Source organism: Heptranchias perlo, unplaced genomic scaffold (genome assembly GCF_035084215.1).
Source record: "Heptranchias perlo isolate sHepPer1 unplaced genomic scaffold, sHepPer1.hap1 HAP1_SCAFFOLD_44, whole genome shotgun sequence".
NCBI lineage: Eukaryota > Metazoa > Chordata > Chondrichthyes > Hexanchiformes > Hexanchidae > Heptranchias > Heptranchias perlo.
Genome location: NW_027139453.1, coordinates 3588362 through 3732540, shown reverse-complemented (window position 1 = coordinate 3732540; position 144179 = coordinate 3588362). Strand labels below are relative to the sequence as shown.

General features: G+C 43.4%; 3 long non-coding RNA genes across 7 annotated transcripts; 1 reads left to right on the top strand and 2 right to left on the bottom strand.

The window, feature by feature from the left end:
* Positions 1-40411: 40411 nt before the first annotated feature.
* LOC137312868 (uncharacterized) lies at positions 40412-86004 on the bottom strand. Of its 5 annotated transcripts, none has more exons than XR_010960891.1 (7): positions 85951-86004; positions 72400-72476; positions 68922-69158; positions 65368-65463; positions 51917-52418; positions 43436-43531; positions 40412-40571 (listed from the first exon to the last, which is right to left on the bottom strand). It is a non-coding gene; the product is annotated as an uncharacterized lncRNA (long non-coding RNA). The 5 variants fall into 5 exon arrangements; XR_010960892.1 differs by lacking the exon at positions 85951-86004 and adding an exon at positions 75781-76095 and having other exon boundaries at positions 68922-69154; XR_010960888.1 differs by lacking the exon at positions 85951-86004 and adding an exon at positions 75781-76094.
* On the top strand, positions 76161-134460 carry LOC137312869 (uncharacterized). The gene is made up of 3 exons (XR_010960893.1): positions 76161-76376; positions 85953-86455; positions 132649-134460. It is a non-coding gene; the product is annotated as an uncharacterized lncRNA (long non-coding RNA).
* Positions 134461-138710: 4250 nt separating this feature from the next.
* Positions 138711-140541, bottom strand: LOC137312943 (uncharacterized). The gene is made up of 2 exons (XR_010960962.1): positions 140350-140541; positions 138711-139008 (listed from the first exon to the last, which is right to left on the bottom strand). It is a non-coding gene; the product is annotated as an uncharacterized lncRNA (long non-coding RNA).
* Between the last annotated feature and the right edge of the window lie 3638 nt (positions 140542-144179).

The following is a 144179-nucleotide window of genomic DNA, read 5'->3' as shown; positions in this document are numbered from 1 at the left end:
ACAGAGAGAGTAGATCGTTGTCCATTCAATGAGAGATCAAAACACAGTCCAGACACTGAGAGAGGAGATCAGTCCAGACATTGAGAGAGGAGATCACAGTCCAGACACTGAGAGAGGAGATCACAGTCCAGAATGTGAGAGATGTGTTCACAATCCAAGCACTGAGGGAGGAGATCACAGTCCAGACACTGAGAGAGGCGATCTCAGTCCGGACAGTGAGAGAGGAGATCAGAGTCCCAACACTGAGAGAGGTGATCACAGTCCAATTGCTGAGAGAGTACTACAGTCCAGACACTGAGAGAGATCAAAGTCCAGACACTGAGAGAGGAGATCACAGTCCAGAATCTGAGAGATGTGCTCACAATCCAAGCACTGAGAGAGGAGATCACAGTCCAGACACGGAGAGAGGCGATCTCAGTCCGGACAGTGAGAGAGGAGATCAGAGTCCCAACACTGAGAGAGGTGATCACAGTCCAATTGCTGAGAGGGTACTACAGTCCAGACACTGAGAGTGGAGATCACATTCCAGCCATGAGAGAGGTGATGACAGTCCATAAAGTGAGCGTTTCAAGAGCAAAATTTTAAAAAGAACAGACACACAAGGGTTATAATCTCTGGATTATTACCTGAGCCACGTGCAAATAGTCGTAGGGATAAGCAGATTAGGGAGGAGAACACATGGATGAAGGAGTGGTGTGGGAAGGAGAGGTTCCATTTCGTGGGACACTGGCACCTGTACTCGGACACGATGGAATTGTACCGTTGGGACCGGCTCCACGTGACCCGGGCTGGCACCAGGGTTCCAGCGTTAAGAATAAATACGGCTTTAAATTTGTAATTGGGTCTGGAGCTCAGTTGGAAAGGTAATATAAATAACAATTCTGGAACAAAAAGGAAGAGCGTAGAGTGATAGTCAGAAATTATGCTTTCAGCACTACATGCGAAGGAAAAACTGAAAGATGAAAAGTAATTAAATCTGGAGAGAGAAATAAGGAATTTGTGTGAAATACAATACTGATTGATGAAAAGTAATTAAATCTGGAGAGAGAAATAAGGAATGTGTATGAAATACAATACTGATTGATGAAAAGTAATTAAATCTGGAGAGAGAAATAAGGAATGTGTGAGAAATACAATATTACAATATGGGCAGGGTGTGTGGCCCAAATAAGCGTTCTTTATACAAACGCATGAAGTATAAGCAACAAATTGAATGAAATGCGGGCACAAATTCAACCTACAGGGTACGAAATGGTAGCCATTAGTGAGGCATGGCTGTACAACAGTCAGGAATGGGAACTGAATATACCAGGTTATAAGGTCTATAGGAAGGATAGGAGAACTGGTAGAGGTGGAGGAGTATAGTGAGTGATTAAGGATGAAATTTCTTCATTGATAAGAGATGATATAACGAGAGGTAGGCAGTAAGTGGGAACTTAATGCGTAGAATTAGGAAATAGAAAAGGATTTAAGCCCAAAGTGGGAGTTGTGTATAGAACCCCTGTAGCAGCTGTGAAGCGGCAGAATGTATAAATGGGGAGATTAGGCAAGCATGTAGCAAAGGCAGAGTGGTTTATATGGGGATCGATTTTAACTTTCATATAGATTGGGATAAACAGACGAGCTCATGTCAGAAAGGTAACGAATTTCTTGAGTATGTTCAGGAAAACTTTCTGCAACAATATGACCGAGGAGAAACAAGGAGGCAGGCCACAGTAGAATTAATAATGAGCAATGGGCCAGATTTAATTAACAGCCTAACGGTGTACGAACATTGATCTGAATTGGAAAACTGTACATGTCACTCCACTATTTAAGAAAGGTGATAGAAGGAAACCAGGGAATTATAGACCAGTTCGCCAAACATCTGTTTTCGAGAAATTACTCGAGTCTCTAATTAAGGATAGTGACTGAACACATTGAACATTTTCAGCTGATCGAAAGAGCCAGCATGGATTTTGTTTTGAAGAGGTGACTAAAGTAGTGGACAGGGGAATGTCTATGGAGTTTGTTTCTATGGACTTCCAAAAGGCATTCGATAAAGTCCCTCAGAAGAGACTGTTAGCTAAAGTTGAAGCTGATGGAATTGAGGGAAAATGATTGACCTGGTTAGGAAATTGGCAGAGCGGCAGGAGACATTGGGCCTGAAATCGCTGCGAGCGGCGAGGCAACGCTCACTGCAGCTCATGCGCATTAAATTAACAAAAATACTGACTCTCGGCTCTGTGGCGATGAATTGCTTGCATTTGAACTTTATAAAAATTGTGCTCTATCAACCCAGCCTCTGAGCAGCGTGATTTGCCGCGTAGCTGGAAAGGTGTGTGAGGAGAAGACACGAACACAAATTCGGTAAGGACGAGACGTCCCGCCCACAGAATTAGGCTGCATTGCTCAAAAAATCAAGCAAACTTCATTCCTTTAAAGTTTGCATTCTGTATGGTATTGTATTTTTTTTCTAAAAACAAAAACCAAAGAAATAATTGAATTAAATTAATGAGACAGAAGGAAAACGTTTAAAAATTAATATTGTAATTTTCATTCTTCTTCAATAACCAAAAAACTAATACAATAAGGAGTGATATGAGAGTCCTCGTTATTAAAAGTTCATCTTTACTTGATTGGCAGTAATTAAAATTTACCGAGCTGTTAAAACCCATTTTGGACTTTGTATTTACTGGAATGATACCTGGACATCAAGGGTTAAATAATGATGATAGATTACACAAACTAGGGTTGCATTCTCTGGAATTTGGAAGATTAAGGGTTGATTTGTTCGAATTTTGCAAGCTATTAAGGGGAACTGATAGGGAAGACAGAGAGAAACTATGTCCGCTGGTTGGGGAGTCCAGGACTATGGGTCTCAGCCTAAAAATTAGAGCCAGAACTTTCAGGAGTGAAGTTATGAAACACTTCTACACGCAAAGGGTGGGAGATATTTGGAACTCTCTTCTGCAAACGGAAGTTGGTATTAGCTCAATTGTTAATTATAATTCTGAGGTTGATAGATTTTTCTTAACTCTGTTAATATTGGGGTTAAGGCGGGTAAATGAAGTTCGGTCAGAGATCCGCCATGATGCCATTGAATGGCGCAACAGTCTCCAGGGATCGAAATGCCGACTCCTGTTCCGACGTTCCTGGTCAATGTCATCACCAACCACAATCTTCAGCAGGCGGCACTGCTGACCAGCAGTGTCAGAGCAAAGAGAGACAGAGAAAGGGGCAAGAGAAAGGGTGACATAAGCAAAAAGGTTGAGGGAGGGAGAGAGAAAATGAAGACATGGAGATATAGTTCGTGAGAGAGAACGAGAGAGACAGACATGTGACAAAGAGAGATAGAAACAGAGAGGAGAGAGCAATAAATAGAGATAAATAGGAGAGCCCGAAAGGGAGACAGACAGAGAGGGAGAGACGAGGATAGAGGGAGAGACGAGTATAGAGGGAGAGATAGCTGAGGGAAAGAGAGTGAGACTCAGAGGGAGATGGAGAGAGAGAAAGAGAGAGACGAACTGTGGGAGAGAGAGAGAGCGATGGAGAGGGAGACAGAGAGATAGTGATAGAAAGGCAGAGAATCAGCAGAGAGAGAGAGACACATGGAGAGAGAGAGAGAGAATTATAGAGACAGAGAGATGGTGGGGGCGAAAGAATGAAAGACACAAACAGAGGGAGAAACAGACAAACAGAGAGGGCGGAGGGAGGAAGAAAGAGAGGGAGAGACGGGGATGGATCAGAGAGTGTAGATGGAGGAAGACAGAGAGAGAGCGAGTAGAGACAGAGAGAGTAGGGTAGATGTAGAGAGACGCAGAAAGAAAGAGAGTGAGAAAGAGAGTGGAGGTTGAGTGACTGGGAAAGAGAGAGCATCGGACGGAAAGATTTAGAGTGGGAGAGTCAGAGGGAGAGAAAGGGACAGAGTTCGAGAGTTCAGGGAAAGAGACACAAAGAAAGACAGAGAGATGTGGATGGGTCAGAGAGTGCAGTGGCAGAGAGTGTAGTGGCACAGAATGTAGTGCACAGAGTGTAGTGGCACAGAGTGTCGTGGCAGTAGCAAAGAGAACGAGTACAAGGGAAGCTTGAAATTGAAGGTGAGATATATGGAAAGGGAGAGAGTTACTGACTGAGAGAGGTGGAGATTAGAGGTGGAGAGGGAGAGATATGGAGAGTAGAGCGAGAGAATGAGAGGAGAGAGTGAAGAACGAAAGAGGGAGACACAGTGCAGAGGCAGAGAGACACCGAGAGGGAGAATGAGGAGGGGGTGAGGAGTGTTACAGAGAGACAGGCAGACAGACTGTGAGAATCTGAATAATACAGACAGAGAGATAGTGCGGGTGAGGGAGAAAGAAAGAGGCAGACAGATGGAGAAAAAGACAGAAAGCGAGAGAAACAGTGGAGACAGAAAAACGGAAGAGAAATGCGGATATTACACAGTGTGCTGAGAGTTCGGTACGTGTGGGAGTTAGGTGAAGTGGGGGAAGGAGGTGCTGCTTTGCCTTGCTTTTCCTGCAGAGCGGTAGTGGACCTGAGAGCGGTGAGCGGCGGGAGAGAGCGAGACCAGAGCGGGGATAAAAACAGCGCGGAGAGAGCGAGAGTCCAGTCGGTGAGCGGCGGGAGAGAGCGAGACCAGAGCGGGGATAAAAACAGCGCGGAGAGAGCGAGAGTCAAGTCGGTGAGCAGCGGTAAAGAGCGAGACCAGAGCGGAGATATAAACAGCGCGGAGAGAGCGAGAGTCCAGTCGGTGAGCGGCGGTAAAGAGCGAGACCAGAGCGGGGATATAAACAGCGCGGAGAGAGCGAGACCAGAGCGGGGATAAAAACAGCGCGGAGAGAGCGAGACCAGAGCGGAGATATAAACAGCGCGGAGAGAGCGAGAGTTCAGTCGGTGAGCGGGGGGGAGAGAGCGAGCCCAGAGCGGGGATATAAACAGCGCGGAGAGAGCGAGACCAGAGCGGGGATAAAAACAGCGCGGAGAGAGCGAGACCAGAGCGGAGATATAAACAGCGCGGAGAGAGCGAGACCAGAGCGGAGATATAAACAGCGCGGAGAGAGCGAGACCAGAGCGGAGATATAAACAGCGCGGAGAGAGCGAGACCAGAGCGGAGATACAAACAGCGCGGAGAGAGCGAGACCAGAGCGGGGATATAAACAGCGCGTAGAGAGCGAGACCAGAGCGGGGATATAAACAGTGCGGAGAGAGTGAGACCAGAGCGGGGATATAAACAGTGCGGAGAGAGTGAGACCAGAGCTTACTCTGAGAGCGAGACTCTGAGACCAGCGGCAGTTCGGGGTGACGTCACCAGTCAGAAAGTGACGCGGCACAGGGGAGGCAGCTGATTGGTGAGTAGGTGCAGGTGAGTATTTCTACCATTTTACTGTAAGTAAAGTAATAAGAAAGGGAAGATCTGCAGGTTTTATAGCAGATAGTGTTTTTTTTTTAGTGAACCTAGGTCCCTAGTATAGTTAACATTTTCTAATTTCAACGTAATTTAAAAGGGGTAACTCAGCTAAGGCAAGTCATGGCAGCAGACCTCGCACCCGTGATATGCTCCTCCTGCAAGATGTGGGAAGTCATGGACACTACCAGTGTCCCTGCCGACCATGTGTGCGGGAAGTGTGTCCACCTGCAGCTACTGACCGATCGTATCTCGGAGCTGGAGCTGCGGGTGGACTCACTGTGGAGCATCCGCGATGCAGAGAAACTCGTGGATAGCACGTTTAGCGAGTTGGTCACACCGCAGGTAAAGGGTATACAGGCAGGAAGTGAATGGGTGACCACCAGGAAGAGTAAGAGATGCAGGCAGGTAGTGCAGGGGTCCCCTGTGTCCATCCCCCTCTCAAACAGATATGCCACTTTGGATGCTGTTGGGGGGGATGACTTATCAGGGGAAGGCAGCAGCAGCCAACTTCCTGGCACCACGGGTAGCTCTGCTGCACAGGCTGGGAGGAAAAAGAGTGGCAGAGCTATAGTGATAGGGGACTCAATTGTAAGGGGAATAGACAGGCGTTTCTGCGGCCGCAACCGAGACTCCAGGATGGTGTGTTGCCTCCCTGGTGCAAGGATCAAGGATGTCTCGGAGCGGCTACAGAACATTTTGGAGGGGGAGGGCGAACAGCCAGCTGTCGTGGTGCACATAGGCACCAACGATATAGGTAAAAAAGGGGATGAGGTCCTAAAAGCAGAATATAGGGAGTTAGGAGTTAAATTAAAAAATAGGACCTCAAAGGTAGTAATCTCAGGATTGCTGCCAGTGCCACGTGCTAGTCAGAGTAGAAATAGGAGGATATTTCAAATGAATACGTGGCTAGAGGAATGGTGCAAGGGGGAGGGATTCAAATTCCTGGGACACTGGAAACGGTTCTGGGGGAGGTGGGACCAGTACAAACCGGACGGTCTGCACCTGGGCAGGGCCGGGACCGCTGTCCTAGGAGGAGTGTTTGCTAGTGCTGTTGGGGAGGGTTTAAACTAAAGTGGCAGGGGGTTGGGAACCTGAGCAGGGAGAGAGAGGAAAGCGTAACAGGAAGGGACAGAAGGTATGGAGTAATAGGTAAAGTGTTAAAAAAGGAAAAAGCAGGAACTAAGCGTCACAAAACAGATTTGAAAGTTCTTTATCTGAATGCACGTAGCATTCGTAATAAAATGGACGAGTTAACGGCACAAATAACTACGTATGGGTATGATCTTGTGGCCATTACAGAAACATGGCTGCAGGGTGACAACGACTGGGAATTAAATATGCCAGGGTATTTAACAATCAGGAAGGACAGGCAGGAAGGAAGGGGAGGTGGGGTGGCTATGTTAATAAAGGAAGGAATCACTGTAATACAGAGAAATGATATTGGGACAAAGCATCAAGATAATGAAACAGTTTGGGTGGAGATAATGAATAATAAGGGGAAAAAAAATTAGTGGGCGTAGTATATAGGCCTCCTAATAGTTGCAACTCTGCTGGCAGAAGTATTAATCAGGAGATAGTCGGGGCATGTAATAAGGGAACAGCCATAATTATGGGGGATTTTAATTATCATATTAACTGGACAAATCAAATTGGGCAGAGCAGCCTTGAGGACGAGTTCATTGAGTGCATCAGGGATGGATTTCTTGAGCAGTATGTAACTGATCCTACAAGGGGGCAGGCAACCTTGGACCTGGTCCTGTGTAATGAGTCAGGATTAATTAATAATGTCCTAGTTAAGGATCCCCTTGGAACGAGCGACCACAACATGGTTGAATTCCATATCCAATTAGAGGGTGAGAAGGTTGATTCTCAAACAAGCGTACTGAGCTTGAATAAAGGAGACTATGATGGTATGAGAGCGGAATTGATTAAAGTGGACTGGGAAAATAGATTAAAGGGTAAGACGGTACATGAGCAAGGTTGTTCATTTAGGGAGTTATTTTACAACTTTCAAAATAAATATATTCCACTGAGGAAAAAAGGGTGTAAAAGAAATGACAGCCATCCGTGGCTAAGTAAAGAAATCAAGGATAGTATCCGACTAAAAACAAGGACATATAAGGTAGCCAAACTTAGTGGGAGGATAGAAGATTGGGAATTCTTCAAAAGACAGCAAAAAGTAACTAAAGGATTGATTAAGAAAGGGAAGTTAGATTATGAAAAGAAATTAGCAAAAAATATAAAAACAGATAGCAAGAGTTTCTATAGTTATATAAAAAGAAAAAGGGTGGCTAAGGCAAACATAGGTCCCTTAGAGGATGAGACCGGGAAATTAATGGTGGGAAACATGGAGATGGCAAAAATGCTGAACAAATATTTTGTTTCAGTCTTTACAGTAGAGGACACTAAGAATATCCCAACACTGGACAAACAGGGGACTCTCGGGGGGGAGGAGCTAAATACGATTAAAATCACTCAAGAGATGGTACTCAGTAAAATAATGGGACTCAAGGCGGATAAATCCCCTGGACCTGATGGCTTCCATCCTAGGGTCTTGAGGGAAGTGGCAGTAGGGATTGTGGATGCTTTGGTGATAGTTTTCCAAAATTCCCTGGACTCAGGAGAGGTCCCGGCAGATTGGAAAACTGCTAATGTAACACCGTTATTTAAAAAGGGTAGTAGGCAGAAGGCTGGAAATTATAGGCCAGTTAGCTCAACATCTGTGGTGGGTAAAATTTTGGAGTCTATTATTAAGGAGACAGCAACGGAACATTTAGATAAGCATAATTTAATAGGACAAAGTCAGCATGGCTTTATGAAGGGGAAGTCATGTCTGACAAATTTGCTTGAGTTCTTCGAGGATATAACGTATAGGGTGGATAAAGGGGAACCAGTGGACGTAGTGTATTTAGACTTCCAGAAGGCATTCGACAAGGTGCCACATAAAAGATTATTACTTAAGATAAAAAATCACGGGATTGGGGGTAATATTCTGGCATGGGTGGAGGATTGGTTATCGAACAGGAAGCAGAGAGTTGGGATAAATGGTTCATTTTCGGACTGGCAACCAGTAACCAGTGGTGTTCCACAGGGGTCGGTGCTGGGTCCCCAACTCTTTACAATCTATATTAACGATTTGGAGGAGGGGACCGAGTGCAACATATCAAAATTTGCAGATGATACAAAGATGGGAGGGAAAGTAGAGAGTGAGGAGGACATAAAAAACCTGCAAGGGGATATAGACAGGCTGGGTGAGTGGGCGGAGATTTGGCAGATGCAATATAATATTGGAAAATGTGAGGTTATGCACTTTGGCAGGAAAAATCAGAGAGCAAGTTATTTTCTTAATGGCGAGAGACTGGAAAGTACTGCAGTACAAAGGGATCTGGGGGTCCTAGTGCAAGAAAATCAAAAAGTTGGTATGCAGGTGCAGCAGGTGATCAAGAAAGCCAACGGAATGTTGGCTTTTATTGCTAGGGGGATAGAATATAAAAACAATGAGGTATTGCTGCAGTTATATAAGGTATTGGTGAGACCGCACCTGGAATACTGCATACAGTTTTGGTCTCCATACTTAAGAAAAGACATACTTGCTCTCGAGGCAGTACAAAGAAGGTTCACTCGGTTAATCCCGGGGATGAGGGGGCGGACATATGAGGAGAGGTTGAGTAGATTGGGACTCGACTCATTGGAGTTCAGAAGAATGAGAGGCGATCTTATTGAAACATATAAGATTGTGAAGGGTCTTGATCGGGTGGATGCAGTAAGGATGTTCCCAAAGATGGGTGAAACTAGAACTAGGGGGCATAATCTTAGAATAAGGGGCTGCTCTTTCAAAACTCAGATGAGGAGAAACTTCTTCACTCAGAGGGTGGTAGGTCTGTGGAATTTGCTGCCCCAGGAAGCTGTGGAAGCTGCATCATTAGATAAATTTAAAACAGAAATAGACAGTTTCCTAGAAGTAAAGGGAATTAGGGGTTATGGGGAGCGGGCAGGAAATTCGACATGAAGCTGAGTTCGGATCGGTCAATGCCCTGTGGGTGGCGAAGAGGGCCCAGGGGCTATGTGGCCGGGTCCTGCTCCGACTTCTTGTGTTCTTTAGATTTGTGGTTGGGATCAGATCAGCCATGATCTTATTGAATGGCGGAGCAGGCTCGAGGGGCCGATTGGCCTACTCCTGCTCCAATTTCTTATGTTCTTATGTTCTTAACCCCATATCCCTAAATCCCACCAATCCAACTTCTCAGCATAGTCCTCAATCCCCACCTAACCACCTTCCTTCCGTATCCCACAAACGCACCATCTCAGCAGATCATTCAAACACACCCAACCACCTTCTCACAATATCCATTAATTACCACTTAACCACCCTCTCACCATATCCGTCAACCGCACCTACAAACATTCTACCCATATCCCTCAATCCCCACCTTCACACCTTCTCCCCATATCACTGAATCCCACCGACCCGCATTCACAAAAATCCCTCAATCCACAACTACCTCTCTTATCCATGAACCCCCTATTGACGTATTTCCGCCATATCCTTCAATTCCCACTTCATCATGGGTGACTTTAATTTACATATATACTGGCCAAACCAAATTAGCAATATTACTTTGGAGCATTAAATTATGGAGTGTGTCCGAGATGATATTTTAGACCAGTATGTTGACGAGCTAATTTGGGAACAGGCTATCCAAGATTGGGTATTGTGCATTGAGAAGCGGTTAATTAATAACCTTGTAGTGCGGGATGCTTACGGGAAGAGTGACCGGAACATGATAAAATTATTCATTAAGATAGAAAGTGAAGTCGTGCAATCCGAAACTCGGGTACTTAATCTAAACAAAGGAAACTAGGAAGTTATGAGGAGTGAGTTGGCTATGATAGATTGGGAACCTTCATTAAAAGGTATGAGGGTGAATCGGCAATGGCGGACATTTAAAGAACGAATGCATGAATTGCAACAGTTATACATTCCAATCTGGCACAAAAAGACAAAAGGAAACGAGGTCCAAACATGGCAAACAAAATAAATTATGGATAGGATGAGACCCAAAGAGGAGTCATAAAAATTTGCCAGAAAATGTAGCAAGCCTGAGGATTGGGAGCTGTTTGGAATTGAGCAAAAACGAGCCAAGAGATTGATTAAGAGGGAAAAATAGAGTATGAGTGTGAACTTGCAAGGAACATAAAAGCGGGTTGTAAGAACTTCACAAGAGGGAACATGATATTGAGATAGAGGATCAGCCATGATCATATTGAATGGTGGAGCAGGCTTGAAGGGCCGAATGGCCTACTCCTGCTCCTGTTATCTCTGATTCTGTGACTCGGTTGCCTCGATTTCCACCTTCAGCAGGTGGTGTCAGGTTGACCGTCCATTACACACCCTGCCACATTTTCACTTCGATTCCATTGAAAATAATTGACAGAATATTATGGGCTGATTGCCTGCAATTTCCTAAAATGCTCTCCCGGGGAGTGACGCTCCACCGCAAGTTCCACTGCCGGATTGTGAGTCCGCTGAAGGTCGAATTAACCCCCGGTGTTTTTTGGGGGAGAACAAACCCTGCACGGCCTCGGTTTCGCGCTTTCCACAGTTTGTTTGATTCGTTTCCCTGTTCGGGTCTTACACATTTTGACCATTTTAAAATTTTTGTTCTTGAAATGTCTCTCATTTACTCCGCAGATATTTTTGTCATCTCTCAATTTCTTAATATCCTGAAGTAGATTCCAGGTCAGTCAACTCATGAAATTCCATCTAACTCCCGTTTGTCGCCTCAGTTCTGTCCTTTTCCCAGTTCCACTAAAACTGTTTCACTTTTTTTCAGTCCACACTAGAGTTATACCTGAACCGTTACCCTGTCCTTTGTTCAGATACTGACCCATCCGCTGGGTATTTTCACCTCTTCCTTTCATTGTTTCAGATTCACAATAATTGCAGTTTGAACCATTTCTTTCCAGTTTGATCTGCATCTCTTCTGTTACCTTCTATGATCCAAAGATCTGATACCCGGTTAGTTTTGTGATGTTTAAATAATCCAAACTCATCCTGTTCCCCTCCCACTTACCCGATGTTCTTGTCCACTGAAATGCCTCTCGTCTGTTGACAACAAGCTGACTCCGTCCACCCCTTCTTCAACTTCCTGTTCCAATCTGTCCCGGTAGAATTTCGTGAACTGGACCAGTTGGTAACCGTCAGACTTGATCAAGAACTCAGTGATCGCAGTGTTCGGTCTGTGAACAACAATGGAGAAAACTAAACACATGATCGACCTTCCATCCAGGCGGCTGCAATTCCTCTGACACCAAACGGCTGAAGCCTCCTGTGAGCCACGTTATCAAATAACTTCTGAAAACCCATATATGCCGCATGTGTGAAAATCCATTGACCGATATAGTCACGTCTCAACAAAAGCTGAGTCAAATTTGTCAAATACAATTTCAAATGTCTACAGTTAATCCGTTCTCACCTTCCCCGAATCTGAAATGCTCACTAATTACGTGTCTTTTTAAAAGGGGTGTGCTGTCAGTCCCGGATCATTCACTGTCTGTGTCAAAGGGGTGTACTGTCAGTCGCTGATCATTCTGTGTCTGTTTAAAAGGGGTGTACTGTCAGTCGCTGATCATTCTGTGTCTGTTTGAAAGGCGTGTACTGTCAGTCCCGGATCATTCTGTGTCTGTGTCAAAGGGGTGTACTGTCAGTCGCTGATCATTCTGTGTCTGTTTAAAAGGGGTGTACTGTCAGTCGCTGATCATTCTGTTTCTGTTTGAAAGGCGTGTACTGTCAGTCCCGGATCATTCTGTGTCGTTTTTAAAGGGTTGTGCTGTCAGTCCCGGATCATTCTGTGCCGGTTTGAAATGGGTGTGCTGTCAGTCCCGGATCAGAGAATCAAGTTGCTGTTTAGAGCTGAACCCAGAGACGGCTCGATCTCACTGGAGATCACAACCAACTGAAACGAACTGGGGCATGAAAAGCGTTCACTTAATGAAAAAATTCTTCAAACAGGAAGTATTGACCCGACACAGAAATACGGAGATGAGAGGAGCATGTAGCTAAGGCAAAGCAGTTATGATGGGAGCTTTTAATTTTCACATAGACTGAGACACAAAGGCAATACATTTCTAGAATGCATCCAGGACAGTTTTCTGAAACAATATCATAGAACTGAAAGGTTACACATGTCAGGAAAGAGAGAAAAAGCTGGGGCTCTTTTCTCTGGAAAAGAGAAGACTGAGGAGTTACGTGATAGAGGTTTTTAAGATCAATGATCTGTTTGATAGTTTAGACCTGGAGAAGATGTTTCCACTTGAAGGGGAGACCAGAACCAAGGGCCATTATTATAAGTTAGTCACCAATAAATCCAATTGAATCGAATAATGAATTCAGTAAAAACTTCTTAACCCAGTGACTGGTGAGAATGTAAAACTCGCTTCCACGAAGTGCAGTTGAGAAGGATCGCAAAGATGCGTTTAAGGGGAATCTGGATAAACAGATGAGAGAGAAAGAACATAAGAACATATAAAGTGGGAGCAGGTGTACGCCATCCAGCCCCTCGATCCTGCTCCACCATTCAATCAGATCATGCTTGAGCTTCTACCTCAACTCCAATTTCCCGCCCGATCCCCAAATCCCTTGAATCCCCTCGAGCCCAAAATTCTATCAATTCCAGCCTTGAATATATTCAATGACTCAGAATCCTCTGTCCTCTGGGTCGAGAATTCCAATGATTCACATCCCTCTGAGTGAATAAATTCCTCCTCATCTCAGTCTTACATGGCCGACCCCTTATCTGAAGACTATGTCCCCTTGTTCTCGACTCGACAGCCAAGGGAAACAATCTCTCCGGATCTATCCTGTCAAGCCCCCTCAGAATCTTATGTTCTATTTTCGATTTTTCAATGAGATTGCAGAGGAACAGATGGACATATTGATGGGGTTAGATGGAGAAGGATAGGCCTGGGGTCGTTGAGAGCTTCAGCACCGGCATGGACCTATTGGGCTGTATGGCCTGTTTCTGAGCTGTGCAGTCCACTTAATTCTGGAATCTTAGCCTACATTCGGCCTGTCATGCCTGTGCTAGCTTTTTGAAAGAACTGCCCAATTTAGTCCTGCACCCAAGCGATTTCCCCATCACCCTGCAAATTATTCCTCTTCAATGACATGTTCAATTGGCTTTTGAAAGTGCCTATGGAATGTGGTTCCACCGCTCTTTTAGGTATTGCATTCCATATCATATCAAATCACGCTGAAAAAATGTTTCTTCATTTCCCATCGAGATATATTGCCAATTAATTTTATCTCACAGAGGCGCGGGAGAGAGAGAGAGAGAGAGAGAGTAGATTGCGTGAGAAAGACAGTGTAGAAGGAGACAGAGAGGGTACAGACAGAGAGAGTGGGAGATACAGGAGAGTAAGGTGTGGAAGAGAGATCGAGAGAGAGAGAGTAGAAGGAGACAGAGACAGTACAGACAGAGAGTGTACGAGAGACAGAGATAGAGAGAGGAGAGTGGGGTGAGAAAGAGAGAAAAAGAGAGAATAGAAGAAGACAGAGTGGGTAGAGGGATAGAGGGGAAGAGAGGATGAGACAGAGACAAGAGGAAGATCAGGAGAACACAAGAAGATAAAAGAGACAATGGGGAAGGCAGAGAACGACCACAGGAGAATGAGAGAGACCGACAGAGGGACAGAGAGAGGGTGAGAAACAGACAGTGAAACAGGGGAGAGACGGACGGAGAGTGTGAGAGACAGGGACAGAGCGAGTGACAGTGATTGGTCGCGGAGAGAGAGAGTAGAGAGAGAGAGATCGAGAGAGAGAGAGAAACAATCAGGATCACAGCATCACAGGGCGTTGGAATCACCGAAAATGGGGGATGACAATGATCTGTGGGGAAGGCCTAGGCTTCATCCCAGTCTCTGTTGGTAGATCTCACCCAGTGTGCGGCTCACACACACACACAGAGAATGGGGGAGTGTAGAGGGAGCTTTACTCTGTATCCAAACTCTGTTATTCATGCCCTGAGAGTGTTTGAAGGGATAGTGTAGATGGAGCGGAACTCTCTGTCTAACTTGTGCTCTACCTGCCCTGGGAGTATTTGACGGGACACTCTGGAGGGGTTTTCACTCCTTATCTAATCCGTTCTGTACCTGTCTTGTGAGTTTTTGATGGGACAGTGTCGAGGGGGAGTTAATCTGTATCGAACAGGTGCAGCACCTATCCTGGAAGTAGTTGACGGGACACTCTGGAGGGGTTTTCACTCTGTATCTAACCCGTGCTGTACCTGCCCTGGGAGTGTTTGATGGGACATTGTAGTGGGGGGTTTACTCTGTATCTAACCTGTGCTGTACCTGCCAGGGGAGTGTTTGATGTGACAGTGTAGAGGGGCTGTACTCTGTATCTAACCCTTGCTGTTTCCAACGTTTGAACAGTTTAGACTGAGGTGGTTCATATTCCTCATGCCTCACATTCCTAAGCATTAAACACCGTGACATTGTTTTATTTTGGTCCGCCCTGTTATTGTAAAACTCTCTCTGATCACCTCAGAATGTTCTGCCTCCCGCATGGATCCGTGTTCCGCCGGCAGATGCCCCACAGGTCAGTGCTGTGTCTGGTTATTGTACCGTGGGGTTTATCACTGCCAGTCCACGTCATGTCCTCCCGAAACAGGCCGAACCCACCGACTCCATCCCTCTCCCTGATGCTGAAAGAGACCATTCACAATCCTTGACGTCCGATTTGACCCTGAGCTGAGATTCCGATCACATATTCTCTCCATCACCAAGTCCGCTGACTTCCATCTCTGTAATTCGCCCGTCTCGGCTCCTGCCTCTTCTCATCTATTGCTGAAAACCTTATCCGTGCCTTAGTTACTTCGAGACTGTACTATTCCAATGCTCTTCTGCCAACCTCCATCATCCACCCTTCATTAATTTCAGCTCATCCAAAACTCAGCTGCCCGTATCCGAATTCGCACAAAGTTTGGTTCAATCATCACCCCCTGTGTTCGCATTGGCTCACGGTCCGGCAACGCCTCGAATTGAAAATTCTCATCGTTGTGTTCAAAACCTTCCACGGCCATCGCTCCCCCTATCTCTGTAACCTCCAACAAGACTACAACCCCATCGTCCCTCACTGAGGTCTCTGCGCTCCTCCCATTCTGGTCCACCGCACATCCCCGATTTCCTGCACTGCACCATTGGCAGCCGTGTCTTCAGCTGCCTGATCCCTAAGCTCTGGAATTTCCTGCCTCTGATTCACTCTCCTCCTTTATGACGCTACTTAAAATTCACCTGCTCACGATATCCCTCAATCCACAACTGCCCACCTTCTCCTCATATCACGAAACACCACCTACCTGCCTTCTCCTCATATCCCTTAATCGCCAACTGCAAACCTTCTCTCCCAATCGCTAAACCCGACCTACCCACCGTCTCAAAATAACCCTCAATCCCACCTTCCAACCATATCCCTCAATCCCCAACTAGCAACCTTATCCCCATATCACTAATTCCAACCTACCCACTTTCTACCCATTTTCCTTAATCTCTCCTATCCATCGTCTGCCCATATTCCTCCCTCTCACCTACCAACATTCTCCCCTTATCCCTCAGTCCCACCTACCCACCTTCTCAAGAGTTCAGAACGTATTCCCCTAATTAAGGTGAGTTTGGAGACTCAGAATCACTCCCAGGAGTATTCCAGTTTCTGAAGGGGTAAAAAGAGCTATTTTGTTCCTGATACTCAAACTTTCCCTCAAACTCTGAATCAGCTCCCACACTAACCTGTTTGACGTAACTGCCCTCTGAAATATGGCCTCGGTATCAGACAGGTGCACCGAGCCCAGACGGGCCTGCAAAGTCCTTCTCACTAACGACTGGGAACTGGTGCCAAAGTTGGGAGATCTGTCCAACAGACTCGTCAAGCAATAACCTGACATCGTCATTACGAGCCGAGGCTCAGTAGGCAGCATCTGGCCTCATAGTAAGAAGGCCCTGCGCTCGGGCCCCACAAACACCAGAGACTTAAGCATCTTAATCCAGGTCGACAATTTCCTATGCCAGTACTGTGGGAGCGCCGCACGCTCAGAGGGTCAGTACTGAGGGAATGCTGCACTGTCAGAGGAGCAATACTGAGGAAGCGCCGCACGGTCGGAGAATCAGCAATGAGGGAGTGTTGCACTTTCGGAGGGTCAGTAAAGTGGGAGTGCTGCACTGTCGGAGGGTCAGTACTGATGGAGTGCTGCACTGTCGGAAGGTCAGTAATGAGGGAGTGTTGCACTGTCGGAAGGTCAGTACTGAGAGAGCGCTGCAGTTTTGGAAGGTCAGTACTGAGGGAGGGCTGCACTCTTTGAAGTGTCGTCATTTGGATGAAATGTTAAACCGAGTGCACTCATCTCAGTCTTAAATGGCCGACCCCTTATCTGGGGAATGGGGAATGAATATTCCCCAATATTCTAGATTCGCCAGTCAGTGGTGTCACCATCTATCCTGTCAAGTCCCCTCAGAATACTATATGTTTCTATGAGATGAGAAAGGAATATGATATGTTGATGGGGTTAGATAAAGAAGGGTGGTGGGAGGCTCGTGTGGAACATAAACCCCGGCATGTATCTATTGTGCCGAATGTCCTGTTTCTCAGCTGTACAGTCTAAGTTTTTCTGGAAAATTAGCATATATTGGGCCCGTCATGCCTGTGCTCGTTCTTTGAAAGAACTCCCCAATTTAGTCCTACACACCAGATTTTGCCCCATAACCCTGCAAACTAGTCCTCTTCAATGATATGCCCACTTGCCTTCAAAAAGAGCCTGTGGAATGTGGTTCCACCGCTCTTTCAGGAAATGCATTCCAAATCATAATAAACCTCAGTGAAAAAATGTTTTCAAATTTACCCGAGATCTTTGGCCAATTATTTTGTTATCACAGAGAGGAGAGCTGAAGACATAATATAGAGCTGAAGAAAGAGGGAGAGTGTATAGAGAGACAGAACGAGTATAGTGAGAGAGAGAGCAGGAGAGAGAGAGAAACATCCGGAGAATGAGGAGAGAAAGAGAGAGAGAGTGAAAGGGGATGAGACGGGGTAAGAGAGAGAGAAGGTGAGCACAAGAAGAGAAACAGACAGAGGGGAAAGACAGAGAAAGATAAGGGGGATAAGGAGAGAGACCGACACAGGGCCAGAGAGAGAAAAAATAAATCAGAGAGAGAAAAAAAAACAGCGAAGACAAACAGAGAGAGTGACGATGAGCTCAGGTGGTGAGAGCGTGATATTAATGCCACAATGGGCTCAGGTTTGATCCCTGTAAGGACCATGAACGTTCTTTTTATGAAGAGCGCAGTTTCCTCTCTTTATTTTAGACTGCGAGCGAATTATAAATGCAAAGTTTGGAAGGAAATTCACTCAGAACAGAGCATCGGAGAAGCATTTTCATGTTGGTGCTGTCACTCCCGGATCATTCTGCGTCTGTTTTAAAGGGGTGAGCTGTCAGTCCAGGATCATCCTGTGTCTGTTTTAAAGGGGTGTGCTGTCACTCCCGGATCATTCTGCGTCTGTTTTAAAGGGATGTGCTGTCAGTCCCGCATCATTATGTGACTGTTTATGAGGGGTGTGTTGTCAGTCCAGGATCATACTGTGTCTGTTTTGAAGGGGTGTGCTGTCAGTCCTGGATCACAGACTCAAGTTCCTGTTCAGAGCCTGAAACCGTCGACGGCTCGATCATACTGGAGATCACAACCCACTGAGCGGAACTGGAGCATGAAAAGCTTTCAATTAATGAAACAAATACTTCAAACAGGAAGAATTGAGCCCCCATAGAAATACGGAGATCAGAGGAGCCTGTAGCTAAGGCAAAGCAGTTATGAACGGAGATTTCAAATTTCCCATTGTCTGCGTTATAGTGCACCTCGGACAGTTTACTGAAACAATATCATAGAACGGGGAGGATATAACTGTCACGAAACGGAGAACAAGCTTGAAAAGAAAAGACTGAGGAGTGACCTGATAGAAATCTTTAAGTTTAATGACAGGTTCGATAGGGTAGACGGAGAGAAAATGATGTCATCCGCGAGTGAGAGCAGACCAAGGGGTTACAAATCGAAGCTGGTCACTGATAAATCCAATATTAATTCAGGAGACACTCCTTTACCCAACGAGTGGTGAGAGTGAGCAACTCGCTACCACAAGTGAGTTGAGGCGACGAGCAAAGATGCTGCTAAGATTAAGCGAGATAAACACACGAGGGAAAAAGGGAATAGAAGGATATGTTGATTGGGTTCGATGAAGAAGGGTGAAAGGAGAATCATCTGCAGCATAAGCAACGGCATGGACTCTTTGGGACGAATGGCTTGTTTCTGTGCTGTACAGTGTATGCAGGGGGTAAGAGAAAGAGGGAGAGTAAAGGGAGAAAGAGAGAGTAGAGGGAGAGAGAGAGAGAACACGAGAGAGACAGACAGAGACAGACAGAGAAAGAGATGGAGTTTGAGGAACAGAATATCGAGAAAGAGAGGAGGGATAAGTAAATAGATACAGAAGGAAATGTTTTGGAAATGCCTGTGATCTGTTGGCAGCTAAACAATAGCCACTTGTTGCTGCTTCAATGGATTTGTTCCAGGAAGAATTTCGACAAAAACAGCAATTTGTATATTAACATCAATCGGATTGAGAGAGTGGAGCAGACAGAGAAGGACGGGAGAATGACCGGGAATGGGGGAAGGCATTGATCTCTGGGAAAGGCCCAGGCTCCCCCGGGAGTGTTTGATGGGACAGTGTTAAAGGAGCTTTACTCTGTATCTATCCCTTGTTGGACCTGCCCTGGGACGGTTTGATGGAAGACTGCAGTAAGCTGAGTGTGGCAATTTTATCATGGTGGGGGAGCATCATTCCCAGGCCCACCATCGTGCAGACACAGAGAAAGTAGATCGTAGTCCAGACACTGAGAATTGAGATCAAACCAGACATTGAGAGAGGAGTAAACAGTCCAGACAGTGAGAGGGGATCACGGTCCATATAGTGACAGAGGCGATCACAGTCCAGACACTGAGAGAGGCGATCAGACTCTGGACACTGAGAGAGGTGATCACAGTCCAAATACTGCGAGGGTATTACAGTCCAGACACTGAGAGAGTGGATCACAGTCCAGCCATGAGAGAGGAGTTCACAGTACAGACACTGTGAATATCAGGAGAATTTTTTTTTAAAAATGCACTCAGGGTTATAATCTCTGGATTATTACCTGAGCCACGTGCAAAGAGTCGGAGGGATAATCAGATTTGGGAGGAGAACACATCGATGAAGGAGTGGTTCCATTTCGTGGGACACTGGCACCTGCACGAAGACAGGATGGAACTGTACCGTTGGGAGCGGCTCCACCTGACCCGGGCGGGGACCAGGATCCCAGCGCTAAGGATAACTCGGGCTTTAAACGAGTAAATGGGGTGTCGGGCTCAGTTGGAAAGTAATATAAATAACAATTCTGGAACAAAAGGGAAGAGACTATCGTCAGAAATTTTGCTTTAAGCACTGAAGGTAAAGGAAAAATTGAAAGATGTAAAGTAATTAAATCGGGAGGGAGAAACAAGGAAAGTGTGAGAAATACAATTTTACAATATGGGTAGGGTGTGTGGCCCAAATAAGAGTTCTTTATACAAACGCATGGAGCAAAAGCAACGAATTGAATGAAATGCGGGCACAAATTCAACCGACAGGGTCCGAAATGGTAGCCATGACTGAGGCATGTCTGCACAACAGTCAGGAATGGGAACTGAATATAGCAGGTTATAATGTCTATAGGAAGGATCGGAGAACTGGGAGAGGGGGAGGAGTATCCTGAGTGATGAAGGATGAAAATACTTCATTGATTAGAGAGGATACAACGATCGGTAAGCTGGCAGTGGAAAATTTATTGGAAGAATTAGGAAATAGAAAAGTAATTAAGACCAAAGTGGGAGTTGTGCATGGACCCTCTTGTAGCAGCTGTGAAGCGGCAGAATATATAAATGCGGAGATTAGACAAGCAGTGTGTTTGCAAAGGGGATATATTTTATCTTTCTTATAGATTGGGATGAACAGACGAGTTCATGTCAGAAAGGTAACGAATTTCTTGAGCAGGTTCAGGAAAGATTTCTGCAACAATATATCCGAGGACCAACAATGGGGCGGGCCATACTGGAATTAATAATGAGTAATGGGGCAGATTAGTTAATAGCCTAACGGTGCCTGAACATTTAATAAATTGGAAAACTGCACATGTCACTCCACTAATTAAGAAAGGTGACAGAAGGAAACCAGGGTATTATGGACCAGTTCGCCAAACACCTGTTTTCGAGAAATTACTCGAGTCTCTAATTAAGGATAGTGACTGAACACCTTGAACATTTCAGCTGATCATTAAGAACCAGCATGGATTTTGTTTTGAAGAGGTGACTGAAGTCGTGGACAGGGGAATGTCTGTGGAGTTTGTTTCTATGGACTTCCAAAAGGCATTCGATAAAGTCCATCAGAAGAGTCTGTTTGCTAAAGTTGAAGCTGATGGAATTGAGGGGAAATGATTGACCTGGTTAGGAAATTGGCAGAGCGGCAGGAGACATTGGGCCAGAAATCGCTACGAGCGGCGAGGCAACGCTCACTGCAGCTACTGCGAATTAAATTAACAAAAATACTGACTGTCGGCTCTGTGGCGATGAATTGCTTGAATTTGAACTTTACAAAATTGTGCTCTATCAACCCAGCCTCTGAGCAGCGTGATTTGCTGCGCAGCTGGAAATGTGTGTGAGGAGAAGACACGACCACAAAAATCGGTAAGGACGAGAATACCTGCCCACAGAATCAGGCTGCATTGCTCAAACAATCAAGCAGACTTAATTCCTTTAAAGTTAGCATGCTGTATGGCATTCTATTTTTTTTTAAAAATCAAAAACCAAAGAAATAATTGAATTAAATTAAAGTGACAGAAGGGAAATGTTTTAAAAATAATGTTGTAATTTGAATTGTTCTTCAATAACCAAAAACTAATAAACTAAAGTGTAACATGAGAGTCCTCGTTTATAAAAGTTAATCTTTACTTGTTTGGCAGTCATTAAAACTTACCGAGCTGTTAAAATTCCGTTTGGACTTTGTATTAACTAGAATGAGACGTGGACTTCAAGGGTTAAATAATGAAGTGAGATTTCACAAACTCGGGTTGCATTCTCTGGAATTTAGAAGATTAAGGGGTAATTTGTTCGAAGTTTTCAAGATATTAAGGTGAAATGATAGGGTAGATGGAGAGAAACTAGATCCGCTGGTTGGGGAGTCCAGCACTCGGGGTCTGAGAACAAAAAATAGAGCCAGAACTTTCAGGAGTGAAGTTATGAAACACTTCTACACGCAAAGGGTGGGAGATGTTTGGAACTCTCTTCTGCAAACGGAAGTTGATGTTAGCTCAATTGATAATTTTAAATCTGAGGTTGTTAGATTTTTGTTAACTCTGTTAATATTGGGTTTAAGGCGGGTGAATGAAGTTCAGTCAGAGATCCGCCATGATCCCAGTGAATGGCGTAACATGCTCGAGGGATCAAATGTCTTCCTCCTGTTCCGACATTGCTGGTCAATGTCATCACCCACCCCAATCTTCAGCAGGCGGCGCTGCTGATCAGCAGTGACAGATCAAAGAGAGACAGAGAAAGCGGCAAGAGGAACAGAGACATAAGCAAAAAGGTTGAGAAATGGGGAGAGGGAGTGAGAGAGAAACATGAAGACATCGACATATAGTTCGGGAGAGTGAACGAGAGAGACAGAGAGGTGACAAAGAGAGATTGAAAAAGAGAGGAGAGAGCAAGAAATAGAGAGAAGTAGGAGAGGCCGAAAGAGAGACAGACAGAGAGTGAGAGACGAGGATAGAGGGAGAGACGAGGACAGAGGGAGAGATAGCTGAGGGAAAGAGAGAGAGACGCAGAAGGAGACGGAGAAAGAGAGAGAGAGAGAGAGACGTATGGAGGTGGGGGGGGGGGAAGAGTGATAACGATGGAGAGGGTGACAGAGAGATCGTGATAGAAAGGCAGAGAATCAACAGAGTGAGAGAGAGACATAGCGAGAGAGACAGAATTATAGAGACAGAGAGATGGTATGGGAGAAAGAATGAAAGACACAAACAGAGGGAGAAACAGACAGAGAGAGAGGGTGGAGGGAGGAAGAAGGAGAGGGAGATACTGAGATGGATCAGTGAGTGTAGATGGAGGGAGACAGAGAGAGAGTGAGCGAGTAGAGACAGTGAGAGGAGGGCAGATATAGAGAGACGGGGAAAGAAAGAGATAGAGAAAGAAAGTGGAGGGTGAGTGCCTGGAAAAGAGAGAATCAGAGGGAAAGATTCAGAGGGAGAGAGTGAGAAGGAGATAAAGGGACAGAGTTACACAGTATAGGCCGAGAGACAGAGAGAGAGAGACAGAGAGATGGGGGTGGGACAGAGAGTGTAGTGGCACAGACTGTAGTGCACAGAGTGTAGTGGCACAGAGTGTCGTGGCAGAGAGAAAGAGAACGAGTAAAAGGGAAGCTTGAAATCGAAGGTGAGATATATAGAAAGGGAGAGAGTTAGTGACTGAGAGAGGTGGAGACTAGAGGTGGAGAGGGAGAGAGATGGAGAGTGGAGGGAGAGAGTGAGAGGAGAGAGTGAAGAACGAAAGAGGATGACACAGTGCAGAGGCAGAGAGACACCGAGAGAGACAATGAGGAGGCGGGGGAGTGACAGAGAGACAGGCAGACAGACTGTGAGAATCTGAAAAATACGGACAGAGAGATAGTGGGGTTGAGGGAGAAAGAAAGAGACAGACAGATGGAGAAACAGACAGAAAGAGAAAGAAACATTGGAGACAGAGAAACGGAAGAGAAATAATGAGAGATGGGGATGAGTCAGAGACAGAGAGAGAGAGAGAGAGAAAGGGGGAGAGACATGGAGTCGAGGGTGAGAGCTAGTAAAGAGCTAGGAGAGTGCGACAGACACAGAGATAGAGGCCGTGAGAGAGAGAGGGAGAGAGGAAGTGGTGAGATAGCGAGCAGAGGGAGAGCACGAGCAGAGAGCGATGAGGGTGAGACACAGCTAGAGAGAGAGGTGGATAGGGAGCGGGACAGGAAAAGAGAGAGAGATTCCCACCGACCGATCTTCTACCAATTTCACTCAACACAATCACCCAACCTTCTCACAATATACCTCAACAAAACGTTTCACCTTCTCACCATATCCATCAACCCCACCGACCGAATTTCTCCCAACATCACTCAACCCCACCTGCACACATTTACACAATATCCATCAATACCCACCTGCACACATTCTCCACATTTCACTCAAACTGCACCTAATCACCTTCTCCACGTATAACTGACACACGGCTCCCCAACTTCTCCCCAAATCTCGCACTCCCTCTTACCATCCTTCTCCCAAGATCACTCTAACCCACCGATCCACCTTCTCACAATATCTCTCAATCACAACCAACCACCTTGACTAATATTTCCCACAATCACACCTAACCAACTCCTCACCATATCCGTCCACCCCACCTACCACCTTCTCCACATATTCCTCAATCCCCACCGACACACCTTCTCCCCATGTCACTCAACCACACCATCCCACCTTCACACAAAATCCCTCAATTCCAAAATACAAATCATCCCCTCATATCCCTCGATCCCAACCTACCCACATTCTCTCCTTATTCCTCAATCCCACCGACACAACTTCTCACCGTATCCCTCAAACCCCAGATACCCAAATTCTCACCATATCCCTCAGTACAACCTAACCAACTCCCAATAACACTCAAATCACAGCTACACACCTTCTCCCCATAACACTCAACCCCACCTGCCAACATTCTCACAACATCCCTCAATCCCCACCAACACACCTTCCCAACATATCCCTCAATCCCATCTACCAACTTCTCAGCTTGTCAGTCAATCCCAACTATCCACATTCCCAGATCCCTCAGTCAACATCCATGCACCTTAACCTCATATCCCTCAATCCCACCAACCCAACTTCTCAGCATAGTCCTCAATCCCCACCAAATTACCTTCCTTCCGTATCCCACAAAAGCACCATCTCAGCAGATCATTCAAACACACCCAACCACCTTCTCACTATATCCATTAATTACCACTTAACCACCCTCTCACCATATCCGTCAACCGCACCTACAAACATTCTACCCATGTCCCTCAATCCACACCTACACACCTTCTCCCCATATCACTGAACCCCACCGACTCGCATTCACAAAAATCCCTCAATCCACAACGACCTCTCATATCCCTCAACCCCCTATTGACGTATTTCCGCCATATCCTTCAATACCCACTTAATCATGGGTGACTTTAATTTACATATATACTGGCCAAACCAAATTAGCAATATGACTTTGGAGCATTAAATTATGGAGTGTGTACGAGATGATATTTTAGACCAGTATGTTGAGGAGCTAATTTGGGAACAGGCTATCCGAGATTGGGTATTGAGCATTGAGAAGCGGTTAATTAATAACCTTGTTGTGCGGGGTGCTTTCGGGAAGAGTGACCGTAACATGCTAGAATTCTTCATTAAGATAGAAAGTGAAGTCGTTCAATCCGAAACTAGGGTACTAAATCGAAACAACGGAAACGAGGAAGGTATGAGGAGTGAGTTGGCTATGATAGATTTGGAACCTTCATTAAAAGGCATGACGGTGGATAGGCAATGGCTGACATTTAAAGAAAAATGCATGAATTGCAACAGTAATACTATCCAATCTGGCACAAAAAGACAAAAGGAAACGAGTCCCAAACATGCCAAGCAAAAGAAATTATGGATAGGATGAGATCCAAAGAGGAGTCATATAAATTTGCCAGATAATGTAGCAAGCCTGAGGATTGGGAGCTGTTTGGAATTGAGCAAAAAAGAGCCAAGAGATTGATTAAGAGGGAAAAATAGAGTCTGAGTGTGAACTTGCAAGGAACATAAAAGCGGATTGCAAGAACTTCACAAGAGGGAATATGATATTGAGATAGAGGATCAGCCATGATCATATTGAATGGTAAGGCAGGCTCGAAGGGCCGAATGGCCTACTCCTGCTCCTATTTTCTATGATTCGATGACTCGGTTGCCTCGATTTCCACCTTCAGCAGGTGGTGTCAGATCGACCGTCCATTACACACCCTGCCACATTTTCACATCGATTCCATTAAAAGTAATTGACAGAATATTATGGGCTGATTGCCTGCAATTTCCTAAAGTGCTCTCACGGGGAGTGACGCTCCACCGCAAGTTCCACTGCCCGGATTGTGAGTCCGCTGAAGGTCGAATAAACCCCCGGTGATAACTGGGGGAGAACAAAACCCTGCACGGCCTCGGTTTCGCGCTCTCCACAGTTTGTTTGATTAGTTTCCCTTTTCGGGTCTTACACATTTTAACCATTTTAACATTTTTGTTCTTGAAATGTCTCTCATTTACTCCGCAGATATGTTTTGTCATCTCTCAATTCCTTAATATCCTGAAGTAGATTCCAGGTCAGTCAACGCATGAAATTCCATCTAACTCCCGTTTGTCGCCTCCGTTCTGTCCTTTTTCCCAGTTCCACTAAAATTGTTTCACTTTGTTTTCAGTCGACACCAGAGTTATACCTGAACCGTTACCCTGTCCTTTGTCCAGATACTGACCGATCCGCTGGGTATTTTCACCTCTTCCTTTCATTGTTTCAGATTCACAATAATTACACTTGATCCATTTCTTTCCAGTTTGGTCTGTTTCTCTTCTGTTACTTTCTCAGATTCTACGCTCTGATATCTTGTTAGTTTTGTGATTTTTAAATAATCCAAACTCATCCCGTTCCCCTCCCACTTACCCGATGTTCTTGTCCACTGAAATGCCTCTCGTATGTTGACAACAAGCTGACTCCGTCCACCCCTTCTTCAACTTCCTGTTCCAGTCTGTCCCGGTAGAATTTCGTGAACTGGACCAGTTGGTAACCGTCAGACTTGATCAAGAACTCAGTGATCGCAGTGTTCGGTCTGTGAACAACAATGGAGAAAACCAAACACATTATCGACCTTCCATTCGGGCGGCGACATTTCCTCTGACACCAAACGGCTGACTCCTCCTGTGAGCCATGTTATCAAATACCTTCCGAAAACCCATATATGCCGCATGTGTTACAATCCATTGACCTATATAGTCACGTCTCAACAAGGCTGTGTACAATTTGTCAAATACGATGTCAAATGTCCACAGTTAATCCGTTCGAACCTTCCCCGAATCTGAAATGCTCACTAATTACATGTCTTTTTAAAAGGCGTATGCTGTCAGTCCCGGATCATTCTGTGTCTGTTTATAATGGGTGTACTGTCAGTCCCGGATCATTCTGTGTCTGTTTAAAATGGGTGTGCTGTCAGTCGCGGATCAGAGAGTCAAGTTGCTGTTCAGAGCCTGAACCCATAGACGGCTCGATCACACTCGAGATCACAACCAAATGAGATGAACTGGGGCATGAAAAGCTTTCAATTAATGAAAAAAAATACTTCAAACAGGAAGTATTGACCCTACACAGAAATACGGAGATCAGAGGAGCATGTAGCTCAGGCAAAGGATTTATGAAGGGAGATTTTAATTTTCACATAGACTGAGACACAAAGGCTATACATTTCCATAATGCATCCAGGACAGTTTTCTGAAACAATATCATAGAACTGAGAGGTTGCACGTGTCAGGAAAGAGAGAGCAAGCTGGGGCTTTTTTCTCCAGAAAAGAGAAGACTTAGGAGTGACGTTATAGAGGTTTTTAAGATTAATTATGTGTTTAATAGGTTATACCTGAAGAAGATGTTTCCACTTGAAGGGGAGACTCGAACCAAGGGCCATTATTATCAGATCGTCACTAATAAATCGAATTGAATCGAATAATGAATTCAGTAAAAACGTCTTAACCCAGAGACTGGTGAGAATGTGAAACTCGCGCCAACGAAGTGTCGTTGAGAAGAATCGCAAAGATGCATTTAAGAGGAATCTGGATAAACAGATGAGAGAGAAAGAACATAAGAACATAAAAAATGTGAGCAGGAGTAGGCCATCCGGGCCCTCGAGCCTGCTCCACCATTCAATCAGATCATGCTTGATTTTCTACCTTAACTCCACCTTCCCGCCCGATCCCCAAATCCCTCGATTCCCCTCGAGCCCAAAATTCTATCAATTCCAGCCTTGAATATTATCAACGACTCAGTATCCACAGTCCTCTGGGTAGAGAATTCCAATGATTCACATCCCTCTGAGTGAATAAATTCCTCCTCATCTCAGTCTTTCATGGCCGACCCCTTATCTGAAGACAATTTCCCCTTGTTCTCGACTCGACAGCCAAGGGAAACAATCTATCCGGATCTATCCTGACAAGTCCCCTCAGAATCTTATGTTCTATTTTAGATGTTTCAATGAGATGGCAGAGGAAAAGATGGACATGTTGATGGGGTTAGATGGAGAAGGATAGGCGTGGGGTGGTTTATAGCATAAGCACCGGCATGGACCTTGTGGGCTGAATGGCCTGTTTCTGAGCTGAGCAGTCCACGAAATTCGGTAATCTTAGCCTACATTCGGCCCGCCATGCTTGTGCTAGCTTTTTGAAAGTAGTGCCGAATTTAGTCCTACAACCCAGCGATTTCCTCATCACCCTGCAAATTATTCCTCTTCAATGACATGTCCAATTGCCGTTTGAAAGTGCCTATGGAATGTGGTTCCACCGCTCTTTTAGGTATTGCATTCCACATAACAACAAACCTCGAGAAAAAAATATTTCTTCATTTCCCATCGAGATATATTGCCAAGTATTTTTTTATCTCACAGGGGAGCGGTAGAGAGAGAGAGAGAGAAAGTGGAGTGCGCGAGAAAGACATAGTAGAAGGTGACAGAGAGGGTACAGACAAAGAGAGTAGGAGAAAGAGGAGAGTAATGTGAGGAAGAGAGATATAGAGATATAGAGAGAAAGTAGAAGGAGACAGAGAGAGTACATACAGAGAGAGAACGAGAGACAGAGAATGAGAGAGAGGAGAAGAAGACAGAGAGGGTAAATGGATAGAGGGTAGAGAGGATGAGACAGAGACAAGAGGAAGATAAGGAGAACACAAGAAGAGAAAAAGAGACAAAAAGGGGAAGACAGATAAAGACCACGAGGAGAGTGAGAGAGAACGACAGAGGGACAGAGAGAGGAAGAGAAACAGACAGACAGAGTAACAGGGGAGTGACAGACCGAGAGAGGGAGAGACAGGGACAGAGCGAGTGATAGAGACTGGTCAGAGAGAGAGAGTAGAGTGAGAGAGAGAAACAATCAGGATCAAAGCATCAGAGGGCGTTGGAATCACCGAGAAGGGGGGAAGTCATTGATCTTTGGGGAAGGACCAGGCTTCATCCCAGTCTCTGTTGGTAGATAACACACGGTGTGCGGCTGACGCCCACACACAGAGCATGGGAAAATGTAGAGGGAGCATTACTCTGTATCTAAACAGTGTTGTTGCTGCCCTGAGAGTGTTTGAATGGATAGTGTACAGGGAGCTTGACTCTCTATCTAACTCGTGCTCTACCTGTCCTGGAAATATTCAATGGGACACTGTAGAGGGATCTGTGCTCTCTATCTAACCCATGCTGTACATGCATGGGAGTGTTTGATGGGACAGTGTGGAGCTAGATTTACTCTGTATCTCACCGTGCTGTACCTGCCCTGGGTGTATTTGACGGGACACTCTGGAGGGATTTTCACTCCGTATCTAATCCGTGCTGTACCTGTCCTGGGAGTGTTTGATGGGACTGTGTAGAGGGGGCTTTACTCTCTATCTTACCCGTTCTCTTTCGACTTGTGAACAGTTCAGACTGAGGTGGTTGATGTTCCTCTTGCCTCACATTCCTAAGCATGAAACACTGTGACAATGTTTTATTTTGCTCCGCCCTGTTATTATAAAACTCTTTCTGTTCACCTCCGATGGTTCTGCCTCTCGCATGGATCCGTGTTCCACCGGCAGTTGCCGCACGGGTCAGCGCTGAGTGTGGTTATTGTACCATGGGGTGTATCACTGCCAGTCCACATCGTGTGCTCCCGGAACAAGCCCAACCCACCGACTCCATCCCTCTCCCTGGACACCGTCTGATGCTGAAACAGACCATTCACAACCCTTGACGTCCAATTTGACCCTGAGCTGAGATTCCGACCACATATTCTCTCCATCACCAAGTCCGCCTACTTCCATCTCTGTTACTCGCCCGTCTCTGCTTCTGCCTCATCTCATCTGTTGCTGAAACTCTTGTCCGTGCCTTTGTTACCGCGAAACTGGATTATTCCAATGCTCTTCTGGCCAACCTCCCATCTTCCACCCTTCATTAACTTCAGCTCATCCAAAACTCAGCTGCCCGTATCCTAATTCGCACAAAGTCCTTTTCAATCATCACCTAAATTGGCTCCCTGTCCGGCAACGCCTCGATTTTAAAATTCTCATCGTTGTGTTCAAATCCTTCCACGGCCATCGATCCCACTATCTCTGTAACCTCCCCCAAGACTTCAACCCCATCCTCCCCCACTGAGGTCTCTGCGCTCCTCATTCTGGCCTCTTGCGCATCCCCGATTTCTTGCACTCCACCATTGGCGGCCGTGCCTTCAGCTGCCTGGTCACCAGCCTCTGGAATTCCCTCCGTTAACTCTCGAGTTCACTCTCCTCCTTTATGAAGCTCCTTGAAATGCACCTTCTCACAATAACCCACAATCCACACCTGCCCACCTTCTCCCCACATCACCAAAGCCTACCTACTCGCCTTCTCCACATATCCCTTAATCCCCAACTGAAAACCTTCTCTCCCTAACGCTCAACGCGACCTACCCACCTTCCCACGATATCCCTCAATCCCCACCTACCCGTCTTCCCACCATATCCCTCAATCCCCACCTACCCGTCTTCCCACGATATCCCTCAATCCCCACCTACCCGTCTTCCCACGATATCCCTCAATCCCCACCTACCCACCTTCCCACGATATCCCTCAATCCCCACCTACCCGCCTTCTCCCCTTATCCGTAATTCCCAACTACCCACCTTCTCAAGAGTTCAGAACATACTCCTCTCATTAAGGTGAGTTTGGACTCAGAATCACTCCCAGGAGTATTCCAGTTTCTGAAGGGGTATAAAGAGCTATTTTGTTCCTTATACTCAATCTTTCCCTCCAACTCTGAATCAACTCTCACACTAACCTAGTTGACTTAACTGCCCTCTGAAATATGGCCTCGGTATCAGACAGGCGCACCCAGCCCAGACGGGCCTGCAAAGTCCTTCTCACTAACGTCTGTGAACTGGTGCCAAAGTTGGGAGATCTGTCCCACGGACTCGTCAAGCAATAACCTGACATAGTCATTATGAGCCGGGGCTCAGTGGGTAGCATCTGGCCTCAGAGTCAGAAGGTCGTGCGCTCGAACCCCACACACACCAGAGACTTGAGCATCATAATCCTGGCCGACAATTTCCTGTGCCAGTACTGTGGGAGCGCTGCACGCTCAGAGGATCAGTACTGAGGGAATGCTGCACTGTCAGAGGAGCAGCACTGAGGAAGCGCCGCACGGTCGGAGGGTCAGTATTGAGAGAGTGTTGCACTTTCGGAGGTTCAGTACTGAGGGAGTGCTGCACTGTCGGAAGGTCAGTGCTGAGGGAGTGCTGCATTGTCGGAAGGTCAGTACTGAGGGAGTGCTGCACTGTCGGAAGGTCAGTACTGAGGGAGTGCTGCACTGTCGGAAGGTCAGTAATGAGGGAGTGCTGCACTGTCGGAAGGTCAGTACTGAGGGAGTGCTGCACTGTCGGAAGGTCAGTACTGAGGGAGGGCTGTACCCTTTGAAGTGTCGTCATTTGGATGAGATGTTCAACCGAGTGCGCTCATCTCAGTCTTTAATGGCCGACCCCTTATCTGGGGAATGACTGGTCTAGATTCACCAGTCAGTGTAATCACCATCTATCCTGTCAAGTCCCCTCAGAATACTATATGTTTCCATGAGATGAGAAAGGAATAGGATATTTTGATGGGGTTAGATGAAGAAGGGTGGTCTGTTGCTCGTGTGGAACATAAACCACGGCATGTATCTATTGTGCCGAATGGCCTGTTTCTCAGCTGTGCAAATCTAAGTATTTCTGGAATCTTAGCATACATTGGGCCCGTCATGCCTGTGCTGGCTCTTTGAAAGAACACACTGGAGATCACAACCCACTGAGGGGAACTGGGACATGAAAAGCTTTCAATTTATGAAACAAATACTTCAAACTGGAAGTATTGAGCCCACACAGAAATACGGAGATCAGAGGAGCCTGTAGCTAAGGCAAAGCAGTTATGAACGGAGATTTTAATTTTCCCATTGACTGCGTTATAATGGCAATACATTTCCCGAGTGCATCACGGACAGTTTACTGAAACAATATCATAGAACGGGGAGGATATAACTATCATGAAAGAGAGAACAAGCTGGATGTCTTTTCTCTGGAAAAGAGAAGACTGAAGAGTGACCTGATAGAAGTCTTTAAGTTTAATGACGGGTTTGATACGGTAGACGGAGAGAAGATGATTCCACCCGCGGGTGAGAGCAGAACTCGGGGTTAAAAATCGAAGCTAGTCAATGATAAATCCCATATTAACTCAGGAGAAACTCGTTTACCCAGGGAGTGGTGAGAGTGAGCAACTCGATACCACAAGTGAGTTGAGGCGACGAGCAAAGATGCTGTTAAGATTAAGCTCGATAAGCACACGAGGGATGAGGGAATAGACGGATATGTTGATTGGGTCATGATGAAGCAGGGCGAAAGGAGGACCATGTGGAGCAGAAGACAACGGCATGGACTCTTTGGGACGAATGTCTGAACGGTGTATGTTGGGGGTAAGATAAAGAGAGACGGAGAGAGCAAAGGGAGAAAGAGATAGTAGAGGGAGAAAGAGAGCACGATAGAGACAGAGAGAGACATACAGAGAAAGACAAAGAGTTTGAGGAACTGAAAATCGAGAAACAGAGGAGGGATAAGTAAATAGAGACCGGAGGAGATGTTTTGGAAATGCCTGTGAGCTGTTGGCAGCAAAAAAATAGCCACTTGTTGCTGCTTCAATGGATTTTTTTCCAGGAAGAATGTTGACAAAAACAGCAATTTGTATTTTAACACCAATCGGACTGAGAAACTGGAGCAGAGCATCGAAGAAAGGGAGAATGAACGAGAATGGGGGAAGGCAGTGATCTCAGGAAAAGGCCCAGACTCCATCCCGGTGTCCGTTCGTAGATATCACCCGGAGTGAGATTGAGACCCACACACAGAGCATGGGAGAGTGCAGAGGGACTTTTACTCTGTATCTCACCTGTGTTGTAACTGGCCTCGGAGTGTTTGATGGGACAGTGTAGAGGGAGCTTTACTCTGTTTCTAACCCTGTACCTGAACTGGGACTGTTTGACGGGACAGTGTAGATGCAGCATTACTCTGTTTCTAACCCCCATTTCACCTGCCCTGGGAGTGTTTGTTGTGACATTTTAGAGGGAGCTTTACTCTATATCTGACCCATTTTATTCCTGTCCTTCGGAACAGTTTAAACGAGGGTGGTTGGTATTTCCCATGCCTCATGTTGCAATGCATTAAGTCCGTGACTGTATTTCTGTTGGTGAGCCCTGTTATTACAAAAATCTTGCTGTTCACACCGGAAGGTTCTGTTTCTCACTGGTGTTCGGTTCCTCGAGCAATTCCTTCACAGGTCAGTGTTGAGTGTGGCAATTGTATCATGGTCGGGGGGGGGGGCATCATTCCCAGGGCCCACCATCGTGCAGACACAGAGAGAGTTGATCGTTGTCCATTCAATGAGAGATCAAAACACAGTCCAGACACTGAGAGAGGAGATCAGTCCAGACATTGAGAGAGGAGATCACAGTCCAGACACTGAGAGAGGAGATCACAGTCCAGACACTGAGAGTGGTGATCACAGTCCAGACACTGAGAGAGGAGATCAGTCCAGACACTGAGAGAGGAGATCACAGTCCAGACACTGAGAGTGGTGATCACAGTCCAGACACTGAGAGAGGAGATCAGTGTCCAGACAGTGAGAGGGGATCACCGTCCAGACACTGAGAGTGGTGATCACAGTCCAGAATCTGAGAGATGTGCTCACAATCCAAGCACTGAGAGAGGAGATCACAGTCCAGACACGGAGAGAGGCGATCTCAGTCCGGACAGTGAGAGAGGAGATCAGAGTCCCAACACTGAGAGAGGTGATCACAGTCCAATTGCTGAGAGGGTATTACAGTCCAGACACTGAGAGAGATCAAAGTCCAGACACTGAGAGAGGAGATCACATTCCAGCCATGAGAGAGGTGATGACAGTCCATAAAGTGAGCGTTTCAAGAGCAAAATTTAAAAAAGAACAGACACACAAGGGTTATAATCTATGTATTATTACCTAAGCCACGTGCAAATCGTCGTAGGGATAAGCAGATTAGGGAGGAGAACACATGGATGAAGGAGTGGTGTAGGAAGGAGAGGTTCCATTTCGTGGGACACTGGCACCTGTACTAGGACACGATGGAATTGTACCGTTGGGACCGGCTCCACGTGACCCGGGCTGGCACCAGGGTTCCAGCGTTAAGAATAAATACGGCTTTAAATTTGTAATTGGATCTGGAGCTCAGTTGGAAAAGTAATATAAATAACAATTCTGGAACAAAAAGGAAGAGCGTAGAGTGATAGTCAGAAATTATGCTTTCAGCACTACATTTAAAGGAAAAACTGAAAGATGAAAAGTAATTAAATCTGGAGAGAGAAATAAGGAATTTGTGTGAAATACAATACTGATTGATGAAAAGTAATTATATCTGGAGAGAGAAATAAGGAATATGTATGAAATACAATACTGATTGATGAAAAGTAATTAAATCTGGAGAGAGAAATAAGGAATGTGTGAGAAATACAATATTACAATATGGGCAGGGTGTGTGGCCCAAATAAGCGTTCTTTATACAAACGCATGAAGTATAAGCAACAAATTGAATGAAATGCGGGCACAAATTCAACCTACAGGGTATGAAATGGTAGCCATTAGTGAGGCATGGCTGTACAACAGTCAGGAATGGGAACTGAATATACCAGGTTATAAGGTCTATAGGAAGGATAGGAGAACTGGTAGAGGTGGAGGAGTATAGTGAGTGATTAAGGATGAAATTTCTTCATTGATAAGAGATGATATCACGAGAGGTAGGCAGTCAGTGGGAACTTTATGCGTAGAATTAGGAAATAGAAAATGATTTAAGCCCAAAGTGGGAGTTGTGTATAGAACCCCTGTAGCAGCTGTGAAGCGGCAGAATGTATAAATGGGGAGATTAGACAAGCATGTAGCAAAGGCAGAGTGGTTTATATGGGGATCGATTTTAACTTTCATATAGATTGGGATAAACAGACGAGCTCATGTCAGAAAGGTAACGAATTTCTTGAGTATGTTCAGGAAAACTTTCTGCAACAATATGACCGAGGAGAAAGAAGGAGGCAGGCCACAGTAGAATTGATAATGAGCAATGGGCCAGATTTAATTAACAGCCTAACGGTGTACGAACATTGATCTGAATTGGAAAACTGTACATGTCACTCCACTCTTTAAGAAAGGTGATAGAAGGAAACCAGGGAATTATAGACCAGTTCGCAAAACATCTGTTTTCGAGAAATTACTCGAGTCTCCAATTAAGGATAATGACTGAACACATTGAACATTTTCAGCTGATCGAAAGAGCCAGCATGGATTTTGTTTTGAAGAGGTGACTAAAGTAGTGGACAGGGGAATGTCTATGGAGTTTGTTTCTATGGACTTCCAAAAGGCATTCGATAAAGTCCCTCAATAGAGACTGTTAGCTAAAGTTGAAGCTGATGGAATTGAGGGAAAATGATTGACCTGGTTCGGAAATTGGCAGAGCGGCAGGAGACATTGGGCCTGAAGTCGCTGCGAGCGGCGAGGCAACGCTCACTGCAGCTACTGCGAATTAAATTAACAAAAATACTGACTCTAGGCTCTGTGGCGATGAATTGCTTGAATTTCAACTTTACAAAAATTGTGCTCTATCAACCCAGCCTCTGAGCAGCGTGATTTGCCGCGTAGCTGGAAAGGTGTGTGAGGAGAAGACACGAACACAAATTCGGTGAGGACGAGACGTCCCGCCCACATAATTAGGCTGCATTGCTCAAACAATCAAGCAGACTTCATTCCTTTAAAGTTTGCATTCTGTATGGTGTTGTAATTTTTTTCTAAAATCAAAAACCAAAGAAATAATTGAATTAAATTAATGAGACAGAAGGAAAACGTTTAAAAATTAATATTGTAATTTTCATTCTTCTTCAATAACCAAAAAACTAATACAATAAGGAGTGATATGAGAGTCCTCGTTATTAAAAGTTCATCTTCACTTGATTGGCAGTAATTAAAACTTACCGAGCTGTTAAAACTCATTTTGGACTTTGTATTTAATGGAATGATACCTGGATATCAAGGGTTAAATAATGATGATAGATTACACAAACTAGGGTTGCATTCTCTGGAATTTGGAAGATTAAGGGTTGATTTGTTCGAATATTTCAAGCTATTAAGGGGAACTGATAGGGAAGACAGAGAGAAACTATGTCCGCTGGTTGAGGAGTCCAGCACCAGTGGTCTCAGCCTAAAAATTAGAGCCAGAACTTTCAGGAGTGAAGTTATGAAACACTTGTACACGCAAAGGGTGGGAGATATTTGGAACTCTCTTCTGCAAACTGAAGTTGGTGTTAGCTCAATTGTTAATTATAGTTCTGAGGTTGATAGATTTTTCTTAACTCTGTTAATATTGGGGTTAAGGCGGGTAAATTAAGTTCGGTCAGAGTTCCGCCATGATGCCATTGAATGGCGCAACAGTCTCCAGGGATCAAAATGCCGACTCCTGTTCCGACGTTCCTGGTCAATGTCATCACCAACCACAATTTTCAGCAGGCGGCACTGCTGACCAGCAGTGTCAGAGCAAAGAGAGAAATAGAAAGGGGCAAGAGAAAGGGTGACATCAGCAAAAAGGTTGAGGGAGGGAGAGAGATAAATGAAGACATAGAGATATAGTTCGTGAGAGAGAACGAGAGAGACAGACATGTGACAAAGAGAGATAGAAACAGAGAGGAGAGAGCAATAAATAGAGATAAATAGGAGAGGCCGAAAGGGAGACAGACAGAGAGGGAGAGACGAGGATAGAGGGAGAGACGAGTATAGAGGGAGAAATAGCTGAGGGAAAGAGAGTGAGACTCAGAGGGAGATGGAAAGAGAGAAAGAGAGAGACGAATTGTGGGAGAGAGAGAGAGCGATGGAGAGGGACACAGAGAGATACTGATAGAAAGGCAGAGAATCAGCAGAGAGAGAGACACATGGAGAGAGAGAGAGAGAATTATAGAGAGAGAGAGATGGTGGGGGCGAAAGAATGAAAGACACAAACAGAGGGAGAAACAGACAAACAGAGAGGGCGGAGGGAGGAAGAAAGAGAGGGAGAGACGGGGATGGATCAGAGAGTGTAGATGGAGGGAGACAGAGAGAGAGCGAGTCGAGACAGAGAGAGTAGGGTAGATGTAGAGAGACGGAGAAAGAAAGAGAGTGAGAAAGAGAGTGGAGTTTGAGTGACTGGGAAAGAGAGAAAATCAGACGGAAAGATTCAGAGTGGGAGAGTCAGAGGGAGAGAAAGGGACAGAGTTAGAGAGTTTAGGGAACGAGACAGAGAGAGAGACAGAGAGATGTGGATGGGTCAGAGAGTGTAGTGGCACAGACTGTAGTGCACAGAGTGTAGTGGCACAGAGTGTCGTGGCAGAGACAAAGAGAACGAGTAAAAGGGAAGCTTGAAATTGAAGGTGAGATATATAGAAAGGGATAGAGTTACTGACTGAGAGAGGTGGAGATTAGTGGTGGAGAGGGAGAGATATGGAGAGTAGAGCGAGAGAATGAGAGGAGAGAGTGAAGAACGAAAGAGGGAGACACAGTGCAGAGGCAGAGAGACACCGAGAGGGAGAATGAGGAGGGGGTGGTGAGTGTGACAGAGAGACAGGCAGACAGACTGTGAGAATCTGAATAATACAGACAGAGAGATAGTGGGGGTGAGGGAGAAAGAAAGAGACAGACAGATGGAGAAAAAGACAGAAAGAGAGAGAAACAATGGAGACAGAAAAACGGAAGAGAAATATTGAGAGATGGGGAAGAGAGAGAAAGAGAGAGAGAGGGAGGAGAAGGGGGAGAGATATGGAGTAAAGGGTGAGAGCGAGTAGAGAGCGAGGAGAGTGCGACAGACAAAGAGAGAGAGAGGCCGAGAGAAGGAGAGAGAGGGAGAGAGGAAGGGGTGAGATAGAGAGCAGAGGGAGAGAGAGCGAGGAGGGTGACAGAGAGAGAGAGAGTGAGGGGTATAGGGAGAGGGACAGGGAAAGAGAGAGAGACTCCCACCTACAAATTATCTACCCTTTTCATTCAACACAACCACCCAAACCTTCTCACAATATCCCTCAACAAAACTTACCACCTTCTCACCATATCCATCAACCCCACCTACCGAAATACTCCCCATATCACTCAACCCCACCGACACACATTCACACAATATCCATCAATCCCCACTTAAACACATTCTCCACATTTCACTCAAACTCCACCTAATCACCTTCTCCACATATACCTGACACACGGCTACCCATCTTCTCCCCATATCTCTCACTCCCTCCTACCATCCATTTCCCAAGATCACTCTAACCCACCGAACCACCTTCTCACAATATCTCTCAATCATAACCTACCCCCTTCATTAATATTTCCCAAAATCACACTTAACCAACTCCTCACCATATCCGTCCACCCCACCTATCCATCTTCTCCCCATTTCACTCAACTACACCTACCCACCTTCAGTCAAAATCCCTCAATTCCCAACTACCAATCATCCCCCATATCCCTCAATCCCCACCTTCCTTTCTTACCCCCAAATACCTCAATCCCCACCTCCCCACATTATCACCTTATTCCTCAATCCCACCTAAACAACTTCCCACCATATCTCTCAATACCACCTAAACACCTCCCCATGTTCATCAAACCAGAGCTACACAACTTATCCCCATAACACTCAACCCCACCTACCCACATTCTCCCTATATCCCTCAATCACCACCTACACTTCTTCGCACCATATACCTCAAAGCCCACCTAACTACCTTCTCTCCGTATCCCACAAACTCACCGACGCACCATCTCCACAGATCACTCAAACACACCCAACCACCTTCTCACTCTATCCATTATTACCACTTACCCACCCCCTCACCATATCCGTCAACCCCACCTATCCACATTATCGTCATATCCCTCAATCCCACCTATACACCTTCTCCCCTTGTCACTCAACCCCAACTACACACATCAAAAAAAAAATCCTCAATCCACAACGACCTCCCATATCCCTCAATCACCTGAAGACATCTTTCCGCCATATCCCTGAATCCCAACTTAATCATGGCTGACTTTCACCTACATATATACTGGCCAAACCAAATTAGCAATAATACTGCGGGGCATTAATTCCAGGAGTGTGTACGAGATGGTTTTTCAAACCAATATGTTGAGCAGCCAATTCGGGATCAGGCTATTCTAGATTGGGTATGGTGCATTGAGAAGCAGTTAATTGATAACATTGTTGTGCGGGGTCCTTTGAAGGAGAGTAACTGTAACATGATAGAATTCTTCATTAAGATAGAAAGTGAAGGAGTGCAATCCGAAACTAGGGTACTAAATCGAAGGTATGAGGAGTGAGTTGGCTCTGATAGATTTGGGACCTTCATTAAAAGGCATGACGGTGGATAGGCAATGGCTGACATTTTAGGAACGAATGCATGAATCGCAACAGTTATACATTCCATTCTGGCACAAAAACAGAGAAGGACAAGAGCCGCAACCATGGCTAACAAAAGAAGTTAAGGCTAGGATGCGATGCAAAGTGGAGTCATATCAATTTGCCAGAAAATGCAGCAAGCATGAGGATTGGGAGCAGTTTTGAACGGAGCAAAAAAGGGCCAAGAGATTGATTGAGAGGGAAAAATAGAGAATGAGAGTGAACTTGCAAGGAACATAAAAGCGGACTGTAAAAAATTCTACAAACGGGAATATGGTATTGAGATAGACGATCAGCCATGATCATATTGAAAGGCAGAGCAGGCTCGAAGGGCCGAATGGCCTACTCCTGCTCCTCTTTTCTATGATTCGATGACTCGGTTGCCAAGATTTCCACCTTCAGCAGGTGGTGTCAGATCGACCGTCCATTACACACCGTCCTCCATTTTCACTTCCATTTACTTCGATACCATTAAAAGTAATTGACAGAATATTATGGGCTGATTGCCTGCAATTTCCGAAAGTGCTCTCCCGGGGAGTGACGCTCCACCGCAAGTTCCACTGCCCGGATTGTGAGTCCGCTGAAGGCAGAATTAACCCCCGGTGATTAATGGGGAGAACAAAACCCCGCACGGCCTCGGTTTCGCGCTCTCCACAGTTTGTTTGATCAATTTCCCTGTTCGGGTTTTATGCATTCAATCATTTTAACATTTTTGTTCTTGAAATGTCTCTCATTTACTCCGCAGATATTTTTTGTCATCTCTCAATTCCTTGATATCCTGAAATAGATTCCAGGTCAGTGAAAGAATGACATTCCCACTAACTCCTGTTTGTCGCCTCTGTTCTGTCCTTTTCCCAGTTCCACGAAAACTGTTTCACTTTGTTTTCAGTCCACACTAGAGTTATACCTGAACCGTCACCCTGTCCTTTGTCCAGATACTGACCGATCCGTTGGGTATTTTCACCTCTTTCTTTAATTGTTTCAGATTCACAATAATTGCAGTTTGAACCATTTCTTTCCAGTTTGGTCTGTTTCTCTTCTGTTACCTTCTATGATTCTAAGATCTGATCGTCTGTTGGTTTTGTGATGTTTAAATCATCCAAATTCATCCCATGTCCCTCCCACTTACCTGATGTTCTTGTCCACTGAAATGCCTCTCGGATGTTGACAACGAACTGACTCCGTCCACCCCTTCTTCAACTTCCTGTTACAGTCTGTCCCGGTAGAATTTCGTCAACTGGATCAGTTGGTAACCTTCAGACTTTGTCAAGAACTCAGTGATCGCAGTGTTCGGTCTGTGAACAACATTGGAGAAAATTATCACATTATCGACCTTCCATCCGGGCGGCGTCATTTCCTCTGATACCAAACGGCTGACGCCTCCTGTGAGCCATGTTATCAAATACCTTCTGAAAACCCATATATGCCGCATGTGTTACAATCCATTGACCGATATATTTTCGTCTCAACACGGCTGTATCAAATTTGTCAAGTACAATGTCAAATGCTACAGTTAGCCGTTGCAGCCTTCACTGAATCTTAAATGCTAAATAATTCGACATGAAATTTCAGATACCAGGGGTTTGTCCACAAATGACGTGGACTAATTAGTCTCGAGTTATCTTTTTTTTTATTCCTTCTTGGGACGTGGACGTCGCTGGCGAGCCGGCATTTATTGCCCATCCCTAATTGCCCTTGAGAAGGTGGTGGTGAGACGCCTTCTTTAACCGTTGCAGTCCGTGTGGTGAAGGTTCTCCCACATTGCTGTTAGGAAGGGAGTTCCAGGATTTTGACCCAGCGACAATGAAGGAAAGGCGATATATTTCCAAGTCGGGATGGTGTATGACTTGGAGGGGAACGTGCAGGTGGTGTTGTTCCCATGTACCTGCGGCTCTTGACCTTCTAGGTGGTAGAGGTCGCGGGTTTGGGAGGTGCTGTCGAAGAAGCCTTGGCGAGTTGCTGCAGTGCATCCTGTGAATGGAGCCACTGCAGCCACTGTGCGCCGGTTGTGAAGGGAGTGAATGTTTCGGGTGGTGGATGGGGTGCCAATCAAGCGGGCTGCTTTGTGCTGGATGGTGTCGAGCTTCTTGAGTCTTGTTGGAGCTGCACTCATCCAGGGAAGTGTGGAGTGTTCCATCACACTCCTGACTTGTGCCTTGTAGATGGTGGAAAGGCTTTTGGGAGTCAGGAGGTGAGTCACTCGCCGCAGAACACCCAGCCTCTGACCTGCTCTTGCAGCCACAGTATTTATATGGCTGGTCCAGTTAAGTTTCTGGTCAATAGTGACCCCCAGGATGTTGATGGTGGGGGATTCGGCGATGGTAATGCCGTTGAATGTCAACGGGAGGTGGTTAGACGGTCTCTTGTTGGAGATGGTCATTGCCTGGCACTTGTCTGGCGCGAATGTTACTTGTCACTTGTCAGCCCAAGCCTGGATGTTGTCCAGGTCTTGCTGCATGCGGGCTCGGACTGCTTCATTATTTGAAGGGTTGCGAATGGAACTGAACACTGTGCAATCATCAGCGAACGTCCACATTTCTGACCTTATGATGGAGGGAAGTTTATTGATGAAGCCGCTGAAGATGCTTGGCCCAGGACACTGCTCCGAGGAACTCCTGCAGCAATGTCCTGGGGCTGAGATGATCGGCCACCAACAACCACTGCTATCTGATTGACACAGTCTCCTTATTTTAACACAGACATGACTTGGTCTCTTTCAGTACACCTGGATATTTTCATCAACAATTGTTTTATCAAAAATTGTGAGTTTTGAAAAATTGTGGTCATAGTCCCTCCTATCTGCTCTCTGAATTCCTTTAAAAGCCTCGGTTGCGTTATCTCTGAGCTCAGTGGCATATCCAGCTCGGCAATTAAATTCACAACCAAATCCTTCCCTAAAATTGTCTCGAAATATGGCTCGCTGAAGATGCTGTATCGACGCCTTTGTATTGAATAATGTTACTGTAGACAGTTTGATACTGTGATACTTTGATGCTTTGAAACCAACATTTGCACATCTGCCATCATTTTTAGAAACTGACTGAAATATTTTGTATCTCCCCAAAAGTTCATCCACTCCAGCCCTGCCTTTGCGACACGAGAACACATCTCTCATGATTCTGACTTTCCAAACGTGCTTGGAATTATTTGTAGATTCACAGACATAACACACAATCTGAACTCCAATTCATTGGACTGTTGACCAGTTCTCGTTTTTTTCTCTTTTTTTAATATCAAGTTACTTCTTCTGTCACTACTTCAAAAACCTCCTTCCTTTTTTCCTGCGAATAACTTTTCACTATTTCATCAATCTTCTGTTCCTGCTCCAACAGTTTTATTATTTCCACTCTCTAGTCTCAGATCCGGATATTTCACACGCTCCAGTCTTTTCAGGTGAAACACTCCCACTGCTCCCTATACCCATTCTGTCAATCCGTTTTGGCTGGTTGGTTCAGATCGTTACCGTCCCTACCCTTCGTCCTGAACTCACCCGAGTGTCCCAAGAGCATGAACCCTTCCCTCCTGCTCCAGCCCTGCAGCCGCACATTGACCTGCCTCATATTGTCCTCAGTAAGCGGCCAAGTGCAAAACAATTCGGAGATCACCAACTTGAGGCCTTGTTTTTCAGTCTCGTGATCAAATTCTAATATTCTCTGTATAACCGTGTTATTGGCTCCGACTATGAATAATTACCGCTCTGCTTTCCTTCCCAGAGATGGTCACACCTGTTGCAGGAAGTACTTCCTTGTGGCACCAGGGAGGCAACTTACAATTTGGACCTGCTCAGGGCTGCAGAAGAGTCTGTCTATTCCCCTGACCATAGATTCTCCCACCACTCTCGCTCTCCTATTCCTGTGCCTTACCTGCCTCTCACCACTCCCCCAATGATCCCTGGTTTCACATTGTTACTCAGGAAGACCAATCTGAGTCACTGTTTCTATCCACCTTACAGTCCATAACATCAGGTGTCTATTGCCAGTTCCACGACTGAGATCCCTCCACCTGTGACTGCACTGCCCCACGAGATGGTCACTCACTTTCTTCTATCTACACACCATATGCTCGGTTTCTTCTTCCTGTGTGAGCAACAGGATCTTGTTCGTGATCTTGACCCTTTATCAGGACACATTTGATATATTAAAGATTGTTCTGAACCTACCGGTGTCTATTCCCTTTCTTGTTGATGATGTTGGATCTTCTCCCCTGTTTGGACCTTCAGCCATGGTGGTAAGAGGCGTTCCAAGATTCTGACGCTCTGTAATAAATATATTAATAGGAAGGTTAGACTGAAATATTATGATGAGAATGATAAAACAGCATCTTGTTGAATGTGATATCAAGTCCCTTCTCCCCCATCAGGACAACAGCTGTTAGATCTGGGATCCAGCATTTACCGACTTTTACGATCAACTCTCCACATGAGGTGCGGCACAGACAGCTGCCCAGTGAAACCCAAAGAGTCCCTCTGATCTTCACAACCCAGTGAGAGTCGGCCGAGATTCTGCACTCGGAGCACCAATTGGTAAGATTTAGTCACAGTGCAGGCCAGCACCAGACTTATTCCTGAGGTAGTGAATATTCTGGAGGGCAACATGGAACGAGGTGATGAATTAAATGTTCCCTCACTCGTTGTTACCCAGTCTGGCGCTGTTGTATTATTTTATTCACAGATTTGTTTTTAATATTTTTGATTTGTTAAGTTTTGATATTAAATTCTGATGTTTATGAGCCTGATATCTTTCTACATACACAATATTTAGCTTGGTGTGATTTCTCTGCTCTCTTTGGTAGTGACATTGTTCGTGTGTTCATGGAGATGTGTTTTGGTTGGTGCTTCTATTTGAATATATTTACCTTATCCCTCATAGTATCAGCTCCTGATTAATGACCACTGTTCAATAATATTAACACTCATGTTTAATATTATGAATTGCATAACTTTAAACAGGTGCTGCACATTTATTTTTGGATTATTTTTAGGTGTCTCACAATCTCAAAAAACATCACAACTATATAAGTTGAAGATTTGACGGCTGTTTTACAATCATAATTCCCCATTGTGTGTCTGTCTCGCTCTGTGTGTGCACGCACAGGCAAGAGGAAATAATCAAACTATCAGTCACCGTCCTTTCCTTTCCACACTGTGGAAATGTAAAAGAGATTAGTCTCGGTCCGTAATTTCTTCAATCAATCGTTGAAGTCATTTGCTGACAATTGTGTAATAAACGGACATGAGCAATAAAAAATATATTTACACCTACACTAATTGCATTCGTGCAATCAAACACAAGATTAACTTGTGTCGTTACTTTTTATATGAAGATTAGTGATTGATACTCGTACTTGGCTTTAAATTCAGCAGTTATTTTTTATGAAAATATTAGTGATGAGACCTCCTGCCTGTTTTTAATCTCAATAGTTACTTTTTTATGTGATGGACCCTTCTACCTGCTGGTAATTTCAGTGGTTACTTTTTAAATAAAGATAAGTGATGGATCCTCCTCCCTGTTGGTAATTTCAGTAGTTTATTATTTTACTAATATTAGAGATGGACCCGCCTATCAGTGGGTGATTCCAGGAGTTACTTTGTTTAAACAGATTACTGATGGACCTTCCTACCTGTTATAATTTCAATCGTTGCTTTTTATTTAAAGATTAGTGATGGACCCTCCTGCCTTTTGGTAATTTCTGTAGTTTCTTTTTTAATAATGATTCGTGATGGACCCGACTACCTGTTGCAGATTTCAGTAGTTACTTCGGTTATCTAAAGATTCGTGATGGTAATTTCAGTAGTTACTTTTTTTATCTAAAGATTATTGATGGACCCTGCTGCCTGTTGATAATTTCAGTATTTACTTTTAATATATAGATTAATGATAGACCCACATACCTGTTGGTAATTTCATTTGTTACTTTTTATATAAAGATTAGTGACGGACACTTCTACTTGTTGCTGATTTCAGTTGTTAATTTTTATATAAAGATTATTGATGTACACTGCTACCTGGTGGTAGTTTCGGTAGTTATTTTTGAGGTAAAGATTAGTGATGGGACGTCCTGCTTGTTGGTAATTTCAGTGGTTTATTTTTTATAACGATTACTGATGGACCCTCCTACCTGGTGGTAATTTCAGTTCTTACTTTTGATATAAAGATCAGTGATGGGCCCTCCTACCTGTTGTAATTTCAGCAGTTACTTTCTATATAAAGATTAGTGGTGTACACTGCTACCTGGTGGTAGTTTCAGTCGTTTTTTTAGGTAATGATTCGTGATGGGTCCGCCTGCTTGTTGTTAATTTCAGTGGTTACTTTTTTATGCAAAGGTTAGTGATGGACCCTCCTACCTGTTGGTAATTTCAGCATTTACTTTTTTATAAATATTAGCGATGTGACATCCTGCCTGTTGGTAATCTCAGTCGTTCATTTTTTTAATCTGAACATTAGTGATGCACACCACTGCCTGTTTTCAATTTCAGTATTTACTTTTTATATAACGATTTGTGATGGACAATACTCCCTGGTGGTAAATTCAGTGCTTACTTTTTATCTAAAGATTAGTGATGGACCTTCCTGCCTGTTGGTGTTTTCAGTCGTTACTTTTTATATAAAGATTACTGATGGACACTCCTCCCTGTTGGTAATTTCAGTAGTTACTTTTTATATAAAGATTACTGATGGACACTCCTCCCTGTTGGTAATTTCAGTAGTTACTTTTTATATAAAGATTACTGATGGACACTCCTCCCTGTTGGTAATTTCAGCATTACTATTGTTATCTAAAGATTCGTGATGGACCCTCCTGCGTGTTGGTAATTTGAGAAGTTATTTTTGTATTCGAAAGATTAGTGATGAACTCTCCTGCCTGTTGGTAATTTCAATCGTTACTTTTCATACAAAGATTAGTGAGGGACACTCCTACCTGTTGCTAATTTAAGTTGTTACTTTATATAAATATTAGTGATGGACCCGACTACCTGGTGGTAATATGTGTCGTTACTCTTTTTATGTAAAGATTAGTGATGGACCCGAACACCTGGTGGTCATCTCAGTAGTTATTTTTTTTTATCTATAGATTATTGACGGACCCTTCTGCCTGTTGTATTTTCAGTCGTTACTTTTTCTATAAAGGTTAGTGATGGACCCTCCCACCTGGTGGTAATTTCTGTCGTTATTTTTTTAATCTAAAGATTAGTGATGGCCCCTCCTGCCAGTTGGCAATTTAAGTAGTTACTTTATATATAAAGATTAGTGATGGACACTCCGCCCTGTTGGTATTGTCAGTACTTACTTTTGTTATCTAGTGATGGACCGTCCAGCTTGTTGGTAATTCGAGTAGTGACTATTTATATAAAGAGTACTGATGGACACTCCTCCCTGTTGGTAATTTCAAGGGTTACTTTTTATTTAAAGATTAGTGATGGGCCCTCATGCCTCTTGGTAATTTCAGTCGTTACATTTTATATATAAAGATTACTAATGGGACCTTCATCCCTGGTGGTAATTTCAGTAGTTTCTTTTTACATAAAGATTAGTGATGGGCCCTCCTACCTGTTGGTAATTTGAGTTGTTACTTTTTATATAAACATTAGTGATGAACCCCTCTACCCGTTGTTAATTTCAGTGGTTACTATTTATACAAAAATAATTGATGGACACTCCTCCCTGTTGTTAATTTGACTTGTTACTTTTTATATAAAGATGAGCGATGGATCCTCCAGCCTGTTTGTAATTTCAGTAGTTACTTTTTATATAAAGATTAGTGATAGACACTCCTACCTGGTGGTAATTTCAGTGGTTACTTTTTATATAAAGATAAGTGATGGATCCTCCTCCCTGTTGGACATTTCAGTAGTTTATTCTTTTACAAATATTAGAGATGGACCCGCCTACCAGTGGGTAATTCCAGGAGTTACTTTCTTTAAACAGATCACCGATGGAACTTACAACCTGTTATAATTTCAGATGGACCTTCCTACCTGTTATAATTTCAGTCGTTGCTTTTTATTTAAAGATTAGTGATGGACCCTCCTGCCTTTTGGTAATTTCTATAGTTTCTTTTTTAATAATGATTCGTGATGGACCAGACCAACTGTTGCAGATTTCAGTAGTTACTTCGGTTATCTAACGATTCATGATGGACCCTCCTGCCTTTTGGTAATTTCAGTGGTTACTTTTTATATAAAGATTAGTGATGGACCCTCCTACCTGCTGGTAATTTCAGTTGTTACTTCTTTTATAAAGATTAGTGATGGGAACTCCTGCTTTTTTGTAATTTCAGTAGTTAGTTTTTAAAAAGGTTTGTGATGTGACCACCTGCCTGTTGGTAATTTCAGTAGTTACTATTTTATGCAAAGATTCGTGTTGCACCCTCCTCCGTGGTGTAATTTCAGTTGTTACTTTCATTATAAAGATTAGTGATCTTGCCTCCTGCCTGGTGGTAATTTCAGTAGTTACTTTTTATATAAAACTATTAGTGATGGACAATCCTACCTGGTGGAAATTTCAGTCCTTACTCTTTTATCTAAAGATAAGTGATGGACCCTCCAGCCTCTTGGCAATTTCAGTAGTTACTTTTTTAAATAAAGATTAGTGATGGACGCTCCTACCTCTTGGCAATTTCAGTAGTTTCTTTTTGATGAAGATTAATGATGGACCCTACTGCCTGTTTGTAATTTCATTAGTTAATTTTTTATAAAGATTAGTGAGGAAACTCATCCCTGTTGGTAATTTCAGTGTTTTTTTTAAAGATTAGTGATGGACACTGGTACCTGTTGTTAATTTCAGTCGTTACTTTTTATATAAAGATTAATGATGGACCTTCCTACCTGTTAGAATTTCAGTAGTTGCTTTTTATATATAGATTAGTGATGGACCCTCTTGCATTTTAGTAATTTCTGTAGTTTATTTTATCATAATGATTCGTGATGGACCCTCCTACCTGATGGAAAATTGAATTGTTACTGCCTTTTTGTAATTTCAGTGGTTAGCTTTGTTCTTAAAAAAGGTTAGTGATGGGACCTCCTGCCTGTTGGTAATTTCAGTAGTTATTTTGTATGTAAAGATTAGTGATGGAAACTCCTTCCTGTTGGTAATTTCAGTGGTTACTTTTTATACAAAGATTAGTGATCGGCACTCCTACCTGTTGGTAATTTCAGTAGTTGCTGTTGTTATCTGAAGATTAGTGATGGACCCTTCTGCCTGTTGGTGATGTCACTAGTTACTTTTGTTATCTAAAGATTCGTGATGGACCCTCCTACCTGTTGGAAAATTGACTTGTTACTTTTAATATAAAGATTTGTGCTGGACCCTCCTTCCTGTTGATAATTACAGTAGTTGTTTTTTATATAAAGATTCGTGATGTACTCTCCTACCTGCTGGTAATTTCAATAGTTACTTTTGTATGTAAAGTTTAGTGATGGTCCCTCCTACCCGTTGGTAATTTGAGTAGTTACTTTTTTATGAAGATTAGTGATGGGATCTCATGCCTATTCGTAATTTCTGTTGTTACTTTTAGTATAAATATTAGTTATTCATCCTCGTGCCTTTTTGTAATTTCAGTAGTCAGTTTTTAAAAATTGGTTGGTGATGGAATCTCCAATCTCTTGGTAATTTCAGTAATTACTTTTTATATAAAGATGAGTGATGGACCCTCCGACATGTTGTTAATTTCAGTAGTATCTTTTTCTGTAAAGTTTAATGATGGACACTCCTACCTGGTGGTAATTTCAGTCGTTATTTTTTATGTAAATTTAGTGATGGACCCTCCTACCTGTTGGTAATTTGAGCAGTTACTTTTTTTTATAAAGATTAGTGATGGGACCTCCTGCCTATTAGTAATTTATGTTGTTACTTTTAGTATAAATATTACCGATTGATCCTCCTGCCTTTTTGTAAATTCAGTAGTTATTTTTTTAAAAAAGGTTGGTGATGGAACCTCCAATCTGTTGGTAATTTCAGTTATTACTTTTTACATAAAGATGAGTGATGGACCCTCCTAGCTGTTGTTAATTTCTTTCGATAATTTTTATAAAAAGGTTACCTGTTGGTAATTTGACTTGTTACTTTTTATAAAAAAGATTAGTGATGGACCCTCCTACCTGGTGGTAATTTGTGTCGTTAATCTTTTCTAATATTAGTGATGGACCCTCCTGCCCGTTGGTAATTTCAGTAGTGACTTCTTCTTTAACGATTAGTGATTGACCCTCCTCCCTGTCGATAAATTCAGGAGTTACTTTTTACATAAAGATTAGTGATGGACCCTCCTACCTGGTGGTAATTTCAGTAGTTACTTTTTTATATAAAATTTGGTAATGGACGCTCCGACCTGTTCGTAATTTCAGTCGTTTCTTTTTTTATAAAGATTCGTGATTGACCCACCTCCTTTTTCGTAATTTGAGTTGTAACTTTTTATATAAAGATTACTGAACCCTCATACCTGTTTGGTAATTTCAGTAGTTTATTTTTTGTATAACAAGTAACAACTCAAATTATCAACAGTTAGGAGGGCCCATCACTATAAAATTAGTGATGGGCCCTCCGAACTGTTCGTAATTTGAGTTGTTACTTTTTATATAAAGATTAGTAATGGCCCCTTCTCTCTGTTGGTAATTTTTGTCGTTAATTTTCATGAAAAGATTAGTGATGTACACTCCTACCTGGTGGTATTTTCAGTAGTTATTTGTTTAGGTAAAGATTAGTGATCGGACTTCCTACCTGTTGGTAATTTCAGTACTAACGTTTGTATGTGGAGATGAGTGATGGACCCTCCAACCTGGTTGTAAATTCAATAGTTACTTTCATATAAAGATTAGTGCTGGGACCCTCATACCTGCTGGTAAATTGACTTGTTACTTTTTTATATAAAGGTTAGTGATGGACCCTCCTACCTGGTGGTAATTTCAGGATTTACTTTTTGTATAAAAAATAGTGATGGACCCTCCGACCTGGTGGTAATTTCAGTAGTTATTTTTACATGAAGATTAGTGATGGACCCTCCTACCTGTTGGTAATTTCAGTTGTTACTTTTTTTTACACAGATTTGTGATGGGACCTCCAACCTGGTGGTAATTTCAGTAGTTACTTTTAATATAAAGATAAGTGATGGACACTCCTCCCTGTTGGTAATTTCAGTAGTCACTTTTCATGTAAAGGTTAGTGATTAACCCTCCTACCTGTTGATTATTTCAGTAGTTACCTTTTATATAAATATTCGTGATGGACCCTCCTACCTGTTGCTAATTTGAGTTGTTATTTTTTGAAAAAAGATCTGTGATGCGCCCTCCTAACTGTAGGTAATTTGAGTTGTTATTTTTTATATAACGTGTATTAATGGACTCTCCTCCCTGTTGATAATTTCAGTATTTACTTTTTATATAAAGGTTAGTGATTGACCCTCCCACAGGTTGGTAATTTCAGTCGTTAATTTTTGTATAAAGATTAGTGCTGGGGCCCTGCAAGTTTATTGACGTTTTTCCACCTCTCGCACAGAACCATTTATTCATACTGATGTCCTCAATATGTTGTAATCAGGAACATTTCTCTGTGTTCTGTGAAAACCCAGGCCCTGTTTTAAAGATACCTGATCACATTTCTCATGATTCTGACTTTCCAAACGTGTTTGGAATGATTTCGAGATTGACAGACGTAACACACAATCTGAATGTCAATTCAATGGAATGTTGACCCGTTCTCGTTTTACTTTTTAAGATCAAGTTACTCTTCAAAACCTCCTTCCATTTTCCTGCTAATAACTTTTCACTGTTTCATAAATCTTCTGTTCCTGCTCCAACAGTTTTATTAATTCCACTCAGTGCTGTGGCCCTCCTACCTGTTGATATTAAAAGTAACTACTCAAATTACCGGTTTCCCTTTAAAACATTCTGGAAGTTTGTTTCTCTCCAAAGGGAGCGGCCTCTCTTTATTTAGTTGAGCCAGTTCAACACCGTCACGAACATATTTCAGCAAAAACAGAAGTCCCTGCTCCATTCTCCCACCTAATTCGCATTAAACTAATCAATTATAATTGATCAGGAACAAGTTTTGGCTCCGATTTTGCTCCTGTCCTGTGATTGGATGGCGTTCAGTCCAGCCTCGTGTAACCATAGGCTGATTTTCCAGGTGCCCGGCAGAGAGCGATAATCGGCCATTGCGAATCTGTTAACCCTTTACTAAGCTGAACTTTGTGTTCGATCAGTCTTTGATCAGTGTACCGGGAACCAAACGGTTCAGTGATTAAAAAGAGCCAGTGTCATAGTTTAAAAAATGCAAATAGAGTGAGAAAGGCCAGTTTCCCACCCCTGTTTACTGAATATCAAATTCTAACATGAGGAGGAGGCACATCTGGACTAAGATGGTGCAAATCTCCAGAGTTCGTGTTCCTGCTTTCTCTCCCGTAATCGCTTTAAAATGTGCCTGTGGGGAGATTGGTGGGGTCCATGAAGGGATAAGCACTGAAATTCCCAGTGTAAAATACCCGGCCTTCAGTCAGTGCCTGAGCGAACAATTAGTGAATTGTTCCATCCGCGAGGAATGGAGAGCTCCCTCCGCCGGAGAACATATCTGACAGCGGGAAATCGGCTTTAGAAAAGAGGAAGGGGCAGAAAAAGTTAATTTAAATCAAATTGACACGACTTGAACCTTACCTTGATCCCGCAAGTATTTTCCGCCTCGCAATGTCCGTGTAGATTTGACAAATTATATCCTTGTTATTTCAATGTAATCAATCGACTGTAAGTTCTTTGCATTATTTTAGCAGTTCACAACTTGAGAATTTGATCTGATCCTTGTTATGTGAGATTCAGAGCTCCGCCCCCTGTGAAAGCTGCTGCCAGACATCAGGATGGATTTCAACACAAACATTCCTCATGTGTTTCAGAACAGGGAGCGGCCTTTCTGGTGGAATCAAATCGAACCGGGTTGACAATTCGCTGCCACGTCAATTGTGAACAAAGATGGTGATAAATTTTACTTTTTCTCTTCTTGTTAAAGAGAAGTTCAGTAAAACAGATATTTGGTGAGAAATAAATAGTGACATTTGCATCAGGGACATTGTTCACTGAAGTCCATTCGATTTTCTGATGTTGGCGCTTTCAATCCTGTGGCCAAGAGCCAGTGTTTCGTCAGTGAGCAGAGGAGAGGCGATTTCTGCAAGTGAGGATATTAACCATTAAACCGCCGAATTAAACTATTGCGAAGCATCAATCAGATCAATCACTGGGGGAATGGACAGTATGGGTAAATGCTGGGTTTATATATCATTAATACATTGTTACATGAACAGCGTGGTTAAATGGTGGGTTTATATATCATTAGATACACGGCCAAATGGACAGTGTGGGTAAATGCTGAGTTTATATATCATTAAATACACTGTTAAATGGACAGTGAGGTAAATGATGGGTTTATATTTCATTAAATCCTCTGTTAAATGGGCAGTGTGGTAAGTGGTGGATTTATATATTGTTAAATACGCTGCTAAATGGACATTTTCTTAAATGGTGGGTTTATATATCATTTAATACAATGTTAAATGGAGAGTGTGGGTAAATGTTGGGTTTATATATCATTAAATACACTGATAAATGGACACTGTGTGTAAATGGTTGTCTTATGTATCATTAAATACACTGTTAAATGGACAGTGTGGGTAAATGGTGGGTTTATATATCATTAAATACAATGTTAAATGCAGTGTGGATAAATGGTGGGTTTATATATCATTAAATACAATGTTAAATGGACATTGTGGGTAAATGGTGGGTTTATATATCATTAAATCCACTGTTTAATACACATTGTGGGTAAATGGTGGGTTTATATCATATTAAATACACTGTTAAATGGACAGTGTGGGTAAATGGTGGGATTATTTATCATTAAATGCAGTGTTAAATGGGCAGTTTAGGTCAATGCTGTGAATTTTCACATTAAATACACTATTAAATGGACAGTGTGGGTAAATGCTAGGTTGATAAAGCGTTTAATACACTGTTAAATGGACGGTTTTGGTAAATGGTGGGTTTGCGTGGAGTCAGGGTGTGTTAATTGAAATTTCTAAAATGATAAAAGGATTCAATAGAGAATTACATAGAATTACATAGAACATATGGCATTGTAACAGGCCATTCGGCCCAACATGTCCATACGACACACGAGACTCCACCCCCTACTTCTTCTATCCCTACCACCATATCCTTATATTCCTTTATCCGTCGCTTGTTTATCTAAGTTTCGTAAATGCATCTATGCTCGTCGCTTCAACCATTCTCTGGTTGAAAAATTTCTGCTGAATTCCCTATTGGATTTACCCCCAGAACCCTCTGCTCCTCTCCCCGATTTGGACACTTATTATCCAAGCAGTTTGTGGCCCCCTTATTTTTCCTACTAAAATATAATACCTCACACTCATTAGGTACAGATAATGCATTTCGTCTGATGGAGGAGTCCAGAACAAGGGGACACAATATTAAAATTAGCACTCGGCCGTTCAGGAGTGAAATCTGGACGCACTTTTTTTCACACAAAGTTTACTGGAAATGTGGAATTCCCTCCTCCAAAAGGTTGTGGATTCTGGGTCAACTGAAATTTTCACGGTTGATAGCGGCAGATTTTTTTTGTTCACGGTGTGAAACGATGTATCATAATAGGTACATCACAGGAGTCCTTTCGGCCCATGATGCCTGTGCTGGCTCTTTGAAAGAGCTTTCCAATTAGTCCCTTTTCCATGCTCTTTCCCCAAAGCCCTGTTAATTTTTCCTTCAAGTTTTTATCCAATTCCCCTTTGAAATTTACTGTTGAATCTCTCTTTTTGCCCCTCTTATTTCCACCTTTTTTTTATAGATCTCCTCTGTTCCTTCTGTATTCAGCCTGGTTCACTCCTGTATTATAAACCTTACATTCGTCATAAGCCTCAGTTTTCTGTTTCATTTTAATATCTCTCTCTTTAGTCATCCAGTGAGCTCCAGCTTTGGATTCCCTTCCTTTCCCCCTCGTTAGGATGGGTCTGCACTGTGCCCGAACCAAGTAGGCTCTGACTGGCTGTTTTTATTTAAGGCAGAGCTCCATCGGTTCTGAACTTCGCAGAATTCCAGGGGAGTAAAGATCAGATAATCGGTGCAAGAGAATCGAAGGTAAACGTTGTTAAATATAGTTTTGTAAACACTCCCATTGTTCCACCCTGTGTCCAGTCAGAATTAAACAGTGAAACCCCGAAACCAACCTGCGATTTTATTACGTGGCCGGTTAAAAGTTCAGTACAAGAGATTCTGTATCTGTAGATTTTAAATACTAATTCCTGAAATTGATGCTTTTTGTATCTGCCGAGATGCTGAACTGATGTGTCCAGGATTCTGGATCGCAATTCACCTCCCCCCACCCCCAAACCCACGTTATCATAAGAATCTTGTGCAGTCGATAAACAGAGAGACAGGTCAGGACATCGCAATCTCTGGCGCCGTTTGGGAGTCTCCGCCTCTGCCGGGCGAGTCCCAGCAGTTCTCCCGCACCCACCTGGCAGGACAAGGCAATACTTGCACAGAAGGTTGTTTTTTAATATGTGTGTTTGACAGTGCAGTCCTTCTAACTCATCTGCTTTAACCGCAGCAATGCACAAACACAGCCTGCCGGCTCCGGGCATTTTATTGGTGCATTTTGAAGTACCCCTTCTACCTTCTTCTGGATTGTGCCGAGATTGCCTGAATTTACCCGCTACTCGGGGACAAGATTATGTACTGGGTTGTTCCTGTCCGTCATTACTTTCCTTTAATTCCTGTCGTCACTTGTTCAATGCATTATTTACCAACATTATCAGGAAAGATTTAACAGGCTGTGGCTCTGTTCTCTTTTAAGTTGAAGACGGAGAGGTGACCTGATTGAGGTCTTTAATATACGGAAGGAGTTCCATAGGTCCGACCGAGAGAGGATGCTACCAATTGAGGGCGGTCCAAAACTAGAGGCCATGAATATAAGATATTTACTAATGACACCAAGATATAATTCAGGAGAGACATCTTATAGAATAGCGAGAAAGTGCAATTCGCTACCACGTGGAATGGTTGAGGCGAAAAGTGCAGATGCATTTAAGGGGAAGGTAGATAAATACACGAGGGGGCTAGAAATAGAAAGATAAGTTGATCGGGTGCGATGCAATAGTGTGGGACAACGCTAGTGTTGAGCATAAATACAGTCAAAGATCTGTTGGGACAAATGGGCTGTTCCTGAGCTGTAAAATGCTATGTAATTCAATTAATATTTTTATTACACCAGCTCTTTCATCAACACAGATGCAGTCAGTAATAACAACCCTATATTGAGCAGGGATACTGTCAGAATTATCAGCCCTATAATGAGCAGGGATACTGTCAGTAAAAACAGCCCTATAATGAGCAGGGATACTGTCAGAATTATCAGCACTATAACGAGCAGGGATACTCTCAGTAAAAACAGGCCTATAATGAGCAGGGATACTGTCAGAATTATCAGCCCTATAATGAGCAGGGATACTCTCAGTAATAACTGCCCTATAATGAGTAGGGATACTGTCAGTAATAACAGCCCAATATAGAGCAGGGATACTCTCAGTAATAACAGCTCTATATTGAGCACAGATACAGTCAGTAATATCAGAGCTATATTGAGCACAGGTAGTCAGTAATATCAGCTCTATGATCAATACAGGTAATCTCAGAAGTATAAGCTGTATACTGTCAGTTGTATCATCTCTATAATCAACACAGATACTGTCAGTAAAATCAGCTCTATAATCAATACAGATCCTGTCAGTATATCAGCTCTATAATCAATATAGATACTCTCAGTAATATCAGCTCTATAATCAGTACAGACACTGTCATCAATATCATCTCTATAATCAGTACAAATACTGTCATTAATATCAGCCCTGTAATCAGTACATACACTGTCAGCAATATCATCCTTACTGTCATTAAGAGCAGTTCTAAAATGAGTACAGATACTGTCAGTAATATCATCGTTGTAATCAATACCGATACTCTCATTAATATCAGCTCTATAATCAGTAGAGATACTGACATTAATATCAGATCTGTAATCAACACATGTCCGTAATATCGGCTCTATAATTAATACCGATACTGTCAGTAATATCAGCACTTTTTAGTTTCACAATTGCTATGCTGAGATATGAACTCACGATCCGAGCGCTGTTCTATTACCAATAGGCTTGCTCTTTGAAACAGTCTCGAATCGCCAACATGCCACATTCATTCGCCACATTATATTAGGGACTCTGAGGTCGCTCTGATGCTCAGACTCGGGATAACAACACCTCCCCCCACACCCCGGTTTTCGTGCATTCGGGTGGTTTCTTTCCCACATAAACCGGGTAAGAAGAATCCAATCCATTTGAACCCCAGATCCCCACTCCTCATAAAGAGTAGAGTGGATTAAACCTCCTCCCGCACTGAGGGGCCAATCAGAGATTTATGAATCCATTCTCATCCCACACTTGGAGGCCAATCAGAGACCCGCACTTTCCAGCAGCCACCGGGAACCCTGGGTGTTGTCACTCCCCCAAACGCAGAAGCAGAGGAGACAGAGGGGCATTCTGGGAGAAGAGGGCTCAGTCACCTCCACTGAACAGTGGGTAGCAGAAGAACTGGTATCGAGGAGCAGTTAAACCCGAAACACAACACTTGTGTTTCCCTCCCTCCTCCTCCAACCAAAAAAAAGAGGCACTGTGAGGAGGGCAAGCAAGTTGACTCGGAGGAGGATCGAGCGACTGCAGCTGCTGGAGGCACGAAGTCACAGCCAACAGGTAAATGATTGGCTGGTGACTGGTAAGCTGTTTTTCTTTCCTTTTTTATTTGACATTGTAGTTGTTGTTAAGCTAATTTAAGGTTTACGTCATGGCAGGAGATCCCAGACCCGTGTCATGTTCCTCTTGTGGGATGTGGGAATTCAGGGATCCTTCCTGTGTCCCTGATTCCTTCACCTGCGGGAAGTGTGTCCAGCTGCAGCTACTGTTTGACCGCTTGACGGCACTGGAGCTGCGGATGGACTCACTTTGGGGAATCCACGATGCTGAGGAAGACGTGGATAGCACGTTCAGTGAGTTGGTCACACCACAGATAAAAATTACTGAGGGAGATAGTGAATGGTTGACCAACAGACGTAGGAAGGCAGTGCAGGGGTCCCCTGCGGTCATCTCCCTCCAATACAGGTATACCGTTTTGGATACTGTTGGGAGAGATGGCTCACCAGGAGAAGGTGACAGCGGCCAGGTTCATGGCACTGTGGCTGGCTCTGCTGCACTGGAGGGCAGGAAAAAGAGTGGCAGAGCTATAGTGATAGGGGACTCGATTGTAAGGGGAATAGACAGGCAACCGAGACTCCTGGATGGTATGTTGCCTCCCTGGAGCAAGGGTCAGGGATGTCTCGGAGCGGCGGCAGGACATTCTGGAGGGGGAGGGTGAACAGCCAGTTGTCGTGGTGCATATAGTTACCAATGATATAGGTAAAACACGGGATGAGGTCCTACAAGCTGAATTTAGGGAGTTACGAGTTAAAGTAAAAAGTAGGACCTCAAAGGTAGCAATCTCAGGACTGCTCCCAGTGCCACGGGCTAGTCAGAGTAGGAAAGACAGGATAGCTAGGATGAATACGTGGCTTGAGAGATGGTGCAAGAGGGAGGAATTCAAATTCCTGGGCCATTGCAACCGGTTCTGGGGGAGGTGGGACCAGTACAAATTGGATGGTCTGCATCTGGGCATGAGTGGAACCAATGTCCTAGGGGGAGTGTTTGCTAGTGCTGTTGGGGAGGGTTTAAACTAATGTGGCAGGGGGATGGGAGCCGATGCAGGAAGTCAGTGGGAAGTAAAGTGGTGACAGAAACAAAAGGCAATAAGGGAGAGTGTACGAAACATGACCGGACAGATGGTCTAAGAAAGCAGGGCAAAGACCAATGGAAGTCTAAATTAAACAGCATTTATTTCAATGCAAGAAGTCTGATGGGCAAGGCAGATGAACTCAGGGCATGGATGGGTACATGGGACTGGGATGTTATAGCTATTACTGAAACATGGCTAAGGGAGGGGCAGGACTGGCAGCTCAATGTTCCAGGGTACAGATGCTATAGGAAAGAGAGAGCAGGAGGTAAGAGAGGAGGGGGAGTTGCGTTCTTGATTAGCGACAACATCACGGCAGTAGTGAGAGGGGATATATCCGAGCGTTCGCCCACTGAGTCTATATGGGTAGAAATGAAAAATAAGAAGGGAGAGATCACTTTGATAGGATTGTACGACAGACTCCCAAATAGTCAACGGGAAATTGGGGAGCAAATATGTAAGGAGATTACAGACAGCTGCAAGAAAAATAGGGTGGTAATAGTAGGGAACTTTAACTTTCCCAACATTGACTGGGACAGCCATAGCATTATGGGCTTGGATGGAGAGCAATTTGTTGAGTGTATTCAGGAGGAATTTCTCATTCAGGATGTGGATTGCCCGAATAGAGAGGGGGCAAAACTTGACCACCTCTTGGGAAATACGGAAGGGCAGGTGACAGAAGTGTTAGTGAGGGATCACTTTGGGACCAGTGATCATAATTCCATTAGTTTTAAGATAGCTATGGAGAATGATAGGTCTGGCCCAAAAGTTAAATTCTAAATTGGGGAAAGGCCAATTTTATTGGTATTAGACAGGAACTTTCAGAAGTTGACTGGGAGAGTCTGTTGTCAGGCAAAGGGACGTCTGGTCAGTGGGAGGCTTTCAAAAGTGTGTTAACCAGGGTTCAGGGTAAGCACATTCCTTATAAAGTGAAGGGCAAGGCTGGTAGAAGTAGAGAACCTTGGATGACTCGGGAGATTGAGGCCCTGGTCAAAAAGAAGAAGGAGGCATATGACATGCATAGGCAGCTGGGATCAAGTGGATCCCTTGAAGAGTATAGAGATTGCCGGAGTAGAATTAAGAGAGAAATCAGGAGGGCAAAAAGGGGACATGAGATTGCTTTGGCAGATAAGGCAAAGGAGAATCCAAAGAGCTTCTACAAATACATAAAGGGCAAAAGAGTAACGAGGGAGAGAGTAGGTCCTCTTAAGGATCAACAAGAGATAGGTGAGATCCTGAATGAATATTTCACATCGGTATTTACGGTTGAGAAAGGCATGGATGTTAGGGAACTTGGGGAAATAAATAGTGATGTCTTGAGGAGTGTAAATATTACAGAGAGGGAGGTGCTGGAAGTCTTAACGCGCACCAAGGTAGATAAATCTCCAGGACCTGATGAAATGTATCCCAGGACGTTATGGGAGGTTAGGGAGGAAATTGCGGGTACCCAAGCAGAGATAGTTGAATCATCGACAACTACAGGTGAGGTGCCTGAAGATTGCAGGGGAGCAAATGTTGTGCCTTTGCTTAAGAAGGGCGGCAGGGAAAAGCCTGGGAACTACAGACCGGTGAGCCTGACATCTGTTGTGGGTAAGTTGTTAGAGGGTATTCTGAGAGACAGGATCTACAGGCATTTGGAGAGGCAGGGACTGATTAGAAACAGTCAGCATGGTTTTGAGAGAGGAAAATCATGTCTCACGAATTTGATTGAGTTTTTTGAAGGGGTAACCAAGAAGATAGATGAGGGCTGTGCAGTAGACGTGGTCTACATGGACTTCAGCAAAGCCTTTGACAAGGTACAGCATGGTAGGTTGTTACGTAAGGTTAAATCTCACGGGATCCAAGGTGAGGTAGCCAATTGGATACAAAATTGGCTTGACGACAGAAGACAGAGAGTGGTTGTAGAGGGTTGTTTTTCAGACTGGAGGCCTGTGACCATCGGTGTGCCTCAGGGATCGGTGCTGGGTCCGCTGTTATTTGTTATTTATATTAATGATTTGGATGAGAATTTAGGAGGCATGGTTAGTAAGTTTGCAGATGACACCAAGATTGGTGGCATTGTGGACAGTGAAGAAGGTTATTTAGGATTGCAACGGGATCTTGATAAATTGGGCCAGTGGGCCGATGAATGGCAGATGGAGTTTAATTTCGATAAATGTGAGGTGATGCATTTTGGTAGATCGAATCAGACCAGGACCTACTCCGTTAATGGTAGGGCGTTGGGCAGAGTTATAGAACAAAGAGATCTAGGAGTACAGGTTCATAGCTCCTTGAAAGTGGAGTCACAGGTGGATAGGGTGGTGAAGAAGGCATTCGGCATGCCTGGTTTCATTGGTCAGAACATTGAATACAGGAGTTGGGATGTCTTGTTGAAGTTGTAAAAGACATTAGTAAGGCCACACTTGGAATAATGTGTACAGTTCTGGTCACCCTATTATAGAAAGGATATTATTAAACTAGAAAGAGTGCAGAAAAGATTTACTAGGATGCTACCGGGACTTAATGGTTTGACTTATAGGGAGAGGTTGGATAGGCTGAGACTTTTTTCCCTGGATAGTAGCAGGTTCAGGTGTGATCTTATAGAAGTCTACAAAATAATGAGGGGCACAGATAAGGTAGATCGTCAAAATCTTTTCCCAAAGGTAGGGGAGTCTATAACGAGGGGACATAGATTTAAGGTGAGAGGGGAGAGATAAAAAAAGGTCCAGAGGGGCAATTTTTTCACTGGAAGGGTGGTGAGTGTCTGGAACGAGCTGCCAGAGGCAGTAGTGGAGGCGGGTACAATTTTGTCTTTTAAAAAGCATTTGGAAAGTTACATGGGTAAGATGGGTATAGAGGGATATGGGCCAAGTGCAGGCAATTGGGACTAGCTTCGTGGTATAAACTGGGCGACATGGACATGTTGGGCCGAAGGGCCTGTTTCCATGTTGTAAACTTCTATAACACTGAGTCCGATTGTCAGCGTCTCACTGCAGCCCAGACTGAGACCCACCCTGGGACCTTCCTGTCTGTACATTTGTCCACTGTCCCACTGCAGCCCAGACTGAGCCCCACCCTGAGGCCTTCCTGTCTGTACATTTACTCAGTGTCCCACTGCAGCCCAGACTTAGCCCCACCCTGCGCCCTTCTGTACATTGAGTGTCCCATTGCAGCCCAGACTGAAAACCGCCATGGACACTTTTTTTCTGTTCATTGACCCAGTGTCCCACTGAAGACCAGGCTGATTCCTACCCTGGTCCCTTCCTGTATGTACATTGACCCAGTGTCTCATTGCAGCCCAGATTATTTCCTGCCCTGATCCCATCCTGTCTGTAGATTGACAAAATCCCCATTAGGGAATATTGAGCCCCGGATATCCTGCAGAATCAGCGCTGTGGGACCGGGTGACTGAGTCTCGGGATCCTGTCGCTGCGCCTCTGACTTCACAATGGGAGACAACTCTCGCTCAGCTCGGGCTTAAAACCTGGAGCGCGGCCCGTGAATGGGGAGGGACAGAGAATCGGGCAAAATGATCAAGGACTGAGAGCACATCGCTTTTAAACAGAGACAGAATGATCCGGGACTGATCGCTCACCCCTTTTAAACAGGGACAGAATGATCCGGGACTGATCGCTCACCCCTTTTAAACAGAGACAGAATGATCCGGGACTGATCGCTCACCCCTTTTAAACAGGGACAGAATGATACGGCACTGATCGCTCACCCCTTTTAAACAGAGACAGAATGATCCGGGACTGATCGCTCACCCCTTTTAAACAGAGACAGAATGATCCGGGACTGATCGCTCATCCCTTTTAAACAGAGACAGAATGATCCGGGACTGATCGCTCATCCCTTTTAAACAGGGACAGAATGATCCGGGACTGATCGCTCACCCCTTTTAAACAGAGACAGAATGATCCGGGACTGATCGCTCATCCCTTTTAAACAGGGACAGAATGATCCGGGACTGATCGCTCACCCCTTTTAAACAGAGACAGAATGATCCGGGACTGATCGCTCACCCCTTTTAAACAGAGACAGAATGATCCGGGACTGATCGCTCACCCCTTTTAAACAGGGACAGAATGATCCGGGACTGATCGCTCACCCCTTTTAAACAGAGACAGAATGATCCGGGACTGATCGCTCACCCCTTTTAAACAGGGACAGAATGATCCGGGACTGATCGCTCACCCCTTTTAAACAGAGACAGAATGATCCGGGACTGATCGCTCACCCCTTATAAACAGGGACAGAATGATCCGGGACTGATCGCTCACCCCTTTTAAACAGGGACAGAATGATCCGGGATTGATCGCTCACCCCTTTTAAACAGGGACAGAATGATCCGGGACTGATCGCTCACCCCTTTTAAACAGAGACAGAATGATCCGGGACTGATCGCTCACCCCTTTTAAACAGGGACAGAATGATCCGGGACTGATCGCTCACCCCTTTTAAACAGGGACAGAATGATCCGGGACTGATCGCTCACCCCTTTTAAACAGGGACAGAATGATCCGGGACTGATCGCTCACCCCTTTTAAACAGGGACAGAATGATCCGGGACTGATCGCTCACCCCTTTTAAACAGGGACAGAATGATCCGGGACTGCCAGCACATCCCTTTTAAACATGGACAGAATGATCCGGGACTGATCGCTCACCCCTTTTAATCAGGGACAGAATGATCCGGGACTGACAGCACACCCCTTTTAAACAGGGACAGAATGATCCGGGACTGACAGCACACCCCTTTTAAACAGGGACAGAATGATCCGGGACTGACAGCACACCCCTTTTAAACAGGGACAGCATGATCCGGGAGTGACAGCACGCCCCTCTTAAAGAGACACAGAATGAACCGGGACTAACAGCACGCCCCTCTTAAAGAGACACAGAATGAACCGGGACTAACAGCACATCCCTTTTAAACAGACAAAGAATGATCCGGGACTGACAGCACATCCCTTTTGAACAGACACAGAATGGTCCGGGATTGGTTAAAGGAAAGAAACAGAAAGTCGGGATAAACGGGCCATTGTCAGGTTGGCAGTGTGTTACTGGTGGGGTGTCGCAGGGGTCAGTGCTTGGGCCTCAGCGATTTACAATCTATATTGATGAATTAGTTGAAGGGACAGTGTAAAATGTCCAAGTTCGCTGACGATACAAAGCTAGGTTGGAAAGTAATTTGTGAGGAGGACACAAAGAGTCTGTGAAAGGATATAGACAGATTAAGTGAGTGGACAAGACGGTGATAGTTGTGGCATAATGTGTGGAAATGTGAGGATATTCACTTTGGAAGGAAGGATAGAAAAACAGAATATTTTAAAATGGTGGGAGACTATTAAATGTTGTTGTTCACAGAGAATTGGGTGTCCTTGTATAAGAAACTCAAAAATGTAGTATGCAGCTAGAGCAGGTAATTCGGAGAGCAAATGGCATGTTGGCCTTTATTGCAAGGGGGTTCGAGTACAAGAGGAGGGAAGAATTACTACAGCTGTACACGGCTTTAGTGAGACCTCACCTGAAGTATTGCGTCCAGTTTTGGTCTCCTTATCTAAGGACGGGTATGCTTGCCTTGGAGGCGGTGCAACGAGGGTTCACTTGATTAATTCCTGGGATGAGAGGGTTGTCCTATGAGAAGAGATTGAGCAGATTGGGCCTGTACTCTCTGGAGTTTAGAAGAATGATAGTGATCTAATTGAAACATATAAGATTATGATGGGGCTTGACAGGTTAGATGCTGAGAGATTGATTCCCCTAAATGGAGATTCTAAAACGAGGTTGCATAGTCTCAGGATAAGGGGTCGGCCATTCAAGACTGAGATGAGGATGAATTTCTTCACGCAGAGTGTTTTGAATCTTTGGACCTCTCTACCCCAGAGGGCTGTGGATGATGAGCCATTGAATATATTCAAGGCTGAGATCGATAGATTTTTTGAATTGTGATCAAATTCCCTCCTATCTCCTCTCTGACTTCATTTAACAGTCTCGGGTGCGTTATTTCTCAGTGACTTATCCACCTCGGCTATTAAATTCAGATCCCAATCCTTTTCTACAGTTATCTCGAAATATGGTCCCACATGCTCCACTGTTACAACAACATTTTCACATCTGCCATCACTTTTAGAAACTAAAGGAAATGTGTTGTTTCTCCCCAAAACCTCATCGATCACAGCCCAATCTTATAGATACTAGATCACATCTCTCATCAATCTAACTTTCCAAATGTGTTTGGAATGATTTGTAGATTCACAGACATAACACAAAATCTGAACTCCAATTCATTGGACTGTTAACCTGTTCTCGTTTTTCTTTGCTTTTAATATTAAATTACGTCTTCTGTCACGACTTCAAAACCTCCTTCCTTTTTCCTGCTCATAAATTTTCACTATTTCACAAATCTTCTGTTCCTGCTCCAACAGTTTTATTATTTCCACTCTCTCGTCTCAGATCCGGATATTTCACACGATCCAGTCCTATCAGGTGAAACCCTCCCACTGCTCTATATACCCAGTCTGCTAAACCGTTGTTGTTTGTCGGTTCAGTTCGTAACCGTCCCTCCACTTCGTCCTGAACTAACCCTGTGCTCCCAAAAACATGAACCCTTCCCTCCAGTTCCATCCCTGCAGCCGGACATTGACCTGCCTCATATTGTCCTCCTTTAGCAGCCCAGCGCAAAACAATCCAGAGATCACCACGTTGAGGCCTAGTTTTTCAGTCCAGAGCTCAAATGTTAATATTCCCTCTCTCAACGGAGCTCTTTCCTTGTTATTGGTTCCGGCCATGACTATTTTCCGCTCTGCTTTCCTTCCCAGAGAGTGTCCCACCTGTTCCAGGAAGTTCTTCGCTCTGACACCAGGAAGGTAACTTACTTATTGGGACTGCATAGAGCTGCCGAAGAATTTGTTTATTCGCCTGACTATCGCTCTCCTATTCATGTGCCCAACTTGCCTCTCACACATGCCCCTACTCCCTGGTTTCACACTATTATTCAGAAGGACCATCCTGGGTCGCTGTCGCTATCCACCTTACAGTCGAAACACCAGATATCTATTGAACAGTTCCAGCACTGAGATCCCTCCACCTATGACTGCACTGGCCCACTGGATTTTCACTCACTTCCCTCTATCAACACAGTATCTGCTCGGTTTCCTCTTCCTGAGTGAGCTGTAGGTTCTTGCTCGTGATCAGTGCCCTTTATCAGGATATAATTGATATTGTAAAGGTTGATCTGAACCTACCGGTGACTATTCTCATTCTTGTTGATGAAGTTGGATCTTCTCCCCTGTTTGGACCTTCAGCCATGGTGGTGACAGGCGTTCCAAGATTCTGCTGCTCTGTAATAAATATATTAATAGCAGGGTTAGACGGAAATATTAAGATGAGAAGGATATCAAGTCCCTACTCCCCCATCAGCACAACAATTGTTAGCTCTGGGATCGAGCATTTCCCGACTGTTACCAACAACTCTCCACATCAGGTGCGGCACAGACAGCTGGCCAGGGAAAACCAATGAGTCCCGCAGACCTCCACAACCAGTTCTAGACGGCCGAGATTCTGCACTGGGAGCACCCATTGGTAAGATTTAGTCTCCGTGCAGGACAGCACCAGACTTATCCCTGAGCTGGTGAATATTCTGAAGAGCAATATGGAGCGAGGTGATGAGTTCAATTATTCTTAACTCGGTGTTACCCAGTCTGGCGCTATTGTATTATTTTATTCACAGATTTGTTGCAATTTTTTGATTTGTTGAGTTTTGATATTAAATTCTGGCATTTTATGAACCTGATATCTACCTACATACACAATACGGAGCTGGGTGTGATTTATCTGCTCTCTCTGGGTAGTGACGTTGTCCGTGTGTTCATGGAGATGTGTTTTGGTTGGTGCTTCTATTTGAATATATTTACCATATCTCTCACGGTATCAGCACCTGACTAACGTTTGCCGATGACACAAAGATTGGTGGCATTGTCAGCAGTGTAGATGAAAACATGAAATTACAAAGCGATATTGATAGAATAGGTGAATGGGTAAAACTGTGGCAAATGGAATTCAATGTAGACAAATGTGAGATCATTCACTTTGGTTCAAGAATGGATAGAAGAGGGTACTTTCTAAATGGTAAAATGTTAAAAACAGTGGATGTCCAAAGGGACCTCGGGGTTCAGGGACATCGATCATTGCAGTGTCATGAACAGGTGCAGAAAATAATCAATAAGGCTAATGGAATGCTGGCCTTTATATGTCGAGGACTGGAGTACAAGGGGGCAGAGGTCATGCTGCAGCGATACAAAACTCTGGTCAGACCGCACCTGGAGTACTGTGAACAGTTCTGGGCACCGCACCTTCGGAAGGACATGTTGGCTTTGGAGGGAGTGCAGCGTAGGTTTAATGGAATGATACCCAGACTTCAAGGGTTAAGTTACGAGGAGAGATTACACAAATTGGGGTTGTATTCTCTAGAGTTTCGAAGATTAAGGGGTGATCAGTTCGAAGTTTATCAGATATTATGGGGAACGGATGGGGTGGATGGAGAGAAACTATTTCTGCTGGTTGGGGAATCTTGGAGGTGGGGGCACAGTCTAAAAATTAGAGCCAGACCTTTCAGGAGCGAGATTAGAAAACGTTTCTACACACAAAGGGTGGTAGAAGATTGGAACTCTCTTCTGCAAACGGCAATTGACACTAGCTCAATTGCTAAATTTAAATGTGAGATATATAGCTTTTTGGCAGTCAAAAGTATTCAGGGATATGGGCCAAAGGCGGTTTTATGGAGTAAGATCACAGATCAGTCATGGTATTATCAAATGGCGGAGCAGGCACGAGGGGCTGAATGGCCTACTCCTGTTCCTGTTTTTCCTATGTTTCCGAATTTTACACCGTTCAATAAAATTAACACTAATGTATAATGTTATCAATCGTGTAATCTTAAACTGGTGCTGCACAGTTATCTTTGGATTATCTTTAGGGGTCTTACAATCTCAAAAACCACCACAAATATATAAGTTGTCGATTTGAGGGCTGTTTTACAATCATAATTCTCTATTGTGTGTTTGTCTCTCTGTGTGTGCGCAAAGGCAAGAGCAACAAATTAAACTATCAGTCCCGGTGCTTGCCTTTCCACACTGTCGGAATGTAAAAGCGATTCATCTCGGTCAGTAAATTTCAATAAACTATAGTTGAAGTTTTCTCGAGCATAAATGTGCAGCCAAGATTGGGACCTTGTAAGATGCAGTTATCTGTTGTTTCAGTCACGCTCACACTAGTGTAATAAACGGACAACAGCAACAAAAACTTACATTTACACCTACACTAATTACATTAGTTTAATCAAATACAAGATTCATTTGAGCAGTTACTTCCTTTTTTATATAAAGCCTAGAGATCGGGCCCTAAAACCTGTTGGTAATTTGAATGGTTACTTTTTATGTAAAGATTAGTGATGGACCCTCCGACCTGTTGGGAATTTCAGTAGCTACTTTTTCTAAAGATTAGTGATGGGCCCACCGACCTGTTGGTAATTTGAGTTGTTAGTTTTATTTAAAGATTAGTGTTGGACACTCCCACCTGTTGGTAATTTCAGTGGTTAATTTCGTTATAAAGACTTGAGATGGACCCTCCTTCCTGATTGTAATTGGAATTGTTACCTTTTCGATAAAAATTAGTGGTGAGGCCCTGCTACCTATTTGTAATTTATGTCGTTACTTTTTACACAAAAAATACTGATGGACCCTCCTACCAGTTGGTAATTTAGATTGTTACTTTTTATATGAAGAATAGTGATGGATCCTCGTGCCTGTTGCTCATTACAGTAGTGACTTTTTATATAAAGATTAGTGATTGACACTCCTGCCTTTTGGTAAGTTTTTTTATGTGGACTAGTGATGAGGCCTCCAAACTGTATATATTGGAAGTAACTACTCAAATTATCAAAATTAACGATCAGGAACCTCCTTTCTCTGTGAAAGATGGTTTCAGCCCTGAAGCTGTTTCTCTTTAAAACAGTCCTGCAGTTTACTTCTGCCTGAAGGGAGAGGCCTCTTTTTCTTCAGTTGAGCAAATCTAACAACTAACATCCTCAATAACTTATTTTTCGAAAAAAGGTGAAGTCCTTGCTCCATTCTCCCACCTAATTCGCATTAAACTAATTAATTATAATTAATCACGAGCAAGTTTTGTCTCCGATTTTGTTCCTATCCTGTGATTGGATGGCGTTCAGTCCGGCCTCGGGTCAGCTGAGGCTGATTTCCCAGGTGTCCGGCAGAGAGCGATAATCGGCCATTGCGAATGTGTTAACCCTTTACTGAGCTGCACTGTGTGTTCCACCAGTCTTTGATCAGTTCAATGCAAGTGTGCCGGGAAACATAACGGTTCAGTGAGTAAGAAGAGCAAGTTTCACCGTTACAAATAAATGCACATAGAGTGAGAAAGGCCAGTTTCCCACTCCTGTTCACTGAATATCAAATTCTAACATGGGTAGGAAACACCGCAAGGCGAGGATGGTGTAAATCTCCAGAGTTCGTGTTCCTGCTATCTGTCCTGTAACCGCTTTAAAATGTGTCTGAGCGGAGATTGGTGGGGTCCAAGGAGGTATAAGCCCTCAAATTCTAGGTGTAATGTAGCCACCCTTCAGTCAGTGTTTGAACGAACAATCAGTGAATTGTTCAATCCGCGAGGAATGGAGAGCTCCCGACGCCGGGGAACATATCTGACCGCGGGAAATCGACTTTACAAAAGAGGAAGGGGCAGAAGAACTTAATTAAAATGCAAATTGACATTACATTAACATTACCTTGATCCCGTCTCTCAATGTCCGTGCAGATTTTACAAATTATTCCCTTGTTGTTTCATTACAACCAATCGAGTACAAGTTCCTTGCTTTATTTTAGCAGTTCACAACTTGGGAATTTGATCTGATCCTTGGTATGTGAGATTAAGAGCTCCACACTCTGTGAAAGCTGCTGCCAGACATCAGGATGGATTTCAACACAAACATTCCTCATCTGTTTCAGAACAGGGAGCGGCCTTTCTGGTGGAATCAAATCGAAGCGGGTTAACAATTCGCTGCCAGTAAAGCAGATACATGGTTAGAAATAAATTGTTACATTTGCATCAGGGACATTGTTTGCTGAAAATCCCATCGATTTTCGGATGTTTGCGCTTTCAACCCTGGGGCCAAGAGCCAGTGTTTCGTCAGTGAGCTGAGGACAGGCTGTTTCTGTAAATGAGGACATTAACCGTTTAACCTCCGAATTAAACTCTTGTTGTGCATCAATCACCTCAATCACTGGGGGAACGAGTACTGACATTCCACAGTTATATTTATCAGAGTAAATATTCAGCAGATACACCAGTTACATTGTTAATTCCGGAAAGGACCATTCCTGGACTGTGATTGGTATAAGGATTGGATTTCTCCCATTTTCAGAGGGTTCACAGACAGAATGCAAAAACAACTCCACGGGTTGGAAGTGTCCAAAGAGAGAAAGTATTTGAGCACAGATTGTGGTGATAATTCCGAGGGACGGATTGTTGTGATCAATCCGAGGGACAGATTGTGGTGATAATTCCGAGGGACGGATTGTTGTGATCAATCCCAGGAACATATTGTGGTGATAATCCCGACGGACGGATTATTGTGAACAATTGTCGAAACGGATTGTTGTGATCAATCCCAGGGACAGATTGTGGTGATAATCCCGAGGGACTGATTGTTGTGATCAATCCCAGGGACAGATTGTGGTGATTATCCCGAGGGACGGATTGTTGTGATCAATCCAAGGGACAGATTGTGGTGATAATTAAATACTCTGTTAAGTGGACAGTTTGGGTAAATGGTGGGTTTATATATCATTAAGTATACTGTTAAATGGACAGTGTGGGTAAATGTTCAGTTAATAGATCATCAAATACATTTTTCAATGGACAGTATGGATAAATGGTGGTTTTATATATCATTAAATACACTGTTAAATGGACAGTGTGGGTAAATGGTGGGTTTATATATCATTAAATACACTGTTCAATGGACAGTGTGTGTAAATTGTGGGTTTATATATCATTAAGTACACTGTTAAATAGACAGTGTGGGTAAATGGTGGGTTTATATATCATTAAGTACACTGTTAAATGGACAGTGTGGGTAAATGTTCAGTTAATAGATCATCAAATACAATTTTCAATGGACAGTATGGATAAATGGTGGTTTTATATATCATTAAATACACTGTTAAATGGACAGTGTGGGTAAATGGTGGGTTTATATATCATTAAATACACTGTTCAATGGACAGTGTGTGTAAATGGTGGGTTTATATATCATTAAATACACTGTTAAATAGACAGTGTGGGTAAATGGTGGGTTTCGATACAATTAAATACAATGTTAAATGGACTCACAGTCCCTGTACTGATTATCGAGCTGATACTGCTGACAGTATAAGTTTTGCTTATAGAGCTTATGCTTCTGAGATTACCTGTATTGATCATAGAGCTGATATTCCTGACAGTATCTGTATTAATTGTAGAGCTGATATTATGAACAGTATCTAATCTGAATATGGAGCTGGTATTACTGGCCTTATCTCTGCTGATTTTACATGTGATATTACTGAACGTACCTGTACTGATTATGGAGCCGATATTACTGACAATACTTGTATTTATTATCGAGATGATATTACTGATTATATCTGCACTGATTATAGAACTGATATTAATGACAGTACTTTTATTGATTGTCGAGCTGATATTACTGAAATTATCTGTCCTGATTTGATAGAGCTTCATCGTGAGAGTATTTTGACGCTTATAGGGTTGTTCTACTGAAAATGTTTGTTTTGATTATGGAACTGATATTACTGACTGTATCTGTGCTAATATGAGGCTGTTATTACTGACTGTATCTCTGCTCAATATAGCGCTGAGATTACTGACAGTATCTGCGCTAATATGTCGCGGTTACTAACTGTATCTCGGCTCAATATCGCACTGATATTACTGAATGTATCTGTGCTCAAATTAGCCCTGCTTTACTGACTGTATCCCTGTTCAATATAGGGCTGATTATTCTGACAGTATCCCTGCTCAATATTGAGCTGTTACTACTGACTGTATCTGTGTTGATGAAAGAGCTGGTGTAATAAAAACATTAATTGAATGACTTAGAATTGTCCAGCTCAAGAACAGCCCATTTTTCCCACATGTCTTTGCCTGGATTTATGCTCCACACGAGCGTCCTCCCGCACGATTTCATCGCACCCTATCAACTTATCTTTCTATTTCTAGCACCCTCGTGTATTTATCTACCTTCCCCTTAAATGCATCTTAACTTTTCGCCTCAACCATTCCATGTGGTAGAGAATTGCACATTCTCACCACTCTCTGAGTAAGATGTCTCTCCTGAATTACATCTTGGTTTCATTAGTAACTTTCTTATATTCATGGCCTCTATTTTTGGACTGCCCTTAAGGGGAAACATGCTCTCCAGTTCGAGCCTATGGAACCCCTTCCGAATATGAAAGACCTCTATCAGTTCACCTCTCCGTCTTCAACTGAATATAGAAAATAGACAGAGTCTGTTAAATCTTTCCTGATATTGTTGGTAAATAATGCATTGAACAAGTGACGCCAGGAATTAAAAGAAAGTAATGCCAGTAAGGAACACCCAGGCCACAATCTTCTCCCATGGGAGCGGGTAAATTCAGGCAATCTCGGCACAATCCAGAGCACGGTAGAAGGGGGACTTAAAGCTGCACCAATAAAATACCCGGAGCCGGCAGGCTGTGTTTGTGCATTGCTGTGGTTAAAGCAGATCAGTTAGAAGGACTGCACTGTCAAACTCACATATTAAAAAAACAACCTTTGGTGCAAGTGTTGTCTTGTCCTGCCAGGTGGGTGCGGGAGAACTGCTGGGACTCGCCCGGCAGAGGCGGAGACTCCAAAACGGCGCCAGAGAGTGCGATGTTCTGACCTGTCTCACTGTTCAATGACTGAACAACAAAATTCTTATGATAACGTGCGTTTGGTTGGGGGGTGAATTCCAATCCAGAATCCTGGACACATCAGGTCAGTATCTCGGCAGATACAAAAAGCATCAATTTCAGGGCCATAGTATTTAAAATCTACAGATACAGAATCTCTTGCACTGAACTTTTAACCGTCCCCGAAATAAAATCGCAGGTTGGTTTCAGGGTTTCACTGTTTAATTCTGACTGGACACAGGGTGGAACAATGGGTGTGTTTACTAAAGTATATTTAACAAAGTTTACCTTCGATTCCCTTGCACCGATTATCTGATCTTTACTCCCCTGGAATTCTGCGAATTGCAGAACCGATGGAGCTCAACCTGAAATACAAACAGCCAGTCAGAGCCCATTTGGTTCGGGTACGGTGTGCATATATCCCTACGAGGGGGAAAGGAAAGGCATCCAAAACTATATCACCCTGAATGACTAAAGAGATGGAGATATTTAGAAAAATGAAAATGGAGGCTAATGACGAATGTAAGGTTTATAATACAGTAGAGAACCAGGCTGAATACAGAAAGAACAGGAGATCTAAAAAAAAAAGGTGGAAATAAGAGGGGGAAAAAAGAGAACCAATTGTAAATTTCAAAAGGGAATTTGAAGGGAATTAAAAAACTTGAAGGAAAAATTTACAGGGCTTTGGGGAAAGAGCATGGAAGAGGGAATAATTGGAAAGGTCTTTAAAAGAGCCAGCACATGCGTCATGGGCTGAATGGACTCCTGTGCTGTACCTGCTATGATACTGCGTTGCAACCATTTAAAGGGAACAGACAATCCTTCCGTTGCTGAAGTCATTGTACAGAAACTCGAATTAAACTTCACATTCGCCAAATGCCGGAATCCAGCACATGTTTAAATATAAGTACAGGGCATTGGTGAGGCCACACTTGGAGTACTGTGTACAGTTCTGGTCACCCTATTATAGAAAGGATATTATTAAACTAGAAAGAGTGCAGAAAAGATTTACTAGGATGCTACCGGGACTTGATGGTTTGACTTACAGGGAGAGGTTAGACAGACTGGGACTTTTTTCCCTGGAGAGTATGAGGTTAAGGGGTGATCTTATAGAAGTCTATAAAATAATGAGGGGCATAGATAAGGTCGATAGTCAAAATCTTTTCCCAAAGGTAGGGGAGTCTATAACGAGGGGGCACAGATTTAAGGTGAGAGGGGAGAGATACAAAAGGATCCAGAGGGGCAATTTTTTCACTCAAAGGGTGGTGAGTGTCTGGAACGAGCTGCCAGAGGCAGTAGTCGAGGCGGGTACAATTTTGTCTTTTAAAAAGCATTTGGACAGTTACATGGGGAAGATGGGTATCGAGGGATATGGGCCAAGTGCAGGTAATTGGGACTAGCTTAGTGGTATAAACTGGGCGACATGGACATGTTGGGCCGAAGGGCCTGTTTCCATGTTGTATCTTCTATGATTCTATGATTCTATAAGAACGTAGAACCAGGAGGAGGCCATTCAGCCCCTCGAATCTGTTCTCCCATTTAATTAACTCATGGCCGCTCTGTACCTGAACTCTATTTACCTGCCCTTGACCCATTTCGCTCATACCCTGAACTAAAAAAAACTGCCGCTGTGAACCGTGAAAATTTCAGTTGACCCAGAATCCACAACCTTTTGGAGGAGGGAATTCCACATTTCCAGTAAACTTTGTGTGAAAACGTGCGTCCAGATTTCACTCCTGAACGGCCTCGAGCTAATTTTAAGATTGTGTCCCCTTGTTCTGGATTCCTCCAACAGAGGAAATGCCTCCTCTGTACCTAATGAATGTGAGGTATTAGATTTTAGTAAGAAAAATAAGGGGGTCACATACTGCTTGGATAATAAGTGTCTAAGTAGGGTAGATGAGCAGAGGGTTCTGGGGGTAAATCCAATGGGGCATTGAGCAGACATTTCTTTACCCAGAGAGTGGTTGGAATGTGGAACTCAGTACCACAAGGCAGAATTGAGGTGACTCGCATCGACGCATTTAAGGGAAGCTAAATAAACACACGACGGATAAAGGAATAGAAGGATATTAGCGCAGATACTGTCAGTAATATCAGCGCTATATTGAGCAGAGATACAGTCAGTAATAACAGCTTCATATTAGCACAGATACAGTCAGTAATATCAGCTCCATAATCAAAACAGACATTTTCAGTATAACAACTCTATAAGCGTCAAAATAAGCTCACTATTAAGCTCTATAAAATCAGCACAGATACTTTCAGTAATATCAGCTCGAAAATCAATAAAAGTACTGTCATTAATATCCGTTCTATAATCAGTGCAGATATGATCAGTAATATCAGCTCTATAATAAATACAAGTACTGTCAGTAATATCGGCTCTATAATCAGTGCAGATATGATCAGTAATATCAGCTCTATAATAAATACAAGTACTGTCAGTAATATCGGCTCTATAATCAGTATAGGTACGTTCAGTAATATCACATGTAAAATCAGCACAGATAAAGCCAGTAATACCAGCTCTTTATTCAGAGCAGACACTGTTCATAATATCAGCTCTACAATTAATACAGATACTGTCAGTAATATCAGCTCGATGATCAATACAGGTAATCTCAGAAGCATAAGCTCTATAAGCAAAACTTATACTGTCAGCAGTATCAGCTCGATAATCAGTACAGGGACTGTCAGTCCATTTAACATTGTATTTAATTATATTGAAACCCACCATTTGCCCACACTGTCCATTTAACAGTGTATTTAATGATATATAAACACACCATTTACCCACACTGTCCATTTAACAGTGTATTTAATGATATATAAACCCACCATTTACACACACTGTCCATTTAACAGTTCATTTAATAATATATAAACCCACCATTTATCCGCACTGTCCATTTAACAGTGTATTAAATGATATGTAAACCAACCATTTACACACACTGTCCATTTAACAGTGTATTTAATAATATATAAACCCACCATTTACCCACACTGTCCATTTAACTACTTGTTTAATGATAATTAATCGACCATTTTCCCACAATGTCCAATTAACTGAGTTTTTAGCAATATATAAACCCACCATTTACCCACACTATCCATTTAACAACTTGTTTAATGATAATTAATCGACCATTTTCCCACAATGTCCAATTAACTGAGTTTTTAGCAATATATAAACCCACAATTTACCCACACTGTCCATTTAACAGTGTATTTAATGATATATAAACCCACCATTTAACCACACTGTCCATTTAACAGTGTATTTAATGATATATAAACCCACCATTTACCCACACTGTTCATTTAATAGTGCATTTAATGATATATAAACCCACCATTTAACGACACTGTCCATTTAACAGTGTATTTAATGATACATAAACCCACCATTTACCCACACTCTCCATTTAGCAGTGTATTTAATGATATATAAACCCACCATTTACCCACACTGTCCATTCAACAGTGTATTTAATGATATATAACCCCACCATTTACTAACTATCAATTTAACAGTGCATTTTATTGTATATATACCCAGCAATTACCCACACTGTCCATTTAACAGTGCATTTAATGATATATAAACCCACCATTTACCCACACTGTTCATTTAACAGTACATTTAATGATATATAATCCCACCATTTACCCACACTGTCCATTGCCCCAGTGCTTGAGCTGATTGATGCTCAGCCATAGTTTCATTCGGCGGTTGAATGATTAATGTCCTCACTTGCAGAAACAGCCTCTCCTCTGCTCACTGACGAAACACTGGCTCCTGGTCGCAGGGTTGAAAGCGCAAACATCAGAAAATCGATGGGACTTTCGTAAACAACGTCCCTGATGCAAATGTGACAATTTATTTCTGAACAAGTATCTATTTGACTGAAATTTCCAGAAATAAGATTAGAAAAAGAACATTTAGAACCAACTTTGTTCACAATTGACTGAGCAGCGAATTGTGAACGCGGCTCGATAACATTCCACCAGAAAGACCGCTCCCTGTTCTGAAACAAATGAGGAATGTTTGTGTTGAAATCCATCCTCATGTCTGGCAGCAGCTTTCACAGTGGGCGGAACTCTGAATCTCACAACAAGGATCAGATCAAATTCCCAAGTTGTGAACTGCTAAAATGAAGCAAAGAACTTGCACTCGATTGATTACAATGAAATAACCAGGATATAATTTGCAAAATCTGCACGGACATTGAGAGACGGAAAATACTTGCGGGATCAAGGTAAGGTTAACGTAGTGTCAATTTGTTTTTTTATTAACTTTTCCTGCTCCTTCCTCTTTTCTAAAGCCGATTTCCCGCGGTCGGATATGTTCCCCAGCGTAGGGAGCTCTCTATTCATCGGGGATTGAACAATTCACTAATTGTTCGCTCAGACACTGACTGAAGGCCGGCGATTTTACACCGGGAATTTCAGGGCTTATCCCTTCACTGGACCCCACCAATCTCCCCACAGACACGTTTTAAAGCGGTTACGGGACAGAAAGCAGGAACATGAACTCTGGAGATTTGCACTATCCTCGTCCAGCGGTGCCTCCTCCCAATGTTAGAATTTGACAGTTATTAAACAGGGTTGGGAAACTGTCCTTTCTCACTCTATATGCATTTATTTTTAACTGTAACACTGGCTCGTTTTACTCAATCAACCGTTTTGTGCCCGGTACACTTTTATTGAACTGATCAAAGACTGATCGAACACTCAGTTCAGCTCAGTAAAGGGTTAACTCTTTCGCAATGGCCGATTATCGCTCTCTGCCGGGCACCTGGAAAATCAGCCTATGGTTACACGAGGACGGACTGAGCGCGATCCAATCAGAGGACAGGAGCAAAATCGGAGACAAAGCTTATTCCTGATTAATTATATTTAATTAGTTTAATTCGAATTAGATGGGAGAATGGAGCAGGGACTTCGGTTTTTGCTAAATTATGTTATTGAGGGTGTTATTTGTTAAATTGGCTCAACTGAAGAAAGAGAGGCCGCTTCCTTCGGACAGAAACACATTTCAGGAATGTTTCAAAAGGGAAACCGGTTCAGGGCTGAAACTATCTTTCAAAGAGAACGGAGGTTCCTGATCGTTAAATTTGGTAATTTGAGTAGTTACTTCTAATATCAACTGGTCGGACGGTCCATTACTTATCTTTATATCAAAAGTCACTGCTGAAATTACCGACAGGCTCGAGGGTCCATCACTAATCTTTATATAAAAAGTCAACACTGAAATTACCAACAGGCAGGAGGGCCAATCACTATTCCTTATATGAAAAGTCACTACTGAAATTACCATCAGTGAGGAGGGTCTATCACTAAATTTTACATGAAGAAAACCCACTGAAAATACCAAAAGCCAGGCGAGTCCATCACTAATCTTTTTTTAAAAAAGAAACTACTGTATTTACCAACAGGTAGGAGTGTCCATCACTCAACTTTATATGAAAAGTCTCTACACAAATTAACATCAGTTGGAGGGTCCATCACTAATCTTCATACAAAAAGTAACCACATAAAAATTACCACCAGGTAGGAAGAGCCATCACTAATCTTGACATAAAAAGTAACTACTGAAATCACCAACAGGTATGAGGGTCCATCACTAATCTTGATATAAAAAGCAACCACGGAAATTACCAACAGGAAGAAGAATGCACACTAAACTTTTTTTTTTAAATAACAAATCAAATTACAAACAGGTCGGATGGTCCATCAGTATTTTTTGTATAAAAATTAACGACATAAACTACAAACAGGTAGCAGGGCCCCACCACTAATTTTAACTAAAAAGTAACAACTCCAATTGCAATCAGGAAGGAGGGTGCATCTCAAGTCTTTATAAATAAATTAACCACTGAAATTACCAACAGGTGGAAGTGTTCAACACTAATTTTTACAAAAAAGTAACAACTCAAATTACCAACAGGTAGGAGGGTCCATCACTAATCTTTATCTAAAAAAGTAACTATTCAAATTACCAACAGGTTTTAGGGCCCGATCTGTAGGCTTTATATAAAAAAGGAAGTACCTGCTCAAATGAATCTTGTGTTTGATTACACTAATGTAATTAGTGTAGGTGTAAATGTAAGTTTTTGTTGCTGTTGTCCGTTTATTGCACTGGTTGTGAGCGTCACTGAAACAACAGATAACTGCGTCTTACAAGGTCTCAAACTTGGTTGTACATTTATGCTGGAGAATAACTTCAAATATAGTTTGCAGAAATTTACTGACCAAGATCAATCGCTTTTACATTCCCACAGTGTGGAAAGGCAAGCACCAGGACTGATAGTTTGAGCAGTCGCTATTGCCTTTGCGCACAACACAGCGTGGCACACACACAATGGAGAATTATAATTGTAAAACACCGTCAAATCTTCAACTTATATATTTGTCGTGTGTTCTGAGATTGTAAGACCCCTAAAGATAATCCAAAGATAAATGTGCAGCACCAGTTTAAAGTTACACGATTGATAACATTATACATTAGCGTTAATATTATTGAACGGTGTAAAATTCCTCACCTCATAAAATGCTCATTAGGAAACATAGGAACAGGAGTAGGCCATTCAGCCCCTCCTGCCTGTTCCGCCATTTGATAAGATCATGGTTTATCTGTGATCTATCTCCATCGACCCGCTTTTGCCAATATCCCTTAATACCTTTGGTTGCCAATAAGCTATCTGTCACAGATTTAAATTTAGCAATTGAGCTAGTATCAACTGCCATTTTCGGAAGAGAGTTCCAAAATTCGACCAACCTTTGTGTGTAGAAATGTTTTCTAATCTCGCTCCTGAAAGGTCTGGCTCTAATTTTTACACTGTGGACCCGACTCCTGGAATCCCCAACCAGCGGAAATATTTTCTATCTATCCACCCTATCCGTTCCTCTTAATATCTTATAAACTTCGATCAGATCACTCCTTAACATTCGAAATTCCAGAGAATACAACCGCAATTTATGTAATCTCTCCTCGTAACTTAATACTTGAAGTCCGGGTATCATTCCAGTAAACCTACGCTGCACTCACTCCAAATCCAATATGTCCTTCCGAAGGTGCGGTGCCCAGAACTGCTCACAGTACTCCAGGTGCGGTCTAACCAGGGTTTGGTACAGCTGCAGAATAACTTCTGCCCCCTTGTACTCTCGTCCACTTGATATAAAGGCCAGCATTCCATTCGCCTTAATGATTATTTTCCGCACCTGTTAATGACACTTTAATGATCTATGTACCTGAACCCCTACGTCCCTTTGGATATCAATTGTTTTTAACTTTTTAACATTTAGAACGTACCCTGTTCCATTCTTTTTTGACCAAAGTGGATGACCTCACACTTGTCCACATTCAATTCCATTTGCCACAGTTTTGCCCATTCACCTAATCTATCAATACCGCTTAGAAATTTTATTTTCATCTACACTGCTTACAATGCCACCAATCTTTGTGTCATCGGCAAACTTAGATATGAGACTTTCTATGCCTTCATCTAAGTCGTTAATAAATATTGTGAATAATTCAGGCCCCAAGACAGATCCCTGCGGGACTCCACGAGTCACATCCTGCCAAAGTGAGTACTTACCCATGCTCCCTACTCTCTGTCGCCTTTCGCTCAGCCAATTTCCTGATCAAGTCCGTACTTTTCCCTCAATTCCATGGGCTTCTATCTTAGCTAACAGTCTCTTATGTGGGCCCTTATCAAATGCCTTCTGGAAGTCCATATAAATAACCTCCATTGACATTCCCCTGTCCAATACTTTAGTCACCTCTTCAAAAAATTCAATCTGATTTATCAGGCACGACCGACCTTTCACAAATCCATGCTGGCTCTCTCTGATCAACTGAAAATTCAGAGGTGTTCAGTCACCCTATTCTTAATTATAGACTCCAGCATTTTCCCCACAACAGATGTTAGGCTAACTGGTTTATAATACTCCGCTTTCCCTCTCTCTCTCCTTTCTTAAAAAGCGGAGTGACATGTGCAATTTTACAATCTGGATGGACAGTTCCTGAATCTAGAGAACTTTGAAAGATTATAGTTAGGGCATCTGCAATGTGCTCACTTACTTCCTTTGAAACCTTGGGATGGAAACCATCCGGTCCTCGGGATTTCTCACTCTTTGGTGCTATTATTTTCTTCATTACTGTTGCTTTACTTATGTTAATTTTATTGAGTCCCTGTCCCCGATTCAATATTAGTTCTCATGGGATTTCCGGCATGCTATCTTCTTTTTCTACTGTAAATACTGACGCAAAGTAATTATTCAACATGTCCGCCATTTCCCCATTGTCAATGACAATACCCCCACTTTCAGTTTTTAAGGGGCCAAAACTGCTCCTGACCATCCCCCTTTTCCTAATGTAATTATAAATGTACTTCGTATTGTTTTTGATATCCCTTGCATGTTTCTTTTTATACTCTTTTTTGTAGCTCTAACGATCTGTTTTGTGACCATTTGTTGATCTTTGTATCTTTCCCATTCGCCAGGATCTGTGCCATTCTTTGCCTTTTTTAATTCCCTTTCCTTATGTCTTATACTGTCCCTTAGGTCTTTAGTTGTCCATGGCTGTTTTTTTTTATGGCAAGTAGAGTTCCTGCCCCTCAGGGGTATAAACCGGTTCTGTATCTCGTTAAATGTTTGTTTAAACATTTCCCATTGATCATCAGTAGTTCTAACCATTAACACATTTGCCCAGTTGATGTGGACAGTCTCTTTTGTTCACCCTGGGCTGCAGTGGAACACTGGATAAATATACAGACAGGAAGGGCCCAGGGCCGTGGTCAGTCTGGGCTGCAGTGTGACACTGGGTAAATGCATAGACAGGAAACGCTCAGTGTGGTGCTCAGTCTGGGTTGCGGTGAGACGCTGATAATCGGACTCAGTATTCGTGGGTTTCGGGAGTGACAACACCCAGGGAATCCGGTGACTGCTGGAAAGTGCACCTATATGGGTCTCCGATTGTCCTCTCAGTGTGGGATGAGAATGTATTCTTAAATCTCTGATTGGCCCCTCAGTGAGGGAGGAGGTTCAACCCACTCTGCTCTTTATGAGGAGTGGGGATCTGGGGTTCAAAGGGATTGGATTCTTCAGACCCGGTTTATGTGGGAAATAAACCACCCGAATGGCACGAAAACCGGGGTGCGGGGGGTGGTGTTGTTTTCCCGAGTCAGAGCATCAGAGCGACCACAGAGTCCCTGATATAATTTGGCGAGTGAATGTGGCAAGGTATTGGCGATTCGAGACTGTTTCAAAGTGCAAGCCTCGTGGTTATAAAACAGCGCTCGGATCGTGAGTTCAATTCTCAGCCTGTGAAACTAAAAAGTGCTATAATTACTGACGGTATCTGTACTGATTGTGGAACTGACAGTGCTTGTATTGATGGTAGAACTGACATTATCTGTGCTGATTTTACAGAGCTTAACAGAGAGGATATTTGTGATGCTGAAAGAGTTGTTATACTGACGGTGTCCTTTTGATTATAGCGCTGATGTTACTGACAGCATCTCTGCTAATCTGACGCGGTTATTACTGACTGTATATCTGCTCAATATGGGGCTGATAGTACTGATAGTATCTATGTTCAATATAGCCCTCTTACTACTGACGTATCCCAGCTCAATATGGGGCTGATATTTCTGACATTATCTGTATTGATGAAAGAGCTGGTGTAATAAAAATATTCATTGAATTACTTGGAATTTGACAGCACAGGAACAGCCCACTTGGCCAAAAAGGTATTTGCCTGGATTTATGCTCGACACGATCGTTCCCCACACTACTTCTTCGCATCCTATCAACTTATCTTTCTATTGCTGCGGTTCAAGCAGATCAGTTAGAAGGACTGCACTGTCAAACTCACGTATTAAAAAAAAATAAGTGTTTCCTTGTCCTGCCAGGTGAGTGCAGGAGAACTGCTGGGACTCGCCCGGCAGAGGCGGAGACTCCGAAACGGCGCCAGAGAGTGCGATGTTCTGACCTGTCTCACTGTTCATCGACTGAACAACAAGATTCTTATGATAGCGTGGGTTTGGGTGGGGGGTGAATTGCAATCCAGAATCCTGGACACGTCAGGTTAGCATCTCGGCAGATACAAAAAGCATCAATTTCAGGACCTTGGTATTTAAAATCTACAGATACAGAATCTCTTGTACTGAACTTTTAACCGTCCCCGAAATAAAATCGCCGGTTGGTTTCACGGTTTAACTGTTTAATTCTGACTGGACACAGGGTGGAACAATGTGTGTGTTTACTAAAGTATATTTAACAAAGTTTCCCTTCGATTCCCTTGCACCGAATATCTGATCTTTGCTCCCCTAGAATTCTGCGAAGTGCAGAATCGATGGAGCTCAGCATGAAATATAAAAAGCCAGTCAAAGCGCATTTGGTTCGGGTATAGTGTAGAACATCCCTACGAGAGGGGAAAGGAAGGGCACCCAAAGCTAGAGCTCACTGGATGACTAAAGAGATAGAGATTAAAATGAAACAGAAAACGGAGGCTTATGACGAATGTATGGTTCATAACACAGTAGAGAATCAGGCTGAATACAGGAAGAACAGAGGAGATCGAAAAAAAGGGAATAAGAGGGGCAAAAAGAGAGATTCAATAGTAAATTTCAAAGGGGAATTGGATAAAAACTTGAAGGGAGAAATTTGGAGGGCTATGGGGAAAGAGCAGGGGAAAGGGACTAAATGGACAGCCCTTTCTAAGAGCCAGCACAGGCGTAATGGGCCGAATGGCCACCTCCTGTGCTGTACCGATATTGGTACTATGTTGCATCCATATAAAGGGAACGTACAAACCATCTAGTGCTGAAGTCATTTTACAGAAACTCTGGTTAACCTTCACATTCACCAAATGCCGGAATTGATAATCCAGCACATGTTTAAATATAGGAACATAGGAAGAGTAGTAGGCCATTCAGCCCCTCGAATCTGTTCTCGATTTTAATTAGATCATAGTTGCTCTGTACCTGAATTCTATTTACCTGTCCTTGATTCATTTCGCTTGATAGCCTTACCACAAAAAATCTGCCGCTATCAGTCTTCAAAGTTTCAGTTGACCCAGAATCCACAACCTTTTGGAGGAGCGAATTCCACATTTCCAGTGAACTTTGTGCGAAAAGGTGCGTCCAGATTTCACTCCTGAAGGGCCGAGCGCGAATTTTAATGTTGTGCCCCCTTGTTCTGGATTCCTCCATCAAAGATATTGTCTACTCTGTATTTAATGAGTGTGAGGTATTACATTTTGGTTGTAAAAATAGCGGGGCCACAAACTGCTTGGATAATAATTGTCCAAAAAGGGTAGAGGAGCGGGGGGTTCGGGGGGTACAGATATAGAAAGCACTAAATGTAGCGAAGCAGGTTAATAAGGCCATAAAAAAGCAAATCAAGCAATGCGGTTCTTTCCAGAAGGCTAGAAATGTAAAGCAGAGAAGTGAAGTTAAATTTGTATAGAACCTTGGTTAGGCCACACTTTGATTACTATTTATAGTCCTGGTCTCCACATTATAAAAATGATATAGAGGCACTGGAGAAGGTACAAAAAGATTTACTAGGATGATACCAGAAGGGAGAAGTTATACCTATCAAATGAAGATTGAGCAACATGGGGCTCTATTCCCTGGCAAAAGGAAGACGGACGGGTGGCCTGATAGATGTCTTTAAGATTATGTAAGGGTTTGATAGGGTGGACGTAGAGAAGATGTTTCCACTTGCGGGAGAAACCAGAACGAGGGACCATAAATATCAGATAGTCACTAATAAATCCAATAGGGAATTCAGCAGGAACTTCTTTACCCAGAGATTGGTTGGAAAGTGGAACTCACTACCACAAGGAGTAGTAGAGGCGAGTAGCATTTAATTGAAGCAAATTAAACACATGAAGGAGAAAGGAATTGAGGGAATTTGCTAATAGGGGTAGATTAAGGGAGGAGGTGAGTGTGGAGAATGGACCATTTGGGCCGAATGGTCTGTTTCTGTGCTGTACGTTCTATGAAATTCTCTATCGAATCTTATTATCATTTTAGAAATGTCATTTAAAGTACCCTGACGACATGCAAACCCACCATTTACACACGGTCCATTTAACAGTAAAATTATTGATATATAAACAAATCATTTGCTCACACTATCCATTCAACTTTGTATTTAATGATATATAAACCCACCATTTACAAACAATGTCCATTTACCACCGTATTTAATGATACATATAACCACCATTAACCCACACTGTCCACTTAACAGTGTATTTAATGACATATAAACCCACCATTTACTCACATTGTCCATTTAACAGTGTATTTAATGACATATAAAAACACCATTTACTCCTACTATACATTTAACAGTGTATTTAATGACATATAAACCCACCATTTACTCCGACTGAACATTGAGCAGTGGATTTAATGATATATAAACCCACCATTTACCCACACTGTCCATTTAACAGTGTATTTAATGATATATAAACCCATCATTTACACACACTGTCCATTTAACAGTGCATTTAATGACATATAAAGCCACCATTTACCCACACTGTCCATTTAACAGTATATTTAATTATATGAATCGTTCGTTTGAATATTTTTACAAAATGAATAAAACTCCGTTTAACTCAGCGATAGATTGAAAGAAGTAAGAAAGAGAAGTTCTGTCGAGGGAGAATTCACAGGAATACTAATATTGGGGAATGTTTCGTTCCGCCACTTTAGGTTGTGTCTCCGGCCCGAATGAATCCTCAATCCTGGTCAAAAAACAAGGGGGAAATTGGAGAGAAAAGGGGAAATATCGCAATCTGTCCCTGGGATTGATCACAACAATCTGTCCCTCGGAATTATCACCACAATCTGTCCCTGGGATTGATCACAACAATCTGTCCCTCGGAATTATCACCACAATCTATCCCTGGCATTGACCACAACAATCCGTCCCTCGGAATTATCACCACAATCTATCCCTGGGATTGATCACAACAATCAGTCCCTCGGGATTATCATCACAATCTGTCCCTGGGATTGATCACAACAATCCGTCCCTCGGGATTATCACCACAATCTGTCCCTGGCATTGATCACAACAATCCGTCCCGCGGAATTATCACCACAATCTGTCCCTGGGATTGATCACAACAATCAGTCCCTCGGGATTATCACCACAATCTATCCCTCGGATTGATCACAACAATCCGTCCCTCGGGATGATCATCACAATCTGTCCCTGGCATTGATCACAACAATCTATCCCTCGGGATTATCATCACAATCTGTCCCTGGGATTCATCACAACAATCCGTCCCTCGGAATTATCACCACAATCTATCCCTGGCATTGATCACAACAATCAGTCCCTCGGAATTATCACCACAATCTGTCCCTGGGATTGATCACAACAATCAGTCCCTCGGGATTATCACCACAATCTATCCCTGGGATTGATCACAGCAATCCGTCCCTCGGGATTATCACCACAATCTATCCCTGTGGTTGATCACAACAATCCGTCCCTCGGAATTATCACCACAATCTTTCGTCAAACACTTTCTCTCTTCGGACACTTCCAACCCGGGGAGGGGCTATTTATAACTGTCTGTGAACCCCCTCAAAATGAGGGCAATCCAATCTTTATACCAAGCACAGACCAGGAATGGTCCTTTCCCGATTTAACAATGCAACTGGTGTATCTGCTGAATATTTACTTTGATAAATGTAACTGTGGAAAGTCAGTACTCATTCGCACAGTGATTGAGGCGATTGATGCTCAGCGATAGTTTCATTTGGCGGTTAAATGGTTAATGTCCTCACTTACAGAAACAGCCCGTCCTCAGCTCTCTGACGAAACACTGGCTCTTGGGCACCGGGTTGAAAGCGCAAACATCAGAAAACCGATGGGACTTTCAGCAAACAATGTCCCTGATGCAAATGTAACAATTTATTTCGAACCAAGTATCTGTTTTACTGAACCTCCCTGGAACAAGATGATAAAAAGTTAAATTTATGAATGACTTTGTTCACAATTGACGTGGCAGCGAATTGTCAACCCGGTTCGATTCGATTCCACCAGAAAGGCCGCTCCCTGTTCTGAAAGAAAAGAGGAATGTTTGTGTTGAAATCCATCCTGATGTCTGGCAGCAGCTTTCACAGAGGGCGGAGCTCTGAATCTCACATAAGAAGGATCGGATTAAATTCACAAGTTGTGAACCGCTAAAATAAAGCAAGGAACTTGTTCTCGCTTTATTGTAATGAAATAACAAGGATATAATTTGTAAAATCCACACGGACATTAAGAGACGGAAATTCCTTGCGGGATCAAGGTAAGATTAATGTCGTTGAAATTTGTTTTTAAATTAACATTTTCAGCCCCTTCCTCTTTTCTAAAGCCGATTTCCTGCGGTCAGATATGTTCCCCGGCGTATGGAGCTCTCTATTCCTCGCGGATGGAACAATTCACTAATTGTTCGCTCAGACACTGACTGAAGGCCGGTTACTTTCCACCGGGTATTTCAGGGCTTATCCCTTCATGGACCCCACCAATCTCCCCACAGACACATTTTAAAGCGGTTACAGGACAGAAAGCAGGAACACGGACTCTGGAGATTTCCACCATCCTCGTCCAGCGGTGTCTCCTCCCCATGTTAGAATTTGACATTCAGTAAACACGGGTGGGAAACTGTCCTTTCTCACTCGACATGCTTTTATTTTTAACTGTAACACTGGCTCTTTTCACTCACTGAACCGTTTTGTTCCGGGTACACTTGTATTTAACTGATCAAGGACTGATCGAACACACAGTTCAGCTCAGTAAAGGGTTAACACATTCGCAATGGCCGATTCTCCCGATCTGCCGGGCACCTGAGAAATCAGCCTCTGGAAACCTGAGGCCGGACTGAAAGCGATCCAATCAAAGGATTGGAGCAAAATCGGAGACAAAACTTGTTCCTGATTAATTATAATTAATTAGTTTAATGCGAATTAAGTGGGAGAATGGAGCAGCGACTTCTGTTTTTGCTGAAGTATGTTTGAGCGGGTGTTGTTTGTTAAACTGGCTCAACTCAAGAAATGCCGCGACCTTTCGAGAAAAACAAACTTCAGGAATGTTTTAAGGGGAAACCGGTTCAGTGCGGAAACCATCTTTCGCACGATAGGTGGTTTTGACCGTTAATCATGGTAATTTGAGTTGTTACTTTTAATATCAACAGGTCGGAGGGTCCCAGCACTGAGTGGAATTAATAAAACTGTTGCAGCAGGAACAGAAGATTTATGAAATAGTGAAAAGTTATTAGCAGGAAAAAGGAAGGAGGTTTTGAAGAAGTAACTTTATATTAAAAATGGAAAACGAGAACGGGTCAACATTCCAATGAATTGGAGTTCAGATTGTGTGTTATATCTGTGAATCTACAAATCATTCTAAACACGTTTGGAAAGTCAGAATCATGAGAGATGTGATCTAGTATCTATAAGACTGGGATGTGATGGATGAAGTTTTGGGGAGAAACTAAATATTTCCTTTAGTTTCTAAAAGTGACGGCAGATGTGAAAATGTTGTTTTACCAGAGGAGGATGTGGGACCATATTTCGAGAAACTGTTAAGAAGGATTTGGATCTGAATTTAGTAAACATTTGGAAAGTCAGAATCATAAGAGATATGATCGACTATCTAGAAAACAGGGCTTGGGTTTTCACAGAACATGATCCTGGTTGTAAAATTTTGAGGAGAGAGGACGCCAGTATAAATAAATGGTTCTATGACAGAGGTGGAGAAACATCAACAAACTGGCAGGGCCCCAGCACTAATCTTTATATAAAAATAACTACTGAAATTACCAACAGGTATGAGGGTCAATCACTATTTTTTATATAAAAAGTAAATACTGAAAATACCACCAGGAAGGAGGGCCCATCATTAATCTTTATATTAGAAGTTACTATTGAAATTACAAACAGTTAGGAGGGTCCATCACTAATCTCTACATAAAAAAGTAACAACTCAAATTACCAACAGGCAGGAGACCCCATCGCTAATGTTTACATCAAAGAGTAACTACTGAAATTACCAAAAGGCAGGAGGGTCCATCAATGATCTTTATACAAAAAGTAACAATCCAAATTACCTGCAGGTTTGAGGGTCCAAGCACTAATCTTTACATAAAAAGTTGGAGCTCAAATTACCAACAGGGAGGAGGGTCCATCACTAATCTTTATATAAAAAAAGAAACTACTGAAATTACAAACAGTTAGGGGGTCCATTAATAATCTTTAAGAAAAACGTAACTAATGAAACAACCAACAGGGTGGATCCATCACGAATCTTCATATAAAAATAAACTACTAAAACTACACGAGGTAGGTAGGTCCATCACTAATAATTATCAACAGGCAGGGTCCCCATCACTAATTTTATATAAAAATAACTACAGAAATTACCAACAGGAATGAGGGTCCGTCAATAATCTTTATATAAAAAGTAACAACTCAAAATACCAACAGAGAGGAGGGGCCATCACTAATTTTTATATAAAAAGTAAATACTGAAATTACCACCAGGTAGAAGTGTCCATCACTTTATGATAATACAAAAAGTAACTACTGAAATTATCAGTAATTATGAGGGTCCCATCACTAATCTTTACCGATCAAAATAACGACTGAAATCACCACCAGGTAGGATTGTCGGTCACTAATATTGATATAAAAAGTAACTACTGAAATAATCAACAGGTAGGAGTGACCATCACTAATCTTTACATGAAAATTAACTACAGAAATAAGCAACAGGGAGAAGGGTCCATCACCAATATTTATGTTAAAAGAAACCACTGAAATTACCAACAGGGAGGAGGATCCATCACTAATTTTATATAAAAAAGTAACGACTGAAATTATCTACAGGTAGGAGGGTCCATCATTAAACTTTATATGAAAAGAAACCACTGAAATTACCAACAGGCAGGAGGGCCTATCACTAATTTCAAATGAATGTAACTACTGAAATCAGCACCAGGTTGGATGGTCCATCACTAATCTTTATACAAAAAGTAAATATTGAAATTACCAACAGGCAGGAGGGACCATCACTAATCTTTGCATATAAAGGTACAATTCAAATTACCAGCAGGTATGAGGGTCCCATCACTAATCTGTACATAAAAAAGTAACCACTGAAATTACCCACAGGCAGTCGGCCCTATCACTGATCTTTACCTAAAAAAATAACGACTGAAATTACCACCAGTTAAGAGTGTCCACTAATCTTTATATAAAAAGTAACTACTGAAATTACCAACAGGCAGGAGGGTCCATCACTGATCCTTACATGAAAAACTAACTGCTGAAATTAACAACAGGTAGGAGGGCCCATCACTAATCTTTATGTAAAAAGTAACCACTGAAATTACCAACGGTCAGGACACCCCATCACTAATATTTTATCAAAAAGTTACAACTCAAATTACCAGCAGGTAGGAGGGTACATCACTAATCATTATATGAAAAGTATCTCCTGAAATTACCAAATGGGTGGAGGATACGTCGTTAATCTTGATATAATGAGTAATAATTCAAATTACCACCAGGTCAGAGCGCCCATCACTAATCTGTATAAAAAAAGAAAGCACTGAACTTACCAACAGGTGGGAGGGTCCATTACCAATCTTTGTATAACAAGTAATTACTGGAATTATCAACAGGGAGTAGTGTCAATCACTAATCTCTTTCGAAAAAGTAACAACCCAAATTACCAATCTTTGCATAAAATGTAATTCCTGAAATTACCAACAGGTAGGAGGGTCCATCACTAATCTTTACATAAAAATTAACTACTGAAATCACCACCAGGAAGTAATGTCCATCACTCATCTTTATAAAAGAAAAAAATAAACTCCTGAAATTATCAACAGGCAAGAGGTCCGATCACTTATCCTTACCTAAAAAATAACTGAAACTACCATCAGATGGCAGTGTCCATCATAAATCTTTATATCAAAAGTAATTACTGAAATTAACAACAGGGAGTCCGGTCCATCACTAATTTGTAAATAAAAAAACAGCTACTGAAATTACCAACAGGCAGGAGGGTCCATCACTAATCTTTAGACAACAAAAGAATCTACTGAAATGACCACCAGGTGGTAATGTCCATCATTATTTTTTATAAGGAAATAAATTACTGAAATTACAACAGGTAGGAGGGTCTATCACTAATCTTTATATAAAAAGTAACTACTGAAATTACCAACAGGCATGAGGGTCAATCACAAATATTTATATAAAAGGCTACGACTGAATTTCCAACAGGTAGCAAGGTCCATCACAAATCTTCTTAAATAAAGTAATTATTGGAATTACCAACAGGTGGGTGGGTCCATCACTTATTTTTAAATAAAACGAAACCACTGAAATTACCAGCAGGCAGGAGTGTCCATCACTAATCTTTATATAAAAAGCAACCACTGAAATTACCACCAGGTAGGACTATCCATCACCAATCTTTATATAAAATGTAAATACTGAAAATAACACCAGGCAGGACTATCCATCACCAATCTTTATATAAAAAGTAACTACGAAATTACCACGAGGCAGGAGGGTCGATCACTAATCTTAATATAAAAATTAACCACTGAAATCACCACCAGGAAGTAATGTCCATCACTCATCTTTATAAAAGAAAAAAATAAACTCCTGAAATTATCAACAGGCAAGACGTCCGATCCCTTATCCTGACCTAAAAATTATCTGAAGCTACCACAAGCTGGCAGTGTCCATCATCAATCCTCACATGAAAGGGAACGACTGAAATTACCACGAGGAAGGAGTGTTCATCATTAATCTTTATATCAAAAGGAGTTATTGAAATTAACACCAGGGAGTCCGGTCCATCACTAATTTGTATATAAAAAAACAGCTACTGAAATTACCAACAGGCAGGAGGGTCCATCACTAATCTTTAGATATCAAAAGTATCTACTGAATTCACCGCCAGGTGGTAATGTCCATCATTATTTGATATAAGGAAAGAAATTACTGAAATTACCAACAGGTAGGAGGGTCCATCACTAATCTTTAGATAACAAAAGTATCTACTGAAATCACCACCAGGTGGTAGGGTCCATCATTATTTGATATAAGGAAAGAAATTACTGAAATTACCAACAGGTAGGAGGGTCTATCACTAATCTTTATGTAATAAGTAACCACTGAAATTACCAAATCGGTGGAGGGTCCGTCATTAATCTTGATATAATGAGTAATCACTCAAATTACCACCAGGTCAGAGTGCCCATCACTAATCTGTATATAAAAAAGAAAGTACTGAACTTACCAACAGGTGGGAGGGTCCATTACCAATCTTTGTATAACAAGTAATTACTGAAATTACCAACAGGGAGTCGTGTCAATCACTAATCTCTTTAGAAAAAGTAACAACCCAAATTAACAACAGGGAGGAGGGTCCATTGACAATCTTTGTACAAAAAGGAATTACTGAAATACCAAAAAGGAGGAGGGTCAATCGCGAATCATTTTATAAAAAAAGTAACAACCCAAATTTCCAACAGGTAGGAGGGTCCATCACTAATCTTTACATAAAAATTAACTACTGAAATCACCACCAGGAAGTAATGTCCATCACTCATCTTTATAAATGAAAAAAATAAACTCCTGAAATTATTAACAATCCATACCTAAAAAATAACTGAAACTACCACCAGATGGCAGTGTCCATCATAAATCCTGACATGAAAGGTAACGACTGAAATTACCTTCAGGTGGGAGTGTCCATCATTAATCTTTACATCAAAAGTAATTACTGAAATTAACACCAGGGAGTCCGGTCCATCACTAATTTGTTCATACAAAAACAGCTACTGAAATTACCAACAGGCAGGAGGGTCCTACACTAATCTTCAGACAACAAAAGTATCTACTGAAATTACTAACAGGCAGGAGGGTCCATCATTATTTTTTTATAAGGAAAGAAATTACTGAAATTACCAACACGGAGGAGGGTCTATCACTAATCTTTATATAAAAAGTAACTACTGAAATTACCAACAGGCATGAGGGTCAATCACAAATCTTCATATAAAAAGCTGCTACTGAATTTACAACAGGTAGCAAGGTCCATCACTAAACTTTTTAAATAAAGTAATTATTGGAATTACCAACAGGTGGGTGGGTCCATCACTTATTTTGAAATAAAACGAAACCACTGAAATTACCACCAGGCCGGAGTGTCCATCACTAATCTTTATATAAAAAGCAACGACTGAATTTACAACAGGTAGCAATATCCATCATTAATCTTTTTTAAATAAAGTAACTACTGGAATTACCAACAGCTAGGCGGGTCCATCACTAATCTTTGTAGAAGAAAAAACTACTGAAATTACAACAGAAATGAGGGTCCATCACTTATCACTATATAAAAAGCAACCACTGAAATTACCACCAGGTAGGATTATCCATCGCGAATCTTCATATAAAAAGTAACTACTGAAAATAACACCAGGCAGGAGTGTCCATCACTAATCTTTATATAAAAATTAACTGCGAAATTACCACTAGCCAGGAGGGTCGATCACTAATCTTTATAACAAAAGTAACAACTGAAATTACCAACAGGCAGGAGGTCCAATGACTAACCTTCACCTAAAAAAACGACTGAAATTACCAACAGGTAGGAGTGTCCATCACTAATCTTAAAATAAAAAGTAACTACTGAAATTACCAACGGGCAGGAGGGTCCATCACTAATCTTAATATAAAAATCAACTACTGAATTTATATCGGTAGGAAGGTCCATCACTAATCTTTTCAAATAATGTAACTACTGAAATTACCATTAGCCAGGAGGTCCCATCAGTAGTCTTTACATGAAAAGTAACTACACAAATTATCAACATGGAAGATAGTCCATCTGTATTCTATATGTAAAAAGGAACGACTGAAATTACCACCAGGCAGGAGTGTCCATCACTAATCTTGATATAAAAAGTAACTAATGAATTAATAACTGGATATAAAACTTACCAGGGACACCGAGAGCAGCTGGGCAGGCACAGTAAATGACTAGAACAGTAATACAGTAAATCATGGTTTATGGAACTAATAGCTAGATGTAGAGAATTACCAGGGACACCGATAGCAGCTAGATTGGCACAGTAAATGACGAGAACGGTGATAAAGTGACTCATGGTTTAGAGAACTAATAGCTAGATATAGAGAATTACCAGGGACACCAAGAGCAGCGAGGTGGGCACAGCAAATGCTCGAAAAGTAATAACGTGACTCATGGTTTATAGAACTAATAGCTGGATATAGAGAATTTCCAGGGACATCCAGAGCAGCAAGGTGGGCACAGTAAATGTCTAGAACAGTAATAAAATGACTCATGGTTTATAGAACTAATAACTAGATATATAGACTTACCAGTGACACCAAGAGCAGCTCGGTGGGCACAGTAAATGACTAAAATACTAATAAAGTGACTCATGGTTTAGAGAACTAATAGCTAGATATAGAGAATTACCAGGGACACCAAGAGCAGCTAGGTGGGCACAGTAAATGCTAGAAAAGTAATAAAGTGACTCATGGATTATAGAACTAATAGTTGGATATAGAGAATTACCAGGGACACCAAGAGCAGCAAGGTGGGCACAGTAAATGACTGGAACAGTAATAAAGTGACTCATGATTTATAGAACTAATAGTTGGATATAGAGAATTACCAGGGACAGCAAGAGCAGCAAGGTGGGCACAGTAAATGCTAGAAAAGTAATAAAGTGACTCATGGATTATAGAACTAATAGTTGGATATAGAGAATTACCAGGGACACCAAGAGCAGCAAGGTGGGCACAGTAAATGACTAGAACAGTAATAAAGTGACTCATGATTAATAGAACTAAAACCTGGATATAGAGAATTATCAGGGACACCAATAGCAGGGAGGAGGGAATGGTAAATGATAAGAACAGTAATTTTGAAACACGCGTTATACAATTAATAGCTGGATATAGAGACGGATCAGAAGCACCAACAGCAGTGATGAGGGGATGGTACATTACCAGAACAGTAATACAGTGAAACATGGTGTATGGAACCATTCTAGTAAGTCTCTTCTGCATCCTCTCAAAGGCATTTGCATCTTTACTAAAGTGCTGTGCCCAGAAGTGGACACAATACTCCAGTTGTGGCCGAACCAGTGTTTTATAAAGGTACATCATGACTTCCATAATTTGTACTCTATGTCTCTATTTATAAATCCCAGGATCCCGTATGCTTTTGAAACCGCAAGCTCAACCTTCCCTGCCACCTTCAACGATCTGTGCACATATACTCCCATATCTCTCTGTTCCTGAACGCCTTTTAGAATTGTGCCCTTTCGTTCATACTGCCTCTCTTCGTTCTTTCTACCAAAATGTATGACTTCGCACTTTTCTGCGTTAAATTTATTCAGTCACGTGTCCGCCCGTTGCACCACGCTGCCTATATCCTCTTGAAGTATATTACTATCCTCCACACTGTTCACTACACCTCCTAGTTTTGTTTCATCTGCAAATTTTGAAATTGTGCCCTGGACACCCTAGTCCACGTCATTAATATATATCAAAAAGCTGTGATCCCAGTAGCGACCACTGGGGCACACCACTGCACAGCCCTCCAGTCCGAAAAAAAATCGTTCACCATTATTCTTAATGTTACTTAATGTTACTTAATAAATCCCTGCTGTCGCTTTTATCCCATGTGGCTTCAACATTGATGACAAGCCTATTATGCAGCACTTTATCAAACGCCTTTTGGAAGTCCATATACACAACATCAACCGCATTGCCCTTATCGAACCTCTCGGTTACCTCAACAAATAACTCAATCAAGTCATTAAACACGATCGGCCTTTCACAATTCCGTGCTGGCTTTCCTTAATTAATCCCCAATTGATCAAGTGACGGTTAATATCGTCCCGGATTAACGTTTCTAAAAGTTTCTCCACCACCGAGGTTAAACTGACTGGCCTTTAATTGCTGAGATTATCCTTACTCCATTTTCTGAACAACGGTGTAACATTTCCAATTCTCCAGTCCTCTGACACCACTCCCGTATGCAGGAATGATTGGAAGATTATGGCCAGTATCTGCAAAATTTCCCTCCTGAATTCGCTCAGCATCCCATCCAGACCGAGTGATTTATCTACTTTAAGCACAGCTGGCCTTTCTCGTACCTAATATTTATCAATTTTTAACCCATCCAGTATCTCAACTACATCTTCCGTTACTGTGACTTTGGCAGCATCTTCTTCCTTGTTAAAGACTGGAGCGAAGTACCCACTTAGAACCTCAGCCATGCCCTCTGCCTCCATGTGCATGATCACCTTTATGGTCCCGAATCGGTCAGATCTCTACCTTTACTACCCGTTTGCTGTTTATATGCCTATCGAAGACTTTAGGATTTCTTTTTTTTGTTCGCTGCCAGTCTATTCTCATCGTCTCTCTTTGCCCCTCTCATTTCCTTTTTCACTTCTACTCTGATCTTCGTACATTCAGCTTGATTCTCACTTGTATTATCAACCTGACATCTGTCATACGCCCCCTTTTTCTCCTGCTTGATTTAACTCACTATTTCTTCGTCATCCAGGGAGTTCTGGCCTTAGTTGACCTAACTTTCGCCCTCGTGGGACTGTATCTGGACTGTACCTGATTCATCTCCACTTTAAAGGCTACCCATTATTCAATTACAGTTTTGCCTGCCAATCATTGATTCCAATTTACCTGGGCAGAACCGTTCTCATCCCATGGAAATTCGCCCTCCACCAATTGAGCATTTTTCTCCAGAGTCGTCCTCTGAGTTATCCATTTATAAACAGGGCCGCACTCTGAACAAGGGCCGCACTCTGAATTTGGGCCGCACTCTCAACACACAACCCCCACTCTCAACAGGGCCGTCCCATGAACATGGAGCCCTCTCTCAACACGGACCCCACTCTCAACACACAGACCCCACTCTCAACAGGGCCGCACCCTCAAAACGGACCCCACTCTCAACACGGACCCCACTCTCAACACGGACTCCAATCTCAACACGGACTCCACTCTCAACATGGACCCCACTCTCAAAAAGGACCCCACTCTGAATACGGACCCCACTCACAACACGGACCCCACTCTCAACACGGACCCCACTCTCAAAACGGACCCCACTCTGAATACGGGCCACACTCTCAACACGGACCCCACACTCAACACGGACCCCACTTTCAACACGAACCCCACTCTGAGCACGGAGCCCACTCTGAACACAGGCCCCACTGTGAACGAGGCCCTCACTCATAAGACGGACCTCACTCTGAAAAGGGACCACATTCTGAACACGGACCCCAATCCGAGCACGGACCTCACTCTGAGCACGGGCCCCACTCTGAACAGGGGGCCCACTCTGAGCACGGACCCCAATCTGAACACGGACCCCAATCTGAGCACGGACCCCACTCTGAGCACGGGTCCCACTCTGAGAACGGGCCCCACTCTGAGCACGGACCCCAATCTGAACACGGACCCCAATCTGAGCACGGACCCCACTCTGAGCACGGGTCCCACTCTGAGAACGGGCCCCACGCTGAGCACGGACCCCAATCTGAGCACGGACCCCACTCTCAACACAGAACCCACTCTGAGCACGGACCCCACTCTCTACACAGAACCCACTCTGAGCACGGCCCCCACTCTCAAAACGGACCCCCCTCCCCCAGCACAAAGCCCACTCTGAGCACGGACTTCACTCTGAAGAATGACCCCACGGTAAACATAGTCCCCACTCCGAACACAGACCCATTCTTAACACAGACACCTCTCCGAACTTAGACCCCAATCTGAAGATTTCTGTGTTAGCCTTGATGGAGCTTTATTGTACATCTGGACGATGTTGTTCCTCTCTCCTCACTTCTCCTTCACCCCCCTGGTTCCTCCCACCTTTGGAACATTACGAATGTCATTTACATTCCCCCCTCCTCTTCATTCCAGAATTCTTCTCTCCTCCTCTTTACGTCTTTCTATAAATCTTCTTTAAATCTGCTTTTAATTTCCCCATTTCACCTGCCTGTCCCAGTAACTGAAACATTTTGGTCATTTTCCAACTGAATTCCTTACTTTGCATACCAAGCAACAAAGCCACCACATCGACGGAACATTCATCCTGAGACTAAAGGTTTCAGAAATAATTGATGTGTGGAGCTCAGACCCGTATATATTTCGTTCCAGTAATGAGAGATATCCTTAATCGTCCCTGAACTGATAAAGTTGCTCTAAGGTGCCTTTCGAGTGCCTACAAAAACCTGCTTAAAACCTGTTCAAAACCTGTTTCTTCAAATTTATTTTCTCCGCCTATCTCCTTACCACGCACTGCCTCTGCATCACATTTTGCGAGATGTTGAATTCTTTGTAAAGTAATCTCCGATATCTATTTACAAACAAAGCCTGACACTGAACACAGACCGAAACTGAACATTGTCCCCACTCTGAAAACTCTCCCCACGCTGGGAACACAGAGCCCACAGGAAGCGGGGTGGGAGGCGGTGGTATCAATGTAACTGTGAGAGCCGGTGTTCTTAATAAGTCCCTGAATTGGCAGCGTTGCTCTGAGGTGCCGATCATGTGCACGCAAAAAGAAGCCTATTTCTTCAAATGGCTTTTCCTCCATTTTCTGTTGAACCCGCACTCTCTCTCTCTCTCTCTGCCACATTCTGCGTGAAATCGAATTCTTTGTAAAGTAATCTGATGTATCTATTTACAAACAAAGCCTGACACTGAAGACCGACCACCACTGCATTAGGGCAATAATCTGAACACAGACCCCTCTCTGAACACAGACTCCATTCTGAAGATGTTTTTGTTCGTGTGCAGGAAATTTTATTGTACATCTGGACGATGCTGTTCCTCTCCCCTCATTTCTCCTTCATCCCCCGTGGCTTCACCCCGCTTTGTATCATTACTTGTGTCATTTAGATTTCCCCCTCCTCTTCTTCATCGAACCTTCCTCTCCTCCATTTTATTTCTTTCTCTAAGTATGCTGTAAATCTGCTTGTTATTTCCACCATTTTATTTGATTTTCTTGTAAATATGACACTTTGGTCAGTTTTTAACTTAATTCCTTAATCTGGATTCCGAGCAACAAAGCCACCTCATCGACAGAATATATCGAGATTGCTCAGGGGGAAGGAGGAATTCTGTTTAGTTGAAGGCGCAATTCTCACAAAATTGCATCCAGAACCATCTATGAGACACCGCCCTGTGTTACATGGACATTCAATCCTGGGGCCTAAATACCTGAGATAAAAGAATTGAGCGGAGTTCAGGCCTAAAAATATTTAGTGCCAGTAATGTAAAGATGTCCTTAAAATGTCCTGAATTGTAAAGTGGCTCGAAGGTGTTTACAAGTGCCTTCAAAATCTGTTTTAAAACCAATTTCTTCAAAGAGCTTTGCCTCCATCTATCTCTTTAAGACGCACTTTCTCTCACATTCTGCAAGCTGATGAATACTTTATAAAATAGTCTGAGCTATCTATTTATAAACAAAGCCTGACAATGAACACAGATCCGACACGGAACACAGACTCCTCTCAGAAGAAATAATTCACTCTCTGCACAGACAACACTCTGAACACAGGCCACACTTTGAACAATGTATATTCAGTGTACTGGGACGTATTGTTCTCCGTGGCTAATCTGCCTGAACACCAACGACACCTTTTGATTGGTGAGATGGTGTCCCAGCCTAAAATAAGATATGCGATTTGAGAACCTTTCACTCATTCACCTGACGAAGGGAATAATCTCCGAAAGCTTGTGATTTTAAAATAAATTTGTTGGACTATAACCTGGTGTTGTAAGATTCCTTACGTTTGTCCACCCCAGTCCATCACCGACATCTCCACATCATGAAGATTTCTGTGTTCGTATCGAAAGAGCTTTATTGTACAGCTGGACGACGCTGTTCCTCTCTCCTCACTTCTCCTTCACCCTCGTGACTCCACCCACCTTTGGAACATTACAGATCTCATTTACATTCCCCCTTCCTCTTCATCCCCGAATTCTCCTCTCCTCCACTTTAGTTCTTTCTGTTAATCTTCTTTAAATCTGCTTTTTATTTTGCCCATTTTACCAGCCTGACTCAATAACTGAAAAATTTTGGCCATTTTCCAAATGAAATGCTTACTTTGCATTCAAAGGAACAAAGCCACCTCATCGACAGAATAATATTTTCATACGGGACAGAGATTGCTCAGGGGGAAGGAGGAATTCTTTTTGTTAAATGCTTAATTCTCACAAAATTGTATCCAGAACACACTATAATACACCGCCCTGTGTCACATGAGGGGAACACTGTGAACATTCACCCCTGGGAACTAAATACCCGGGTTAAAATTACTGTTCGGAGTTCAGGCCTTGAAATATATAGTGCCAGTAATGAAAATATGCCCTTAATCTATCCTGAATTTGTAAAGAGCCTGTAAGGTGTCTGCAAGTGCCTTCAAAAGCTGCTTTAAAACCAATTTGTTCAGAGAGCTTTGCCTCCATCTGTCTATTTAAGCTGCACTCTCTCACACAGTATGCAAGCAGTTGAATCCTTTATAAATTATTCTGAGTTATCGATTGATAAACAAAGCCTGACACTGAACACAGATCCCACACGGAACACAGACACCTCTCAGAACACAGACAACACTCCGAACACAGACCCCACTCTGAAAACAGACTCCACTCTGAAAAAAGACACCACTCTGAACACAGGCCCAACTCTGAACTAAAACCCCACTCTGAACACAGACCACACTCCACATGCAGACATCACACTGAACACAAACGCTACTCTGAACACAGACCTCACTCTGAAAAAAGATACCACTCTGAACACAGACCTCACTCTGAACACAGACAATACTCTGAACAAAAACCCCACTCTGAACACATACCTCAATCTGAACCCATACACCCCACTCTGAACACAGTGCTCACTCGGAGCAGAGGCCTCACTTTGAATACAGACCTCACTCTGAACACATACACCCGACTCTGAACACAAACACCCCATTCTGAACACAGGCACCAAAATCTGAACAAAGATAATCTGAACAAAGACTTCACTCTGAAAAAGACAGCACTCTGAACCCGACACCACTCTGAACACATATACCACACTCTGAACACATAGACCCCACTCTGAACACATGCATCCCAATCTGAACAAAGACACCGCTCTGAAAACAGGTCCCACTCTGAATACAGGCCCTCTCTGAACACAGGCCCCACCCGGAACACAGGCCCCACTCCGGACACAGACCCCACTCTGAAGATTTCTGTGTCAGTGTAGACAGAGCTTTATTGTACATCTGGACGATGCTGTTCCTCTCTGCTCATTTCTCCTTCACCCCCGTGGCTCCACCCACCTTTGGAACATTACAGATCTCATTTACATTCTCCTCTCCTTTTCATCCCCGAATTCTCCTCTCCTCCACTTTAGTTCATTCTGTAAATCTTCATTAAATCTGCTTTTCATTTTCCCCGTTTCACCAGCCTGACACAGCAACTGAAATATTTTGGTCATTTTCCAAATGAAATGCTTACTTTGCATTCAAAGGAACAAAGCCACGTCATCAACTGAATACGTTTTCATGGGAGACAGAGATTGCTCAGGGGCAAAGGAGGTATCTGTTTTGTTGAAGTTCGAATTTAAACAATATTCTATCCAAAACAAACTGTGAGACAGGAGTTTGTGTCACATGAGGAGAAACGCTCCGATCATTGTTATGTTATGCACAGACCCGAAAATATTTCGTGCCAATAACAAAATAAATCCTCAATAGTCCCTGAACTGATAAAGTTGTTCTAAGGTGCCATTCAAGTGCCATCAAAAACCTATTTATATCCTGTTTCTTCAAACTTATTTTCTCCACCTATCTCCTTACCCCGCACTGTTTGACCCTCACATTCTGCACGCTGCTGAATTCTTTGTAAAGCAATCTCCGATATCTATTTACAAACAAAGCCTGGCACTGAATACAGACCGAAACTGCATAAGGGCCATATTCTGGACACAGGCCCCAGTCTGAAGATGTTTTTTGTTAGTGTACAGGAAACTTTATTGCACATCTGGACGATGCTGTTCCTCTCCCCTCACTTCTCCTTCACCCCGCCCCACCACCTTGGCTCGAGCCATCTTTGTAACATTAGTTGTGTCATTTACATTTCCCCTTCCTCTTCGTGAGCGAATCTTCCTCTCCTCCACTTTACTTCTTTCTCTCAGTATGCTGTAAATCTGCTTTTATTTTCCCCATTTAGTTGCTTTCCTCTGTAAACATAACACTTTGGTCAGTTTTCAACTTGATTCCATAGTTTGGATTCGTAGCAAAAAAGCCAACTCATGGACAGAATATATTTTCATCAGGGACAGAGATTGCTCACGGGGAAGGAGGAATTCTGCTAAGTTTCAGGCGTAATTCTCAAAACATTGTATCGACGACAAATTATGAGACTCGGGCCTGTGTCACAGGAGAGGAACACAATTAACATTCACCCCTGGGAACTAAATACCTGAGATCAAATTACAGTGCGGAGTTCAGGACTTAAAATATTTAGTGCCATGAATGTAAAGATGCCCTTAATATGTCGTTAATTGTAAAGAGGGTCTAAGGTGTCTGCAAGTGCCTTCAAAAGCTGTTTTAAAACCAATTTCTTCAAAGAGCTTTGCCTCCATCCATCTCTTTAAGCCGCTCTTTTTCTCACATTCTGCTATCAGTTGAATCGTTTATAAATTAGTCTGAGGTATCTATTTATAAACAAAGCCTGACACTGAACACAGATCCGACACGGAACACAGACTCCTCTCAGAACAAAGACACCACTCTCAACACAGACAGAAGTCGGAACACAGACCACACTCTGAGCAAAGACACCAATCTGAACACAGGCCCCACTCTGAATACACACTCCCCACTCTGAACACAGACCCCACTCTGAACATGGACTCTAATCAACATATCGTCATCAGACTGAACGCAAATCCCAGTCTGAACACAGAAACCCACTCTGAACACAGACCCCACTCTGAAGATTCCTGTGTTCGTGCAGACAGAGCTTTATTTTACATCTGGACGATACTTTCATCTCTCCCCACTTCTCCTTCAGCCCCGTGGCTCCAGCCACGCTTGGAACATTACTTACGTCATTAACATTCCCCAGACCTCTTCATTCCGAATTCTCCTCTCCTACACTTTAATTCTTTCTGCAAAACTTCTTTAAATCTGCTTTTTATATTCCCCGTTTTACCTGCCTGACTCAGTAACTGTAACATTTTGGTCATTTTGGAACTGAATTAATTACTTTGCATACCAAGGAACAAAGCCACGTCATCGACAGAAGATATTTTCATGCGTGACAGGGATTGCTAAGTGGTACGGAGCTATCTGTCTTGTTGAAATTCGAATTCAATCAAAATTCAGTCCGAAACTGTGAGGCAGAACCTTGTGTTACATGAGGGGAAACACTCTGAAGAATCACCCCTGAGACCGACAGATCTCAGGTCGAATTGTTATGTTTTGCTCAGACCCGAACAAGTCTCGTGCCAGGAATGAAAGACATCCTCAATAGTCCCTGAACTGATAAAGTTGTTCTAAGGTTCCATTCAAGTGCCGTCCAAAACCTATTTAAAATCTGTTTCTTCAATGTTATTTTCTCCACCTATCTCCTTAACACGCACTATCCCTGCCACACACTCTGCGCGCTGTTGAATTCTTTTTAATGCAATCTCCGATATCTATTTAAAATCTAATTCTAACACTGAATACAGATCGAAACTAAACATTGTCCCCACTCTGATAACTGTCCCCGCAAGAGGAACACAAAGCCCACAGGAAGCGGGGTGGGAGACGGTGTCATCAATGTAGCTGTGAGAGTCGGTGTTCTTTATCTGTCCCTGAATTGGCAGCTTTGCTCTGTGGTGCCGATCACGTGCACGCAATAGAAAACCGATTTCTTCAAAAGGCTTTTCCTCCATTTTCTCTTTAACCCGCAATCTCTCCCACATTGTGCGCGCAGTCGAATTCTTTGTAAAGTAATCTGAGGCATCTATTCATAAACAAATTCTGACACTGTATACCGATCACCACTGCATAAGGGCCATGCTCTGAATAGAGACCCTTCTCTCAACACAGACTCCATTCTGAAGATGTCTTTGTTCGTGTACAGGACACTTTATTGTAAATCTGGACGGTGCTGTTCCTCTCCCCTCACTTCTCCTTCACCCCGCACCACCCCCTTGGCTCGACCCATCTTTGTATCATTACTTATGTCATTTACATTTCCCCCTCCTCTTCGTCATTGAATCTTCCTCTCCTCCAGTTTACTTCTTTCTCCAAGTATGCGGTGAACCTGCTTTTTATTTTTTTTCCATTTTAGTTGCTTTTCTCTGTAAATATAACACTTTGGTCAGTTTTCAACTAAATTCCTTACTTTGGATTCCAAGCAACAAAGCCACCTCATCGACTGAATACATTTCCATACGGGACAAAGGTTGCTCAGGAGGAGGGAGTAATTCTGTTTCGTTAAAGGCGTAATTCTCACAAAATTGTATCGAGAACAAACTGTGACACACCGCCCTGTGTCACAGAAGGGGAAAACTATGAACATTCACCCCTGAGAACTAAATACCCGATATAAAATTACTGTGCGGAGTTCAGGCCTTGAACAATTTAGTGCCATTAATGTAAAGATGCCCTTAATGTATCCTGAATTGGTAAATAGGTTGTAAGGTGTCTGAAAGTGCCTTCAAAAGCTGCTTTAAAACCAATTTGTTCAGAGAGCTTTGCCTCCATCTATCTCTTTAAACTGCACTCTCTCATACATTATGCACGCAGTTGAATCCTTTATGAATTATTCTGAGTTATTGACTGATAAACAAAGCCTGACACTGAACACAGATCCCACACGGAAAACAGGCTCCTCTCAGAACACAGACTCCACTCTGAACACAGACCAAAGTCGGAACATAGACCCCACTCGGAACACAGACCCAATTCTGAACACAGAACGACTCTGAACACAGACCCAGCTCTGAAGATTTCGGTGTTCGTATCGAAAGAGCTTTATTGCACATCTGGAAGACGCTGTTCCTCTCTCCTCATTTCCCTGTCACCCCCGTGGCTCCACCCATCTTTGGAACTTTCCATATGTCAGTTACATTCGCCCTTCCTCTTCATCCCCGAATTCTCCTCTCCTCCACTTTAGCTCTTTCTGCGATTCTTCTTTAAATCTGCTTTTTATTTTCCACATTTTACCAGCCTCACTCAGCAACCAGAATATTTTGGTTATTTTCCAAATGAATTGCTTACTTTGCATACAAAGCAACAAAGCCACCTCATGGACGTAATATATTTTCATAAGGGACATAGATTGCTCAGGGGATGGCGGAATTCTGTTAAGTTCAAGGCTTAATTCTCACAAAATAGTTTCCAGAACAAACTATAAAACACCGCCCAGTTTCACATGGGGGAACAGTGTGAACATTCACCTGTGGGAACTAAATAGCCGAGATAAAATTAATGTGCGGAGTTCAGGCCTTGAAATATTTAGAGCCAGTAATGAAAAGATGCCCTTACTATATCCTGAATTGTAAAGAGGCTGGAAGGTGTCTGCAAGTGCCTTCAAAAGCTGCTTGAGAACCAATTTGCTCAGAGAGCTTTGCCTCCATCTATCTCTTTAAGCTGCACTCTCTCATACAGTATGCACGCAGTTGAATCCACTCTGAACACAGACCCAATTCTGAACACAGACCCACTCTGAACACAGACCCTGCTCTGAAGATTTCTGTGTTCGTATAGAAAGAGCTTTATTGTACATCTCGACGACGCTGTTCTTCTCTCCTCATTTCTCCTTCACCCCCGTGGCTCCACCCACCTTTGGAACATTACATATGTCAGTTACATTCCCCCTTCCTCTTCATCCCCGAATTCTCCTCTCCTCCACTTTAGTTCCTTCTGTAAATCTTCTTTAAATCTGCTTTTTATTTTCCCCATTTTACCTGCCTGACTCAGCAACCGAAAAAAGTTGGTCATTTTCCAAATGAATTGCTTACTTTGCATACAAAACAACAAAGCCACCTCATCGACAGAATATATTTTCATACGGCACAGAGATTGCTCAGGGGGAAGGAGGAATTCTGTTTAGTTCAATGCTTAATTCTCACAAAATTGTATCCAGAACAAACTACAATAAACCGCCCTGTGTCAAATGAGGGGAACACCGTGAACATTCACCCCTGGGAACTAAATAACCGAGATAAAATTACTGTGTGGAGTTCAGGCCTTGAAATATTTAGTGGCAGCAATGAAAATATACCCTTAATATATCCTGAATTGTAAAGAGGCTGTAAGGTGTCTGCAAGTGCCTTCAAAAGATGCTTTAAAACCAATTTGTTCCGAGAGCTTTGCCTCCATCTATCTCTTTAAGCTGCACTCTCTAACACGGTATGCACGCAGTTGAATCCTTTATAAATTATTCTGAGTTATTGACTGATAAACAAAACCTGAGAGTGAAGAAAGATCCCACTCGGAAAACAGGCTCCTCTCAGAACACAGACTCCACTCTGAACACAGACCAAAGTCGGTACACAGTCCCAACTCTGAACACAGACCTCACTCTGAACACAGACACCACTCTGAACACAGCCCCCACTCTGCACACAGACGACACTCTGAACACAGACCCCACTCTGAACACAGACCCCACTCTGAACACAGGCCCCACTTTGAACACAGACCCCACTTTGAACACAGGCACCACTCTGAACACAGACACCACGCTGAACACAGGCCCCACTGTTTACATGGACCTCACACTGAACACATACACCCCACTGTGAACACAGAAACCACTGTAAACACTGACATCACCCTGAACACAGAAACCACTCTGAAGAAAGACAGCACTCTGAACACAAATCCCACTGAGAACACAGTCCCCACTCTGAAAACAGACACCGCTCTGAACACATAAACCCCACTCTGAACACTGTCGCCACTCAGAACACAGACCTCAATCTGAGCACGGACCCCACTCTGAGCACGGACCCCACTCTGGACACGAACCACACACTGAGTACGGAGCACACTCTGAACACAGATCCCACTGTGAACACAGTTCCCCCTCTCAACACAGAACTCACTCTGAACAGGGACCCCAACCTAAACACAGACCCCACGGTGAACACAGTCCCCACTCTGAACACAGAGCCACTCGGAAGCTGAACCCAATCTGAATGCAGTCCCCACACTGAACACAAACCCCATTCTGAACACAGACCCGCCACTGATCGCGGATCCCACTCTCAACACAGACGCCACTCTGAACACAGACCCCATTCTGAACACAGACCCACTGCGAACACATACCCCACTCTGAAGATTTCGGTGTTCGTTTCGAAAGAGCTTTATTTTACATCTGGACGACGCTGTTCCTCTCTCCTCATTTCTCCTTCACACCCGTGGCTCCACCCATCTTTGGAACATGACATATGTCAGTTACATTCCCCCTTCCTCTTCATCCCCGAATTGTCCTCTCCACCACTTTAGTTCTTTCTGTAAATCTTCTTTAAATCTGCTTTTTATTTTCCCCATTTTACCAGCCTCACTCAGCAACCATAAAAATTTGGTCATTTTCCAAATGAATTGCTTACTTTGCATACAAAGCAACAAAGCCACCTCATGGACAGAATATATTTTCATAAGGGACAGAGATTGCTCAGGGGATGGAGGAATTCTGTTTAGTTAAAGGCTTAATTCTCACAAAATTATATCCAGAACAAACTATAATACTCCGCCCTGTTTAACATGGGGGGACACTGTGAACATTCACCTGTGGCAACTAAATACTGGAGATAAAATTACTGTGCGGCGTTCAGGCCTTGAAATATTTAGTGCCAGTAATGAAAAGATGCCCTTACTATATCCTGAATTGTAAAGAGGCTGGAAGGTGTCTGCAAGTGCCTTCAAAAGATGCTTCAAAACCAATTTGTTCAGAGAGCTTTGCCTCCATCGATCTCTCTCTTAGCTGCACTCTCTCACACATTATGCATGCAATTGAATCCTTTATAAATTATTCTGAGTTATCGATTGATAAACAAAGCCTGACACTGAACACAGATCCCAACGGAACACAAACTCCTCTCAGAACACAGACTACACTCTGAACGCAGACCCCAATCTGAACACCGAACCCACTCTGAACAAAGACAGCACTCTGAACACAGGCCCAACTCTGAACACAGACCCCACTCTGAACACAGACCCCACTCCACATGCAGGCATCACACTGAACGCAAACACCACTCTGAACATAGACACCACTCTGAACGTAGACCTCACTCTGAAAAAAAACCCACTCTGAATACAGACCTCAGTCTGAACACCGACACCTCACCATGAACACATACACCCCTTTCTGAACACAGGCACCCGTCTGAACAAAGACAACACTCTGAACAAAGACAGCACTCTGATCACAGACACCACTCTGAAAACACATCGAACCCACCCTGAAAACATGCACCCCAATCTGAACAAAGGCCCCACTCTGAACATAAACCCACTCTGGACATAGACCCCACTCTGAAGATTTCTGTGTTAGTGTAGACAGAGCTTTATTGTACATCTGGACGATGCTGTTCCTCTCTGCTCATTTCTCCTTCACCCCCGTGGCTCCACCCACCTTTGGAACATTACATATGTCATTTACATTCTCCTCTCCTTTTCATCCCAGAATTCTCCTCTCCTCCACTTTAGTTCTTTCTGTAAATCTTCTTTAAATCTGCTTTTCATTTTCCCCATGTTACCAGCCTGACCAAGTAACTGAAATACTTTGGTCTTTTTCCAAATGAATTCCTTGCTTTGCATACAATGGAACAAAGCCACGTCATCAACAGAATACGTTTTCATAAGGGACACAGATTGCTCAGGGGCAACGGAGGTATCTGTTTTTTTGAAGTTCCAATTCAAACAATATTCTGTCCATAACAAACTGTGAGACAGGACTTTGTGTCACATGAGGAGTCTGTGTTCCGTGTCGGATCTGTGTTCAGTGTCACGCTTTGTTTATAAATAGATACCTCACACTAATTTATAAAGGACTCAACTGCTTGCATAAGGTGAGAAAAAGTGCGGCTTAAAGAGATAGATGGAGGCAAAGCTCTTTGAAGAAATGCGTTTTAAAACAGCTTTTGAAGGCGTTGCAGACACCTTCGACATTCTTTGCAATTAAGGACATATTAAGCGCATCTTTACATTAAGGGCACTAAATATTTTAAGGCCTGAACTCCGCACTGTAATTTTATCTCAGGTATTTAGTTCCCAGGGGTGAATATTAATAGTTTTCCCCTCCTGTGTCACAGGGCGGTGTCTCATAATTTGTTCTCGATAAAATTTTATGAGAATTACGCCTCAAACTAAACAGATTTCCTCCTTCCCCCTCATCAATCTCAGTCCCATATGAGAATATATTCTGTCTATGAGGTGGCTTTGTTGCTAGGAATCCAAAGTTTGGAATTAAGTTGAAAACTGACCAAAGTGTTATGTTTACAGAGGAAAGCAAATAAATGAGGGAAATAAAAGCAGATTTACAGCATACTTAGAGAAAGAAGTAAAGTGGAGGAGAGGAAGATTCGATTCCGATGAGGAGGGCAAATGTCAATGAAATAACTAATGTTACAAAGATGGGTCGAGCCAAGGGGGTGGGGCGGGGTGAAGGAGAAGTGAGGGGAGAGGAACAGCATCGTCCAGATGTGCAATAAAGTTTCGTGTACACTAACAATAAACATCTTCAGACTTGGGCCTGTGTTCAGAATATGGCCCTTATGCAGTTTCGGTCTGTATTCATTGCCAGGCTTTGTTTGTAAATAGATATCGGAGATTGCTTTACAATTGCTTTCCACATCGTTCCACATCGTTCACCTGAGGAAGGAGGTAGCCTCCGAAAGCTTGTGAATTTAAAATAAAATTGCTGGACTATAACTTGGTGTTGTAAAATTGTTTACAATGAATTCAGCAGCGTGCAGAATGTGAGGGACAAACAGTGCGGGGTAAGGAGATAGGGGGAGAAAATAAGATTGAAGAAACAGGATTTAAATAGGTTTTTGATGGCACTTGAATGGCACCTTAGTGCAAATTTATCAGTTCAGGGGCTATTGCGGATTTATTTGTATTACTGGCACCAAATTTGATCGTGTCTGAGCAAAACATAACAATTCAACCTGAGATCTGGAGATCCCAGGGTTGAATGTTTGGAGGAACAGATACACCCCTTTCTGAACATAGGGCACCCGTCTGAACAAAGACACCACTTGAGCAATTGAGTCCTTTATAAATTAGTCTGAAGTATCTATTTATAAACAAAGCGTGACACTGAACACAGATCCGACACGGAACACAGACCACTCTGAACAAAGACAACAATCTGAACACAGGCCCCATTCTGAATACATACTGCCACTCTGAACACAGGCCCCACTCTGAACATAGATTCTACTCCACACCTAGTCATCAGACTGAACGCAAATCCCAGTCTGAACACAAAAACCCACTCTGAACACAGACCCCACTCTGAAGATTCATGTGTTCGTGTAGACAGAGCTTTATTTTACATCTTGACGATACTTTCATCTCTCCCCACTTCTCCTTCAACCCCCGTGGCTCCACCCACGATTCGAACATTACTTTTGTCATTTACATTCCCCAGACCTCTTCATTCCGAATTCTCCTCTCCTCCACTTTAATTCATTCTGCAAAACTACTTTAAATCTGCTTTTTATTTTCCCCATTGTACCTGCCTGACTCAGCAACTGAAACATTTTGTTCATTTTCTAACTGAATTACTTACTTTGCATGCCAAGGAACAAAGCCACGTCATCGAAAGAATATATTTTCATGCGTGACAGGGATTGCTCAGGAGGAACGGAGCTATCTGTTTTGTTGAATTTCGTATTCAATCAATATTCTGTCCTAAACTGTGAGGCAGGACTTGTGTCACATGAGGAGAAACACTCTGAACATTCACCCCTGAGACTTAAAGATCTCAGGAAAAATTGCTATTTGGAGTTCAGAGCGTAACACATTTCGTGCCAGTAAGAAATATGTCCTTTTTAGTCCCGGGAATGGTAAAGTTGCTCTAAAGTGCCAATTAAGTGCCTTCGAAAAACTGTTTCAAACCTCCAAGGTATTCCCTCCATCTCTCTCTTTAACCTGCACTCTCTCTCTCTCTCTCTCTCTCACCTTCTGCACGCAGTTGAATTCTTTATAAAGCAATCAGAGATATCAATTCACAAACAAAGCCTGACACGGAACACAGACCCCACTCTGAACCCAGACCCCACTCTGAACACAGGCCCCACGATGACCACAGACCCCACTCCGATCACTGTCCCCACTCTGAACACTGTCCCCACTCTGCACCCACACCCTACCCTGAACACAGTTCCCCACGATTACCACAGACACCACTCCGATCACTGTCCCCACTCTGAACCCAGACCCCACTCTGAACACTGTTCCCACTCTGAACACTGTCCACACTCTGAACACAGACCCAGTATAAGCACGGGCCCCACTGTGGACACATCCCCACTCTGTGCACGAACTCAACTCTCAGCACGGAACCCACTCTGAGCACGGACACCACTCTGAGCACGGAACACAGTCTGAGCAGGAACCCCACTCTGAGCACGACCCCCACTCTGAGCACGGACACGACTCTGAGCACGACCCCCAAACTTAGTACGAACCCCACTCTGAGCACGGACCCCACTCTGAGCACGGACACCACTCTGAGCACGACCCCCAAACTTAGTACGAACCCCACTCTGAGCACGGACCCCACTCTGAGCACGGACCCCACTCTGAGCACGGACCACACTCTGAGCACGGACACCACTCTGAGCACGACCCCCAAACTTAGTACGAACCGCACTCTGAGCAAGGACCCCACTCTGAGCACGAACCCCACTCTGAGCACGGACCACACTCTGAGCACGGACCCCACTCTGAGCACGGACCCCACTCTGAGCAAGACCCCCACTCTGAGCACGGACACCACTCTGAGCACGACCCCCACACTTAGTACGAACCCCAATCTGTGCACGGATCCCACTCTGAGCACGGACCCTATTCTGAGCACGGACCCCAGTCTGAGCACGGACCCCACTCTGAGCACGGACACCACTCTGAGCACGACCCCCACACTGAGCACGGACCCCACTCTGAGCACGGACCCCACTCTGAGCACGGACCCCACTCTGAGCACGGACACCACTCTGAGCACGGACCCCACTCTGAGCACGGACCCCACTCTGAGCACGGACACCACTCTGAGCACGACCCCCACACTGAGCACGGACCCCACTCTGAGCACGGACCCCACTCTGAGCACGGACCCCACTCTGAGCACGGACACCACTCTGAGCACGGACCCGACTCTGAGCACGGAACCCACTCTGAGCACGGACACCACTCTGTGCACGGATCCAACTCTGAGCACGGACCCCACTCTCAGCACGACACCACGATGTGCACGAGCCCAACACTGAGCACGGACCCCATTCTGAGCAGGAACCCCACTCTGAGCACGGACCCCACTCTGAGCACAGACCCTACTCTGAGCACGGAGCGCACCCTGCACACAGATCCCACTGTGAACACAGTTCCCCCCTCTCAAACCTTTGAGCACGGAACCCAAACTGAACACAGACCCCACGGCGAACACAGTCCCAACTGTGAACACAGATACACTCTGACACAGACCCCACAGTGAACACAGTCCCCACTGTCAACACAGACCCCACAGTGAACACAGATACACTCAGACACAGACCCCACAGTGAACACAGTGCCCACAGTGAACACAGATACACTCTGACACAGACCCCACAGTGAACACAGACCCCACAGTGAACACAGACCCCACAGTGAACACAGACCCCACAGTGAACACAGACCCCACAGTGAACACAGACCCCACTCTCAACACAGATCCACTCAGACAAAGAACCCACTCTGAGCAGAGTGCACATTCTAAACACTGACACAACTCTGAACACGGACCCTTCTCTGAACACTGATCCCACTCTGAACACAGACCCCACTCTGAAAACAGACCCCACTCTGGACAAAGTCATCGCTCTGAACACAGACTCCACTCTGGACACAGACCCCACTCTGAACACTGTTCCCACTCTGAACACAGACCCCACTCTGAAAACAGACCCCACTCTGGACACAGACGCCACTCTGAACACAGACCCCACTCTGGTCACAGACCCCACTCTGAACACTGATCCCACTCTGAACACAGACCCCACTCTGAACACTGATCCCACTCTGAACACAGACCCCACTCTGAAAACAGACCCCACTCTGAACACAGACCCCACTCTGAACACAGACCCCACTCTGAACACAGACCCCACTCTGAACACAGACCCCACTCTGGACACAGACCCGACTCTGAAGATTTCTTTGTCAGTGCAGAGGAAACTTTATTGTATATCTGGACGATGCTGTTCCTCTCTCCTCACTTCTCCTTCACCCCCGTGGCTCCACCCACCTTTGGAACATTACAGATCTCATTTACATTCTCCTCTCCTTTTCATCCCCGAATTCTCCTCTCCTCCACTTTAGTTCTTTCTGTAAATCTTCTTTAAATCTGCTTTTCATTTTCCCCATTTTACCAGCCTGACTCAGGAACCGAAACATTTTGGTCATTTTCCAAATGAATTACTTACTATGCATACAAAGCAAAAAAGCCACCTCATTAACAGAATTTTCGTAGGGGACACAGATTGCTCAGGGGAAACGAATGTATTGGTTTTGTTGAAGTTCGAATTCAAACAATAGTCTGTCCAAAACAAACTGTAAGACAGGACTTTGTGTCATATGAGGAGAAACACTCCGAACATTCACCCCTGAGACCTACAGATCTCAGGTAGAATTGTTATTTTCTGCTCAGACCCGAACATGTCTCGTGCCAGTAATGAAAGACATCCTCAATAGTCCCTGAACTGAAAACTTTGTGCTAAGGTACCATTCAAGTGCCGTCCAAAAACGATTTAAAACCTGTTTCTTCAAAGTTATCTTCTCCACTCTGGACACAGACCCCACTCTGAACACAGACCCCACTCTGAACACAGGCCCCACTTTGAATACAGACCTCACTCTGAACACAAACACCCCACTCTGAACACAGGCACCACTCGAAACAAAGACACCACTCTGAAGACAGACCCCAGTCTGAACATGGACCCACACTCTGAAGACAGACCCCAGTCTGAACATGGACCCACACTCTGAAGACAGACCCCAGTCTGAACATGGACCCACACTCTGAAGACAGACCCCAGTCTGAACATGGACCCACACTCTGAAGACAGACCCCAGTCAGAACATGGACCCACACTCTGAAGACAGACCCCAGTCTGAACATTGACCACACTCTCAACACAGACACCACTCTGAACACATACACCCCACTGTGAACACAGACCCCACTGTGAACACAAACAACACTCTGAACACAGACCCCACTCTGAACACAGTCCCCACTCATGAACAGACACCACTCTGAACACAGACCCCACTCTGAACACGCACCCCACTATGAAGAAAGACACCACTCTAAACAAAGAACCCACACTGAAAAAAGACCCCACTCTGAACATAAACCCCACTCTGGACACAGACCCCACTCTGGACACAGACCCCACTGTTAAGACTCCTGTTTTAATGTTGACGATGTTGTTCCTCTTTTTCACTTCTCCTTCACCCCCGTGGCTCCACCCACCTTTGGAACATTATGTATTTCAATTAAATTCCCCCTTCTCTTCATTCCGAATTCTCCCCTCCTCCACTTTCGTTGTTTCTGCAAACTTCTTTAAATCTGCTTTTTATTTTCCCCATTTTACCAGCCTGACTCAGTAACTGAAACAGTTTGGTTCTTTTCCAACTGAATTGCTTACATTGCATACCAAGGAACAAAGCCACCTCGTCAACAGAATAAGTTTTCGTGAGGGACACAGATTTCTCAGGGGCAACGGAGGTATCTGTTTTGTTGAATTTCGAATTCAACCAATATTCTGTCCGAAAGAAACTGTGTGGCAGGACCTTGTGTCACATGAGGAGAAACACTCTGAACATTCACCCCTGAGACTTAAAGATCTCAGGTTAAATTGCTATTTGAAGTTCAGAGCCTAACATGTTTCGTGCCAGTAATGAAAGATGTCCTTATTAATCTCGGAAATGGTAATGTTGCTCTCAGGTGCCACTCAAGTGCCTTCAAAAAACGGTTCAAACCATTTTCTTCCAAGGTATTCCCTCCATCAATCTCTTTCACCCGCACTCTCTCTCTCTCTCACCTTCTGCACCAAGTTGAATTCTTTGAAAAGCAATCTGAGATATCTATTTACAAAAAAAGCCTTACACTGAACACAGACCCCACTCTGAACACAATCCCCGCTAGAATCACAGACACCACTCTGAATACTGCCCCTACTCTGAACCCTGCCCCCACTCTGAACACTGACCCCACTCTGAACGCGGACCCCACTGTGGACTCGGACCCCACTCTGGACACGGACCCCACTCTGAGCACGAACGCCACACTGTGCACGAACCCCAACTGAACACGGACCCCACTAAGAACATGGACACCACTCTGAGCACAGAAGCCACTCTGAGCATGGAGCCTAATCTGAACACAGATGCCACTGTGAACACAGTCCCCGTTCTCAAAACAGAACCCAATCTGAGCACGGACTCCACTCCGAACACCGACTCCACGGTGAACACAGTCCCCACTCTGAACACAGACATACACTGGCACAGACCCCACTGTGAACACAGTCCACACTTTGAACACAGACCCACTCTGACACAGAACCCAGACTGAGTCAGAACCTACTCTGACACAGAACCCACTCTGAACACAGACCCACTCTGACATAAAACCCAGTCTGATACAGAACCAATCTGACACACTCTGAACAAAGGCCCCACTCTGAAGATTCCTGTGTCAGTGTGGACAGAGCTTTATGGTACATCTGGACGATGCTGTTCCTCTCTCCGCATTCCTCCTTCACCCCCGTGGCATCACCCACCTTTCAACCAATATTCTGTCCGAAACATATTGTGAGGCAGGACCTTGTGTCACATGAGGAGAAACACTCTGAACACTCACCCCTGGGACCGACAGATCTCATTTGCAATTGTTATGTTTTGCTCACACCCGAACATATTTCGTGCCAGTAACAAAATAAATCCTCAATTGTCACTGAACTGATAAAGTGCTTCTAAGGTGCCATTCAAGTGCCGTCAAAAACCTATTTAAAACCTTTTTCTTCAATGTTATTTTCTCCACCTATCGCCTTACCGCGCACTGTCTCTCCCTCACATTCTGCGCGCTGTTGAATTCCTTGTAAAGCAATCTCCGATATCTGGTTGCAAACAAAGCCTGACACTGAATTCAGATCTAAACTGAACATTGTCCCCACTCTGATAACTGTCCCCACTCTGGGAACACACAGCCCACAGGAAGCGGGGTGGGCGGCGGTGTTATCAATGTAGCTTTGAGAGCCGGTGTTCTTTATCAGTCCGTGAATTCGCAGCGTTGCTGTGTGGTGCCGATCATGTGGACGCAAAAGAAAACCTATTTCTTCAAATGGCTTTTCCTCCATTTCCTCTTTAACCTGCACTCTCTCACACAATCTGCGTGCATTCGAATTCTTTGTAAAGTAATCTGAGGTCTCTATTTATAAACAAAGCCTGACACTGAATACCAACCACCACTGCATAAGGACCACACTCTGAACACAGACCCCTCACTGAACACAGACCCCAATCTGAATACAGGCTCCACTCTGAGCACAGACTCCACTCTCGACACGGACCCGACTCTGAGCACAGACTCCATTCTGAAGATGTCTTTGTTAGTGTACAGGAAACTTTATTGTACATCTGGACGATGCTGTTCCTCTCCCCTCACTTCTCCTTCACGCTCCATGGCTTCACACACTATTGTAATATTACATATTTCATTTACATTTCCCCGTCACCTTCGTCATCGAATCTTCCTCTCCTCCACTTTATTTCTTTCTCTAAGTATGTTGCAAACCTGCTTGATATTTTATCTATTTCAGTTGCTTTTCTCTGTAAATATAAGTCTTTGGTCAGTTTTTAACTCAATTCCTTACTTTGGATTCCGAGCAACAAAGCCACCTCATCGACAGAATATATTTTCATACGGGACAGAGATTGCTCAGGGGGAAGGAGGAATTCTGTTTTGTTGAAGGCGCAATTCTCAAAGTTGTATCAAGAACAAACTATGAGACACCGCCCTGTGTCACATGAGGGGAACACTATGAACATTCACACCTGGGACCGAAATACCTCAAATAAAAATACAGTGCAGAGTTCATGCCTTAACATATTTAGTGCCATTAATGTAAAGATACCCTTAATAATTCATTCATTGGTCAAGAGTCTGTAAGTCCTGAATTGGTTAGGAGACCACACTCTGAACACAGACCCCACTCTGAAGATTTCGATGTGAGTGTTGACGGAGCTTTATTGTACATCTGTTCGGTGCTGTTCCTCTCTCCTCACTTCTCCTTCACGCCCGTGGCTCCACCCACCTTTGTTACATTACTTATGTCATTTCTGTTCCCCCTACCTCTTCATTCCCCAAACTTCCTCTTCTTTACTTCAGTTCTTTCTGCAAATCATCTTCAAATCAACTTTTTTATTTTTCCCATTTTACCTGCCTGACTCAGTGACTGAAACATTTTGGTCATTCGCCCCACTCTGGACACAGACACCACTCTGGACACAGACCCCACTATGGACACAGACCCCACTCTGGACACAGACCTCACTGTGAAGATTCCTGTGTTAATGTTGACGGAGCTTTATTGTACATCTGGAAAATGCTGTTCTTCTCTCCTCATTTCTCCTTCAACCCCCGTGCTTCACCCACCTTTGTTACAATACTGATGTCATTTACATTCCCCCCTCCTCTTCAGTCCGACTTCTCCTCTCCTCCACTTTTGTTCTTTCTGCAAATCTTCTTTAAAACTGCGTTTTATTTTTTCCCATTTTACCTGCCTGACTCAGTAACTGAAACATATTGGTCATTCTCCAACTGCATTCATTACTTTGCATACCAAGGAACAAAGCCACCGCATCGACAGAATATATTTTCATTTGGGAAAGAGATTGCTCAGGGGGAACGGAGCTATCGGTTTTGTTGAATTTCGAAATCAACCAATATTCTGTCCGAAACAAACTGTGAGGCAGGACCTTGTGTCACATGAGGAGAAGAACTCTGAACATTCACCCCTGAGAATTAAAGATCTCAGGTAAAATTTCTATTTGGAGTTCAGAGCCTAACGTATTTCGTGCAATTAATGAAAGATGTCCTTATTAGTCCCGGAAATGGTAAAGTTGCTCTGAGGTGCCAATCAAGTGCCTTCAAAAAACTGCTTAAAACCTTTTTTCTTCCAAGATATTTCCTCCATCTTTCTCTTTAACCCGCACTCTCTCTCACTGTCCGCACGCAGTTGAATTCTTTCCAAAGCAATCTGATAGATCTATTCTCAAACAAAGCCTGACACTGAACAAAGACCGACAATGAACACAGACCCAACTCTGAAAACATTCCCCACTCTGAACACAGAGCCAATTATGAACACAGACCCCATCATGAACACAGGCCCCACTTTGAACACATCCACCCCACTCTGAACACTGTCACCACATAGAACACAGACCCCACAATGAAAACGAACCCCACTCTGAGCACGAACCCCACTCTGAGCACGAACCCAACTCTGAGCACGAACCCCACTCTGAGCACGAACCCAACTCTGAGCACGAACCCAACTCTGAGCACGAATCCAACTCTGAGCACGGACCCAACTCTGAGCACGAACCCAACTCTGAGCACGAATCCAACTCTGAGCACGGACCCAACTCTGAGCCCGGACCTCACTCTGAACACAGATCCAACTGTGAACACAGTCCTTCCTCTCAACACAGAATCCACTATGAGCACGGACCCCAATCTAAACACAGACCCCAAGGCGAACACCGTCCCCACTCTGAACACAGCGCCACTCTGAAGCAGAACCAACTCTGAATACAGTCCCCACACTGACCACAAAGCCCATTCTGAACACAGACCCAACACTGAACGCAGATCCCACTCTGAACACAGACCACACTCAGAACACAGACTTCACACACAACACAGACCCCACTCTGAACACGGACCCACTCTGAACACAGACCCTGCTCTGAAGATGTCTGTGTTCGTATAGAAAGAGCTTTATTGTACATCTCGACGACGCTGTTACTCTCTCCTCATTTCTTCTTCACCCCCGTGGCTCCTCCCACCTTTGGAACATTACATATGTCATTTAAATTCTCCTCTCCTCTTCATCCCCGAATTCTCCTTTCCTCCACTTAAGTTCCTTTTGTAAATCTTCTTTAAATCTGCTTTTTATTTTCCCCATTTTACCAGCCTGACTCAGTAACCGAAAAATTTTGGTCATTTTCCAAATGAATTGCATACTTTGCATGCAAAGAAACAAAGCAACAAAGCCACCTCATCGACAGAATATATTTTCATACGGGACAGAGATTGGTCAGGGGGAAGGTGGAACTCTGTTTAGTTAAATGCTGAATTCTCACAAAATTGTATCCAGTACAAACTATAATAAACCGCACTGTGTGAAATGAGGGGAACACCGTGAACATTCACCTCTGGGAACTAAATAGCCGAGATAAAATTACTGTGCGGAGTTCAGGCCTTGAAATATTTAGTGGCAGTAATGAAAAGATGCCCTTTATATATCCTGAATTGTAAAGAGGCTGTAAGGTTTTTTGCAAGTGCCTTCAAAAGCTGGTTTAAAACCAATTTGTTCAGAGAGCTTTGCCTCCATCTATGTCTTTAAACTGCACTCTCTCACACAGTCTGCCCGCAGTTGAATCCTTTATAAATTATTCTGTGTTATCGATTGATAAACAAACCTGACACTGAACACAGATCACACACGGAACACAGACATCTATCAGAATACAGACTACACTCTGAACACAGACCCCACTCTAAAAACAGAACCCACTCTGAAAAAAGACAGCACTCTGAACACAGGCCCAACTCTGAACACAAACCCCACTCTGAACACAGACCCCACTCCAAATGCAGGCATCACACTGAACGCAAACACCACTCTGAACACAGACCTCACTCTGAAAAAAGACACCACTCTGAACACAAACCCCACTCTGAACCCATACACCCCACTCTGAACACAGGCACCACAAACTGAACGAAGAAAAACTGAACAAAGACTTCACTCTGAACAAAGACAGCACTCTGAACACAGACACCAATCTGAACACAGATACCCCACTCTGAACACATATACCCCAATCTGAACACAGACACCAATCTGAACACAGATACCGCACTCTGAACACATATACCCCACTCTGAACACATGCACCCCAATCTGAACAAAGACACCACTCTGAACACAGGCCCCGCTCTGAACACAGGCCCTCTCTGAACACAGGCCCCTCTCTGAACACGGACCCCACTCTGGACACAGACCCCACTCTGAAATTTTCTGTGTTAGTGTCGACAGAGCTTTATAGTACATCTGGACGATGCTGTTCCTCTCTCCTCACTTCTCCTTCACCCCAGTGGCTTCAGCCACCTTTGGAACATTACAGATCTCATTTACATTCTCCTCTCCTTTTCATCCCCGAATTCTCCTCTCCTCCACTTTAGTTCTTTCTGTAAATCTTCTCTAAATCTGCTTTTCATTTTCCCAGTTTCACCAGCCTGACACAGCAACTGAAATATTTTGGTCATTTTCCAAATGAATTGCTTACTTTGCATACAATGGAACAAAGCCACCTCATCAACATAATATGTTTTCATAAGGGACACAGATTGCTCAGGGGCAACGGAGGTATCTGTTTTTTTGAAGTTCGAATTCAACCAATATTCTGTCCGAAACAAACTGTGAGACAGGGCTTTGTGTCACACGAGGACAAACGGTCCTAACATTCAACCCTGGGATCTACAGATCTCAGGTAGAATTGTTATGTTTTGCTCAAACCCGAACATATTTCGTGCCAGTAATAAAAATAAATCCTCAATAGTCCCTGAACAAATAAAGTTGCACTAAGATGCCATTCAAGTGCCATCAAAAACCTATTTAAATCCTGTTTCTTCAAACTTATTTTCTCCACCTATCTCCTTACCCCGCACTGTTTGTCCATCACATTCTGCACGCTGCTGAATTCTTTTTAAAGCAATCTCCGATATCTATTTACAAACAAAGCCTGGCACTAAATACAGACCGAAACTGCATAAGGGCCATATTCTGAACACAGGCCCCAGTCTGAAGATGTTTTTTGTTAGTGTACAGGAAACTTTATTGCACATCTGGACGATGCTGTTCCTCTCCCCTCACTTCTCCTTCACCCCGCCCCACCGCCTTGGCTCGACCCATCTTTGTAACATTAGTTATGTCATTTACATTTCCGCTTCCTCTTCCTCATCGAATCTTCCTCTCCTCCACTTTACTTCTTTCTCTAAGTATGCTGTAAATCTGCTTTTATTTTCCCCATTTTAGTTGCTTTCCTCTGTAAACATAACACTTTGGTCAGTTTTAACTTAATTCCATACTTCGGATAACCTCGCAACAAAGCCACCTCATGGACAGAATATATTTTCATACGGGACAGAGATTGCTCAGGGGGAAGGAGGAATTCTGTTCAGTTAAAGGCTTAATTCTCATAAAATTGTATTGACAACAAATTATGAGACTCGGGCCTGTGTCACAGGAGGGGAACAATATTAACATTCACCCCTGGGAACTAAATAAAGAGATCAAATTACAGTGCGGAGTTCAGGACTTAACATATTTAGTGCCAGGAATGTAAATATGCCCTTAATATGTCCTTAATTGTAAAGAGGGTCTAAGGTGTCTGCAAGTGCCTTCAAAAGCAGTCGAATCCTTTTTAAATTAGTCTGAGGTATCTATTTATAAACAAAGCCTGACACTGAACACAGATCCGACACGGAACACAGACACCACTCTGAACAAAGACACCAATCTGAACACAGGCCCCACTCTGAATGCATACTGCCCACTCTGAACACAGGCCCCACTCTGAACATATAGTCTAATCAACACATCGTCATCAGACTGAACGCAAATCCCAGTCTGAACACAGAAACCCACTCTGAACACAGACCCCACTCTGAAGATTCCTGTGTTCGTGTAGACAGAGCTTTATTTTACATCTGGACGATACTTTCACCTCTCCCCACTTCTCCTTCAAACCCCGTGGCTCCACCCAGGTTTGGAACATTACTTATGTCATTTACATTCCCCAGACCTCTTCATTCCGAATTCTCCTCTCCTTCACTTTAATTCTTTCTGCAAAACTTGTTTAAATCTGCATTTTATTTCCCCCATTTTACCTGCCTGACTCAGTAACTGTAACATTTTGGTCATTTTCTAACTGAATTCTTTACTTTGCATCCCAAGGAACAAAGCCGCGTCATCGACAGAATATATTTTCATGCGGGACAGAGATTGCTCAGGGGGAACGGAGCTATCTGTCTTGTTCAATTTCGAATTCAATCAATATTCTGTCCGAAACTGTGAGGCAGGACCTTGTGTCACATAAGGAGAAAAACTCTGAACTTTCACACCTGTGACCAACAGATCTCAGTTGGAATTGTTATGTTTTGCTCAGACACGAACATGTCTCGTGCCAGCAATGAAATACATCCTCAATGGTCCTTGAACTGATAAAGTTGTTCTATGGTTCCATTCAAGTGCCGTCAAAAACCTATTTAAAACCTGTTTCTTCAATGTTATTTTCTCCACCTATCTCCTTAACACGCACTATCCCTGCCACACACTCTGCGCGCTGCTGAATTCTTTGCAAACCAATCTCCGATATCTATTTAAAAACAAATTCTGGTCCTGAATACAGATCGAAACTAAACATTGTCCCCACTCTGATAACTTTCCCCGCTCTGGGAACACAAAGCCCACAGAAAGCGTGGTGGGAGGCGGTGTAATCAATGTAGCTGTGAGAGCCGGTATTCTTTATAAGTCCGTGAATTGGCAGCGTTGCTCTGTGGTGCCGATCACGTGCACGCAAAAGAAAACCTATTTCTTCAAAAGGCTTTTCCTCCATTTTCTCTTTAACCCGCAATCTCTCCCACATTCTGCGTGCAGTCGAATTCTTTGTAAAGTAATCTGAGGTATCTATTTATAAACAAAGTCTGACACTGAATTACAACCACCACTGCATAAGGGCCATGGTCTGAATTGAGGCCCTTCTCTGAACATAGACTTCATTCTGAAGATGTCTTTGTTAGTGTACAGGATACTTTATTGTAAATCTGGACGGTGCTGTTCCTCTCCCCTCACTTCTCCTTTACCCCGCACCACCCCCTTGGCTCGACCCATCTTTGTATCATTACTTATGTCATTTACATTTCCCCCTCCTCTTCGTCATTGAATCTTGATCTCCTCCACTTTACTTCTATCTCGAAAGATGCGGTAAAGCTGCTTTTTGTTATCTCCATTTTAGTTGCTTTTCTCTATAAATATAACACTGGTCAGTTTTCAACATAATTCCTTACTTTGGATTCTTCGCAACAAAGCCACCTCATCGACAGAATATATTTTCATACGGGACAAAGCTTGCTCAGGGGGAGAGGAACAGCATCGTCCAGATGTACAATAAAGCTCTGCCCACACTAACACAGAAATCATCAGAATGGGGTCTGTGTCCAGAGTTGGGCCTCTGTTCATTGTGGTGTCTTTGTTCAGATTGGGGTACATGTTTTCAGAGTGGGGTAGATGTGTTTTCAGAGTGGTGTCTGTGATCAGAGTGCTGTCTTTGTTCAGAGTGGTGTCTTTGTTCAGAAGGGTGCCTGTGTTCAGAATTGGGAGCATGTGTTCAGAGTGGGGTGTCGGTGTTAAGAGTGAGGTCTGTATTCAAAGTGGGGTCTGTGTTCAGAGTGGCACCTGTGTTCAGAGTGGTGTCTTTTTTCAGAGGGAAAGGCGTAATTCTCACAAAATTTTATCGAGAACAAACTATGAGACACCGCCCTGTGTCACAGGAGGGGAACACTATGAACATTCACCCCTGGGAACTAAATACACGAGATAAAATTACTGTGCGGAGTTCAGGCCTTGAACTAATTAGTGCCATTAATGTAAAGATGCCCTTAATATATCCTGAATTGTAAAGAGGCTGCAAGGTGTCTGCAAGTGCCTTCAAAAGCTGCTTTAAAACAAATTTGTTCAGAGAGCTTTGCCTCCATCTATCTCTTTAAGCTGCACTCTCTCACAGTATGCACGCAGTTGAATCCTTTATAAATTATGTTGAGTTATTGATTGATAAACAAAACCTGACACTGAACACAGATCCCACAGTGAACAGAGACCAATGACGGTACACAGACCCCCCTTTGAACAAAGACACCACTCTGAACACAGGCCCAACACTGAACACAGGCCATCTCTGAACACAGAGCACACTCAGAACACAGACACGACTCTGAACACAGACCTCACTCTGAACACAGACACCGCTCTGAACACAGACCCCACTCTAAACGCAATCCCCATTCTGAACACCAACCCCATTCTGAACACATTCACCCCACTCTGCACACAGGCTCTATGAACACAGGCCCCACTCTGAACACAGACCCCACTCTGAACACAGGCCCCACTTTGAACACTGACCTCACTCTGAACACATACACCACACTCTGAACACAGGCACCACTCTGAAGACAGACCCCTCTCTGAACATGGACCCCACTCTGAACACAGACTCCACTCTGAACACAGACACCATTCTGAAGACAGACCTCACTCTGAACACAGGCACCACTCTGAACACAGTCCCCACTCTGAACAAAGACACCACTCTAAACAAAGAACCCACTCTGAACAAAGACCCAACTCTGAACACAAACCCCACTGTGTACACAGACCCCACTCTGAAGACCTGTTTTAATGTTGACGGAACTTTATTGTACATCTGGACGATGCTGTTCCTCTCTTCTCACTTCTCCTTCACCCCCGTGGCTCTACCCACCTTTCCAACATTGTATATATCAATTAAATTCCCCCTCCCCTTCATTTCGAATTCTCCTCTCCTCCACTTTCGTTGTTTCTGCAAATCTTCTTTAAATCTGCTTGTTATTTTCCCCATTTTACCAGCCTGACTCAGTAGCTGAAACAGTTTGGTCCTTTTCCAACTGAATTGCTTACATTGCATACCAAGGAACAAAGCCACCTCGTCAACTGAATACGTTTTCGTAAGGGACACAGATTGTTCATGGGAACGGAAGGATCTGTTTTGTTGAATTTCGAATTGAACCAATATTCTGTCCGAAACAAACTGTGAGGCAGGACCTTGTGTCACATGAGGATAAACACTCTGAACATTCACCCCTGAGACTTAAAGATCTCAGGTAAAAATTGCTTTTTGTAGTTCAGAGCCTAACATTTTTCGTGCCAGTACTGAAAGATGTCCTTATTCGCCCCGGAAATGGTAACGTTGCTCTCAGGTGCCACTCAAGTGTCTTCAAAAAACGGTTCAAACCATTTTCTTTCAAGTTATTCCCTCCATCTATCTCTTTAACCCGCACTCTCTCTCTCTCTCTCTCAGCTTCTGCACGCATTTGAATTATTTGTAAAGCAATCTGAGTAATCTATTTACAAACAAAGCCTGACACTGAACACAGTCCCCACTCTGAACACAGACCCACTCTGACATAGCACCCACTCTGACACAGAACACACTCTGAAAACAGACCCACTCTGAGACAGAACCCACTCTGAACAAAGACCTCACTCTGACACAGTTCACACTCTGAGACATAACCTACTCTGAGACAGACCCCACTCTGAAACAGAACACACTCTGAAAACAGACCCACTCTGACACAGAACCCACTCTGACACAGAACCCACTCTGACACAGAACCCACTCTGAGACATAACACACTCTGAGACATAACCCACTCCGACACAGAACACACTCTGAGACAGAACCCACTCTGACATCGAACCCACTCTGAAAACAGACCCACTCTGACTCAGAACCCACTCTGACATCGAACCCACTCTGACACAAAACCCACTCTGACATCGAACCCACTCTGACACAGAACCCACTCTGACACAAAAGCCACTCTGAAAACAGACACACTCTGACATAGAACACACTCTGACACAGAACACACTCAGACACAAAAGCCACTCTGAAAACAGACACACTCTGACACAGAACACACTCTGACACAGAACACACTCTGAAACAGAATCCACTCTGACACAGAACACACTCTGACACAGAATCCACTCTGACACAGAACACACTCTGACACAGAACACACTCTGACACAGAAGCCACTCTGAAAACAGACACACTCTGACATAGAACACACTCTGACACAGAACACACTCAGACACAAAAGCCACTCTGAAAACAGACACACTCTGACACAGAACACACTCTGACACAGAACACACTCTGAAACAGAATCCACTCTGACACAGAACACACTCTGACACAGAATCCACTCTGACACAGAACACACTCAGACACAAAAGCCACTCTGAAAACAGACACACTCTGACACAGAACACACTCTGACACAGAACACACTCTGAAACAGAATCCACTCTGACACAGAACACACTCTGACACAGAATCCACTCTGACACAGAACACACTCTGACACAGAACACACTCTGACACAGAACACACTTTAACACAGAATCCACTCTGACACAGAACAAATTCTGAAAACAAACTCACTCTGACACAGAACCCACTCTGAGACAGAAGCCACTCTGAAAAAAGACCCAATCTGAAACACAACACACTTTGACACAGAAGCCACTCTGAACAAAGACCCCACTCTGAAGATTTCCGTGTTAGTGTAGACAGAGCTTTATTGGACGTGTGGACGATGCTGTTCCTCTCTCCTCACGTCTCCTTCACCCCCGTCGCTCCACCCACTTTGGAAAATTAAATATTTCATTTACATTCCCCTCTCCTTTTCATCCCCGAATTCTCCTCTCCTCCACTGTAGTTCTTTCTGTAAATCTTCTTTAAATCTGATTTTTTTCCCCCCATTTTACCAGCCTGACCCAGTAACTGAAATCGTTTCGTCTTTTTCCAAATGAATTGCTTACAAAGGAATTGCATACAAAGGAATTGCATACAAAGGAACAAAGTCACCTCATCAACAGAATACGTTTTCATAAAGGACACAGATTGCTCAGGGGCAACGGAGGTATCTGTTTTGTTGAAGTTCGAATTCAACCACTATTCTGTCCAAAACAAACTGTGAGACAGGACTTTTTGTCGCATGAGGAGAAACACTCCGAACACTCACCCCTGGGACCAACAGATCTCAGGTAGAATTGTTGTGTTTTGCTCAGACCCGAACATATTTCGTGCCAGTAATGAAATACATCCTCAATAGTCCCTGAACTGATAAAGTTGTTATAAGATGCCATTCAAGTGCCGTCAAAAACCTATTTAAAATCTATTTCTTCAATGTTATTTTCTCCACCTATCTCCTTACCCCGCACTGTCTGTCCCTTATATACTGCGCTCTGTTGAATTCTTTGTAAAGCAATCTCCGATATCTATTTACAAACTAAACCTGACACTGAATACAGTTCGAAACTGAACATTGTCCCCACTCTGAACACTGTCCCCACCCTGAGTACACAGAGCTCACAGGAAGCGAGGTGGGAGGCGGTGTTATCAATGTAGCTGTGAGAGACGGTATTTTTTAGAAGTTCCTGAATTAGCAGCGTTGCTCTGTGGTGTCGATCATGTGGACGCAAAAGAAAACCTATTTCTTCAAAAGGCTTTTCCTCCATTTTCTCTTTAACCCGCACTCTCTCACACAATCTGCGAGCAGTCGAATCCTTTGTAAAGTAATCTGAGGTATCTATTTATAAACAAAGTTTGACACTGAATACCGACCACCAATGCATAAGGACCATACTCTGAATAGAGGCCCCTCTCTGAACACAGACCACAATCTGAATACAGGCTCCAGTCTGAACACAGACCCCACTCTCTACATGTACCCGACTCTGAGCACAGACTCCATTCCGAAGATGTCTTTGTTAGTGTGCAGGAAACTTTATTGTCCATCTGGACGATGCTGTTCCTCTCCCCTCACTTCTCCTTCACCCTCCATGGCTTCACACACGATTGTAATATTACATATTTCATTTACATTTCTCCCTCATCTCCGTCATCGAATCTTCCTCTCCTCCACTTCATTTCTTTCTCTAAGTATGCTGTAAATCTGATTGTTATTTTCCCCATTTTACTTGCTTTTCTCTGTAAATATAACACTTTGGTCAGTTTTCAACTTAAGTCCTTACTTTGGATTCCTACCACAAAGCCACCTCATCGACAGAATATATTTTTCATCAGGGACAGAGATTGCTGAGGGGGAAGGAGGAATTGTGTTTTGTTGAAGGCGTAATTCTCACAAAATTGTGTCCAGAAGAAAAAGAGACACTACCCTCTGTCACATGAGGGGAACACTATGAACATTCAACCCTGGGACCTAAATACCTGAGATAAAAGTACTGTGCGGAGTTCAGGGTTTAAAATATTTCGTGCCACTAACCCGCACTCTCTCTGTCTCATATGCTGCACGCAGTTGAATTCTTTGTAAAGCAATCTGAGATATCTATTTACAAACAAAGCCTGAGACTGAACACATTCCCCACTCTGAACACATTCCCCAATCTGAACACTGTCCCCACTCTGAACACTGTCCCCACGCTCAACAAAGACCCCACCCTGAACACAGACCCCACCCTGAACACAGACCCCATTCTGAACACAGAATCCACTCCGAACACAGAGCCAACTATGAACACAGACTCCACTCCGAAAACAGACTCCACTCTGAACACAGACCCCACTCTGAACACAGAGCAAACTATGAACACTGACCCCACTCTGAACACAGAGCCAAATATGAACACAAACCCCACTATGAACACAGAGCAAACTATGAACACAAACCTCACTATGAACACAGACCCCACTCTCAACACAGACCCCACTCTGAACAGTGTCCCTATTCTGGAAACAGAACCCACAGGAAGCGGGGTGGGAGGAATTGTAATCAAGTTCGCTGTTTGAACCGTTGTCCTTTATAATTCCCTGAATTGGCGGAGTTGCTCTGAGCTGCCGATCATGTGCCCTCAAAGGAATGTTTAAAAACTATTTCTTCAAAGGGCATTTCCTCAAACTTCTCTTTATTCCGCACTCTCTCACACTTTTTGCGTGCAGTCTTTGTAAAGTATCCTGAGGTATCGATTTATAAACAAAACCTAACATTGAATACCGACTCCCACTGCATAAGGACCATACTCTGCACACAAACCCCTCTCTGAACACAAACCCCAATCTGAATACAGGATCCACTCTGAACACAGACACCATTCTGAAGATGTCTTTGTTAGTGTACAGGAGGCTTTATAGTACATCTGGACGATGCTGTTCCTCTCCCATCACTTCGCCTTCACCCTCCATGGCTCCACTTACCTTTGTTACATTACATTTGTCATTTACATTTCCCACTTTCTCTTCGCCATCGAATCTTCCACTCCTCCACGTTATTTCTTTCTCTAACTATGCTGTAAATCTGCTTTTTACTTTCCCCATTTTAGTTACTTTTATCTGTAAGTATATCACTTTGGTCAGTTTTCAACTTAATTCCTTAATTCGGATTTCTAGCAACAAAGCCACCTCATCGACTGAATATATCTTCATACGGAACAGAGATTGTTCAGGGCGAAGGAAGAATTCTGTTTTGTTGAAGGCGCAATTCTCACAAAATTGTGTCCAGAACAAACTGTGAGACAGGGACCTGTTTCACATGAGGGAAACCGCTGAGAACTAAATATCTCTGATAATATTGCTGTGCAGAATTCAGACCCTCAAATATTTAGAGCCATTAATGAAAATATATCCTTAATAAGCCCTAAATTGGTAAAGTGATTCTAAGGTGACGATCAAATGCCTTCAAAAGCTGCTTTAAAACCAATTTCTTCAGAGAGCTTTGCCTCCATCTATCTTTTTAAGCCGCGCTCTCACCCATTCTGCAAGCAGTTGAATCCTTTATAAATTCGTCTGAGGTATCGATTTATAAACAAAGCCTGACACTGAACACAGATCCGACACGGAACACAGACCCCATTCTGATCAAAGACCCCACTCTGAACACTGTCCAAACTCGGAACACTCCATTGAAAGGCAAACAAGGCAAGGCAGTACAAAATAAATGGGGAGATACTGAGAGGAGAAGAGGAACCAACGGACCTTGGTGTGCTTGTCCACAGATCCCTGAAGGTAGCAGGACAGGTAGATCAGATGGTTCAAAAGGCATACGGGATACTTTCCTTTATCACTCTGAGCACCGATCCACTCTGAACACAGACACCACTCTGAACACAGACAAACATTTAACGCAAACCTCATTCTGAACACAGACTCCACTCTGAACATAGATCCCAATCTGAACAAAGACCCCATTCTGAACAGAGACCCCACTCTGAACACAGACCCCAATCTGATCAAAGACCCCATTCTGAACAAACACCACTCTGAACATTGGCCACATTCTGAACACAGACCACACTCTGAACACAGACCCCACTCTGAAGATGTCTGTGTTAGTGTTCACGGAGCTTTATTGTACATCTGTTCCAAAGAAAAAAAATAGCATTTTCTATCTTTACTATTGGCTAAAATTCTCCAGCTCTGGCAACATCCTCGCAATTCTCTTCTGTCCCCTCTCCAGTGCAATCACATCTTTACTGTAATGTGGTGACCAGAACTGTAGCAAGTACTCAAGCTGTGGCCTAACCAAAGTTTTATGCGGTTCTCGCATAACCTCCCTGCTCTTGTATTCTATGCCTCCGCTGATAAAGGAAAGTATCCCGTGTGCCTTTTGAACCATCTGATCTACCTGTCCTGCTACCTTCAGGGATCTGTGGACATGCACGCCAATGTCCGTTGGTTCCTCTACTCCTCTCAGTATCCCCCCATTTATTGTGTACTCCCTTGTCTTGTTTGCCTTTCACAAATGCATTCCCTCACTCTTCTCTGCATTGAATTCCATTCGCCACTTTTCTGCTCAACTGACCAGTCCATTGATATCGTTCTGAATTCCACAGCGTTCCAACTCACGATCAACCACACGACCAATTTTTGTATCATCTGCAAACTTCATGGTCAAGCTCCCCACATTCAAGGCCAAATCAATAATATATACCACAAAAAGCAAGACACCGACTATCGAGCCCTGTTGGACCCGAAAGGAAACAGCCTTCCAGTCGCAAAAACAACCGTCAACCACGGTAGGAACAACTCGGGTTAGATACAGAGTAAAGCTCCTCCTACACCGCCCCTTCAACACTCCCAGGGCAGGTACAACAGAGGTTAGAGACAGAGTCAAGCTCCATCAACACTCCCATGAACTGTGTGTGGGTGTCAGTCCCACACCCGATGAGATCTACCAACAGAGGCCGGGATGTAGCCTGCGCCTTCCGCAGAGATCACAGATGTGATGCTGTGATCCTGATTGTCTCTCTCTCTCTCTCTCTGTCATTCTACTCTCTCTCTGACCAGTCTCTATCACTCGTTCTGTCATCGTCTATCGCTCTCTCTGTCTATCTCTCCCCTGTTTCTCTATCTGTGCCTGTATCTCTCTCTCTTTTCTCTCTGTCGGTCTCTCTCACTCTCCCCCTTGTCTTTCTCTTTCTTCCCCTCTGTCTCTTTTTATATTTCTGTGCTCTCCTTCTCTTCCTCTACTCTATGTCTCATCCTCTTTTCTATCTCTTTATCTCTCTCTCTCTCTCTACTATCTCTCTTTCTCACCCTACTCTATGTCTGTCTGTCTGTCTCTCTCTCCTAATCGCTCTACCTCGACTCTGTCTGTCTGTCTCCACTCTCCCTATTTCTCTTGCCCTCTATTCTCTCTCTCTGTACCTCACCTCTCTGTGATAATAAATTAATTGGCAAAAAATCTAGATGCAAAATGAGGACACACTTTGCACTGAGGTTTATTAAGATCTCGAATGCAACATCTGAAAGAGCGGTGGAACCACATTCCAACGGCACTTTCAAAAGGCAATTTGCAGGGTGGTGGGGAAATAGCTGGGGTGTGGGACTAAATTGGGCCGTTCTTTCAAGGAGCCAGCACAGGTATGAAGGGCCGAATGTATGTTAACATTCCAGGATTTCGCAGACTATACAGCTTAGAAACAGGCCAATCGGCCCAACAGTTCCATTCCAGTGTTTATGCTCCAAACGAGCCGCCTCCCCTCCTTCTTCATCTAACCCTATCAACATGTCCTTCTATTAATTTCTCATCTCACTGAAACATATAAAATAGAATATAAGATCCTGAGAGGGCTAGACAGGATAGATGCTGAGAGATTGTTTCCCCTGGCTGGCGAGTGTAGATCAAGGGGGAATAGTCTTCGGATAAGAGGTCAGCCATTTACGACTGAGATGAGGAGGAATTTCTTCACTCAAAGGTTTGCGAATCTTTGGAATTCTCTATCCTAGAGGGCTGTGGATGCTCAGTCGTTGAGAATATTCAAGGCTGGGACTGATCGATTTTTGGACTTTAGGTGAATCAAGGGATTTGGGGATCGGGCGGGAAAGTGGAGTTGAGGCAGAAGATCAGCCAAGATCTGATTGAATGGCGGAGCCGGCTCAAGGGGCCATACGACCTAATCCTGCTCCCATTTCTTATGTTCTTATGATATTACTCTCTCATGTGTTTATCTTGCTTCCCCTTAAATCCATCTTTGCTATTCCTCTCTACTACTCTTTGTGGGAGCGAGTTTGACATTCTCAGCACCATCTGGGTAAATAAATTTCTCCTGCATTTATTATTCGAATCAATTCGATTTATTAGTGACGATCTTATAATAATGACCCCTGGTTCTGGTCTCCCCTTCAGGTGGAAACATCTCTACGTCTACCCTATCAAACACGTCATTAATCTTAAAGACCTCTAGCACGTCACTCCTCAGTCTTCTCTTTTCTAGAGAAAAGAGCCCCAGCTTGTTCTCTCTTTCCTGACATGTGTCATCTCTCAGTTCTATGATATTGTTTCATAAAACTGTCCTAGATGTACTCTAGAAATGTATTGCCCTTATGTCCCAGTCTATGTGAAAATTAAAATTTCCCTTCATAACTGCTTTGCCTTAGCGACAGGCTCTTCTGACCTCCGTATTTCTGTTCAGGATCAATACTTCCTGTTTAATGTATTTTTTTTCAGTAATTGAATGTTTTTCATGCCCCAGTTCACCTCAGTTGATTGTGATTTCCAGTGTGATAGAGCCGTCCACGGGTTCGGGCTCTGAACAGCAATTTGATTCTCTGATCCGCGACTGACAACACACCCATTTTACACAGGCACAGAATGATCCGGGAGTGACAACACACCTCTTTTAAACATGGACAAAATGATGCGGGAGTGACAACACACCCCTTTCAAACAGGCACAGAATGATCCGGGAGTGACAACGCACCTCTTTCAAACAGGCACAGAATGATCCGGGGCTGACTGTACACCCCTTTTAAACAGAGACAGAATGATCCGGGACTGACAGCCCCAACCTTTTAAACAGTCATAGAATGATCCGGGACTCACAGCACCAACGTGAAAATGATTTTTCAGTGCTGTAAGCAACTGAGCTAACCGGCCAGTTCCCAGAAGAGCTGCTGGCACTTTCAGATCAATTTGCAAAGTTGGCGTCCACGGGAACCGAATCTCTGCAGCTGCCTCTCAAAGAAACTGCTGGAGGGTAGAAATGTATGAAGATGTGCAACATAGGCCTGAAACATCTGTAATCTCTGCAACAACGTATAGCACAGACCTGAAAAATCTGTAATCTCTCTAACATTGTGTAACATAGGCCTGAAACATCTCTAAACTCTGTAAAATTGTATAACATAGGCCTGAAACATCTCTCAACTCTGTAACATTGTACAACATAGGCCTGAAACATCTCTAAACTCTGAAACATTGTATAATTCAATTTCTTATGTTCTTATAATTAGGTGTTACAGGGAGCGGGCAGGACTCCTGCTCCTAATTCATATGTTCTTATGTTCTAATAACATAGGCCTGAAACATCTCTGATCTTGATGCAGCAATAAATCTGATCTCTCTCTCCTGCTCGCTGCTCAATTCTTTAATATCTCACCTAGTCTGGTCTCTCTTCCACCCGCCCCTCTCAAGCAGTCAGCAGCATGATTCTAAGTACCGAGAGCAGCACTTTTGTCATACACAAACATATACAGTCACATGCACACGAATACGAACACATACAGGCACATACATACACATAAAGGCACATACACACACATAAAGTCACAGACGCACATACACATACATACAGGCGCATACACACATATACACGCATATACATACATATAAAGGCACAGACACACATACGGCACAAACACAAACATACACACACAGACATAAACGCACATACAAATACACTCATACAGACACACACAAACAAATAAAGGCACATACACACACATACGGGAACATACAGACAAATATGGGCGTCACACATAATGCCACATACAAACATACACATACACACACATAAAGGCACATACACACAAATACTCATACATACACAAACAGGCAAATGCACACAAATAAAGGCACATGCACACATATACACACATAGAGGCACATGCACATATATCAAGGCACATACACAGACATACACAAACACAAATATAAAGGTATGGAATCATACAAAGTTAAAGCACAGAAGGAGTTCATTTGGCCCATTGTGCCGGTGCCGGCCGATAATGAGCTATCCAGCTTAATCCCACTTTCCAGAACTTGGTCCATAGCCCTGTAGGTTACGGCACTTCAAGCGCTCATCCAAGTGCTTTTTAAATGAGTTGAGAGTTTCTGCCTCCACCACCCTTTCAGGCAGTGAGTTCCAGACCCCCACCACCCTCCAGGTGAAATCTTTTGTCCTCAACTCCCCTATAATCCTTCTACCAATTACTTTAAATCTATGTCCCCTGGCACTGACATCTCTGCTAAGAGAAATAGGTAATCTCTATCCAATCTATCTAGTCCCATCATTATATTATATACTTCAATTAAAACTCCCCTCAGCCTCCTTTGTTCCAAAGAAAACAACCCCAGCCTATCCAATCTTTTCTCACAGCTAAAATTCTCCAGCCCTGGCAATATCCTTGTAAATCTTCTCTGTATCCTCTCTTGTGCAATCACATCTTTCCTGTAATGTGTGACCAGAAATGTACGCGGTATTCAAGCTGCGGCCTAACCAATGATTTATACAGTTCGAGTAAAACCTCCCTACTCTTATATTCTATGCCTTGGCTAATGAAGGAATGTATTCCATATGCCTTCTTAACCACCTAATCTACCTATCCTGCTACCTTCCGGGATCTGTGGATATGCACTCCAAGGTCCCTCACTTCCTCTACATCTCTCAATATCCTCCCATTTATTATTTATTCCATTGCCTTTTTTGCCTTTCCCAAATGCATTATCTCAAATTTCTCTGCATGGAATTCCATTTGCCACTTTTTTTGCCCACCTGACGAGTCCATTAATATCTTCCTGCAGTCTACAGCTTTCCTCCTCACTGACAACGACACGGCCAAGTTTTCTATCACCTGCAAAATTCTTGTTCAAGCCCTCCAAATTCAAGTTCAAACCATTAATATATACCACAAGAAGCAACAAACCGAGTACTGAGCCTTCTAGTCGCAAAAACACCCGTCGACCATTACACTTTACTTCCTGCAACTGAACCAATTTTGGATCCAATCAATCACTCTCCCTTGGATCACATGTGCTTGTACTTTTTGACCAATCTGCCATGTGGGACCTTGTCAAAAGCCTTGCTAAATCCATGTACACGAGATCAAACGCTTTACCCTCATCGACCCTCCTTCTTACCTGCTCAAAAAATGCAATCAAGTTAATCAGACACGACCTTCCATTAACAAATCCATGCTGACTCTCCTTGATTAACCCGTGCCTTTCTAAATGTCGGTTCATTTTATCCCTCAGAATCGATTCCAATAATTTGCCCACCACCGAGGTGAGACTGACTGGATGTATTACTCTATCTATCTCTTTCTCCATTTTCAAACAAATGGTACAACGGTAGCAGTCCTCCAATCCTCTGGCACACACCTGTAGCCAGGGAGGATTGCAAAATGATGGTCAGAAACTCCGCTATTGCCTCCCTTGTTTCTCTTAACAGCCTGGCATACATTTCATCCGGGCCTAGTGATTTATCTACTTTCAGAAATGCAGAACTTCTTAATATTTCCTATGTCGCCAAGTTTATCCCATCCAATATTTCACACTCCTCCTCCTTAACTTCAATTCCTGCATCATTCCTCTCCTTTGTGAAGACAGAAGCCAAGTATTCATTAAGAAACATACCCACATTTTCCACCTCCACTCATAGGTTACCTTTTTGATCTCTAATAGGCCGTATTTTTCCTTAGTTGCCCTCTTGCTCTTGAAGTATTTATAAAACATTTTTAGGTTTTCCTTAATTTTAGTTGCCGGTATTTTTCTTTTCTTTCCTAATTTCCTTTTTAATTTCAGCTATTTAATTTAATTTCACTTTCTATACCACTCAAGGCTTTCTGCAGTATTGAGCTCTTGGTGTCTGACATCAGCTTCCGTTTTTTGCTTTATCTTTCCCTGTATCCTTCTTGTCATCCAGGAGGCTCCAGATTTGGCAGTCTCATCCTTTATCTTTGTGGCAACACGTTTACTCTGAAACCCTTGAATCTCCCCTTTTAATGGCTCCGAATGCTCGAAACGGACTTACCTTAAAGTAGCTGTTTTGATTCCACATTTGCTAAATCACTTCTCAGCTTAGTAAAATTGGCCTTAAACCAATTTTGAACTTTAAATCCTGTCCTATCTCTCCTCCAAACTACTTCATCTAACCCTATCAGCATCCCCTTCGATTCATTTCTCCCTCGTGTGCTTATATAGGGATTTAAAGGGGATGTGGGTGTCCTTGTAGATGGATCATAGAAAGTTAGCATGCAGGTATGACATTGAATTGGGAAGGCAAATGGTATGTTAGCCTTCATTGCAAGGGGGTTGGGTTAAAATAGTAAGGAGGACTTGCTGCAATTGTACAGGGCACTGGTGAGATCACACCTGGAGTACTATGTACAGTTTTGGTCTCCTTACCTAAGGAAAGACATACTTGTCTGAGAGGAGGTGCAGCGAAGGTTCACAAGGTTGATTCCGGCTCCCTAGATTCATCTCTGTTTGTGGAAATACGCTTCGCAGAATAGCAGGTATTGCTTGCCAGCTATTCAAAAATTTCAGATCAAAATTAGAAAAAGCACAAACAGATTCAGTTACAGAGACGGACTGTCAAAAATAAGGAAAAACAAGGTCCAGAAGATTTAGAGAGAAGCAAATCAGAGGCATCGATATTTCCTGGATAAAGAAGAGTGTGTGTATGTCACTTGAAGATGGAAGGTAATAAATTTAGTTCAGGAATCGAGGCTGGATGAGATGTGGAGGCAGAGGTGCAGCAGAAGTTAGAACCAAAAGCAGGCTTCCCTCTCGAGCAATGGCAAAATCTTGCAGGACCCCAGGCCACTGGTGGGCCTTGCACATCCTGAGCAGCTCATTTGCGAACTAGGGGTGCAGAAGCTGTGATCAGCTCATGCAATGTGTTCAGAGTACAGGCTGGGATCAGTGTGAAATTGCTTGTGTTGGGATAGTCCTGATGCATTCGGGTTCTTAACTGAGAAAGAAGACACGGAGAGAGAGAGAAAGTGAGTAAGTGAAAGACAGATAGGAAACAGTGACAGGTGAAAATAAGAGAGAGAGGGAGAGAGAGAGAGACTTAGAGAGAGATAGAGAGAGAGGAGAGGGTAGGAGAGTGAGAATGAGGCAGAGAGATAGAAAGGAGGGGCGAAGGTATAGCAGCAGAGATGGAAAGGAAGGGAATGAGGCAGAGAGAGAAAGAGGAATGAGAGACAGGAAAGCGACAGAAGTGGCGAGAAACAATGAGGCAGATAGAAGAAAGAGGGACGATGCAGATGGAGTGAGGGGGGATGAGAGCGAGGCAAGAAGAGGGAACGTGAGATGGAGATGAGAGGAAGGCAGGAAGTGTAAGAGAGACGAGGCAGAGTGAAATAAGCGAGAGGTAGAGAGAGAGGGATTGAGAGAAAAAAAAGAGAATCCCCGTAAAGGTGAATGAAAGAGGGAGAACGAGGCAGGGAGTGACAGAGCCAGAGATAAATAAACAGAGGCAGAGAAATCAGTTGTAAACAATTTTACAACACCAAGTTATAGTCCAGCAATTTTATTTTAAATTCACAAGCTTTCGGAGATTTTCTCCTTCCTCAGGCAAACATTTGCCTGAGGAAGGAGAAAATCTCCGAAAGCTTGTGAATTTAAAATAAAATTGCTGGACTATAACTTGGTGTTGTAAAATTGTTTACAATTGTCAACCCCAGTCCATCACCGGCATCTCCACATCAGAGAAATCAGAGGCAGAGAAAGAAAAGCATGGAGAGAAATAAAATAAGTCCAAGAGGGAAAGAGTGAGATAAAACGAGACCGAGGGATTTGGCAGAGGCAGAGAGAGAGAGACAGAAGGTGGAACAGATTTTATCCCTGCTTCCGTGCACAGTTAAATATTTCTTATATATTTATTCTTCTATAATAAGAGCGCTGTTGGATTATAATCACAGATTTTGAACCCATAAAATTTTGCTCAATAAGTATTGATTTTGAGAGAGTTACTGATGTCAGAGCAGGTTCATCCAGCAGCATCGAGTTATACTGCCAGCTGTACAAGGGTCTCTGGTCAATCGCCCTCTGCATTGACACATCAAACTCTCCCAGGGCAGGTAATAGCAAGGGTTAGAAGGAAAGTAAAGCTCCATTTACACTGCCCCCATCAAAAACTCCCAGGGCAGGAACAGCATGGATTAGATACAGAATAAAGCTCCCTCTACACTGTCCCATCAAACATTCCCAGGGCAGAAACAGCACGGGTTGGATTCAGAGCAAAGCTCCCGCTTCAATGTCCGATCAAACAATCTGATGGGCCTGATGCAATGCGCGTCTCCTTCCAATCTTGAACCTTGAACGGTCAGAATGCTGACACTCTGGGACACCTGTCTTATCTCAGTAACTTTCTGAATGTGTGATTAGGCACTTTCAGAGATTCCCTGCTGTGGTCTCCTCTTCCCATTACCTACAATTCCAACATCTTCCCGCAGCCTGATAAGACCCCTGAACACCCCATCCTCGGACACAATGATCCTAAAGAGAAACAAGACACGGATATGAAGCTGTGATCAATGCAGTGAGATTTATTTCTGAGTACAGCCCATTATTCAGACAGCAGTAATACAGGGTCAGGGGTTGTGGGATCTACACAATCAAATAGAGCCTGCTCCCCGTGAAGGAAGGTTTCATTCAGTGAGAATTGGAGAGCTCGGGCTGGTGAGAATCCATCACTGGATCTTTCTCTCGTTCGGTCTACAACATTGTAACCCATCGCCGCAGAATTTCGGCAGAGTCTCCTCGTTTGTGTGACAGGATCCTATACGACACATTCCTACAAGACGGCTGCATCTGTCGTTGGCAACTAAAATCCAAAATGAAGAGTTAATTAATTGACCGTTCTGGACATAGAGGGAGGGAGAACAATGAGAAAACATGAAGCTTAGTCTGTCCGTGTTACTGGGACTGACTCTCGACCACACATGAACCTCAGCTCATTTGTACTTCATTAAACCTCACACTGACCCCTCCCCGACCGGTAGAGACTCACTCTTTGTTCTCAAGGGCAGCCCAATAGTTTTTCCACAGAATGGAGCCCACTGTTCGCGCTTTCTGAGACTAGAGTCAAAGAAAAGAATGATCTAACATTTATATGGAGCCTTTCCCGTTAACAGAAGGGCCCGAAGAGTTTCACAGACAAAGGATTATTTCTGAAGTACCGACACTGTTTTGTAACCAAATTGCTCACAGCAAAGTCCCACAAACAGCAAATGAGATTTGACAGTGTAGGGAGTTTCTGGTGATGTTAGTTGAGAGAGTGATGTTGGTCCAAGAAACCAGGAGAACTCCCAGCTCTTCAAATAATGCGACCAAGTGTTTCCTGCCCCATGAACAGGTAGACAAGGTCTCCGTTTAACGATTCATTCAAAAGATCACACCTCCAACAGTGCTGCACTCCCCCAGTGCTGGGCTGTATGTACTGGAGTGGGACATCAACCCTTAACTTGTTCACTCAACTCCCAACTGAGGTAAACTGACACCCGGCTCCTGAAAATTGATAGTTTCACCGCTTGACTCGTCCACGTATTTAGTGTCCTCATATCCTGATCTCTATGAAGGCTGCAGAATTATTAGAATTCAGAAACCTATTTTGAAACCCTTTTGATCCAATCCCCTCCCCTCATGTTATGAAAATCTGACTCATCTCTGGGGATCGGTTCCTCTGACGCCTCCAGTATCGATCCCAATTCACGATTCTTTGTCTGTGGGTCTGAGCAGCGAGTGTGGGGGAAAGGGACTGAAGAAGCTCCCGTCCGCACACTCACATTTTACAGCAGGTAACACTGATCGGGAGCAGGAACTGTGAGTTTCCCCCTCCACAGTACCTGGGTACTGAAGCCAATTTCAGACTTTCCCAAACAGGTCAATTCTCCGGCTGAGATCCGGTAACTCGGCACTGGCCAGTAATTTGTGCTGTAATTCTTGGTCTGTTTGGATCCTCACACAACACCCACCATTCCCACTCCCCGCTCAGGTACCGACTAAACAATCGGACGATTTTCCTGTGGAACTGGTTCAGGTTAAATTCTTCATTCATTGTTACAATATTACAATAATGTTCATTTAAGCAATCAAACCGTGAGCTTCAGTCAGAGAATAAAATAGTTTAAACAAAAATTGGTATTGAGAGATCAAATAAACTTACTTTTTTCAAAGAAAGAAGATCCGATACCTATAACACTTCCACTGAACAGATGTCGAGCAGTGATGGACTGAGTCAGCACCAGGAATACAAATACCAAAATTAGAACTTTCGCCATCTTCCGCTGAGTTCCTCAGAGTCAGGATCAGACGGCTGGAGTTCACAAATTTTGTATCTGGTCTTAGAGAGTTTGCTGTATTTATAATCACATAAAAGGGGAGTGACTCTCTGAAAAGATCCTGGTAAAAGGACTTTCCCTTCTGTATGACGGTGGATCAGTTGGCAGCTTGCCTCAGTTGGCAGTTCTCTATCTTTCAGATCACAAGGTTGTGTTTTTGGCACCACTTCAGGGTTTGAAACATGAGCTCATCTGACAGGTTGTACCAGGTACAAAAGCAGGACATTTAATGGTTAACTCCACCCCCACTATTGCTTCCACAGGAGCTCTAAATCTGCCCCCTCTCTCCTGTTCCCTCCTCGTGCCCTTTAATATACCACTTAAATTGATCTCAAATCCACCGAGCCCACTTCAAGCAGCGATGGATTAATTCAACACCAGGACTCCAAAGAACGAGAGCAGCGATTTCATCAGTTTTGGCAAGGAGTTTGCTGCATTTTATCATCACACACACGGGGACTGACCGGTCTCTGAAAATATCCTGGGAAAAGTTGCTTCCATCCTGTATGACTGCTGATCAGTTGACAGGTGGACTAAGCTGTCAGTTATTTATCTTTCAGATCACAAGATTGTGAACTTGGACCCAACTGAAAGGCTTAACATGTGAGTTCCGCTGACAGGATGTGCCAGGTAGACGAACAGGGCATTTAACCCATCAACTCCAAAGACAGTATTCTCCCCACATGAAGCCTGCATCGAGCCCCTCGCTCCTGCTTGCTCCCTGTGCCCTTGAGTATTTTCCAGCCTGATCGCTCTTCCACCGTTAAACAGGCACAGAATGATTCGGGACTGACTGCACATCCCTTTCCAATGGATAGAAACATAAAATGATCCGGGACTGAGAACGCACCTTTTTAAAAGACATCGACACAAAATGATCCGGTATTGACTGCACATCCCTTTTAAAAAAAAACATACACACAGAATGATCCGGCACTGACTGCACACCACTTTTAAACAGACATAGACACAGAATGATCCGGCACTGACGGCAGACCCATTTTCAACAGATACAGAATGATCCGGAACGACAGGACACCAAGATTAAACAGACAGTGACACATTATGATCCAGGACTGATGTATATTAATGACCTGAACTTAGGTAAACAGTATATAATTTAAAGTTTTCAGCAGACAAGAAACGCAGAAACGTGGTAAACAATGTGGCGAACAGTAATAGTCTTTAGGAGGACACAGAGAGACTGGTGAAATGGGTGGAACCATGGCAGATGTAATTTAACACAGAGAAGTGCAGTGAGACATTTGCTGGAAGAATGAGGAGAGGCAATATAAATGAAATCGTACAATTTTAAAGGGCGAGCAGGAACAGAAAGATTTGGGGGTATATGTGTGCACATCTTTGAAGGTTGACAAGTTGAGAAGGCTGTAAAAAACATATGGGATCCTGGGCTTTATTAATGGAGGCACAGAGTATGAATGCAAGAAAGTTTTGCTGAACATTTATTTTACACCGGTTAGGCCTCAGCTGGAGTATTGCGTACAATTCTGGACACCACTCTTTAGGAAGGATGTCAAGGTCTTGGAGAGGGCACAGTCGAGGTTTTCTAGGATGATACCAGCGATGAGGGACTTCAGTTATGTGGAGAGATTGGAGAAGCTAGGATTGTTCTCATTGGAGCAGAGAAGGTTATGGGATACCTATAGAGGTATTCAAAATAATGAGGGGTTTTGATAGAGCAAGTAGGGAGAAAGTGTTCACTTTGGCAAGTGGATCGGTAACCAGAGGTAATAGATTTAAAATAATTGGCCAACGAACGAGAGGGGAAATGAAGCGATTCTTTCACACGGAGGGTTATGAAGATCGAGAACGCATGACCTGAAAGTTCCTATCAGGCTCGATAGGACCTTTCAAAAGGCAATTGGACATGTACTTCAACAGGACTAATTTGCAGGACAATGTGGAAAAAGCTGGGAAGTGGAATTAAATTGGACAGTTCTTTCAAAGAACCGGCACAGGCCCGACGGGACGAAGGGCCTCGTTCTGTTCTGTAAGAACGTATCATTCTATGATTCTCTAAACCTGCAAACTTCTTTCATCTCTATTTGACATCATCAGGAGGCGTTTACCATTCTTTGTGTTTCTGGACTTCTGAAGTGTGGTTGAACCGTGAGACAAAAGTTTCCTGTAATTAGTGCGGGAGGAAGCTATCAGTGTAAATATCAGATATACACGTGGATGGTTCACTGGGTACCGTGGGAACCAGATACACTGCTCATTCCGGTTATTTGTCCAGCAGAACAGAGCGACCATTCTCTTCAACTGTACTCACCAGAAGGAAAATGAAACAAACTGAACTGTTCTGTTATCTTCTGCTGGTTTATGCCCACTCATAGAGAACGTGACCTAGAGAGAGAGACTGAGAGATTGGATTGGCTTTTTCTCTTTGTAATCGATTATCCTTTGTATTTATTGTAAGAGGCGGTTCCATCCCTGACGTCCCGTGCCTGACATTCTCATTGATACTAAGATATGTTGTAAAATAGTTTCTACCAATTGCACGTTGCAGATAAAAGCTGAACATCGAAAACGGCTTTGAAACCAGTTTCGCTTCGCACCCTTGAGTAGGAGATGGGTTGCTGGTTGTAACGAAAGAAGTTTGTAAAATCAGCCATTCAGAGCAGTATCGGTGAAATGTGTTCTGGACACATTCTATGAGATGCCTGTTGTACAATGAAGGGGCGCTTACACACAGTAATTCCAGAATCCTTACCTTGTTGGCTCCCGAACTATTACAAATCGCGCCCTCGGATATTTTTTCCTTAAATTCACAATGAATAAATATCACTGAGGTCAAAAAAGGCCCCGCGATAAAGCGAACCCAGGATGTCCTATTTATTAAACAAGTGCTTTGACCAGCTAAACCACGGCGCCAAATCACCGAGATCGATCAGCTACCGCACAGCAGAGAAGGTTGGTTTGAGGAGTATCCTCATCGCTTCTCTTGCCTATTTCCGGCAGGTTTCCCGATACTGCCAGTGTCTCTCGCTCTGTTTATCTGTGTCAATGTGTGAGTTGATTCTAATTTAAGACGCCTGCTTGTGTTTGTTTCTTATACGAAATAAATGAGGAGATCAGAGAATTCTCCTTCTGACACTGGGGAACTAATGAGACAAATTTATAGCAAGATATTGTTTATTATGATGCAGCAAAGAAAATCTGCCATCTTGAATGATTTCGGTTCAGTTTCCTCCAAAAACAAACTGTGACCCCCAACCTATTTCCAACACAGCGCCTTTAAGTTGATGCCAGACACGCTATTATTGAACCTCAGGCTGTAGTCAGCGCACTGATGACCTTCAAGTTTCTATGGGCTCTTCAGGCACTTCGTGTGACACAAGAGCTTTCCAATCCCGTCCAGCTCCTGGAGACGGAGACATCCGTCAGAAGCAGCTTTCGCCGCTCGGGGCGATATCGCGCTCGAATTAATCGCCTGCCGTCAGCGGAAGGCAGCAAATCCAAAACAAAGCATTGCGGACAGCGTCTGGAAATCAGTTAACCGTTCAGTGTGCAGACTTTCGTGAGAGCTCCAAACAGGACCCGGGGAAGTTTTAAACTGTGTATGTGGATATGACTGCGCTTTTGCTTTATAAAATATCGGAGTATACATTTGAGTATGACGTTTATAAATGAA